Here is a 134,867-nt window from a genome sequence, read left to right as displayed (position 1 = left end):
TTTGAACTAACTCAGATTAACGACCATCTGGGCTGCATAGTAAGGGATATACTAAACCTGAGTTATGAACCTGGCATAGCCTGATTAACTGCCTTTGTCTTGCTTCTGTACATTTGTTTTCACACCACTTAGGAGTAGATATATGAGGAAGACCTTGTCTTTGTTTGGGGCCCAGTCTTTGGACATTGAGTCCGCTGTGTCTGAGTGCACTCAATAAAGATTCTCCTGCTTTACCCAGAGGCCTCTCTTGCCCTCCCGATTTTTCCACAACATTTCTGGTGAGCCAGCCAGGAGGGAGAGATGATAGATTGGCTGTCTCCTTTGCCTGTGGGTCTGGGGCTTCCAGCCACAGGAGATCAGTTACCCCAGGTGTGCCACCAGGAGAACCTCAACCTGAAGGGGAGATTGGCTCTCCCGCATCCCCAGTACCCCTCCCCTAACAGCACAATGGAACCTGGAAGGGGTTACAGGAGGATCCCAGAAGCAGTGCTACTGAACAGCAGTGCTACTGTAAGGTTTTGGGGCCCAAAGCAGGACGTGTCTCATAAGGACAGAAGAGGAGCCTGATCACCTCCCAGGGTATAACTACTAATTCGACCCAGAGAGGCTGGAGAAGGCAAGAGTGGCTTGCCAAGTTGGATGAAACTTAGACCCCAACCGACATGGTATATGAGAGAGGCTCGCTAAGTCAGTTAGAAAAGGGAACTGGGAGAGGGGAAGTGTGTGAAACTGTGTGAGAGATGGTTTCGGGAGGGACTAACGCAGGAAGTAATGTAGGGAGGCACAGATCTTAGTGTGGACTGTGTGCTCTGAGCAAAGTGTGGGGCAGACCTGGGCTAGTAGCAGTCCACATCTGGCGAATAGAAGCTGCCACCTGGCTGCAGCATCTGTGGTGGGAATAAAGACCTCTCTTAGCTAGGCAGCGTCTGAAAACTCCCGTAATAGGAGATGGTCTGGTCAGTCCGAAATGAAAGTCAGAGTGAGTGCACGTCGTAAAGGGAGGAAATGGGGGAAAGTCGTTGAAACCCACTCCATTGGAATGTAAGTTAAATAATTTTAAGAAAGTTTTTTTAGGGGTTTATGGAATTAAGTTGACCCCCCAAAGGCTGAGAATGCTCTGTGAATTAGAATAGCCCTCTTTTGGTGTCGGTTGGCTGGCCGAGGGTATTATAGATAGGGAGACAATTGGCTGGGCATTTAAGGTGGTGACCAGGGTCAGGAGACAGCAAGAGTACCCATACCAATTGCCCTATATCGATTAATGGCTCAATATTATACAAAACCGACCAGCATGGTTGCAACCCTGTTTGGCAGCATATTGTAAGACACTTGCGGCCCTAGCAGCCGAACCCAAAATGAAAGTAAAATCGGCCATGCCAGCAGCTGCAGAGAAAGAGAAAAAGCTATAGGAAGGGCAAGGTAAACCAATTTTACAGGCACCTCAGAACAGAGTTTCCTCCTCCTCCTTATATTCCAACCTGCCCCCCTTTACCGAGACCAACTGCTCTTGCTGCTGGTTCATCTGTGAGGCCAACTGCCCCAGCTGCCCAAGAGGAGTTAAATCTGTGCAGGTACACGCCCCAGCCTCACCTGAGAAGGAGGAATCAGAGCTACAGAAAGTTAGGGTGGAAAGCCCGGAAAGTCAGGTAGGCTGTCTCAGGTCTGACTGTGTCCCAGTCATGCAAATGACTCTCTGGGAAATGAGAGGACCTGTCTATTATCATGAGCATGGGAGAGAGCGAGATTTTGTTTTCCAGCCCTTTTCAACCACTGATCTCCTGAACTGGAAGCATCACACTCCCTTCTATACAGAGAAGCCACAGGCTCTTATAGACTTGACGCGATCCATTTTTCAGACACGCAATCCAACCTGGCCAGATTGCAAACAGCTTCTTCTGACACTAATAGGCAGGAGCGCCAGAGAGTAACACAGGCAGCCCTCCAGTGGCTAGACGTGAATACTCCTACAGACACAGTTAATGTCCAGGCATATGTGCAGGGCCAGTTCCCTGAAACAGACCCCAACTGAGACCCGAGTGACACAACCCAGTTGCAGCATCGGCAGTGGTACCTAGAGGCAATCCCGCATGGGCTAAACAACAGTGGGCGAAAAGCAGTCAGTATAGGAAATATCTCAGTGGTGCTCCAAGGAGCAGATGAAAGCCCAAGTCAGTTTTATGAAAGACTTTGTAAGGCATTTCGGTTGTACACCCCGTTCAACCCTGGGCTACTGAGAATCAGCATATGGTAAATATATCATTTGTAAGGCAGGCCCAGGGCAATATTAGGTGAAAATTGCAGAAGATGGAAGGTTTCATGGGCATGAATGCTACTCAGCTTATTGAGGTAGCCACCAAGGTGTACATTAACCGAGATCAGGAGGCAAAGAGGGAGGCTCATTGAAGGCTTAAGAAAAAGGCTGATTGCTGACAGCAGCCCTTACTATAAGGGAAGTTGGCTTTGCAAGAGACACAGACGTGGGCGTGGAAGAGGTCAGACTGGACGGGGATTTGAGAGTCAGCTGAGACTAGAAAGAGATTAATGTGCCGGTGCAAAAGGAAAGGACACTGTAAAGACAAGTATCCAGAGAATGATAACAAGGAGAATGGTCAGGGCCGTGGTATGGGAAGGCCACCAGCAGGGGGCTACTGCACCCAGGACGATCCAGACACCCATCTGATTGGACTGGCAGGGGCGGAGGGATATGAGGACTAGGACTGACCCAGCTCCATCTCTTTGGGCCTCCAGGAGCCTATGGTCACATTGGAAGTAGGGGGCAGTTGATGGACTTTATGATAGATACCAGGGCTGAGCACTCAGTAATGACCCGACTTATAGGGCTACTATCCAAGAACTGTGCAACTATTGTAGGAGCCACTGGAGTCTCAGAAAAGGGGCCTTTCTGTCAGTCAAAGGGGTGTGTTATAGAAGGACTAGAAGTCCAACATGAATTCCTATACCTGCCAAATTATCCAGTTCCTTTGCTTGGAAGAGAGCTACTTCAAAACCTGTAGGCAGAGAGTACCTTTGGGCCGCAAGGGAATGTAACTTTAAACCTAGCGCGGCCAGAGGCTGTGGTGTTAACCCTTACTGCCCTGCAAGCTGAGGAATGGAGGCTATATGCAGAAAAGACCCCGGAACCGGGGGTAAATGAAACGCACATGTTACTTACTAAAATTCCCAGAGTTTGGGCTGAAAGTAACCTGCCTGGACTGGCAGTAAATCAGGCACCAATTGTAGTGGAGTTAAAACCGGGAGCAACTCTGGTTTGGGTCCGTCAGTACCCACTACTCCCCGAGGCCATACGAGGAATCCACAAACGCTTAGAGCGGCTTCATAAGCATGGAATCACAGTCAAATGCTAGTCACCATGGAACACCCCTCTCTTGCCAGTGTGGAAGCCGTCTGGTGCATATAGGCTAGTGCAGGATTTGTGTGCAGTAAACCAAGCTACAGTGACCATCTACCCAGTGGTGCCAAACCCGTATACTTTAATGGGACATATTCCAGCAAGTGCCACTTGGTTTACAGTCTTAGATTTAAAGGATGCATTTTTCTGTCTCCAGTTGGCACCGATTTGTCAGCCTATTTTTGCTTTTCAGTGGGGTGAATCACAGTACACTTGGACAAGACTCCCACAGGATTTAAGAAGTCTCCCACAATATTTGAAGACTCACTGGCCTCAGACCTTAAAGCATACACCCTACCAAGCAGTGACTGTGTCTGGCTCCAGTACATTGATGATCTCCTTCTAGCAGCCCCAACTGAAGAGGACTGCTTCCAGGGGATCCAGCACCTCCCCCACCTGTTAGGGAAGGCAGGATATAAAGTGTCAGGGAATAGGCTCAAATCTGCTCTGAAAGTGTCCAGTGTTTAGGCTTCTATATAAGCCAAGGGAAAAGATGGCTCGGTAGCCAATGGAAGCAGGCTTTTTGTGCACTTCCTACTCCAACCACCGGGTGACAAATAAGAGGGTTCCCAGGGGCAGCAGGATTCTGCTGCATCTGGATCCCAAATTTCTCACTCGTGGCTAAGCCATTATATGAAGCCACAAAGTGGGGAAAAAAGGAGTCCCACCTCTGGGAGGCACACCAGGAAAAGACCTTTAAAGAAATCAAAGGAGTCTTGACGCCTTGACTCAGGCCCCAGCTTTAGAACTGCCACATCTTACTAAGCCTTTATCTATATCTATATCTATATCTATATCTATATCTATATCTATCTATCTATCTATCTATCTATCTATCTATCTATCTATCTATATCTCCATGAGTGAAAAGGAATGGCTGCAGGGGTCCTAACTCAAGTCATAGGGTCAAGGTACTGCCCAGTGGCATACTTATCCAGGCAATTCGATTCTGCGGCACTTGGATGGCTTCCTTGTTTTAAGGCATTAGCTGCCACTGCTCTTCTGGCACACGAAGCTAATAAACTGACTTTGGGACAGCAAATGACAATCCAGGTACCGCACACAGGTGTAACTTTGATGGACCAAAGGGGGCACCATTGGTTATCAAATCTGAGAATGACTTGATACCAAGGGCTCTTATGTGAAAATGCCTGAATAACTTTAGAGACTGTGAATACCCTAAACCCAGCTACCTTGCTCCCCAATGAGTCAGTGCGAGGAAGCGCCCTTCATTGCTGTGTGGATGTGGTAGACGAAGTGTTCTCAAGCCACAGTGATTTGACAGATCTGACCCTCAGGGACCCGGACACTGAATATTTTACTAATGAGAGCAACTTCATTCCTGGCGGGCTGGGGGAGTGGTCCGCTGAGAGGGGTATGCAGTACTGACTTTGGACTCAGTAGTAGAGGCACAGCCTTTGCCTACAGGAACTTCCGCTCAGAAAGCAGAGCTAATAGCTCTGATAAGGGCTCTCTGGCTAGCAAAAGACCAAAAGGCAAATATTTACACAGACTCTAAATATGCTTTTGCCACTTTGCATGTTCATGGGGCTATTTACAAAGAAAGAGGACTTTCAATTACTGGAGGAAAAGTTAAAGGAAGAAATTCTACAGTTCTTGGACAATGTATGGGCCACAAAGCAGGTGGCAGTGATGCACTGCAGGTGGTACCAGAGGGCAGGAACATCAGAGGCTAAAGGAAACAGAAAGGCAGACAAAGAGGCAAAGCGGGCTACAATGATGACTCTACCTTCTAAAGAGGAAGCCTTAACTATGTCTCTCCTCCCAGAGATTCCCCTCCCAGAGACCCCAAGCTCCACTCCAAATGAAAGAGCTTGGTTTGCCCAGGAAAATGGAAGCTACATGGAAGGACGATGGTGAAAATTCTCTGATGGGAGACCAGCTGTACCTGAAATAGTGGCCCAGATAACGACCATCTGGGCTGCATGGTAAGGAATATACTAAACCTGAGTTATGAGCCTGGCATAGCCTGCTTAACTGCCTTCGTCTTGCTTCTGTACACTTATTTTCGTGTCACTTAGGAGTAGGTATATAAGCAAAACCTTGTCTTTGTTCGGAGCCCAGTCTTTGGACATTGAGTCTGCTGTGTCTGAGTGCACTCAATAAAGATTCTCCTGCTTTACCCCAAGGTCTCTCTTGCCCTTTTGATTTTTCCACAACAACAGCATCAAAGCAACTGCTGTATTTCCTCATACCACATCACAATTCCACAAAGGAATTATGGATATACTCAGCATGGCCTTTCAGGGCTATTTTATTGTAAAAAGTAAAATAAATGTTATCCTCTGCTCTACATTAATTTTGCGGGACCTTTTTTTCACTTTTTCCTTTATTTGTGCAATACATATTCTTCTGAACATCTGCCATGTACAGCAGTTCTCTACGGCAGATACAATGGTGGGGGGAAAGCTAAATCAGAAATGGATTCCACATTCAAATAACTTAGGGTCTAGAAAGAAGACAAACAATGTAATTAAGTCACCATAAAACAAGATGGGGATGAATAAAAGTGATTGTAGACAGTAAACACCATAACAAAGTAGTGAAAACCTTACAGTACAGAGCCTAGAGTAATTCTTGACTCCTTTTTTGTTCTTTTTCTATAGACAGGGTCCAGGTTGGCTTGGTCACAATTCACTGTAACCTGAAACTTTTGTGCTGAAATGATCTTCCCACCTCAGCCTCTCAGTCTCCCAAGTAGCCATCACACTCGGCTAATGTTTTAGTATTTTGTGTAGAGATGGGATCTTGCTATGTTGCCCAGGCTGGTCTAGAACTCCTGGCCTCAAGCTATCCTCCTGCCTTGGATTCCCAAAGTGCTGAGATTACACGTGTGAGCCACCAATGGCTGCTTTGTTTACTATTCCTGCAAACTAGGCAAATAGTTTAACTTAGAGCCTCAGTATCTTTACCTGTGAAATGGTAATAATAGTACGTACCTTAAAGTTGGTGTTGAATTGAATGAATAAGTTACCCTGATCTGTTTCATTGTCTACCAACAACAGAATTGTTGAGGGAATTAGTTATATTACATTAATTACACAAGATCTAATTGATATTAGTTTAATAAAAAATAATATATAAATGTTTGTTCTTTTCCACTGCTATAGCTAGATTAATATTGATCCAGAGCATAGAAAGACCATTTTTTTGCTTTTCCAAGTTATTCAATCTGGATAGTTCACAAGCGAACAACTATACATAATTAACAACAGCTAAACGATTACAACTATATAGTTCTGATATATCAGTTATAATATCTATTGATTTAATTATCGAACCTCAATGTAATGGTTATGAGCTTTTAATATTTCTTTCCCATTTACCCCCAAAGCTTTAAATTATATTTCTTTTATATGACAGGAAATAGGAAATGGAAACTAAGAGATTAGAATTAAAACATGTTTACTGTCATAGCTTTAATATATCCATGGTTACATTGTTTAATACACACTTAAAAGTAGCCAGGGACAGCTGGGTAGCCTGAGGTTCCCATGCTAGGAATGAGAGCATCTTGCTGAGACTTGGAGGTTAGGGACACACAAATGAAAGTATCTGTCAGGATGGAATGATCTAGGTATGATGGCCATAGATCTTCACTTATAGAGAAACTGTCTTCTGTATTAACTGACAGGAGAAAAGTGAAGAAAAGCAAAGAATATTCAAATGACAGATAATTTGGCTACATAAGGGACAAATAGTCCTAACTTCAAATCTAACCCTTTCATATCTATGTCTTAATGTTGCTCCATGTTGTTTTATGCCAATCAAATTTGATAATATGAATTAAGAATTTTTATAAGGTATAGTGTATGGAAAAATAATACAGCCTTATTCTTAGGTATCAACAGACTATCAAACAAACAAACAGTAATCATAAGATATGAAATTGGGTTATTTGTTACAGTGATAAACTGCTGAACATTGTGTGAAAAATGTGGGATAGTTTTGCATTAATTTTAAGTTTTTATAAATTATGTAAACATTGAGATTTATAAAAGTGAAACTGTTTTAAGTGGTGATATTATGTTGGAATTTTCTAGCAATAAATGGGTGTTTTGTTCAACTCTTCATTTGTTTCTTGTTTCTGCTCTTGTGATTCATTAAACCGTATAATTTAGTAATCAAAGAACATTCATTTTACTTAAATTTGTATAATGTTAGACTGGTGATCATTAAAAAGTCAGGAAACAACAGATGCTGGAGAGGATGTGGAGAAATAGGAACACTTTCACGCTATTGGTGGGAATGTAAATTAGTTCAACCACTGTGGAAGACAGTGTGGTGATTCCTCAAGGATCTACAACTAGAAATTGCATTTGACACAGCAATCCCATTACTGAGTGTACACCGAGAGGATTATAAACCATTCTACCAGAAAGGCATGTGCACATGTATGTTTACTGTGACACTTCTCACAACAGCAAAGACTTGGAACGAACCCAAATGCCCATCGATGATAGATTGGATAAAGAAAATGTGGCACATATACATCATGGGATACTATGCAGACATAAAAAAGCATGAGTACATGTCCTTTGCAGGGACATGGATGAAGCTGGAAACCATCATTCTCAGCAAACTAACACAAGAACAGAAAACCAAACACCACATGTTCTCACTCATAATTGGGAGCTGGACAATGAGAACACATGGACACAGGGAGGGCAACATTGCACTGGGACTGGTTGGTGGCAGAGGGGTGATGGGGGAGGAATAGCATTAGGAGAAATACCTAATGTAGATGATGGATTGATGGGTGCAGCAAACCACTATGGCACACGTATACCTAGGTAACAAACCTGTATGTTTTGCACATGTGCCCCAGAATTTAAAGTATAATAATAATTTTAAAAAAGGCTTAGAAAAAAAACAAAAAAAAAAAAAAAAAGAAGAAGAAAGAAAAAAAAAATCTGAAGTGATCATTTTATGCATTTCTCATATTATTTTAGACAAGTAAAATATGGCTCAGCATTATGAGATATGTATCTCAGGGTCGCACTGCTGGTTTGTGGAAGAACTGGACCCAAATGCCTCTTTTCAGGCTCTCAATCTTATGCCTAGAAGAGCCCCAGAAATTAACAGCGTTCCAACTATTAAAATATTTTAGATTTTACATATTTAAAAAGGAGTTAATAAAACCTGTCCTATGTCAAGGATCTGTTGAATATAAAAATATCACTTTTTAGGAGAATAATGAATTGACTATTATGACTTTAGTATTCACTTTTTTTATGGTTAATACACATAATATCTTTAGGTACAATATTGGCTTATTTTAACACATTGATGGATATGCGTGTCAATAGTTTTGTTCAGGTTAACGTAGACTAACCTTGACTATTATCAACATGTGGCATGTTGCATTGTTCTCAAGGTGTTATAATTATCCTCCAGAAGACATTATATTTCAAGGGACATGTTCAGAGAAGTAAACAAAGAAGAGGTCTAAGGGAAACAATAATCTTCTTTCAACATTTCCTAAGCTTTCAACAACTCAATTTTTTTCACATATTAAGTTATATACCACTCAAGGGTACTATCATTTTAATAAATTTTTGGCTCTGATTCTTCTTCAGAGAATACTCATTAAAAGCTCTCAGGAATTTAAAGGTAAGTTTAATTTGACTACATTTCTTCCATACATAATTTGGTTGTGAGTGTTTTAGGAATAATCATGCTAATCTAGAATATTGAACTCATATACAAAATTTAAATCGGATTCAGGAAATATTAAAACATGTTGATTTGATTTTTCCGCTTCAAAGTGCGCTCCATAATCACCATATATTGACAAATCACATATTTCAGAAGTTACAAAGAACTGTATATAAATCAAATTAAAATGTATTTCCTAATGGTTTTCACACATGAAACAAGGTTCAAAATGTGTAATTTATCCCATCAGAAATGGTGGCAAATTAAATTTTACATTTTATATTCTCAGGTAAAATATGTGAGTACTAAAGGAAGAAAATATTATTAGAACAAATTAGCAGTGTGATTCAGCTTTTCTAAGTTATTTCATCTGCTATTTAGTATAAACCTCACATATGAGTATACACTCTCATATATTTAAAATATACTTCATTGCGTGGATATTGAGCCAATTATGATACTGTTTCCCTATCTTTTCAATCTAGAATACTCTTCTGTATCTTCATTTAAGCAAACTTCATGGTCAAAAGTCTTTATTAGAGCTTTGCCAACCACCTCACCATAGTTTGGCACTTCTCCTATGTAACCTTGTATTTTTTTTGTCTTTTCAATGTTTATAAGACAGTATAGAATAGTGATTAAGATTGCAGGCCTTGGAGTCAAACTATCTGGGTTCCAATCCAATCTACTCTGCCACTTTTTGACAGAGTAGCCTTAAAATTGGATTATAAAACTAAACTTAGTAGATTTTTGAATGAAGATTAGAAACTTAATATATGCACTGTTGTGTTTGTTTTCAATAATCATTTAGAATATCATAATTTCATTTTGAGTGGGACTATGTCTATTTTTTTTTTTTAATTTGGTCTTGAGATCTCTCTCAGGAGAATGGCTATAAATTTTTGCCATGCCCTGTTGGGGCTCCAGAGTACTTGGATATAGATATTTATAATGTGCTTTTCACAGGATATTTCTTTATTCTGGTGGACAATCTACTGCTTAAGGAGCTGACCTGAGACCATGTGTCTCTCTCATAGGAAATTTGTTTATACTGGCAGACAACCCTGTGGCTCTTATCTGTTCAATATCAAGTTTATTCTTACCAAGATAACCATTATCTGTGAGAGCTCTGACTAGAAAAGAAGTCAGACTTGGATGTGTCAGTCAGATAGACACAGAGGAGGCAACTCAACAAAACACATAAAATAACTGAAGTAGTTTATTACTCACAGATCCAAAGAGAAGAGGGCAGTATGCCACACAGCACCAGAAGGAAGGAAGAAGCTGTCCAGGACACTTGTGCTCAGTCTGCAAGTAGGGAGCAAGAGACAGAGAGAGAGGGAGTTGTGGCCAAATCCTTTAGTAGGGTTCAGGGATTTACCCAAGCCGGCTTCCCACAGGAAGTTTTAATTGGTGGGTTCATGGCAAGCAAGAGCAAGTTCCATGTGCACACTGTGACTGAGAGAGGGTCCTTGCAGTGTTTCTGTGCAGTCCATGTAGGGTGTGGACATTAGTAGGGTGAGTAAGTAGGTCATCTCTTGCTGTCCCATAGGGAGGTGGTCACCACACTGAGGGACTGAGAGGGGGCAGAGAATTGGAAACTGTGTCAAGGGTGCCTACTGCTTCTGATATGATAAAGTATGGCTTATATTCAAAATGGACACAGAGGAAACACAAAATTATAAGAATTCACTATACCTACTAATACTTCTCAGTATATCCTAAAGTGGTAACTTGATGATCAAAATTATTATACAATAGTAAACATAAATAACTTAATTCCTGATTGTTTTGCCTAGTGTATTAGAGAAATTCCACTTCATTTCAATATACATTTATTTACCTTAAGTATAGATCTTGAAATTAGAAAGTCAAATATATGTCCCAATCCTAAGACAAGAAATCTAAACTCTAATTGGAGAAACAGATTAAATAAGTTATATTAACACAGTGGAATATATGAAATAATAGCATCATATTCAAGATATGGAAATGGAGAAAAGAGAATAACTCATTTTGTCTGTGGACCACTGGAAAGACTATTCAGAGGATGTGACTTGTAAAAGACTTTTGAGAAATGAATAGGAGTTTTCTAGATAAAGAAATGAAGAGTCTAAGATTGAAAACGAGACATGCAAGTGCAACAGCTTAGTGTGAGGGGGATGGATTTATGCTTAAAAAATATATATATATATATAAAACTATTGTGTGTGTGTGTATATATATATAACAATTATATATGTGTGTGTGTATGAGTATATATATATATATATATAGCCGCCTTGCTGAAGGCTAAAGCCTAAGTGTGCTAGAGGGAAACAGAGGGAAAGTCAGAGAAGTTTAAATGTAAAATCCGTGGTAAAGATCTTTAAACCTTATCATTTAGATGATGGTGTTGTGATCAGGTTTTAGGAAGATCTCATTGATCTCAATCAATGGGGAAGGGGAGGAACTAAGCTTGAGAATAGCAGGACTAATTTTAAGACCTTTGCCAGAGTACTAGATAGATAATAGTAAGGAAATAAATTAAGGCAGGTTATCTTTGGCAATAATAATGGTAATATTAAAAATGGCTATCATTTATTATGTTTTATCAATATAGACACTGAACCCATTATCTTATTTCTTCATCACAAGACCTCTATAAAGTAAATTATTACTTCCATTTTAAGATTAGGGAATTGAAATCTAGGTTAATGATTTGTCTAGAATCACATTTTTTGGCAGACCTAACATACGAACTCTGAATCTAGAGAACATATAGTCTTAACCACGAAGCCAGTTCATGAAGAAAAGTTGCTATTCTGAAAGATACTTAGAAGATAAAACAACTAGATTTGTGAGTTAATTGAATATTCAAGATTCTAAAATTATTTCCATATTTCTGAGTTGAGCAATAGGGTAAATATTGTTACAGTAAAATATTAAGTACACAGGAATCTGGGACAAGAACTGGTTCAGTGGAGAGTAAGCCTAATGGGTTAAATTTATGTTATTGAATTTGAAATGCCCAGGGAATTTCCAGAGGAAAATGGGCAAGAGTAGCTGGCTCCATAGGTCTGGAACTCAGGCCATAAAATTAAACTAAAGATAAATCTACATTCTTGAGGCATCAGCTTATAGATGGTTGTTAAACCATGGGGAAGTGTGCAAAGTAAGATAAAAGAGCCAATATGGAGTTCTAAGGAAAAATAACATTTCTGGCCTAAATAAAATAGAAATACTCCTTTGGGAAATTGAGAATGCAGTAACATGGAAATCAAGAGAAGAGAGTTCCAAGGAAAATACATGGTCAAAAATATCAAATACCATATAAAAATAAAGACACATATGGATTTTACTGTTTATACTGTGTTTCAACATTGAAAGGGCACTGGGAGTTTATGAGAAAAATCACATTTCTTTATTTACATTCATCACTTCTTAACCTTTCTCACATTTCCTTACTGGTTAAATCATTGTTTCTCTGTTGACAACCTTAAGTAGCCCTTAGAAGCCCAAAATTCACAACTGTCCACAATGAAAACAACTTTTTAGTCATATCCACTAGGAAGCAAATTTTATGTAGGCAAAATCTTTTCTGTCTTATGCCAGAGCAATCATTGGAACATAGTTGGCACTTACTTAATAGATATTATTAAAGTTATCAATGAATGAATGAGCTACTAACTCCTAAACATGTAGTAAGCTCCAGTCAATATGACCTACTCACTCTACACTGGACATTTTTTTCACACTTTTCTTCTCCTTTGTCTTTGTTCATGCATTGCACACTTACATGAAAGATCGTAGTGTCTATGCTCGGTAAATTCCTACCAATCTCTGACACCTGATCTCAAATGCTTATCACAATTCTTCAGGTTTCTCATAGTGTCCCCAATTAGATGCTCTCCTTTGAATTTTTATCATTGTGTCATTCTATTTTGTGAGACTTAAATCCATTTAGCTTTGGCATATAAACATTTTATTTTTAAGAATTGCACATTTGTTGAGATCAGATCTTACAAAAATAAGCAATAATTGTGTATGCATTCCACATGGTAGGTGCTTCAATAACTATTGACCATAATACATAGAAAATTATATTTAAAGCTTTCAATGAAATGAATGTACTGATCAGTGTGTCTTATATATATTTATGCACACTTTAATATGTAATTGCAATGTAAATGTACTGTGATATGATCTCTTGAAAAATCATCTGATACATTCCACTATATTTCGTCTGTTGGGTTTAGATTTTTTTAGCATCATAATGTAGATCATAACCAGACTTTCGTTTTGGCTAACCCACGATTTAGAGTTCAAAAACAGTCACAAATTCATAGAAAAATAGATTTGGAAGGGCTCTCAGTCAGAGTATATTTCAATCTCTTATTCTGTAATGAAGAAATTGAGAAGTAAGAGTTTTTTTTCACGTTTCTTTCCCCTTTCTTTAGCTCTTACACAAGGTATTCATTATCTCTCTGAAACTTCACATACCTTAAACTTGTTTCTTTAACCTTATTTTTTGGTCATTAATTTCTTTGCTAGATGCTGCCCCACCCCAATGCACATTTTCTCTCACACTTGTTGTCTGTTATAGATAATTTAGATAGAATAATTCATTGGTCCACCTATAATTTAAGGGAGGGAAGTATTGATTAGGCCACCCTTGATTTTATAGTTAAGAAGATCCGTGTAGCTAGAGAATTTGTTTAAGTTCCCCCTGCAATGAATTGACGTTGTTCCCAGACCAAACTGAGGGTCGGGATGCTTATTCTTGTGGCCCAATAACGAGATGCAGATAAACTGAGAGAGAAGGGAGTTTTTATTTCTGTAACTGATTACAGGGAGAAGACCTGGAAATTATTGCCAGATTGACTCAAAGTCACAGTTTTTCCAGAGCTTATACACCTTCTAAGCTATATGTCTACAAGTAAGTGTGCATTTATCTCAAGGCGTAAGTGATTAACTTCTTTTAATCTGTAACTAAGATCTGAGTCCTGAGGCCATTCTTTTGCAGTCTCAGTAAATTTACTTAATCTAAATGAGTCCTGGTGCTGGGGTGATTACCCTTGTCGCTTGCTAAATCATGGAGATTCAGGGAGTTCCTTCAGACCCCCAATAAACTTGTTTGTGGAGGCCTGAGGGGTTTCTTCAGACCCCCAATAAAGCTTGTTTAATCTTAAATGGGTCCTGTTAAGAATTCCTTCCTTATCTTGTCATGCTTCAAGGCCCAGGAAAGGCCTAGCCAAAACTCTTGGTGAGCTTTTGTTACATTCCAGCCTTTGTATACGGGTACTGCCTCTATGAGCTTTTAATATCTAAATTAACCACCCAGTCAGTGCTGAAGCAGGTGTGATGGAGGCCTTTGTTAGCAAGACCTGCCTGACACAATGGCACTGCAATTAAGATACTTTTCTCCTGACTCCAAAGTTCAGTAAATTTATTATATATCTCAGCAAATTTTGCCTGAGGAAATGCTATGAAAGTCATTTCACAAATAAAAAGTGCTAGCCTTACCTAATAAATGAACAGTACAAAACCCATAGTATTAAAATCTAATGCTGCTGGATCTAGAGTAACGATAATACTTCTAAAATATTTAACTATTGTTTGATTTGATTGATACTACACTTTGGTCAAAATCTAGTTTCCTCAAAAGGGACAATGAGCAGCGTGTCTTCAGAAGGGAGTTAGTGGATGTTCAGAGGATTCCCCTTTTCTGGAGCATTGCTGAAGAGTGGTTTCAAGTAGAATTGTTTGAGGCCCGACCAGATGATATTCTTATCTCTACCTATCCCATATCTGGTAAGACATTTTCATTTATTTGTACTCAATGATTTGATAGTGATCCATTTGTATAAAACCACTGATCTACAGATTATTAGTCAGGTCTAACTTGAAATTATTAAACACTTTTTTTAGGAAACCCTGTGGTGGTTGCTGAGAGAGTGTCATCTTAAGTTAGACTAATTTACTTCCTATTCTCAAAGGCTAGCAATTGAATAGAGAATATATCTGAGAGAAAAATTAACGCTGTTTTCTTTTTTTTCTTTTTAAATTCAAATACAAATTATTAAAACTGTATATATATATGTTTTGGATACATTAGAATATGTATATTCCGTTATATACACACACACATCAGATGTATTAGAATATATATATTCTATATATTTTGATATTTAAATATTTTGTTTATACATTTAAACAACTGCTGACTTCAGTGTACAATCTTAGAAAAACTTAAGATGACTCATTAAGAATAAACAATTTTTATTTCTCCGTGTCTACTATGACAGAATCTTCTGATTTACCCAGTGATAGTTATGCAGAGATATATCACAGATGAGGCTCTTTCTAGCCTTTTGTTCAATTAAATTGCTTTAGCCCATAATTAAGCAACTCTTCCATAATTACCAACCCCTCTAAAGTCAACTTTCCTTTATATTCCTATTTAATTTCTTAAAGAAATACATTTCAAATAAATATATTGTGTATTGATTATTTTATATTATGTATACCAAAATTATCAAAAATATCAAAATTATTTTAAAGTAATGTGTCACAAGTCTCAGGAGGAAAGCCCTGAATTTGATGGATGTTAATCTGCGAAAATTATAAACCTGTATGAGAACAAAGAGCTTCTACTAGGAAGTAAACAATGTACAATACAGACTTCGGTACATGTAAAAAACAAACTTGTTTTGACAAAGCATCTTTATTTTCTTACTACTTACCTTGCTTTCTGAGTAGTTCACCAAACCAAATTATTTAAGACCAAAACCACATTTCATTTTATTGTTCAAATAAAATATTGTTTAGAGAAGGGAAGGCAGTTACTGAGAATGTACATGCCCTTTTGGTTTTGCTATTTTGGGATATATTCAAAAGAAGAAAACCATTAAGATAACCTTTGAAAGGTACCATTACACAAATAATTCTTCTATAAGATACTAATTGAAGCTAAACTTTTTCTAATATAATAAAAGCTAAATGACTACACATAGATTATTTTTTATAAGGATTTTAAAATCCTCTAGTGCAATTTTCTCATATCGTAAGTGATAAACAGAAGAATATAAATGAAGAAAAATTCTAGACATTATGACTCTTGACCTGTAGCTCTTTCTGCCTCATCAAGGTGTTCTATCTGAGGATTTTATAGCCACTTATGAAGACAATAGTCTCATGTTGCTCATAGGCATAATAGAGTCTTCTCGGAGTTTATCATTTTTTTTATCTCAGTGTAGATTTTAAGAGCATATGAAGTCATATAGCCATTTTAAGCCATATAGTGGGATTTAGAAAGTCTTAGATTATATTGTAAATCATATTTATAATTTCACGTTTATATGGTAGTTTGTTAATTTTTTGTGATTGTTGGTGTTGAGCAGTTGAAAAGCAGACAGTCTCCTCGATCAGTGAAAACACATCTGCCTGTTCAACTTCTCCCTTCTTCATTTTGGAAGAAAGACTGTAAGGTAGCAAATTTTAAAGAGAAATAATGCTTATTTGCCTTGTAAATTTTTTTGCCTATTATGGAGAAACACAAGGTGAGGGGTTGCAACCTCTAGATAAATAATTGCAAAATAATAATGTGGCTCTTATATCCCACAGATCAAAGTAACAACAGTAGACACCAATGTTGCAGCTAGGGGTTATACTCAATACCCAAGCACTGAGAACCTGTCAACTTTTCTCAAACATGCCTGTCATTCTCTAAATCCTTTGACTCATTGTCAGTTGCTTTTAAACAACAGATATTCAAATAACTCCTGAACTGCTTCTTCATTATTTAGTATGATTGTAGTTTACAAATATGAATTTATAATTGGGTACAGGCTATACATTATATAAGATTTTATATTTAAAAATTTATTTTAAACTTTTTAAAATTTTAACGAAGTGAGTATACCCATGAAGTCAGCACCCAGATAAGCACCCCAAAAGCTTTGGTCCTGCATACTTCTGGTCAGTAACCCTTATCTTCAAAGATAACCACTATCCTGAATGTTTTCATAAATTACTTTGCCTTTTTTTTGTCTGTAATTGTAGAGTATATACTCTTGAATATTTGACTTCTTCCATTGAACATAATGTTTGTGAGATCTATCACTGTTGTGCTTGCTATTTTATTTTGTTTTGTTTTCTTTGATGAAGCCTGTTGGATCCCAAGGTGAGAGCAAAAGCTGCTAGTTAAATATGCAAAATCTTAGGCCCCATTCAGACCTACTGAATCAAATATTATGGAGATGGGACTCAGAAATCTGAGTTTTAACAAGATTCCCATGTGAAATGATTCATTCTTACATTTGAAAACTTATGATTGACTGAAACCGTTCCATTATGTGTATGTGAATATTCCACAAGTTATTTATCCATGTGTATCAATATATTCTCATGCTGCTCATAAAGACATACCAGAGATTGGGTAATTTACAAAGAAAAAGAGGTTTAATGGACTCAGTTCCACGTGGCTGGGGAAGCCTCACAATTATGGTGGAAGGTAAAAGACATGTCTTGCGTGAGGGTAGGCAAAAGAGAATGAGGGAGCTTGTGTAGGGAATCTCCCCTTTATAAAACCATCAGATCTTGTGAGATTTAGTCACTATAATGAGAATAGCATGAGAAACACATGACCCCATGATTCAATTACCTCCCACTAGGTCCCTCCCATAGCATGTGAGAATTATGGGAGCTATAATTCAAGATGAGCTTTGGATGGGGACACCCTCCCCAAAGCCAAATCACATCATTCTGCCCCGGCCTCTCCCAAATCTCATGTCCTCCCATTTCAAAACGGATTATGCCTTCCTAACAGTTCCCCAAAGTCTTAACTCATTTCAGCATTAACTTAAATGTCCACAGTCCAAACTCTGATCTGAGACAAGGAAAGTTCCTTCACCTATGAGCCTGTAAAATCAAAAGCAAGTTAGTTACTTCTTAGATACAATGAGGGTACAGGTATTAGGTAAATACAGCCATCTCGAATGGGAGAAATTGACGAAACAAATAGGTTATAGGCTCCATTTAAGTATAAAATTTAGCAGGGCAGTCAAATCTTAAAGCTTCAACATTATCTCCTTTAACTCCATGTCACATATCGCAGTCACAGTGATGCAAAAGGTGGGTTCCCATGGTCTTTGGCAGCTCTGTCTCTGGGTTTGCAGGATAGAGCCTCCCTCTCAGATGCTTTCATAGTCTGGTTAGGGAGTTTCTGTGGCTTTTACAGATACAAGGTGCAAGCCGTCTGTGGATCTATCATTCTGGGGTCTGGAGGATGGTGGCCCTCTTCTCACAGCTCCACTAGGTAGTGCCCCAGTGGGAACTCAGTGAAGGGGCTTCCACCCCACATTTCCCTTCCTCACTGCCCTAGCAGAGGTTCTCCATGAGGGCCCTTCCCCTGCAGCAAACTTATTCCTGGACACCCAGGCATTGCTGTACATCCTCTGAAATCAAGGTGAAGGTTTCCAAACCTCAATTCTTGACTTCTGTGCATCCACAGGCTCAATACAACATGGAGGCTGCCAAAGCTTGGGGCTTGCACCCACTGAAGCTACAGCCCAAGCTGTATCTTGACCCTTTTTATCTATGGCTAGAGCAGCTAAGATGCAGGGCACCAAGTCCCTAGACTGCACATAGTAGGGGGGCCTAGGTCTGGCCCATGAAACCATTTTATCCTCCTATGCCTCTGGGCCTGTGATGGGAGGGACTTCCACAAAGGTCTCTGACATTCACTGGAGACAATTTTCCCATTGTCTTGATGATTAACATTTGGCTCCTCATATGCAAATTTCTGCATCTGGCTTGAATTTCTCCTTAGAAAATGAGTTTTTTTCCTACTACATTGTCAGGCTGTAAATTTTCCAAACTTTTCTGCTGTGTTTGTTTTTACAACTGAATGCTTTTAACAGCATCCAAGTCACTTCTTGAATGCTTTGCTGCTTAGAAATTTCTTCCCCCAGATACCCTAAATCATCTTTCTCAAGTTCAAAGTTACAAATTTCTAGGGCAGGGGCAAAATGCCACCGGTCTATTTGCTAAAAGGTAGGAAGTGTCACCTTTACTCCAGTTCCCAATAAATTGCTCGTCTCCATCTGAGACCACCTCAGCCTGGATTTCATTGTTAATATCATTATCAGCATTTTCGTCAAAGCCATGCAACAAGTTTCTAGGAAGTTCCAAACTTTCATCCATTTTCCTGTCTACTTCTGGGCCCTCCAAACTTTTCCAACTTCTCCCTGTTACCCAGTTCCAAAGTCATCTCCACATTTTTGGGTATCTTTACAGCAACACCCCACTCTGCTGGTACCAATTTACTGTATTAATCTGTTTTCTCACTGCTCATAAAAACATATCCAGGACTGAGTAATTTATAAGGAAAAAGAGGTTTAATGAACTCACGGTGCCATGTGATTGAAGAGGCCTCACAATCATGTCAGAAGATAAAAGACACATCTTACATGGTGGCAGACAAGAAAGAATGAGAGAGCTTGTGTAGGGAAACTCCCATTTATAAAACCATCAGATCTTGTGAGACTTATTCACTATCATGAGAACAGCATGAGAAAGACCCACTTCCATAATTCAATTACCTCCCACCGGGTCTCTCCCACAACACATGGGCATTATGGGAGCTACAATTCAGGATGAGATTTAGGTGAGGACACAGCCAAACCATATCATAATGGTATTATTGATGTGAAGTTGGATCGTTGCCAGTTTTCAGTAATTAAAGCAGTGTTGCTCTTCTCATTTTTATACAAGTCTTTTACTTCACATATACTTACAGATTTATCTTGGTTATATATCTTGGGATAAAACTGCTGGATCTTAGGTTATGCATTTATCCGAATTAGGAGATATCTTCAAATGCTTTTCAAAGCATATGCACCAGTTTTCACTTTGATCAGCATTGTATAACGTTTGAAGTTATGCCACATCATGGCCAACACAGAATATAGCTATAATATTTAATTTTAGCATAGTAGTAGATGTCTGGTAGCATTGCACTGTTGCTTTACTTTGTATTTCCTTAATTACTTATTAGATGAAGCCCCTTTACATGGCTTATTGACCATTCAGACATCTTTTTTGAGATACCCTGTTATAATCTTTTGCCTCTTTTTCTGTAAGGAGTCCCTTCTTTTTATTATTAAGGGAGAAATTCTCTATATATTCTGGATGCAAATTCTTTGATGAGATGATTAAATTTCTTTATATCTTAACTTACTGTTTTATTTTTGTATTTTCACTTTTCTTTTTGTGATCAATATATATGGTTTTTCCTTTATGATTAGGGCTTTTTATTTGTTTTCAAAAATGCCTACCCCAAATCATGAGATATTCTCCATTCTGTTTACTTCTAGAGGCTTTATTGTTTTAGTTATTACATGTAGAGCCAAATATATGTTTAACACTTATAAGGAGTGATAGTCTTTTCAACAATTTCTAACAAAATAGTAATTATCTGTATCACCCTTTCTCCTTCGCACACATGCACAAGTCCATGTGTTATTTTCCAAATGTTTTCTGCTAGGGTAAAAGAAAAAATCCAAGACAAGCTAAATTTAACAGATTTTAATTGAGCAGAAAAAATTTTATGAACCAGATAGAATTCAGGATCAAAAGTGGTTCAGAGGCTACATGCCACAAAGTGAGTGACAATACTTGTAGCCAAAACAATGGAAATGGGATACAGAAACAGCTTAGTAGGCTGCAGTTTCGCAGTTGCCTTATTTGGTCATAGTTTGCAGCTTTCAGCCTATGATTGGCTAACATTTGGTTGCTATGACTGGTTGAAACTCGACAACTTGTTAAGAGAGTATACACTTAGGTTAGGTTGCAGTGTGTTTATGCATTAAGTGAGGTTACAGTTTGCTATGCATGGAGGTAGGTTTAGTTCAAGCTTAGTTCAATTTCACAATAATATATAGACATAAAAGTAATATTTATAATTTGATATTTTCTTCCAAAATCTTGCTAAACTTATTTAATAAATCTGGTAGCTTTTTTATAAATTCCATTTAAATTTGTATATATATACTCCTGCTTTCAGCAAATAAAAATATTCTCACTTCCTTTTGCCTAATCCGGGTACATTTCCCTTCTTTTTCTTGCCTTAATAAAGTGGATAGAGCATCTACTATAATGCCAATAGGAGTAGTGAGGGCAGACATCTTGTCTTACTCTTGATCTTGGAAAAAGTGCATGAAATATTTCACTGTTAAGTATGATGGTATTACCTGTTTTATTTGTGTAGATAATTTTATTTGGCTGAGAAAATTCCTTTCCAAAGTTTTTATTAGGCATGCATCCTAGATTCAGTCTAATACTTTCTTGGTGTCTATTAAGATCTGTCACATGGTTTACCATCATTTTTGTCTTTTAATATGGTGAATTGCATTAAATGATTTTTTTTTTTTTTTTTTTTTTTTTATTTTTGAGATGGAGTCTCGCTCTGGAGTACAGGCTGCACTCCAGGATGGAGTGCAGTGATGTGATCTAGGCTGACTGAAACCTCTGTCTCCCGGTTTCAAGCAATTCTACCATCACAGCCTCCTGAGTAGCTGGGACTACAGGCACACGCCACCACGTCTGGCTAATTTTTGTATTTTTTAGTAGAGACAGGGCTTCACCATATTGGTCAGGCTGGTCTCGAACTCCTAACCTCAGGTGATCCATCCGCCTCTGCCTCCCAAAGTGCTGGGATTACAGGCATGACCCACCCTGCCCAGCCTGATTTCTCAATGTTAAAACAACCTTGTAGGCATTGAATTTTGTCTAATGCTTTTTCTCCATTAAGATTTATCATATGACTTTCCATTATTTTAGTCAATTAGTATGATAAATTTCATCAGTTGATTTCGAAGGTTAAAATGACTTTACATACCTTGTTTTTAGTTATGTGTATTATTATATTTTAATATATTCTTTGATTTGGTTATCTAGTTTAAAAATAGACCTTTGATCATGAATGATATTGATCCACAGTTCTATTTTATTGTGATGTCTTTGTCATTGGCTGCAATGGCTTTTATATTAGGGTAGTTCTGGCCTCATGAATTGGAAAATATTTAAGTATTTGCTCTTCTTCAATTTTTCAGAAGTGTTTGGTTGAATCATTGTCATTTCAGTCTTAAACAATTTGTACCATTGAAGCCAGCTGAACCTGAAATTTTCTTTGTCTGAAAGGTCTTTTGTTTTTCGTTTTTTTGTTTTTTTTTTTCTACAAAGTCACTGTAGTTAACAGAAATAGGAGCGTTCTGGTTATGTTCCTTTCCTGCCTTAATCTTTGGTATTTTGTGTCTTTCAAAAAAATTAATCTATTTTGTTTAAATTGTCACATTTTTGTAATAAAGTTGTTTGTAATATTCCTTTAATATTTGCAGAATCTGTCCAGATGTTACCTTTGTCACTCTTCGTGTTTTTTATTTATTTTTTTATTTTTTTTATTTTAGAGATAAAGCATCACTCTGTCACCCAGACTGGAGTATAGTGGTATAAACATAGCTCACTGCAGCCTTAAACTCCTGGGCTGGTGTGATCCTTTAGCCTCAGCCTCCTGAGTAGCTGGAACCACAGTCATGTGCCACCATATCTGGATACTTTTTAAATTTTTTCTTTTAGAGATGGGGTTTTGCTATGTTGCCCAGGTTGGAACCCCTGGCCCAAGCAATCCTTCTGACTCCATCTCCCAAAATGCTGCGATTATGGACATGAGTCACTCCACGGCCGACCCACTTTCTCCATGATATTTTATCAGTTGCTTGGGGACATGTATTGAAATCTGATCATAAATTCTTTATTTCTCCTTGCAACTCTGTTTCAGCTTTTTATAAGCAAAATCAGTCAATAAATATTTAATTAGTAATCATTTATGGAAATGTTACTATGTATGTACCAAATATTGTGGCTGGTATTATAAATACAAACATAAATAATACATTATCTGCCATCTAATTTAATTTTGTTTAATTTCTACAAATACCATCAAGCTTCTTCTGCATGCCAGTCACTTCCCTGTACCCTACTGGGCAATGGTTAAAGAAGTCTGTGACCTTTGTCCTATTTAGCATATAATCCTGTGGAATACCTTAAGTAGTGTGAAAAAGACAGATCTATTTGAAGAAAAATTACCTATCAGTAAGATAAAATAATTAACTATCAGTAAGAAAAATAATTCCTATCAGTAAGATATATTTGAAAAATAATTACCAATCAAATAAGGTAAATTCTTTCTTATCTAATATTTCTTAATGTATTGGAAAATATCCTAATACATTAAGTAAAAAGATTCTATTTGGCAAAGAAGACTCATAGAGAAAAAAATTGGTCAGCATCCTGAAGAAAGAGTAGGGGCATTTTCACATACATAGGACATTTCACTGAGAGGAAACTGTGTATGCATAGGTTAAGAGATGTGAAACAGCAAGAGATATGTTAGAGATCTACAAATGATTAAGTACAACGTGTAAAATGTAAAGTGGTGAAAATGAATATGGGAAGTAGGCAATCACTAAGTCCCTACATTTGAGAGAGATGTTTAGAGTATACCTTTTGTTAAGAAAATTCTTGAAGCTAAAGAATCAAGATTTTGAGATGCATTTTTTTTTCCCCCAGTGACATTTCTATAAGCTATTTAAGGGATTGTTTAAACAGTAAAACAAGACAAAACAGTTGAAAATGCCACTGTTAATGATTCTGTCTTCTTGGTACTACCCTTTCTTCTTAGAATATTGGTGGTACTACTATACATACTCCATAATCATGTGACATAAGGAACAAATGAGGATTCCAGTATGAATCTGCAAATTGTATTGGAATTAAATATCCATTTCTTTCTCATTTTTGTCGTTACATATCGTTCCATATTATCACTATATATGTATAATTATATATAATCACTATATATGTATAATTGTGTATAATCATTACATATATGTATAATTACATATAATCATATAAACTGGGAACTGTCTGTGTATATATGTGTGTTTATTTACACAGCATACTGAAAAAAATCTGTGGGAGTTTTTTGAAGACTAACAAGGTCTAGAAGTGTGGTAGTGGAAGTTTAGGATGGGAGATACGGCACTGATATGACATCAAAAAATTAAAGGAATAAAAATAAAGGGGATAGTAATTCAAATTAAAACTTGTTTCAGAAGAAACATTTTACAGTAGTCTCAAATGTGCTGTTTGATATTTCTTTTTAGGTGTTTCAGGAGACTGGAAGAATGAATTCACTGTAGTCCAGTATGAGAAATTTAAAGAAGATTATAAAAAAAAAAATGAAAGAGTCCACACTATAGTTTTGATCAGAAATCTAAGAAGTACCCGCTTTTTCTCAATCTCCTTTAGTTAGCACTTAATTTATAAGAAAAAAAAAAATCTTTGCTGTATTTGGTAAAGGAAAATTAAGTAGTGATGTGTTTTCTTATTTACCCAGATTGTTTGTAATAGAATAATAAAAAAAATTGCAAAGTCTACATAGGAAAACCCAACAGTATCTCTATGATTTTAATTACCTTCCACTCTGTTTTTGCTAGTCTTACAAATTAAAGTATAAAATAAAGTTTAAAATCTACAAAGTTATCTGCTTTATTTTTCAAGTCTAATTCTGAATTGCTGGACTTGCAAAGAAGACATTTAGGCCAGTTTTCAAGATTAATGGATCAGAATGAAAAGAAGGCTTAATTTCTCTTTGTTCTATGCTGAGAGTAATCCCAGTGTAATATAAGTTTGACAACATCTTTGTACAAGGAATTCGCTGAAATTTATTGTCCTAGAATGGTTTACTATAGATTAAATTTTGAATAGTTGATTATTCATAGTATCTTACTATCACATTTTATATGTTAATGATCTAAAATAATACCAAACAAGTTATCAGAAAATGTGTTGAATGAAGTATTGTTTGCATAATAATGTGTCATTTACTGTCAGAGAGAAAAATCAGTTAGTTTTAATAATATCAAAATGATTACAATGTATTAAATACCTCTTGTGCAGTAACCCTGAATGCAAAGAACTTTAAGTTAGGTGAGACACAAAAAGACAACATGGGAAAACTTTGTCCCTTCTGCTAAATTTTGCTCTGAACTTAAACTACTTTAAAAAATAAGAGTCTCTCAAAAAAATTAAAACAAAATAAAAATATATACACAGAGAAATAATTATGACAACTTACAAAACAGCCACAATACTAACAGCTGACGTTTATTGAGTACTTAAATTGTGCGGCAAACTATGCTATACAATTTACATAGGTTTAGTTCAACTGACATCCGTTCAAGTTTTTAACATATATATTTTAATTTTTTCCTAATTTTACTGAAAGTAAACTGACAGAGAGGGTAATAAAATACCCAAGCACACATGTAAAATATTCAGTAAAAGCATGGAGAAAGAATAGTTTGATTTTTTATTTTATTTTATTTTTTAAGAGACAAGGTCTCACTACATTGCCCAAGCTGGAGTGCAGTGGCTATTCACAGGCGTGATCATTTTGCCACTGCTCCTGGGCTTTCTTCATAATGGGTTAAGAGTCTCAGTTACTCACCCTTATTCCCCTAAACCCTTAGTAGGTGTCGTGTCTCTTTTATGTTCTCACATATCTGCCATTGCAAGTTAATCAGATCTTCTAATTTATAGCTAATTCAGATGTGATTACATTTACAAAGACAGCTGAAAATCTTTCCTGACATGAGAATAGCAGATCTCATATCTTCTATGGGACTGTTTGCTGCTCTAATCTAGCAATCTCCAAATCTTCTGAAATATTCACCATTGCAAAAAAAAGTTTTGAGTACTCTCCAAAAATATACACACATTCATTTCTTGGAAATTACACATATGTATGTTGTATGAATATATTAATCATATTGTGGAATGCACATAAGTAAAAAAATATATAAAATAGAATAATCTAGAATACATTTTTATTAACTATAAAAAGCACATTTGTTCTCACTAAAATATTTTAATTGTTATACTTTAGAATGAGAAAAATGTGATTAAAATGTCTTTATTAATTTAAAAAATCTTGGTTTGACACCTTGATTTGGAATTAGGGTTCTAAATTCAAATTATTTCAGCACTTGGTTGCAGTAAATATAAAAATGAAAAAAATAGGAATAAATGAAAGAATTGCAAATTTTTCCTATGTCTACTAAAACTTATTCACCTTTTCAGAAAGGTTTTTGCTGAAATATGGTAAAACATTTCTATCTTTGCTCTGTCTTTATGCAACATATCATTCATGTTGCATTTCTGTTTGTTTGTTTCTAACAAGGAGAATCAAAACCTACTGAAAGTCCATGAACATTTCTAAATGAGTTAAATAACTACGCTGTTTTCCAGTTTGGGGAAATGCATTTATATTAGAGTTTTAAAAATAATATATTTACATTATTTTCACATTATTTTCACCATCAATTTCCAAAATTTTCAAAAGTCCCTCTCCTTAGTTCACTTTTTACTTATGTTTTAGGAAGTCCTTATTATCCTATTCATTGTTAATATTAAATTTTTCTGAAATCATATAACTGACAAGCATTTTTTTCATAAAGAGTCAGCAATTTGAGACGACATTTTTACGGATAAATTTTAAAAATGGCAAAACTTTTGTGCTTAAATATTTGTATGATTTATCTTCATATTTTTAAAAGGTAAAATTTGTTCTTTAAGAACATTGTATTTATAAAGTTAGTTATATACATGATAGCCAATTTTCTGCAAAGAGTGACTCATTTCAGTGTTCAGTAAAACAAGACAAAACAGTTGAAAATGCCACTGTCAATTATTCTGTCTTCTTGGAACCCCCCTTTCTTCTTAGAATATTGGTGGTACTACTATACATACTCCATAATCATCTGACATAGGGAACAAATGAGGATTCTAGTATGAATCTGCAAATTGTATTGGAATAAATATCAATTTCTTTCTCATTTTTGTCATTACATATCGTTCCATATTATCACTATATATGTATATTTATATATAATCACTATATATGTATAATTATATATAATCATTACATATATGTATAATTACATATAATCATATAAACTGGGGACTGTCTGTGTGTATATGTGTGTGTGTGTGTGTGTAGACAGTCCCCAAGTTATGAGGTTTTGACTTAATGATTTTTCCACTTTACAATGGGCTTATCATGATACGATCCCGTTTTAAGTTGAAGAGCTCTTTAAAAATTGTAATGGAATTGCAGTTGCTATTGAACGAATAACACATTCTGCACCATCATAAAATTGAAAAATTGTAAGTCAAACCATTGTAAACTGGGGTCTATCTACTGTTTGCCAGCATTCAGTGCATTTTCAACTTACAATATATATTTTTTAATGATGGGTATACCACGATGTAGCCTCATCACAAGTAGATAAGTTTTAGTACATGAATAAAATATATATCTACACACATGTATTTATAGAAAAATAAATTAACATTTTCTTCTTGAACCACATTTTATGAACCTAGGTACTCTTTGGAGTATATGTATGTTACTTTAAAGAACAATCCTGTAAATCACAGACAATTCTCTGCTTGTTATCAGCCTTTCAGGAACACTTATCAACTAGTTTTCTCTTCAATTCTTTACTGCCAACATATTATTTTCAAAGGCTCCACATTAAACTACCTTTTAGTGACTATAAGTTTCCCATTACTTTTTACTCAGTCTCTCATGGTCTTAGAACCCAGGTTTCTGAAAGATGTTGTCTGTGGCATTTAGATTACCACCTAGACAGAACTTACATTAAATAAACTCAAATTAACTCTTTAACTTAATCTGATGTTATTTTATATCTTAAGATATCATGACTGACATAGGCAATATAATCAAGCTGATGATGCCAGACTTTCTCATTTCCCCTTTATGGCTAGTTCAGATACATTAAATTTTAAAAGAATGAGCCAACGCAACCAGTTCTGTAGCATCTAAAGCAAGGAAAGTTAGGGTAATCGAATCATTAGTGTTCTTCATGACACATATTGAAGCTATTGTAAAATTCAACGGCTGTATCTGGTGATATTTGTTCAAAATATTCCCATCAATGACTACCTTTTTGTTCACAACATTTGAATCAGATGTGAATCACCTCTGTCAGGGTCTTCATATACAACGAATCACATTTCAATCAGACCTCTTCTCTTCTTCACTCGGCTTCCAGCCCACATCAGGGTGCTTCTGCTATAGCATTGCTCCCTTTGGCATTAAACAGCACTAGTTGAGATACAAACCCTTCTATCCAAGATTCACTATTGAGGACTAAAAAACAAATTATTGACACACAAAACAACTTGAATGGATCTCAAGGGAATTACACTGAGTGAAAAAAAAAAAAAACTAATCTCAAAAGGTAAAATACTGTATGATTTTATTTATATGACATTCTTGAAATGGAGAACCAATTAATGGTTGCCAGAATTTATGAAAAGGACAGGAGGGAATTAGATATAATTATAAAGAAACAACCTGAGGGATACTGTAGTGACAGAAATAGTCATATATTAACTATACATATTCTGGTTTTGATATCGTACTACAGTTTTGCAACATGTTACCACTAGAGAAAACTGGCTAAAGAGCATTTGTGATTTTGTATAATTTTAAAAACTTCATGTAAACCTACAATTATCTTAAAATTTTAAAATTTTATTAAAAAAAAAAAAAGAACAGGCTGGGCACAGTGCTCACACCTGTAATCCCAGCACTTTGCATTGTAGAGGCAGGGGGATTGCTGAGAGCAGGAGTTTGAAATCAGACTGGGTAACATAGCAAGACCCTATCTCTACAATAAATTAAAAAACAAAATTAGCTGAGGGTGGTTGTGTGCACTCGTCATCTTAGATACTCAGGAGGCTGAAGTGAAAGGATTGTTTGAGCCCAGGAGTTTGAGGCTACAGTGAGATGTGGTTACACCACTGTTTTCTAGCTTGGGTGACGCCGTAAGACCATATCTCTAAAATATTATAAAATAAAATGAAAATAAATAAAAAACAATTTTAAGCAAGTGATGGTAATTATAGCCTAAAATAAAGCCTAGAGAAAGAAAACCAGTTATGGTAGAATTTAAGGGAGTTCTAAACCTTGGTAAAGGGACATCCTTAGGACTTAGAAAGTCTTAAAGTGAAACACATCTGCTAGTTACTAGGTATTTGGTTAGCTGAGCACAGGGTTCAGCTGGCTCTAAGCCACAGGGATGCAGAAATGAATATGCTGTACTTTTAAAATATTAGCTTTAAAATATTAAAAGAATTAAGTTTCCAACACATGAACTCTAAGGACGTATTCAAACTTTAGCACTTACTGAAGAATGTTCTTGATTGACATGGTAGAAATCTATCTTTTAATTTGCATTTTATTTGGCCTCCTGACTAGAAATATTCTATCATTCTACTCTGAGCCCAGAGAAGTAGATGACAGGGTCTGAATCTATAATGTGGAAAAAGAGAAAATAATTGTCCATGCACACTAAGCAAACCCTCATATTCTGGGAAATATAGACATTAGATATTTCCAAAGCTAATCATACAGTTACTCTAGAAACTAAATATTTCCTAAATTGTGTAAAGGGGATTTTTCATAGCAAAGGCCTTACTGCAAAGAATGAATCCTGATACCTTCTAAATTTCATTAACATTATATCGGCTATAACCCAAGAACTCTGCACTTCCTATGGTGAAATTTTTATATTAAAAAGACAAATTTCTCTGAAGTCTGACACAGTGACCTAAAATTAGATAAATGATCAGATAATTCTATGTGATTATCAAGTGCTAACTAGCTTAACTTCATCTACACCCTGAAATATTTAATTCCTTTAGAAAGCTTGACCATATCCAATGCCTCACTCCAATGTACTAACTGATCTATAACTTTAGTAATTACAGAAAGCTTCTCATACGTTAGTACCACACAACTGAGGAAGTCAACATTCTTGCCTACTTGCTTGTGCCTGCTATTAGATATTTTTATTATCCATACTTGTTTTTCGTTTGCCAAGCTTCCCATCCATGCCTTTCTTTTAGTGTGTGGCTGAGGTTTGGCTTCTAACAGATAATTCTGATCCATGACTTTGCCCCTCAGAATTTGAATAGGACTGTACACTACATTAATCGTGTTCTGTTGACTTGTCCAAAATGACTATACATGGTCGCTTTTTGTCCCCAGGTCAATCTTATTTATTATTTTATCTGGTCATCCAAGCCTCACCTATTTTAGGGCCCATTCGCTGTTTTGTGTCTGAATTGCTTTCACTTCATGGATGTAAACCTGAAGACTATACAAGATTTTATTGTATTTAGTATCCAATGACTAAGGAGTATTCTAAGTTTGGTAAGAGATTAAGAAAAAAGCTACTCTTAAAAAAGAATAATAAATCATAGGCACAAAATATATGACATAAAATAAGTAGAAAAAAGAAAGAAAGGGAATGGTTATTACTATTATTAGTATCACACCAGGAGTATCACAAAGATGTCATTTGGTCAATAGATATTCTGTACATGGCAAAATCCTCTCTGCCTTCCACTGAATATGTGCATGGAACTCTTTCAGGTAAAAATAAAAATGATCTTTACTTCCAGCACTTCTACGCTCTTCCCATACTACATACTCTCAAGAAAGAAACTCCCTACTTATTTGGAGAATTGCTGGTTTCAGGGATGAAGACCTTTCCCAGATGTATGAAAATACTGTTTCTTACAATAGAGATTAGCATTTAGCTTTGCTTTTTGGGTTTGGTTTCCTTTGTCTCTTTGGCCCAAAAGCTGTTCTCACTACAAAGACTTTGGGCAAGGATCCAGGCAGCCTCTTTTTGCCTCGTGACCCAGCATTCCCTCGGTGTGGAAAAACAGCCAAACAACTCTACAGTCTCTTCAGAATGGGGCATAGATGAGTGAGAAGGATTAGGGAGTAATCATTTTGCCATAAAATCACAAAACCAAGGCATGTGTTTACGATGTTCTTGTTGCTTTGCAGTAATTATGCTTCCTGTCATAGTTGGGGAGAAAAGGAAGTCAGGGTGCAGGGAGTTAGTCATCTCAGAAAATGAAAGCAAAATTGACCCTTCAAAAAATGATATAAAATAAAATCCTGTTTAAGTGATCACATGCATGGTTGTGAATCCTGTGCCTCTCTCATATTTTACATATGGCACTTGTGGACCTGACTCTCTAATTACACTGGGGTTCAATACATGATTTCTGTGGTCATTGCATCTGTATGCGAAAAATTCTTGATTTAATATCCTATATCTGACAGAAGGTTAGGCCAAATATTTTTTCTCAGTAGTTTGACCTTTCCATTATTGTTTTTGGCATAGTGAATTCAGGAAAATAATACCTGTTAGCATTACGGTGGTCTTACAATAATGTTCTCACATTATTCAATTACATATAAAGTAGTGAGTGAATGATTTATCATTAATCCCTTAGAAGAAGGAGGATTAATATAAGTTGATTAAAGAGATTGAGTTCTCAGGGGGAAAAAAGATCTATACTCAGGTTGTTCCAAAAGGAAAAGGAATATAATCCGGTTGAGGTATAAAGACTGAGTCTTTTAAGCTGGGGGGGGGGGGGGCGGGGTGTAAATCTTTTCCTTCTTTCCTGAGGCAAGGTTCACTGCCTTTTTGTTCTTCTTAATTACTTTATTACATCTTCTTAATTACACCTTTTCCATCCCTAGAGCAACACTTCTCAGTGCATTCTCCAATGTAAAATCAAATGTCCTACCTATTTTGAAAGTGCTGCTTTGCATCAATTCTAAAACTTCTACTGTATTTTAAGTATGAAATTCTAAAAATTATTCAGACTTTCTCTGTTCGTAGCTTAGAATATTACATAGTTGCCTGCCTGCCTTAGAAATACAATTACTTCCAATAAATTTTCTCATTATTTTAGATTTGCTTAACTGTGTTCCTCTAATAAAGTGAAACATGTGAACAGGAAATTGATTCTTCCTAGGTTAAAAAAACCATGTATTTTGAAATGGGAAAGCTATCCACAATGTGGCCAGCAACAGGAATATTGCAGCCCTGTTTGTGTTACAGCACTTCTTTTAGCCTTGCCATTCAGTGGGTCCTGAGTTCCTGTCCTGTGACCAGGAAGAATGAGATATGCAGACAAATGGAGGATGAGCAAGTTGAAGAGGAGTTTTATTGAGCAACAGAACAGCTCAGAGAAGACCCACAGTGGGAAGCTTCTGTTTGTAGCCAGGTTGTCCTGACAAGTGTTCAGCTCCTAGCAGAGACGGTAGCTCCTCTCTGCAGGCAGGCATCCCAACAAGTTTCAGCTATCAGCAGAGAGCTTAGCATCACTCTGCAGCTGGTCATCCCATCCTCTCTCCATCCTCTACTCTGCTCTGGCTGAGCCTGGGGGTTTTATGGGCCTCCGTGGGGAGAAAGTGTGCATTGATTGATCCATGGGCAGCCATGGGCAGGCCTGGAAAAGGCACCACAAGTCCCTACTTTAGTCTGAGCAACTAGTGGCCCAGCCCTGCTGGCTTCAAGTTGGGCCTCACTGGGGACTGGCCCCCTTCCACCCAGGAGCCAGTCTGCCTCCTGCTGCTGTCCATGGCATCCAGGCTGCTTGTGCCAAGGGACATCTGCAGGCCAGCACCAAGCCACCCTCTCTCCCACCCCTCTGGTTCCTCTTCACCCCCGCAAGACACGCATCTGCCCAAGGTGCCAGGATCTGAGTGTGCATACACCCAGCCAGGCTATGACAGTGCCTGGGCTTGGCCCCAATCCTGCTTCAAGATCAGAGTGGGCACTGGGAGTGGGGAGAGGCCAGCCAGTAGGAGCAGGCACTTCTGAGCTAGCAAGGGAAGGATGGTGCCTTCCTGGATCCACAAGAGCACACAGAGGCCGGGTTCTACAACCCCAACTGGAAGGGCAGGGCTGCTACCTGCTCCCAGCTTCTACTGGCTCCACGGAGCATGCATTCTGGCTGCGCCCCCTTGCAGCCTGGGCCGGGAGCTCCATATCCTCGCTAGAGCAGGGCCTGCATTCAGGGCATAGGCAACATGGCCAGGAGCTTCCCATATTGCTTGGGTGCTCCCAGGCAGCCCAGAATAGAGTGGATGGTGGGCTGCAGGCCCTGGTCCCAGCCTTCAGGAGTGTCGGGCTCAGCAGTCACCCATGGCAGGGCAGAACCCAGGGATGTGGCTCCACACAGAGCTTCCTCTGGAGGCACAGGAACCAGGTACCCTCTGAGGGGTGGGTGCAGTTGCTGTGCCACTGGCCAGGTCCCAGAAGCAGGCACTGCTCCCACTTCCCATCCCTGGTCCCAGAAGCGTGGCCCCAGCTCCACACCCCAGGCTTGGCCCCTACAGTCCACGTGCGAATGCCGCACAGCCCCAAGCCCAGCTCTGCCTTGGGGCCGCTCTCTTCCTGACTGTACTGCTCCCTCATCAGAGGGCAACCCAGCCTAGCCCCATTGAAGCAGCCCCCAGGGCTGTGGGGTGGCTGGCCACCTCCTTCCCGTGACCTCCCTGCAGTGGCCAGCGTGATGGCAGCAGCTGCTCCAGATGGCCCTGGCTGCCATCATTTTGAACATATCAATGTGTGTGTGTGTGTGTGTGTGTGTGTGTGTGTGTGTTGGCTTAAAATATGCTAGATTTCAGGCTTTTTTTTTGTACAATAACAGTGGGACATCAAACACTTAAAATTGATAGAAAATATAATCGTCTTTCAACTGTGGACAAAACATGAATCCCATTCCACATTATTGCTGTGAGGTACGGCTCTTCGCACGGCTTTCCTCACACGGCAGTCCTCACACGGGGCACCAGTTGAGGTATTGCTCCTCCCACTTCCTTTGCAGCTTGCCCCATGAGGGGCTCTATCTGCGGGTAGTCTGTTTCTGAAGACCTCTAACGTTCCTCGTACGGTTCCTCACACGGTTCCTCACATGGGGCACCAGTTGAGGTATGGCTACCCAAATGATGGATGAATAAAACATACACTGACACACAGATGTTCTGCTTTGCAAGTCCTGCTGAGTGTCCGACCGCCTACACACCAAAAGAGGTTTGTCACTGCGGACCCTGAGCAGTTCACACTTCAGGCATTTATTTAGTATACAATTAACAACAGAAGCTTTGAGTCAACACACTTGCGGATAATTAACATGGTTAAGAGAGTAGTTCTACGAATGATTAAAGCTCAGGTATCCCTGGTCTAAGGTAATTACCATTAGGGGGCAATCCCTAGTCGACCTCCCCCTGAGAGGGCCATCTGGCTCAAAGGTTAGTCAATGCAGGTAGGGTAAACAGACTTAACTGGGGGAGCCTCTGTTGTCCCTAGTATTTACCCTATGACCTAATGCTCTAAGGTAAGAACCGGCTGCCTTCAGCGTGTTCAATTATTACAAGCTATGTAACCTTTTGGCCCTCCAAAAGGTTTGTGACTGTTCCCTATAACTTTCCCTCGTATTTCCCTTTAATATTTCTGCCACCATCCTGAGTGAATCCCAACATAGCTGCAGCTATAAACACAGCATCCACAGTAAAGAAAACGATGCTATGAGCTATAATAACCACACATTCAAAATTTCCCATAGTAGTTTTCATTTCAGATATTTTGTTTTCTTTCCCTCATATATATGTGAGTAGCTTTTAGGCTATATCACCAGTATTTTGATTCAGAAAACAATGGCACTGCACTTACAATTCTTAGACTTAGAAGAGAAATAACACTGTGGTCATTAAAATATTAAGTATTGTCTAGTGACATCACTCAGTTGAAATGGAAGTGTTCAAATGAGTTTATCTGAAATGTACATTTAATGTAAAACATTTGATATACAAATTATGTAAAGGGATTTTTATTGATAAATACAGTAATCTCCTGCGATTTTAATACTTAAGTCCTTTTTAAATCTCAACTGTTCTAATTTTAGAAAAATCATCAAGAGCTCTAATTTAAGATGAAGAACTTTTTTTTTCCTACTCACATCTGCTTTATTTTGATTGTCCAGTACATATACTTTTTATGATTTTATCATAATCGGAATCAATTATCATAGTAGGAATCAGTTTGTCTGAATGAAAATATTTTTCTAATGCTCATCACTGCCAGTAGGAGAACTTTTAATTGACTGGAATTAGCAGAATTAGAGGTTGAGTCATTGAGCTTGGCATGATCCTGAGCTCTACTAGAAAATGAGACAGTTTTGCTTTGAGTATCTCACAATCAACTAAGACAAATAATAAGACAGTTACTCTGATATCAATCTAAGTACAGCCACATGATGCTTCTAAAGGTAAACGGAGAATACATGTAATAGATACTTAAGGTTAAGATTGTAGGTGATTGCTCAAAGTAATTGTCCTACTATGTTGCAATGAATATGTAATCATTTTTAATTGTGATAATTAATTCAGCAAACTAATAACCTACTGCTACATAATTTTAAATAAGCACTCTCCAGTTGATAACTTGATAACTAGAAAGTGTGCAACATGTTCCATAAATTCAATGACCATGAAAGATTAATATGTGTGTGTGTGTGCACACATACACACACAAAGTGAAGTAACTTTAGGCAATGTCTTGGGATATTTACTGCCTATGCAGAATCCAAAGAAAGTAAATCAAAAACTAATGTTACTGCTAAGGAATAAAAACAGGAATAAAAATATGTATGATATAAGTTCATACATATTTTATCAAAAATGGCAATATTTACCAAAATTAAAGCTATGTAAATAAAGAGAACTCTGAAGGAATCATTGTCAGAAATTTTTCTCTAATGCACATTTTTCTGTTTTTGATTTTCACTTCTTCCCATCAATCAGTTAATGAACATGTGTGTCTATATTTTTATCACTTTATTAGTCATTGTTTAAAGAACAAATAAAAAGTGCAGAGCACATAACTTGTTTTTCTTTGGGGAGCTTACAAATGAATGCATCAAAATGAACTGTGAGACTACATATTAAATGTTCACTTGTGTTGCTCAAATATTACATATCTCAGGAATTCTGATACGTTATTTATTTCAGCTGTAAGAGACACAGTGCATATTGTACGCTGCCACCCCTTTTGTCTCTAGAAAGAGAATGAGAGGAGCATTTTAATTTAGAATTTAAAAAAAATGTGATCTAAACAAACTCTGCTTTATATGTGAAAAGACAGGGACTGAGAAGATGTGGGGGGAATTACTAGAATCAGAACAATAACTACGTTAAAATAATATATATATAATATTAAATTCTAAAAAAGGAATCTATTTTTAAAATAATTGTAAAGAATTTGTGTGTGTGTGTGTGTGTATGTGTTGTGTGTGTGTGGGTGTGGGTGTGTGTGGGGGAGAGAGGATGAGAGAGAGAGACAAAGAGACTGAGCATGCCATGTTTTACAGAGGGTCTCCCACAAGACTACTGCATGAAAAGTGAGAAAGAGAAATTTATCTTTCATTCCTTCCATTTCTTTATCTTCTATAGGGAAATAAAATTTATCAATAATAGAAACCAGCATTTGTCCGCTAGATCATTTTTAACAAGTATAGAATTATGTGTAATTTATTGAACAATTTAAACCAAAAATTACTAACTTTATGAATTCTACATGTTAGTATGGTCTGGAATTCTAATTTTTCAAAGTGGAAAAAACATGTGAGATACTCTGTCAAAGAAAGTGGAAAGTATCTTACATTGAAAAAATCTCAACCATGACCTATAAGAAGTACCGTATTTATGCAAATATAAGGTTTTATAACTTCAGCCAAAAGTTATGGAGGATCCTTAAATAATTTTAAGGAATTTAGTCATGGCCTGATTCACTCTTTCAAAGACAAGTTTAGTTACTATGGCTTATAAGTTAACATACCTGGTTATATTGGGAAAATTAGAAGATTACTGTAATGATATTAATCAAAATTGTGATGACTTATCTAAACAAACTGACACAAGACTCATAAAGGAAAAGATGGAAATAAGAATGAATAATTGGAAATTCATTTTATTACCAGTATTCATGTTACCTTGATAATATAAATTCACTCATTAATTTAGATCTTCTTAGTATCTTTACAGTTTTATATTTTCTCCATATTTCACATGATACTATATTTGTTTTTATTTTAATAGTTTTGTAGATTATCAATATTTTAAATATAATCTACTTTTTGTTGACAGTATGAAAATACAATTTCTTTTTGGTATGTAGTTCTTTATACAACAAACTTGCTGAAGCATCTTAGTCATCTAATAATTGATCAGTACAATCTTTTTAGCTTTCCAATGATAGCATCTTCAAATGATAAAATTTTAGTTTTTCATTCCAATTTATATGCATTATAATTTGTTTTCTTCTCTTATTTTAGCAGCAGAGACCTTTCACTATTTTAAATATAAGCAGCAGTTAGTGTATATGTTTATCCTGACTTTATAGAGGATTCATTTAAAGGATTATCATTAGGTTCATTATAGATTCTGATAGATAACCTTAATAAGTTTAAATTACATTAAAATATTCCTTTCTGTTCCTAATTTGTTAGATATTTTAATAAAATACTGTCAGATTTTACTGACTTCTCTCAGCTGTCAAGGTAATTATATGGTTTTATTCCATTAAGATATTAATGGAAAAAATTACATTAATAAGGTTTCTTTTTACTTTTAAACAAAATTTTCATTCCAGAAATAAAGTAACTTGGTTTTAATATGTTTCATCATTTACATTTTCTAAATTCTGTTTGCCAGTATTTTATTTTTTGATTTTTTGCATTTGTATTTATTGAGATTGGCCTGTATGTATTTTTTCTGAGATTGTTGGTATCTGGTTTTGATATTAAGGTTGTATCAGCTCCACAGAATAAACTTGGATGTACTCTCTGATTCCTTCTTCTCTGAAAGAGTTTATAAAAAAAGGAAAATATTTCAAAAAGTTGTAAAACTTTTGAACAGCAACAAAAACATTAAAGCGATTTTTTTAAAATAATAATTTTTACCTTAAACCACATAGGTTTGGCAATTTCTTTTTGGGATGAATTGTCATCGCAGATGTAATTCCCTTAAAGATTAAAGTGCATTTCTCTATTTCTTCTTGAATCAGTTATTAGGCATAATTTTCTTTTGATTTATTCATTTCTATTATTTTTTATGTTTACTGGCATGAAATCGTCTATAAATTTCTCTCATCTGCGTTTAAACTTCTGCAATTTGTGGCAGTCTCTTCTATTCCTAATATTGTTTTTCTCTTCTATTTGTTTTACAGCCAAGCTTTTCAGAGATATTTATAATCTATTAAACTGCTCCAAGTAAAAACTTTTATTTCTCTGATTCTATCTAGTGAATCCTTCTTGTTTGTTTTATTTAATTCTCATCCATTTAGTAACTCCTTTCTTTTACTTGGTTATGGTTATTTCTTGTTGGTTTTATTGGGGCTTCACTCATCATCTTTTGAGTATTATTTATTTCTAAAGTAAATATAAAAGGCCATACATTTTGCTTCATGTGCTACATAGTACTACTTTAGCTGATTTCTACAAATTTGATATGTAGTGACTTTCGTTATTTTTCAGTGATAATTGCTTTTTTTTTTTTACCACCATTGATTCTTTTTTGAATCATATATGACATAAAAATGGGATTTTTATTTTTCAAATGCTGATATTTTATGTTAACTTTTTGTTTGAAACATTGCATTGTAGTCAGAAAATGAGACCTATGTGATTTCAACTTTTTAAAATATGTAATGGCTTTATGCAAACCTAAGAGAATATATGATCTTGATTGCTTGGATATAGGGTTCTGTGTAATTCCATCTAAGTCTTTCATAGCCTTATATGTTTTGTTCTTCTTAGTCTCTCAACAACTCAGAAATGTATGTTGCATACTCCACAGATATGATGGTTTATTAAATTTCTCTGGGATGTTTAGTCAGTGTTTCTTAACATTTTGAGAAAAATTTTTAATAGCTTATAAATTTTAATAGACTAGTTTTTAGAGCTGTTTTATGTTTACAGCAAAATTGAAAGGAAGGTACAGAGGTTTCACATATATGCTCTTCCCCTACACATATATGGCATCCCCCATTATCAACATACTCCACCAGACTCGTACATTGGTTAAAATTGATAAACTTACATGGACACATCATTGCTATCCAAAGACCATAGTTTACATTATAGCTCATTTTTGGGATTACACATTGTATTGGATTGAGCAAATTTATAATGATCTACCTACAACTGTAGTATCATATGGTGTGGTTTTATTGCCCTGAAAATCCTCTGTGTTCTGCCCCTTCATCCATCCCTTCCCCTTATCCCTTGGCAATCACTGACCTTTTTACCATCTCCATAGTTTTGCCTTTTCCAGAATATGATATAGTTGGAAAAATATAGTATATAGTCTTTTCAGATTGGCTTCTTTTACCTATTAATATATGTTTAAGTTTTCTACATTTTTAATGGCTTGTTAGCTGATTTCTTTTAAGCACTGAATAATATTCCATTGTCTGGATGTACCATAATTTATTAATTCACCTACTGAAGGACATGTTGTTTGCCTGCAAGTTTTAGCAATTACAAATAAAGTCGCAATAAACATGTGTGTACAGGTTTTTGAGTGGACATATTTTCAACTACTTTAGGTAAATAATCATATAGTAAATATGGGTAAATAATGGGTAAATAATCATATAGAGCTAGACTGCTAGATCATGTGGTAAGTGTATTTCTAGTTTTATAAGCAACTGTCTTCCAAAATGTCTGTACAGTTTTTCATTTCCACCAGCAATGAACTCAAGTTCTTATTGCTTTTCATCCTCTTAAGCATTAGGTGTTGCCAGTGTTCTAGATTTCGGCCATTCTAATGGCTGTTTAGTGGTATATGCATTTCCATGATGACTAATATCTTTTCCTATGCCTATTTCCCATCTGTATATCCTATTTGGTGAGGTATATGTTAAGGTCTTTGGCCCATTTTTCATCAAGTGGTTTTCTTATTCTTGAGTTTTAGGAATTCTTTGTATATTTTATATAATAGTCCTTTATCAGCTATATTTTTTGAAAATATATTTTTCCCATTCCATGGATTGTCTTTTCATTCTCTTGACAGTGTTTTTAATAGGACAGAAACTTTTAATTCTAAAGAAGTCTAGCTTATTAATTATTTCTTTCAGGGATCATGCCTTTGGTGTCATATCCAAAAAATGTTGCTATACTCAAGGTCATTTAGATTTTCTCCTATGTTATCTTCTAGGAGTTCTATAGTTTTGCCTTTTACCTTTAGATCCGTGATTCATTTCTGTTAAGTTTGGTGAAAGGTGTAGTAATGTCTGTGTCTAGTAACTTACAATTTTAGAATGATCATAGTTTTCTAGTGAGTTGAAATATACATATATCACTATTCAATGACCTACTTTTCCATCGAGGAAGCCAGTCACAATGACCTTCCCATAGGGATACAGTCCCTACTGTCATGAACAACGTTCTTTGTGAGCATGAATATATCTGGCTCATTAAAAGTTCTACTAAATAGCCTATTTTGCCCCATAACCCACTGCTCAGAAGCCATCTTCATTGTTCCAGCTTATTCTGTTACTTAATGAGAAAGTGAATGCAAAAATAATAATTATAAAAGCCTATACTTCCATAATACTGACCATCAGTGATAGTACTAAGTGCTTCACAAACATTATCTTTGAAAATGTGCACACCGTCTCTGTGTATTAGGTGCAGTTTTATCCCCATTAATATATAATAAAACTGAAAGAGATATTAGGTAACTTCCTCAATGTCTGAAAGAACTGGGATTTGAAACTAGACATTTCTACTTTGCTATAAAAATCCTACCTTATCTGGACCCCAAATCTATACTTTACAAATTAGAAAATTGACACTGGAGTTGTTAAAAGGTATTTCATGGGCTATATTGATAACAAAATAGCAGAGACCAGGTTAGAAAGTATCTTGAATTTTGACTTTCAACCCTAAACCTCTAATGTAATTGGCAAAAGCAGCAGTATAAACTAGAAAGTTAAGGAGATTTAAAAATAAAGTTGTGACAAAATAAAACATAGGCATATCCTGGAAAGAAAGACACAAAAACATGGTGCGTCTGGTAGTGGGTGAGTTGCAATACAGGGTTCTATACTTTCTCTACTTTACCCCTTATGGATTTTCAGTATATTCAACCTGTCCATGAAGTTGCAGCTCTTCCGGAAAGATTAAAAATGGACCAGCTACGTTAGAAGTCTGAATCACTATTCTGTGTTTACTGGTTAAAGTTTATTATTTTATGAGCATTATGATAGGTACAGGGTGTATATTAAACCACCTATGTCAGTTCAACATTGTATAGCCAGGTGACACAAAATTAACTCTAGACTCACCTCTTTGTTTCTTTAAAAATATACAAAAACCTAAAAGTTCTCATGTATCTTAAGTTATTTAATGTAAACTTGGAAAGCTCAACAGCTATAATACATAATATCGCCTTAATTTTACTCAAACTGAAATAAATCATTATATCTTTCAAAATATTTTTATTTCCTGTGGGTAAATAAAAGCAGTCATTTATTTTGTTTTTTAAATAATCATAAAACAACCATTTCAGACTAGTCACTCTTTGATAAGTTTACCTTATCTAGCTAGGAAAGTCAAAATTCTCAAAAGATTTAATACAACTTTTAAGAAGTAAATGAAGCTAATCATCGGCAAAGGCAATTTGAGGATAACCTAGAAGGCAGATGGATAAAAGGCAGCAGGAATCTCTTCTAAAGACTTGTTCAGTGGTAAAATAATAATTTCTAAATATGTTTTTAAAAATTGATATGGTGGTATTTTGATTCATTTGATGTATGTACAAATAACTACATTCAATCTAATACATAAACCATTCTTCGTTTGTTAAAAAATACGTGAAGCAATGTATTCAATAGGGACACTGGCCTAGCTGCACACTTTGATATAGTTTGGCTGTGTTTCCCCAAAATCTCATCTTGAACTGTAGCTCCCATAATCCTCACGTATTGTGGGAGGGACCTGGTAGGAAGTGATCATGTCATGGGGGTGGTTTCTCCCATGCTGTTATTGTGATGGTGAGTTAATTCTCACGAGATTTGATGGGTTTGTAAGCATCTGGCATTTCCCCTGCTTGCACTTCTCTCTTTTGCTGCCCGTGAAGAAGGATGTGTTTGCTTCCCCTTATGTCATAATTGATAAGTTTCCTTTGGCCTTGTCAGCCATGTGGAACTGTGAGTCAATTAAACCTGTTTCCTTTATAAATTACCCAGTCTTCAGTATTTCTTCATAGCAGCATGAAAATGGACTAATACAGTACATTGGTACCAGGTAGTGGGGCACTGCTATAAGGATGCCCAAAAATGTTGAAGTGACTTTGGAACTAGGTAACAGGCAAAGATTGGAACAACTTTATCAGGCTGAGAATGGATGAGGATCAGAGATGTGACCAGTATCTCCAAAGGTGAAGAGTTCACAGAGGAGGGGATAATGGGGTAAAGGTTGGACATATTAAAGCGCAAATTACATGTTAATAAAAATATAATTTTTATGTTTTACTGAAGCCACCTAAGAAATCTCAGTGTAAAACACACTCTTTTAAGAGAGCTTTTGTTGTTTCTTTTTCATGAAATAGAAACCACAGGCAGATATACGGGCAGTGGAGGCAGCTGCTCACCTTTCTTAAGGCTACAAAAAGAATAAAAGGGTCATCTGTGTCTCCCCTTGCTTCTTTCCAACCTTGGCATAAAAAGGAGAGGTAGTCTTGCAACTCAATCCCTTTTATGGTAAAAAAGAAGCAGGTGAGCCTCCCTGTATTTTTGTAAGTTAGAGTGTGCATGTTGGTCTGATTCCCGAGGAAGTAGTAACTCTCTTATCCTCTTTTATTCTGCCGAGAAAAGGATTGTGAGTGTATGTGTGCTGTAGGTAGAATTGGGTGTGTGTAAGTGGGGAAAAAACATATCTGTAAATGAGCATAAGGTAATTAGCTTTGTTATTTCCTCCTCCAGAGGCAAGAAACAGGCGAGAAGTAAATAGAAAAATTATAGTCCTCAAACAGGTCTTCTTTCTTTGGCAGCTAAGAAAGTAAGCACTCATGTAATTCCCAAGATTACTACAATTTTGGTACTGAGACATTCATTGTCTAGTGTTCTATAGACTTATATTTATTAACAATGAGAAAGAAAAAAATACATACCTATCTGCTTAGCCCCAAGAATCTTGTCTTGCCTAACCGGATACATCTCCTTTTCTGGAGAAAGAAGTGAATATATTGGTTGGTGGCAGTTGTGTATGAGAATTTAATTTTGTGCTCATTTTGGTTTCAGTTGTGTTCACGCAACAAGCAACAAGTAAGTTGGAGAATCTTGATTTGAACTCAAGTCTTTTCTTTCTGATACTGGAGTTCATGATTTCACCACTGTACTACATTTGTATTGAAAGTTGATTAGTTGGTTTGGGGACAAATAAATAATTAGAGATGAAACAATTGTGATAACAATTACATTATTGTATTTACCAAGTACAATTGGCTCAATAAAATTAATCTGTTTTCTATACCTAGGACTGAAAATTCCTCTTATATGTCACATAACTCTATGATTATTAACATATACCTAAAAGCCTTTCATTCAGAAATACCTTTACTGAGTACATTCTAAAGGCTAGGATCAGTGTTAGTCTATAGTGCCAGTGTTACAGAAAAGGGGTCCCAATCCTGACCCCAAGAGAGGGTTCTTGGATCTCACACAAAAAAGAATTCAGACCTAGTCCACAGTACAAAGCAAAAGAAAGTTTATTAATAAAGAAAAGGAGGCTGGGCTTTGGTGGCTCACACCTGTAATCCCAGCACTTTGGGAGGCCAAGGCAGGTGGATCACTTGAGGTCAGGAGTTTAAGACCAATCTGGCCAACGTGGTGAAACCCCATCTCTACTAGAAACACAAAAAATTATCCGAGCGTGGTGGAGAATGCTTGTAATCCCTGTTACTTGGGAGGATGAGGCAAGAGAATCGCTTGAACCCAGGAAGCAGAGTTTGCAGTGAGCTAAGATCACACCACTGCACTCCAGCCTGATGAAAAAAAAAAAAAAAAAAAAAAAAATTTTTTTTTTTTTTTTAAAGTGAAGGAATAAAAGAATGGCTACTCCAAAGTCAGAGCAGCCCTGGGGGCTGCTGATTGCCCATTTTTCATTTTTATAGTTATTTCTTGATGATACACTAAACAAGGGGTAGATTATTCATGCCTCACGTTTTTAGAACGTATAGGGTAACATCCTGACATTGCCACAGCGTTTGCAAACTGTCATAGCACTAGTAGGAACATAGCAGTGAGGATAACCAGAGATCACTCTTGTCACCTTCTTGGCTGTGGTGAGTTTTAACTGGCTTCTTTACTGTAACCTGTTTTATCAGCAAGGTCTTTATGAACTGTATCTTGTGCCAACCTCCTGTCTCATCCTATAAGTTAGAATGCCTTAACTGCCTGAGAATGCAGCCTGGTAGGTCTCAGTCTCATTGTACCTAGCTCTTATTTAAAAGGCATGCTCCAGTTCACATGCCTCTGACATTTACCCCCTCCCCTTCATAGGAGAACCTTTTATCTTAAGAGAGCAGAGGGATGAAGATCCATCTTATGTAACTTTTTCTGCTGAATAAAGGTGATGATATTCCTGCCTAACTATGAGGGTCTCTTGTGTTTAGAATAGAGAGAAGCTCAGTCAGAAAGTGTTGGTATGACTAGTGCCATATATAACTCCGAGTTCTGACAAAAGATGATATCTGGAAGACTAATAAGTATTCAATATAATAAAACATTCAGTAAGCTTGTCCCGAATACCTATGCAAAGAGCAAAACAGCAATATATTCCACAACAATAAAGCAAAATCAGTAAAATTATCCCAAGTAAACTAAATCATAGGGCTTTCCATGAAATGGGCAACTGTTGGAACCAAGCTGATATGGGGTTGCTAGGTGATTCCAGCATATGCCCAGGATAAGAGTACTGATCCAGATTTTTCATTACCCATCCCTCTTGCTTCTTCTGAGCAGCAGTTAGAGATCACTGGTTTGTTAACAGGAATACTCAGGATTACCATAAATTGCAGAAACAAAAACAACTGAGGAGACTAGAATCTAAAAGCCAAATATAACATAGTTCTTGAAATGTAATATTTCTCTCTCTAGTTTCCCATTTTTACTAAAGACAAATCATAGTGAGACTGATTTGCCTTATTATACTTTGCCTGATTATTTGTATAAAGTACAGCAAGAATAACTATTTTTCATATAGGCTTTTTAAAATTGGTTTTGATGAAACCCTGTTCTATAGATAAAAATCTGAGATAAGACATTTTTGAAGTTGAACCCTGCTATTTGTACCCTCAAATACCTAAGAGTTGGGTAAATTCCTCTTCCCTTGGGTCCCCAGATAACTTGGGGTTCCTGGAACTGTTCAAAAGTGAGATTCTTGGTTGGGCATGGTGGCTCATGCCTGTAATCCCAGCACTTTGGTAGGCCAAAGTGGGCGGATCACCTGAGGTCAGGAGTTCGAGACCAGCCTGCCCAATATGGTAAAACCCTGTCTCTACTAAAAATACAAAAAATTAGCTGGGCATGGTGATATACACTTGTAATCGCAGCTACTCAGGAGGCAGGAGAATTGCTTGAACCTGGGAGGTGGGGGTTGCAGTGAGCCTAGAGTGCACCACTGCACTCCAGCCTGGGTGACAAGAGTGAAACTCCATCTCAAAAAAATAAAAATAAAAATAAAAGGAAAAAAAGTGACATTCTTCACTTACCACAGGTCGGAAACCCTGTACAGGGACTGTGTAGGCAAGGTATGAGGCCAGTTCCCCAAAGGGCATTTATTGACTTTACAACTCAAGTTTGATTCCTTAAAGGAAAGCACACCATTCCAGTCAAAGCCTTGGTAAAATGATCAATTTCTCTGTGTCTCGTTGAAAACAAAACAAAACAAAACAAAAAACAAAACAAAACAGATTCTTACTGCACTTACGCAAATAATTATAGTGTCATAAATTAAGATACTCACAAATAGTTACCAAATTCTGGAGAAATCAGGTAGAGAGAAACAAATATACTCCAAATTTGGTTTACAGAAGTACACTTTACTCAATTTCTACAAGCTGTAAATAGCTCAAAACTTTCCTTGACTCTGAAAAAACAAAGCCAAGGATCAGCAACATTTTAAGCAAAAAAAGTTAAAAAGTTTACTTCAGTTTTCTATTGGTTCAGTTAATTCAGTTTACTCTTGTTCTGCTTGATATTCATGAACATTTCAGCTTTCTTTGAGTATTGAAAGTTTTCCCCTCTATTTTAATGTCATAATCACTAAAGATATCAGAAACCTGCATTCAAGAACACCTGCTAGAGTTTCATAGCTGATTATAAACCCACCCTCTAAAGAGGGTTAAAACAATTGTTTGTAGATGACAAAACATCTTAGGACAGTCACTATTAAAGTCACAATTGATAACGAAATTTGGTTACTTCTGTGGCATGTAACAATTTTACATAACAATTACAACTATTAATAATATACCCTAAATCATATTAGAATTATAGGAGTTTCCCATTATTATGGAACAATACCAATAACATATTTATACAAATATAGTCCAAAGAAAGCCAAGCATCATTTCATATTTGACAATGCTTCTTGTATGATTTTTATGCCAAATAAGCCAAATTTCACTGTTCTATTAGTACATTATTTATGTCAAACTCAATTCTTAATAAAACTTTATAGATAAATCTGTCCAAGCTAAATCAGCTTGACCATAAGGTAAGATTCTCATAAACTTTTTATAAACCTTTGAAATTTTTGTTAAAGAGTAGATCATAAGCAGATTTTTGCTCTCAGAAAAACCTGTTATGCTTTTATTTTAATGTTCAGTTTACAGAAAAACTGAATAATACCCCTTTAACTTTAGCCAATATGTTCACAGAAAGAGTTTCTTTTACAATTAATTGTTTTCATAAACCTTCCACAACTTATGCAAACCTTTAGCTTTATTCTATTTAACCTAAAACCATCCTTTAACCTTTTAATTTAGGCAGGAAATCCACATTCCCATGCCTTCTTATAATCTTTTACCAAAAACACACTTCACTTTCCTTACGTGCCCTGCATGCAGAACTGTTTCTTTGGTAGTCTTAATTACGTGTTACACTGTGAGCTCTTAGTGACTTTTACATTTAGTGAAAAGTTGTTAAGTTCAGGATTTTAATTACCTACTAGGTATGGCGCCTAGGACAGCATACGGAAGTACAGATAAGGCCTACTCTTTCTAGTGTTTAACTCCATGTGTCCCAGGCCTTACCTAGCTGTAAAGCAGGCAGGTTGTACAATTAAGAGTCATAGTGGCATTTAATTAAACATTTAGGAGGCTTAATCACCTTGAATTGTACAACATTTCTTGCATAAATTCCCTTTTTTAAAACAACCAGTTATTTTACTTTAAGACAAGAATGTGCCATACAAGATCCTTTCTTATATAAAATCTCTTTAATGTACAAATCTCTTTGCATAACTAGGAGGCATGGCTAATTCCCTATGTCCCCAAGCCTTATCTAGAATATAATGGTCTGAAATAAATTGAACAATTTTCAAGAGTCAAAGAAGCAGTTTATGACTTTAAAGCATTTAGCAAACCTAATATCTGAGCTGCCTAATTTAAACCAAAAGTTTACATTTTTGAAGATAATCTTTAAAGGTATCATTGTTTCCCAAATATTAATTAAGTCACATGAGCTAAATAAAAGGCATCACATTTTTACTTTTCTGACAAAATCTTTGATTTAAGCTTTTATTATTAAACCAATTAAAGCTTGTTCATATGTAAACATCACACTCATAATACATAGAAGACAAAGGATCATCCCCTAAGCCAGGAATTGAACCCTGAACCCGAGGGACACCACATATACTTTATACACACACACACACACACACACACACAGACAGACATACACTCACACACACGCCAGAAGTCTGTCTGGTAAGAAATTCTTACCCTTTGACCAGCATGCCAAGCTTCAGGGTTCCCTTTCTCTGACCCTTCTGGGGTCCTACTGACCCTACTCACCCTTCTGGTTGCACCACAGCCCTGGAGGCCGAGTCACAACCCAAAGGAAAATTATCTCTTTCATTTCTGGCCAGAATAAGATACCTGTGACAAAACACATACATTAGCCACTCTTCTTAGCACCCAATATCAAGCTGGCAAGGCTCAAATTTGCCCCCAGTTGGGCCCCCATCATTATTAATCCAACCTCGGACCAGGAGCTTCAACATGTGATCTCTGGGAAAGAAGGTTACCCTGAGTAGTAGGAAAGAAAAGAAAGGGAAAAGAGAGACAGTAAAGCTTTGCCTTGGCAGGGTGGGGTAGGCAAAGCACTCAGGGAGGCCAGAGAAAGGCCTACCCATTGCAGTGACGCTTAAATTTCAGTTGGCTGCTTGTTGGTCACAGAGGGATCTTTTCCAGCAGTCCCATCAGCTCTCAAGTTTTCCCTTTTAGGGAGGCAAAAGCTCCCCATGTCCCACGATCCTGTGCATGCCTAATCCTGTCACTCATAGCTGTCAGCAAAAAGCGCAAGGCAGATCAATCCAGAGAGAACAGCAGTTAACATCCCAGCGTGCCAAACCCATTCTCAGCGGAAAGACTTTATAGAGAGGGAGTTTACCGAGAGGGGCCTCTAACCACTGAAATTTTTGAAGGGACTCTAACCTTCCTAAGTTGGGCCTCTAACCCAAGGTTGGTGAAGCCTCCTTACCTTTTACTGAGATGAGCCTTTAACCCACTCTGTCTTAGGAGACACTCTCACTCCCTTAAGTTGGGCCTTTAACCCAGTCCCATCTTTTACCCGGGTACATCCACCCCACTTACCCAAAATCATTTAATCAGTGCTGCAGTCTATTTCCTTTGGGTCGGGGTCTCCTCAGTATTGTCCCTTCAAGGCTTGCCAGAAAGATGTTACTAGATCCCACCAGGTACTCAAAGTTAGCCTTTGGGTCAGAGATTTCCTTAGCATCGTCCTTTCTGAAGATGTTACAGGATAGGGGTCCTGATCCAGACCCTGAGAAAGGGTTCTTAGATCTCACACAAGAAAGAATTCAGGGCAAGTCCATAGAGTAAAGTGAAAGGAAGTTTATTAGGAAAGTAAAGGAATAAAAGAGTAGCTACTCCATAGGCAGCCCTCGGGGCTGCTGGTTGCCCATTTTTATGGTTATTTCTTGATGATATGCTAAACAAGGGGTGGATTATTCCTGCCTACCTTTTTTAGACCATATAGGGTAACTTCCTGACATTGCTACGGCATTTGTAAACTGTCATGGTGCTGATGGGTGCACGGCAGTGAGGATGACCAGAAGTCACTCTCATCAATCACCATCTTGGTTTTGGTGGGTTTTAGTCAGCTTCTTTATTTCATGCTGTTTTGTTAGCAAGGTCTTTATGACCTGTGTCTTGTGCCAACCTCCTATCTTATCCTGTAAGTTAGAATGCCTCAACTGTCTGGGAATGCAGCCCAGTAGATCTCAGCCTTATTTTACCTAGTTCCTATTTAAGATGGAGTAGTTCTAGTTCACAAGCTTCTGACACCAGCACTTATGATTGTGCATATTGTGCACTTCACAGTTCCAGGAAGTAAATTTCATATCACAGCACACAACATAGTGTCCCTAAGTGGGATCTTGAAAACAGTCAGTATATGAAGAGGAAAAGTCAGAGGTGTTGCCATGAAAGGACACTGAGCTAGTGTTGAGCAAATAGATTCCTTTTCTTCTGAACATATCTAAAGAAGGAAGATCCAAATTCTATGAGCCTACTTTTGAATATTTCACTTATTTTCTAATGTCAAAATTTTGTTTATTCTGGATATTACTTTATCTAACAATGTCCCTTTGCTGTTACCATCCTTCTTCCTCATTAAAGATAAGTCAGGGCACACAGGGAGATCAATATTCAGATGAGAGACTTCAATTGTGCAAAAGGAAATGAGAAAAAGCATTCTGGTGACACCTGTCAGTGGAACACAACTTCGGAGAGACAAGTAGATTCATCTTCAATCTAATCCCTGACTTCTCAGGTGGATGAGCTATGATGAAACAAGGGAGGTCAATGATGTGAATCTTACCATTGTTTCTATCACAAGAGAAAAATGATAACCCTGTGGACAGGAACTTATATGGATGCAAATAACTGCATTAAAAAATGTCTGCTTCTTTGAACTCACACATTCAGAAGAGGGGTAACTGGAAAAAAAATGCATGTAGAATTTGCTGGTAAATGAACCAATACATTTGGAAAATTTACACATTCTAATATTAAAATGCATGTCTCTAGATGAGAAAAGTAAAACAAATGTCCTCAAATTACAAAGTAAACTAGGAAAAACATTCTTTCTCATTTTTAGTCAACTCTAAATATATATATTTTTAAATTCCTAGAAATTTAGTGATGTTGAAAATTATTATTTATGAGTTGAGGGACAAACCTAATGCCTTTTTTTCCTAATGTAGTATCTCGGAGCTGGTAAATTTGGTAACTGAATGAACAAATACATGAAAGAATGATTCATGAATGAATTAACCGTAGAAATCTTTGAAGCAAGAGTGATTTTTTTTATTTGTGCTTCTAAGTATGGTCCTCAAACTGGTAGTTTACCATCATTTGGGAACAAGTTGGAATTGCAAATTTTCAGACTCCTCCCTAGACCAACTGAATCAAAAACACTGAGTATCAGGGGGAAGCAGAATTCATATTTTATCAAGCTTTTCAAGGTGATTCTGAAGCATTCTAAAATTTAAGAATCTCTTCTCTAGGTTGCTTTTCAATACTGATTTGGAGTTTAATTAGTTAATTAATAACGTGGTTTCCAGGTAACCTATGTACATTTAAGTAGAATTTTTATGTGACTAATACCTTATGTCAAAGTTTGCAAACTGCACCTCGTCATGTGCCATACAAAAGTGTTCGTCTGGTGCATGTGCTTGGTTATCAACACTTAAACACTTACTGTATGCACACTTCTCATGAAGAATCTAAATCTTTAAAATGTTGCCCTGTTGTCTTCATGACAAGAATATGCTGGACATGGCCGGGCGCGGTGGCTCACGCCTGTAATCCCAACACTTTGGGAGACAGAGGCGGGCGGATCATGAGGTCAGGAGATCAAGACCTTCCTGGCTAACATGGTGTGAAACCCCGTCTCTACTAAAAAATACAAAAAAAAAAATAGCCAGGCGTGGTGGCGGGCGCCTGTAGTCTCAGCTACTCAGGAGGCTGAGACAGGAGAATGGCCTGAACCCGGGAGGCGGAGCTTGCAGTGAGCCATGGCGCCACCGCACTCTGGCCTGGGGGACAGAGTGAGACTCTGTCTCAAAAAAAAAAAAAAAAAAAAGGAACAAACCTGCAGTTGTGCACATGTACCCTAGAACATAAAGTAAAATAAAAAAAAAAGAAAGAAAATAATAATAATAATAAAAGAATATGCTGGACTTTAGCCTCTCCATATTATTACCATATTATTCTCCCAAAATGGAGACCATGTATCAGTTTATTGCTTTATTGTTTTGCTTGAGCTATTGCTTTTCTTAATCTCAAACTGTTTCATGAATGTTCCATGAATGTATGGGTAACCCATCCTCCCAGTTTGAGGCCCAGTTTACATCTTTTGTCACCACATAATTATTCATAGCCTCTTCTTTATTCCCCAAAATATCTTGGTTCGGATGATAACTGATGGGTCACCCTATTCATAGGCATGTGTTTTTGCAACTCCAGACTTAATGTCAGCCCTGTTCAAAGTTAATATTGAAGATAATCTCTCTAATTAGAGATGAAAGTAAATGTGACTGTAGGCACGAGGAAAGGAGAGAAGAAAAGTTAAGGGGCATAGCTCAAATGACCTGTTCAAGAATAATATTTTTTGAAACATTGTATCTTTTCTTTAAATCTATGTAATATTTCCTTCTGTGTTATTATATTTACTCTAAAATTAAAAGACCAGCTTTAAAATGAGAAACATAAAGGGAAAAATGTCTTTAAACTGTTTCAATCAGTTAAGGAAATGCCTTTGCACTAAGTATATTTTAAAAATTTGGCATGAATTGAAGAATAATAAACATCAGATTAAACTCCCAATCAATTTCACTTCCTTTCTTTGTCAGCACAATATCTTGAGAACCCTGGCTTTTATGAATATATGGATTAAAAATGCAATATTGTTTTCACTGGTTTATTTGTTATAAGAAGCCCTAAACATAAATGTTCACAATTTTCACAATTTTGCCAAAGACTATGCATAGCTACCAGGTGGAGGCCTTTTGGGTAGTTTCCTGATGTTGCTGAAAGGTTGTACATAAATCAGTTTGTTAGTTTTTTTTTAGATATATTTATAATATTTTTCCAGCGTGGGAACATTGTTGATAGTAACATTGTTTAAGTGACACTGTAAATCTAATTTTGAGCTTCTTATAGTTTCTGCAGTCAATTTTCTTCTTTCAAATCTCTTAATTTGTTCTCAGGTTATTTTCTTATATAAATAAAACCATGTAGGTGTGCATTGCAGCAGTTTATTGAAATTTTATTTTTTAATGAAAGCTCAATATGTATATTTTCTAAAGAGAAATTAATTTGTTTCCAAGAGTCTCTGATGGAAGATTATTTTTCTCATGAATAAACCCTACAATTCCACACAAATAAGGAGACCTTATTAAGTTAACATCAGTGTAGTACAGCAAGTGTTCAATGTTATTCTCATTAAAAAGAAAATAACAACAACCGGGATTTATATTCCTTTTTATAAAGTGTTGCTTGATTTTAACACATCTCTGCACATGTACACACACACAGATACTACTTTTACATTTTAAATGAAATCAAATAAGTAAACAAAAATAACAAAAGCCTAATTATTGTAAGAGAAATTTCTTCATTAGGGCTTTATTTTTGCTGTATGTATTTGAGATATGCAGTTGACCTAATTTCTAGTGTCCTTGCATAACGACACATCTTTCTTTTCTGCCCAGACAGCATGGTCCATATCTGCAGCATGAAGCCTCACCATTTTCTTCCCTATGACTCTATGATATAACAACTCATCTTCCAAGATGATTTTAAATTTCACACCAAGTAAGAATTAAGTAATTTAAACATATTTTTTGCTAGAATTTGCTTGTCCTTAAATTCATTCTAAACTTGATTCTCTCTTTTGGGTTGCAAAAGATTATTACATATTGTATGCATGTATTAAAACTTCATAGATACTCTATAGATATTAGCATATAATGTAGTATAGACCCATGAAAATTAAATATACTTTTAAAAAATTCTACTGTTTCCTTTAAGCTTTGTAGATTGTATCTCATATGCTGCTGCTAGAATAATCAGCTATAGGGCTTTCTCACAGGACAGATGCTAAGGTTTCAGCTCATTTGTATCTCCGTAACAATAAACACTATATTTTAAACAAACTTTTAATTATAATGACTAAATTTCTTTGAAAGAATGTGATGGATAGGATATGTTCTAAGCACAATATTTATATTAACTCATTTAATAATCAAAACAAATATGTAGACAAATGGGAACTGTTGTGCATTGTTGATGGGAATGTAAAATGATATAGACAAGTAAAACAGTATGGTGGTTTCTTTAAAAAGTTAAAAACATTCTTGCAATAGTTTGCTGAGAATGATGGTTTCCAGCTGCATCCATGTCCCTACAAAGGACATGAACTCATCCTTTATTATGGCTGCATAGTATTCCATGGTGTATATGTGCCACATTTTCTTAATCCAGTCTGTCACTGATGGCCAAATACTGCATGTTCTCACTCATAGGTGAGAATTGAACAATTAGATCACTTGGACACAGGAAGGGGAACATCACACACGGGGTCCTATTGTGGGGAGGGGTGCGGAGGGGAATGGGATAGCATTAGGAGATATACCTAATGTAAATGACGAGTTAATGGGTGTAGCACACCAACATGGCACATGTATACATATGTAACAAACCTGCACATTGTTCACATGTACCCTAGAACTTAAAGTATAATAATAATAATAATAAAAAGTTAAAAACATAATTACCAGTAATCCTACTTCTTGGCACACATCCAAAGGAAATGAAAGCAAGCAAGATCTCATAAAAAAATTTGCATGCTCCTGTTCATAGCAGCATTATTCACAATAACCAAAGGTAGAAGCTACCCAAGTATCCACTTTATTTTTATTACTTTTAAGAATTATAGTATCTGTAAAATATTTAGTCCTAAAAAGGAAAAAACAATCTTACGCAAGCTACAACATGAATGTACCTTAAGAACATTATGTTACATGAAATAAGCCAGTTACAAAAGGACAAATACATTCTGATTACACATTTATGAGGTATTTTGAGGAATCAAATTTATAGAAACAGAAGTACCATGGTGGTTACCAGGGATCAGAGGGAGAATAAGTTGTTCTTTAATGGGTATAGAGTTTCAGTTGTACAAGATGAAACAGTTCTGTAGATTGATTGCACTGTAGTGTGAATATACTTAACACTGCTGAACGTGCACTTAAAACTCATTAAGATGGTAAATTTTATGTTATATGTATTTTCTCACATTCAAAAGAAAAAGGAGAAAACTGGAACAACTGTATAAAGAAGATGCTATTATTCCCAGTGGGGCGATGGAGGCACAGAGAGGCTAAATTTTCTGTCCCTCTCACAAGGCTGGTTAATGATTGTGTTTGGGATTTAAAACCCAGGACTTGTGCTATAGCCCACCCTCTTGCTCACTAGTCCTCTCCCACTGCCTTCAGTGTGTTTTCCTATCTTCACAAATTGTGGCTGGGTTAGAATAATCACCTTGTTCACTGATAAGTTTACTTAAGGAAGCCTGACGTACAATTCCTCAGATTTCCAAAATTTGTCAGATTTCAGGCTGTCTGAATGTATTTTATTATCTTGCCTATTGAATTGGTTGTAAATTTACACTGTAAAATAATTTTCAATAGCAGATTTATATACTCAAATGAAAATATAATTTGTTCAGCTTTTGTTTTCAGTAGTTCACTACTGCAGAAAGTTGACCTATACAGACTCTACGTCTATGGAATGTGTCAGTTGACTGCATGAAGGCTGGTAGGAAGGGGAGGTGGTCTGTGGGAGCCAATGGCTTTATGTGTCATCAAAAGGAGAAAAGAAAATCCTAGTTTATAAAATCACAAAATCATATTTAGAAAATAAACAAGTTAGTCTAGAAAGCTAACTTTCTAAGCTAGGGCATCTCAGAAAAGTCAAACATTTCAGGTTCTCAATCAGAGATAGATTGACATATGACAGTCTCAGTGCCCTCCATGTGCCTGTTCCTGATTCATTTGGAGGCATAGTGCTTCCCCATAAGGGCAAAAAAATACAACTATAATAGGTGCACATAAACCCCTTTTCTCTGTATTCTCTGTAATACACTTCCACCCTCTTTACAAAATGAAAATAAAACAACCCTGGCTGGCAAAGATTAGGAATCTGTTGGCAGCATCTTTTAAGAAGAAAACACGCTTTACATTTCTTTAATAAATTTAAAAGTTAAACTGATGGTCTAAAGGAATGTGCTAGTTTCCCCCTGGTCTTCCTGACTTTCCCAGGCCTTCATAGGTATAACTCAGGGGCAAGAACTTGGTGGTTGTAGTTGTGTGTAAGTTTGAGACGAGCGCTCTTAACAAATGGATTGATTTCCAGTCATTTCTTGTCTATGTGATTGTGCATACCAAAAGAAGAAAAAGCCAAGAGTTGTGGAAATGATTAGAGTATTTGTGTTTCAGGTGCCAAAGTAATAAATCATTTCATCTTTAATATGTTTGATATTTAATGATATTAGAAACTCACTTTTATTCCAGATGGAAACATACACTGACACATGCACACAAACATGCAAAACCAATTTTTATTTTTGTGTTGGCCAAAATTGTTAGAAGACATTCTTATAAGATATAGAGAAGCAACAATTTTGATCCACTAACCCTTCATGTTCTTTCCCTCTGCATTTCTCAGACCCTTTGAAGCTTGCAGACAGCTTAAAATCTAAACAACCTGTGCCTGTGCTGACTTATGGCCACCACCCTGATCCATTTCCTGTCTTCCTGGCTTTGCTAGCTGTTGAAACAGTGGAGCTTGCCTCGTGTATGTGTGTGTGTGTGTGTGTGTGTGTGTGAGATTGTGGGTGTGGGTAGTTTAACCTTTTTATATCTTAGCTGCCTGTAAACTCAGTGATTGCTACGTTCAGATCAAACCTTGAACTTGTTTTTTTTCCTGGCGCCAGGAGCCTTCCTGGGCTCCCCATTCCCTCCCGGAACCACTGCCATTTCCCATGGTTACTCTACAACAGCTTCACTGGCTGAAAATGAAAACTGAACAAAGGGATTAAATTGTGAGGTAAAATTTGCTTTTCAATTTCTTTCTTTGAAGTTTTGTCCTACCCCCACAGAATATTGTGTGCCTTAGAACAATTTCTGTTTTGAACATATTTTATAATTAGCAAGTCTTTGGCATAATTCCAATTTTCTTATAGAAAACTGTTGTTTATGCTGTCTAACATCTCTGAAGCTTTCAATGTTCAATTTTAGTTGTCTACATTTAGTGGAACTGAAGCATGCAAGGAATGGAGGTCTTCTCATGAAACTGTATACCACTTACGGAAAAAGAAATCTTTTTCAAGTTTTCGTTTCTCTGCTCCCATCTTTCATCCAGTCCCACTCACATGCATGCATGCAGACATATGCACATACACACACCTTTAAGGTGCATTCCAGAATATAAAATATGTCATTTACTACATTTATTTAAGTAGCTGGATTTGATGTGTATCAGATAGAGCTAAACTTTGTCAGGGTATGACAAATGGAAGAAATTGTTTTTTTCTAACTGAAAGAAAAATATAGTTTTAATGTTAAATGACTCAGTTTCTTCTAAAACAGGCATTGTTTTTTATTTTTCTCTTTTGTTCCATTAATATTCCTTAAAGTCAATTTTAGACATTTTAATTTTCAGCCTATGGCTCATCTTAAATATGAAGTCTTGAGATCCCATGTATAATTTACAACTACTTTAAATTGCCTGCTCCTTTCCAATAGAGTTTAAAATATTTTATGAACTAATTTTTAGATTTTAAAGCAAATGTCATTCATAAATCATCTTTCAGCATATCTAGTTTAATTATATCAATTATTTGATATCTTCCAGTCCTCCTCTCCATACCCTTCTCCCCATATAATTCAGAACTCATCATTTATCCACTGGTCATAACGAGGTAATGCTAGTTCATGCCTAATACCCTGTAGCTTCCTGTATTGGACACATCCACTTTCCAGAGGTGACTAGCATATATTCACAATCAGTTGCCTTATTTTCATCTTCTTACTCATTCTATTCTTCTCCAGCAACATTTTTACAGCATAAAGAGCCTGACCTTTTTGTCACAGGGGATTTTCATTGTCAAAGCAAAAATCCCTTCCAATTTGTAAACACTCTTGTTTGAATGAGATAAATCACAGACATTTTTGACTCTGGGTTGGGCCTACAGTAAATTTTCAGTATGATCACCTAAACAGAGCTGGACAAACTAAAGTCTATCCCTGGGTTGCCACTCCTTTTCTGTGCTTCTTTGAGCAGGGCCTCTGAAGATCTGTTTCCTAATCTTATCCACAGAATGAAAGTAAGGCTGATCTTTTCAGGGTAGGTAATGATTAGAGATCATATACACGAAGAAGCACAATCAACATAATTTGTTTTAAAAGACTCTGAATTCATTTTGATAAATCATTTACATGCACCCTGTATCATTAGATAATTAAAGGTAGTTTAAAGTCATTTTCTCGAGTTTTAAGTGCAAACAAATTAGTTGAGGATCTTACTAAAATGTAGATTCTGCTTCTGGGTTGAAGCCTGAGATTCTACATTTCTAACAAGCTCTCCGATAAGGCCAATAACACATGGGGCTTGTACATGGACTGTAATTTGAATAGAAATTGTAAATCAATTTTATGCATATAAAAGAATAGAACAAATTAAATTAAGATGAACAAATAAAGAAGAGGCAAAGGATGAACCAAGACATGAAATGGAACCAGAAATGATGCTATAAATATATAATATAAGCTACTTGCTACATGGGGAATAAATTTGTCTATATAATTTTAGTAGACAGTATGAAAAGGGTATCGGCTCCATCAATATTCTTTCACTTTTGCATAATATGTATGCGTTATAAGAGTTGATAAGCAAAGTTATACTGCTACTAAACATTACATTCTGGAGCCAATGAATAGAGACTCATTTATTTTTCTCAATTAATTCAGAATAGACAATTTTTGAAATGAGGTGTACCATTGATTTTTACCTTTAGATAATTTGGGAAGAAACAACTTGTTAAGAAGTTAATAAAATAAAATGTTTCATCAGGTATAACTCCCAATGCAATCCCTCCCCCCTCCCCCCTCCCCATGATAGGCCCCGGTGTGTGATGTTCCCCTTCCTGAGTCCAAGTGATCTCATTGTTCAGTTCCCACCTATGAGTGAGAATATGCGGTGTTTGGTTTTCTGTTCTTGTGATAGTTTGCTGAGAATGATGGACGAGTTGATGGGTGCAGCACACCAACATGGCACAAGTATACATATGTAACAAACCTGCACGTTATGCACATGTACCCTACAACTTAAAGTATAATAATAACAAATAAATTAAAAAAAAATAAAAATAAATAAAAATAAAAATAGATTAAAAAAATAAAAAATAAAAAAAATAAAATGTTTCAGAAAGAGCTATTTCATTTATCCTGTGGAAATCAAGTCTGATATCTGAATGTACTATGTTGACTCCTGTGGGCACTCATTCCTTTATATCCAAACAGAGAAGGGGCACCATTCTCGAGATATCAAAAAATTCTGGGTGAGAAGTGGAAATCTCATCATTCATTCATTTCTTCATTCAATTTATTCAATGCAAACTTCATCCCAAGTACACTACTTACAGACTTACTTTCTTTTCTTTCAAATTCCTCCTTCTGCTGACTCCTTGACCATCCACATTAATTGTTCCTTTCTTGAGCTGCTAACATGTTCCACAGTATTTCATGCTGGAGAATATTTTCCACAAGACTATCTCCACTAACGAAATATTACAAAGACTACCTGACATTTTACTGGAAATGGAGGATAACTAAGAAGCATGTAGAAGATAAATATTTAATATAATTTTCCTAAAAGGCTCCATTCACTCAGCTGTCATTGGGATCCTTGCCCCAGGGCCTCAAATGCTCTAAACTTGTCTGTGTCTAATCTATTTTGAGACTGCTCCTCCATTAATATCTTCTATTCCAGATTTCTGAGGCCTACAACTCCATTACTCAATAAACAGTATGAAAATGCAAAATTCAAGATATTTTTATTAATTTTCACTCTATTTGTAGCATAAGATGCTACATGTTTCAGGACAAACCTATTGTTGAATAATGACATTTACTGGAAAAACAAAATAACACAGCATTTTTGTGTGAAACATATGAATGATAGTGTATAAAAATATCGCATGTAATACATGTCTTACAATATAAAATGAAAAAATGTTTGCCCAAATTTCTTCCTCCTAGATTTGTGTGTGTGTGTGTGTGTGTGTGTGTGTGTGTGTTGATGAGGGTAGTGATGGTGGAGGAGTTGGCTTTGAAATACAAGGCTGTTATCATAACATGTTCTTCCTAGTCAAACGCATACCTCTTTCTGTACAAATTAATGTTAGGTAAACTAGTTTAACCTCCAGCTAGCTGTTAAGTTAGTGAGTTTTGTTTGTGGGTTCACAAATTACTTACAAAATATTTACCAGAAACTGTTATGCTTAATCAATTAAGAACTTTTGATTGGCAATTTTTAAAGTTATTTTACTAGAAGCAATACAATTTCCTCTAAGATATTATACAATTTATGCTGCAATTAGTTCAAATTCTTTCTATCCATACAATAGTAAACGTGTTCTATGTTATTAAATTAACAGGTCTTAAGAAATAAATGGAACATCGATTATGAAGGAATCTATAAATTGTAAAATAAAATAAAATTGATGTAAAATGAAAACCATTATTAAAAGCAAGGCTATGGTTTTACTTACAAAGTTCAGTGGAAATGAAATGGAAAAAATAAATAATGAGTAGATCTTTGTGATGCTAATTTTATGTGTTCAATTGATGGGGCCACGGGAAACCCAGATATTTGATCAAACATTACTTAATGTGCATGTATGTGTCTGTGTGTGTGTGTGTCTGTGTGTCTGTGTGTGTGTGTGTGTCTGTGAGGGTGTTTTTAGATGAGATTAAAATTTTAGTTGGTAGATTGAGTACAGCAGATTGCCTTCCCTAATGCGGATGGGGCTTATGCAATCAGTTGAAGGCTGAATAGAACCAAAAGGGTGACTCTCCTGGAGGTAAAGAGGAATTCTTCCTGTCTGACTGCCTTTGAACACATGCATATATGACATTATTTTAGAGGTAGGTATGCAGGCATATTCCAGGATATGTAGGGTGAGCAGGCAAACTGGAGACCCAGGAGAGCTGATGGTTTAGCTCTAGTCAAAAGGCTGGCAGGCTGGAGATCCAGGAAGAGCAATGTTTCCGTTTGAATCTGCAAGTAGGAATAAACAAACAAACAAAAAACAATGATGTTTTCGTTAAAGCTCAAAGGCAGTTAGGTAGAAGGAACACTCCTAGGAGCATCACGCTTTTTGCTCTACTCAGACTTCAACTAATTGGATGAAGATCACCCCCTTAGGTAGGATAATCACTCAGTCTACTAATTTAAATATTAATCTAGTCCTAAAACACCAATACAGAAACACTCTGAATAGTGTTTGGCCAAATGTCTGGGGACCCCATGGCACAGTCAGGTTGACGAAAAAAATTATCAATGACAGTTTCTAAGCAAGCAGAAGTAACAGGAGCACCAAGCATCCAATAAAAAAATTATCAGACATGTAAACAAAGAGAAAAAAGACTACCATAATGAGAAAAAAACCCAATCAACTGAAAACAACATAGAACTACGCAGATGTTACTGTTAACAAAGATAAAAAATCATTAGAACTGTATTTAGTATGCTTAAAAAATTGAGAATAAAAAATATAAGCATATTGAAATTGAACACTCAGAGACTAAAACTACAAAGCCCAAGATAAAACATATTGGAAAGAAGTAAGGACAGATTAAGCATTGCAGAAGAAAAGGTTAGTAATTACAGAGACATAGTGAGAGAGAATATCCCAAATGAAACACACAGAAAAGCTTTTTAAAAAACTAAATAGATAATCTCTCAGCTGTGGGCAACTTCATATGGCCTAATATACATGTAATTATAGTCTCAGAAGGAGAGAGAGATAGAAAAAATATTTGAAGAAATAATGGCTGAAAATTATCCAAATTTGATGGAAACCATAAACTCACAATTCCAAGAAGCTCTATAAAGCTAAAATGTGCATGTGAGTGCGCACACACACACACACACACGAAAATAACCACACCTAGCAACATTATAATCCACTTGCTCCAAATAAGTGATAAAGAAAATAATCTTAGAAGCAGACAAAGAAAGAAGATGAATTACAAACTGAAGATCAAAGGTCAGAATGACAGCAAATTTTCTTTAAGGAAAAATGAAGTATAGCTGAAGTCTTAATAATGAACGGTGGATTTATTTTGCCTTAAGTCCAGATTGTTCAGATTGTTTTTGGCATATTTCTGTGAAACATGCATTTTAACTCAAAGAAAGAGATGCAGTTTCATTTATTTCCAAAACATCCACTAGAGACCTTTGTCCTGCTTGTCATGGAGCCAGTTACTGCTCTTGCAATCTACTGCACCTAATGCCCACAAAATACGCCCTTTGTACTTAGATCTCCATGTGCCCAGAATGTAAAAGGCCAATTTTACTTTGTGACAAATTGCGGTGTCTTAAGACCAACATTAGTTACTCAGATTCTGATTTTTATTCTCTATATTTCTCCAGAACGACTGTCAATCTATTATATATTTGTACAATCTGGTATTAAAATGCTTTCCCCAAAAGATATTCTGCGAAAAGATCTGAAGTTGGTCCATGGTTGTCCCATGACCTGTGCTTTTGTGAACAACTGGGAAAAAATTGAACAGTTCCATAGCAGACCAGATGACATTGTGATAGCCACTTATCCTAAATCAGGTGAGTTCTGTGGCCTGACAAATTCAAGTCCGACCTCGATTTTTGTTTCCTGGAAATCAACTTGTCCATAAAATAATTATCATTCTAAATAAAGTTAATATTCATTTAGTGCGGTCACCTATTTTAGTATATTAAAATTGGCATTTGGGGCATAGAAAGGGGAATTAAGTTTGTAATAGAATGTGTTAAAATGGTAGTGTTTCCAATAGATTCTTCTCCCTTCTCCTGTGCAATTTGGGTAATTATTTTGAAAATGTTGCCTTTTGTCACAGGTACTACTTGGGTTAGTGAAATTACAGACATGATTCTAAATGATGGAGATATTGAAAAATGTAAGCGAGGTTTTATTACCGAAAAAGTTCCAATGTTGGAAATGACTCTCCCTGGATTAAGAACATCAGGTAAATTTAACCCACTTGGAATTATTATTTTGTAATATTATTTATACAGCATATGCATTATTGTATGTGTGACTTTCACTGAAACTGGAGTAGATTTGATGACATAAAATGGAAGCTGGAAAACAATGTAAAACTGAGGAATATGAAGAAACTTTATTTTTGTCTGTTGTGTATCCAGGTATGATATCAAAGATGAGAGTCTTACTGTACAAAACAATTACAAATTTGATTGATAAAATAAACAATACTTTCTCTGTCTTATTGACTTTTGTTGGGTAGAATTTGTCAGATTAGATCAGTAAGTTCCTAATTTAGGACATTGTTGTAATTAATAAACAAGGAGCAACTTTTCTTAAAACGTAGAATTCACTAATACTATTAATTTTTCTTCTACAAGTATTTATGGAATGCTTGTAAAGAATTATTCACTGTGCTATGGTATAGATACATAATGATTAGAAATTATATATTGTATCATAGGGAGCTTACAGTAATATTGTGATGTTAAAAAGTAAATAACAGTATGTCAATGTTAGTAGTCTTGCACAGCCAAAGAATAGGGTTCTGTGGAAGTGAATGATAGGAAAGCTTACTTTAAATGGGTAATAAAGGAAAAAAACTTAGACAAATTAAAGTAAACAAGTTTAATTGAGCAAAGGACAATTCACAAATCAGGCAGCCTCTTGAGCCAAAATAGCCTCAGAGATTCCAGAACAGCTACATGGTTTACGGAAGGAAGGAATGTGACACACAGAAAACAGAATTGAGATATAGAAACAGCTGGCTTAGTTACAGTTTAGTGTTTGACTTATTTGAACACAGTTTGAAGAGTTGGCCACCTTCCATTGGCCAAAACTTGGTGATTGGCACAAGGTAGAATGTAATATGTTTACATATCCAGTTAGGTTACAATTCACTATGTATAGAGAAACCTTTAAGCCAAACTTAAAATGTGTAAGATGACAACTTTAGTCTAAATTTAACAAGGGGTATCTACTCCCAATTGAGTTTAAAAAGTACATACTTGGGTAAAGAATATCCCAGGATATAGTCCTGGAAAGCATATTCTAGGAAGATCTTGATGTAGCCTGGGGACTAAAATGATCCATGAAAGAAGGAAAAAGTGGGATGCAAAACAATTGGAAATTAGGCTAGGATAGATCATGTAGGACTTGTAATTCTTAAAATATTTTCTCATTTTATTCCAAGAACATTGAGGAAGACATTGAAGGGTTTTATGCAAAGAAAAATTATAGGGTTTTTGTTTTTTGTTGTTGTTTTAAATACAAAGATTCCACAAGTTGCTTGGTGGAGGCAGAATTGAGGATGCTAGAGAAGATATATTTTTGACTTGTTGATGGACTGTCAAGGAAATATGAAGGAAATGAAAGAATCAAGAATGACACAATTTTATTTCATCAAGCAAGTGGACTGTGGAACCATTTGCTTGCAAGGAAAAGTACTTGGAGAGGAACACATTTTGGTGTAGGGTTATTAATATTTGAGTTGTGAAATGGTAACCTTGAGATGCCATTGGATATTATAATCAGTTAAAATTATAGTGAATTAAAATGATGGTATTTGGAGCTTATTAAAATATATTCATTAGGCAATGCTCAGCATAATTGGACATTGGAATCAATGTGATTGCCAAGGGAAAGCCTGTGGAGTAATATGAGAAGAGAAGGACTGAGCTGTGAAAAACATCAACATGCAGAAGTTAGGTAGAGAAAGAGCGGCTAGCAAAGGAAACTGAAAAAAAATGAGCTAAGAGGGAATGGAAGAGTATGGTGTCCTGTAGATAAATGAGAGGGGTATTCAAGAAGTGAAGCTTGACTGTCTAATGCTGCTAGAATCCTGGGATAAAAATAAGTAGTAGGATCGTGATAGACCTGTATGACAATGTAAAGAGAAATATCCAAATCCTCTTCTGTAATGGAGGTGCCCCTCAGCAGACTGACTGAACTAGTTACTTACATAGGCAGAGACGGATCAACTGGCAGGATGTCAGTCCTTCTATGTCATTGCCAGAAGTCAGAGAGCAAATGCCAATTTTTGTTTTGTTTCATTTTGTTTAAAAAATAGATTCAATTTTTCAGAGTTACAAATCTAAAATCCCAGTTCTTTCCTAAGCCATTAAGTTCAGCTTATAAATATTATTATTTTACTTATACAACAAAAAGAGTTTAATATTTGATCCAAGTTATATTTAATTAAGCTCCTTTAAACACTTGAGTGGCATTTATATAATTAGTATATTTCATTTCCTTGAGTACTTACTTTATCTGACCAAGACAAACCTTCCCAAGTACTTATACTCCAATAAATTAAGCTCATAAATACAGCAAATCTTAGTCATTTTAAATGTTTCAAAACTACATAGAAACTTAGCAATGATTCCACCACTGTACTCCAGCCTGGGCGACAGAGCAAGACTCTGTCTCTAAAAAAATTTTAAAAAGAAAATTAGAAATTTAGCAAGATTTCAACTTAAAATTCAAGTATAAATACTCAACATTTTTTACTTAGCATTACAAAGCAAATCCGTTACTCTCACAAAGTTGTTACTCTTACATTTGTCAAGGACTTAAAATGCAAACTGCAAAGATTCTTAAAGCAAATGGTTATGATGAGATGTTCTTAAACGTGCCCATGTTATGGCTTGATGTTCTTAAACATGTCTATCCTTGGAAAGCTTGGAACTGAGGGATTATGCTGGGAGCAAGGAACCCAAATGAGTTCGAGTGAGGCAAGACTTCAGAGCCATAGAAAGTATGAAATGAAAAAGTGACAGAACCAAAGTAATCAGAGACGTGGGAGTAAAAGATAACAGATGGAAGGCAGGATTGGGGATAGAGAGGGAGGCTATGCAGCTTTGCCTGACAGTGAATGGCTGGAGTTCAGCAGGTGGATGAGGGTAAACTGCATCATTTAAATCTACTCTAGACCGGGCACAGTGACTCACGCCTGTAATCCCAGCACTTTGGGAGGCCCAAGCAGGTGGATCACAAGGTCAGGAGATTGAGACCGTCCTGGCTAACATGGTGAAACCCCATCTCTACTAAAATATACAAAAAATTAGCTAGGCGTTGTGGCGGGTACCTGTAGTCCCAGCTACTCAGGAGGCTGAGGCAGGAGAATGGCCTGAACCTGGGAGGCAGAGCTTCCAGTGAGCCGAGATTGCACCACTGCACTCCAGCCTGGGGGACAGAGCGAGACTCTGTCTCAAATAATAAATAAATAAATAAATCTACTCTAGAGAGTGAATATAGATAGTTTTATTGTCTTTATACATTGCTAACACTCATACTTGTGGATATAAAGGGTTCATTTAGAAGACTCACTTGGCAAAATGATTGCAAAACAGGGGAAATTGAGAACTCTTTCAGGGAAGCTGAATGCGGAACAGGGAACAACAGATGTGAGAAAAACTTCTTAAAAGAAACAGACATAAGTTCATGTCATGGCCATTAAGTAATAACGAGTTGTGGAAGATTACAATTTCTCATTTTTATATGCTGGGTAAAGTGACTGTAGTTGCTAGATCAGTAGAGGCATAGTAAAATCCCTGGTGGAGTTGTACGGTAATTTATGTTTACAGTCATTTATATTTGCAAATAAAATACAGGACAATTAATTAATTTGAAATTCAGATAAATATCAATTTTATTAAGTATACAAGCACTTTTCAAATGTTGTATGGGAAATATTCATGCTAAAAACAACCTGCTATTTATCTGATAATTCAAATTTAACTTGGATTTCCACAGTTTTTAATTTCCTGTCTGCCAAACCTGTCTCTACTGACATTAAATAGTCTTCTTCATACTGACCATGTGCTAGTCACTGTTCTCTATGGACATTTATTTATGAACAAATAAGTTACATCTCTGTTCTTATGAAATCTCCATTTTAGTCTATGTTTAGGAGTGAGGTTGGGGAAGGGACATGAGGACATACAGTAAACAAACAAATAATTTAAAAATTTACTAAGTCAAAATGTGTTTTATAGAACATTAAAAGAAAAATGTTGTAATAGGCTGAATGACTTCTTAGCATATGCAGTGAATTATTGTGAACATTTAAAACAAAGTATTGCTTTCAATGAGTGAGTCAGATGCAATTTTACGTGGGTTTGCCTTTGTATTCAGCGATGGCAAGATGATTTAAGATTATCAGGTATTCCAGAGTTTAGACTGCGTATAAGTAATACTGTGGAACAAAAAGTAATGCATAAGAAGTTTATGTATCATCTCTCTTAAGACCTTAATTTGAAACCAAGTTCTACCATATATTTGTTGTATGACTTTAAAGAGCTAAGCTAATAACTAAAGATTACACATTTTTCCTGTCCATACATATATGGAGAGACATATGACACATATAGAATATAATGAAAATATAGATACAACAGCTGATATTACACTCAAATTTAATGTCATCTATGCTACAGTACCTGGTACAACACAATAGCCAGTTTTAGACTTACTAGTTATTGATTATCTCTTTGGCATGAAGAAAACATTTAAAAAGTCATTTATTGGACAGGTACAAAACATTTAAAAAGTCATTTATTGCACAGGTACAATAAAACTCCAAATTATTTAAGAGGGTATTATTATCTCTCGTTTTGGAGATGGGGAAACTGAAGTACAGAGATTCTGAGATACTTTCAAAGTGTCTCACAATGCTTAAGTGATAGAGTCTGCATTTGAATTCATGGTGACTAACCTCAGAATGTGTAGCCTTGAATGTTACACAATACAGACTCTAGTAATGTGGTGAAATGCCTGTAATTGGTTCAGAATTTAGCTGCATTACATAATGCTAAAAAATATCTTGAAAAACTGATTGGCAAAATAAGGAAACGTAGCCTTTCTGGAGACTCTAATATTTCTGTATACTTAACTAAATTTCTAGGTATAGAACAATTAGAGAAGAATCCATCACCCCGGATTGTGAAAACACATCTACCAACTGATCTTCTTCCTAAGTCTTTCTGGGAGAACAATTGCAAGGTATACTCCAGACTCCAAGTCAGTTTTTTAGTGTGACCCTATCCCTTTACCCACTCACATAGTTTATTAAAAAATTTTTTTTTCGTTTGTTTAACCAAATACTTGCAACAATCTATACCCACTCACATTGTATGTAAATCTTCAGAAGTCATTTACTTGTGACCATGAAAACTGAGCTACATTGAAATATTTCCATTAAAAATTAAGTTTTAGTCTGAGTTTATATATTCAAGTTTTCCGAACTTGAGCAGCAACAGAATCAAAAATCTCAGCACACTCTTGCTACTTTTATTTCCCAACTCTTCATAGATCGTCAGGCCTTCTGTAAAAACTGAACTTAAGGATGTGAGCTCTTATTTGAATATTTGGTATAAGTCCTTGGTGAAACACTTGTTCATGCTTATCTGCTTTGGGGGAAATTTTATATTTCAAATTCTATTGCTTTAATAGTTACAGTGCTATGCAGATTATGTGTTTTTTCTTATCTGACTTTTGATCATTTGTGATGTGTGAGAAACTTTCTTAAGTTGTTGACTTTATGAATGAAAAGTTGTTCATATTATACTCATTATTATTTTAATGGCTGCAGGATTTGTTCTGATACCGTTTTGTTCCTGATCTCAGTTATTTGTGTCTTCTCTCTCTTATCTTTGTCAGTCTTGTCATAAGTATATGAATTTTATTGTTTTTTTAAAGCTAGTTTTTTTGTTTTATCAATTATTTCTGTTATCTGTTTTTAGTGTCATAGATTACTGCTTTTTTTCTCTATTATTTCTCTCCATCTACTAGCTTTGGGTTTATTTTACTCTCCTTTTTCTAATCTCTTTAAGCAGGAACTGATATTATTGATTTGTTTCTTTCCTACTTTCTAAAATAAGCATTTAGTGTTGTAAATACTTTTCCTCAGTAAAGCTTTAGTTGCATCCCACACATTTTGATATGTCATGCTTTCAATTGCACTCAATGCTATGCATATTTTTATTTTATTTGAAATTTCCTCATTTACTGCAAGATTTTGAAGTGTATGATTTAATTTCTAAGTGTTTGAGGATTTTTATGTTTTCTTTTTGTTACTGATTTCTAGTTTTATTCCATTTTAGTCAAAGATCATACTCTACATAATTGCAATTCTTTTACATTTCTTATGGTTCATCTTGTTCTATCTTGTTAATGTTTCATGAGCACTTCAGCAGGCTGTGTATTCTTCTTTGTAGGTGGATTACTCTCTGTATTTTTATTACATCCTCTTGACCAATAATGTTGTTCAGTTCTTTTATATCCTTTCTTGTTTTCTGTCTAACAATTCTAGCAATTGCCTGAGAGTGGTTTGTAAACATGCTCAACTGTAACTATTGATTTGTCCGTTCCTACTTCAGCTTTACTGGTTTTCATTTCATGTATTTTGAAGTTCTGCTGTTTGCTATTTGGAATTCAGAATTGCTTTATCTTCTTAACAGATTAGTCCTTTTATCATTATATAATGCCCCTTGTAATTTTTTTCCACTGAAGTATATTGATATAACCACTCCTAGTTTCTACTGATTGTTTGCATTACATATTTTTTGCTACCCTTTTACTCTCAATGTATCATTGTCATTTTGTTTGAAGTGTGTCTTTTGAACAGCATACAGCTAAGTTCAGTTTTTATACACTCTGCCAATTTTTGCCTTTAGATTAATATGTGTACATTACATACATTTAAAGTAGTTATGGATTAGAGCCAAGATGATTGACTAGATGAAATCTGGAAGAGCTTCTCCCACTAAAAAAGATAAGAATATCAAGCAGACTGGCACACTCCAAGAAGATCTTTGGATAAAAGGCATTCAGAGTGAATAGAGGGAGAATGCAGATACTAGAGCTACAGGGGGAGGAAGCTAGGAATTCTGAATAGGGTTGTTGAGCACCATGACTCATTCCTGGCCCTGCACAGTTCCTAGAGAAGGAGTGAGTGAAACAGGCATGAACAGCCCCCTCTTACCATGGACCTCCAGGATCCTAGCTGCAGGAGACTCCATGACTCCCAGAGACGTTTTAGTTGGCAGGGAGAACTTCCCAGAGAATTGGCAGAGACAGTACTCTACTCTGTGTGGAACCCAGAGGGTTTGGCACAGGAATAGCTGCAGTGGAACACGGCCATAGGTGCCCATCCCCCAAGGCTTTCCATATTTCTCTAGGTGGCTTTAGCTTTTGTTAGCTCCCAGGTCTGGAGAAAGCAGGTCTGTCTTGCACATGGGCCGGGGCCAGTCTGATCTGATGGCTCCTCCCTGTGCTGGCTTCTACTAGGGCCCCTGCATAGCCACACTCACTTAGGGCACAGCCTCAGTTGCCCTACTGAAGCACTTGCCAGCAGCTGCTGTCATAGTTCTTTAACCAGCAGCCCCTAACTTCCAGTTTTTAGCCCAGGTTTTGCTTTTGCATATGGATCGTTACTGGTGCAGATTCACTTTCAGCCTTCTCCCACCAGTGCCCAGTAACCTGCAGCCTACTCCTGCTACCCTATGAGCAAGTGGATGCATGTGGCTGCCCCATCACTACATATGTACCTCTGGCCCCCTGCTTCCCTGTTGGATTACACTCTCTCATGTCATCTCCAGTGCCCCACTGAAGCACTTTTGCCAGCATCCCTGATTGGAATGTTGTTGCCAGTAGTCTGGGAACACATCAGCACCTCCAGCAGAGCAGGTGCTTGACCTCAAGGGGCCAGAAAGCAAAGTAAAGGGTCTTGTTCTAGCTCCCTAGAGACAGAGCACATAGCCCTGGAGTGCTGAATTAAGCCTTGGTGCCCTAAAACCATCCAAAAAGGAAAACAATCTAATAAACCCAAATTTACACTAGAGTCAAAACCTCAAGGACAACAAAGAATATAAAAGCAAGAAGCACCGTCCAAAGAAAAGGAATTTCAAAGATTAAAGAAACATTAGCCATCACAGATGAGAAAGAAACAGCTCAAGAATACTGGCAACTCTAAAAGCCAGTGTCTTCTTGCCTGCAAATGACCTAACTAGCTTGCCAGCAGTGGTTCTTTACCAGATTGAAATTGTTGAAATGACAGACATAGAATTCAGAATCTAGATGTGAAGGAAATTCAATGAAACATAGAAAAAGGTTGAAACCCAATCTAAGGAAAATAGTAAAACTGATAAAGAGCAGAAAGAAAACATAGACACATTGAGAAAGAACAAAACTGAACTTCTAGAAATAAAAAATTCACTAAAGGAATTTCATAATACAATGGGAAACATTAATAATAGAATAGACCAAACTGAGAAAAGAATATCAGAGATAGAAGACTGTTCCTTTGAATCAAAGCAGGCAGACAAAAATTTTAAAAAGGAATTTTAAATAATAAACAAAACCTCCAAGAAATATGGGATTATATAGACACCAAACCTGTGACTCACTGGAATTTCTAAAAGAGATAGAGAGAGGCAATTAACTTGGAAAACAAATCTGAGGATACTGTCAATAAAAATTTTCTCAACCTTGCTAGAGAAGTCAACACACAAATTACATAAGACAACAATTCCCGAAATATAGAATGAAAGAGGATCTCCAAGGTCAACGTGAAATAAGAATTCTTAAAGACAGCTAGTGAAAGGGGCAGGTCATGTACAAAGGGAACCTCACCAGGCTAGTAGTGAACTATTCAGCAGAAATCTTATAAGTCAGAAGAGATTGAGGGCCTATATTCTGTATTCTTAAAGAAAGAAAATTCCAACCAAGAATGTCATATCCAAACCACTTCATAAGTGATGAACAGATAAAATCCTTTTCAGAAAAGGAAATACTAAAGGAATTCATTCTCATCAGACTTGCCTTCTTAGAGGTCCTTAAGGGAGTGCTAAACATGGAAACAAAAGACATACCAGCTACCACAAAAACATACCAAAATACACAGAACATTGGCACTATAAATCAATTACATAATCAAGTTTACATAATAACCATCTAACAGCACAATTACAGGATCAAATCTTCACATATGAATTTTGATCTGGAATACAAATGGGCTAAATGAGCAACTTAAAAGGCACAGACTGGCAAGTTGGATAGAGAAGCAAGAAGACTCTGCTGCCTTCAAACTTCAAGATACTCATCTCATATGCAACAACACTCATAGTCTCAAAGTAAAGAGATGGAGAAATATATATCAAGCAAATAGAGAACAACAACAACAACAAAAGCGGAAGTTGCTATTCTTATTTCAGACAAAAGAGACTTTAAACCAACAATCAAAAGGACAAAGAATAATATACAATGATAAAAGGTTCAGTTCAACAAGATGATTTAACTATTCTAAATACATATGCACCCAACTTTAGAGCACCTAAATCTATAAAACAAGTTCTTACTGACCGACAAAGATACTTACATAACCATATAATATTAGTGAAAGGCTTCAACACCACGCTGATAGTGTCAGATCATCAAGGCAAGACACTCAGGACTTAAACTCGACACTTGACTAAATGTACCTAACAGACATCTATCCAACAACAGAATATACATTCTTCTTGTCTGCAGATGGCACATATTGTATGATTGACCACAGGCTTTACTCAGCCATAAAGCAATTCTCAATAAATATAAGAAAACCAAAATCATACCACCCACACCGTTGGGCCACAGCACAATACAAATATAAATTAATGCCAAAAAGCCCTATCAAAACCCTACAATTACATGGAAGTTAAATGACCTGCCCCTGAAACAGAGTAAAGAATGAAATTAAGGCAGAAGTTTTTAAAAAAAGTCTTTGAAACAAATGAAAACAGAGATACAAAGACACAACATATCAGAATCTTTGAGACACAGCTAAAGCAGTACTAAGAAAGTTTATAATGCTAAATACCTACACCAAGAAGTTAGAAAGGTCTCATATTAACAACCTAACATTGCACCTACAGGAACCCGGAAACTAAGAGCAAACCAATACCGAAAGTAGCAGAAGAAAAGAAATAACCAAACTCAGAGCAGAACTGAATGAAATTGAGATGTGAAAGTCCAGACCAAAAAATAAACAAAAACAAAAGTTTGTTTTTTTGAAAGAATAAGTAATATATACCACTAGCTAGATTCATAAAGAAAAAAAGAGAGACGATCCAAATAAACACAAGCAAGAATAACCACCAACACCACAAAATTACAAGGAACCTGCAGAGACTGCTAGGAACACCTTTATGCATACAATCTAGAACACCTAGAAGGAAAGGGATACGTTTTTGGGAAAATACAACCTCCTAATGATGGCAGCGGCAAGGATTCCAGAGTGGCTGCTGCCATCACATCAGCTGCAGTGGGGAGACATGGGTGGTGGTGGCAGCAGCGGCCGCAGGAACAGCAAAGGCAGCAGTGGGACCCCTGTGCCCCGTGACCCCACAGCAGCCTACTGCACCACCCTTACCTTTGCATGGCCGGGCAGGACCCACTTCCAGGCCCAGAGTCTCCGCTGTGTCGGGTTCCTTCGTACAAAGTTGGCCAGGGCCGCTGCGCCTCCGCTGTAGGGAAACACAGAGAGGAGGCAGGAGTCCCGGGAGTCCACCCCTGGGACTCCCCCCGAGAGGCTGCTGCCGTGGTATCGCCCTGCTACTGCGATGAGGCCGCGCCGAGTCACCCACCGATGGGGTAGCAGCGTGGTTAGACATGGGGGAAGGGCGTAGAGGGGTTCCAAGGCAGAGCTGGGCCCGGGGTGGAGCCCTGCTCCACGAAGCCAGTGGGAGCAGGGAGCAGGCAGGAGTCCCATCCTCCTGGGCACAGTTGCAGCAGCCCAAGTAATTGTGGTGGACCCAGGGCTCCCTGTGTTTTTGGGGGCCAGGAGCAGGCAGGAGTACTGCCTTCCTGGGAGCATCTGCAGCCACCCATGCGCAGCTGTTGACTGAGGCATTTCTGCAATATCGGAGGCCAAGGAAGGCCCCCACCTTGTTCCCATAGGCTCAGGGGTGTCTGCTCCCACGGTCTGGCCTCTACCCACTCCCGGAACACACTCCAGTATCGGAGAGTGGTTGACACCAAGCCCGGGTGCTGTCATAGCCCAGTTGGATGTGTGCACACTTGGGGCAGCTCTGACACACCAGCCCCCTGCCACCTCGGTCCCCTCTGGACTTTGGGCACCCAGGACACAGGAGGGAAGCCGAGGGGCTGTTGAGGGCAGGTCGAAGCTGGCCTCCAGGCAACCCTTGGCAGTGACAGCCTTGGTGCTATGAAGGGTGGCAGGCGGTAGACAGGCTCCTGGGCAGAAGGGGGTGTGTCCCAGCTGAAGCCCCACCTTCAAGCTGGGGAGGGCCTGAAGCCTGGGAGCTGGACTGCTGGTCCTGTGGACCGCAGTGGGAACTTGTGGTGCTTTTTCTGGGCCCACCCATGGCTGCCCATGGACCACTGGGCCTGCACTTCTTCCCATCTGAGGCCCATAAAACATCCTAGATTCAGATCAGAAGAGACAATGGGAGGAACAGCTACAGAGAGAAGCTACTCACCCCAGGGTCTGCTCTCTGCTGAGAGCTGAACACTCATCAGGAAACCCCTGACTACCATGCTCAAGAAAGCTCCTCGTCATCTTGCTCACCTCCATTTGTCTGCATACCTCATTCTTCCTAGATGCAAGACAAGAACTTGAGACCCACCAAATGACAGGGCTGAAAGAGCTGGAACACAAACAGTCCTGAAACAGACACCTTGCTCACCACCTTGTGTGTGACAAGAAAGACAGAAGAAAGAGAGAAGAGCTGTGGCCCTTCAAGGAGCCCAGACCTAGGAGCACCCTGAGCCAGGGCTGTGACACCCTCTTTAGGGCCCTGTGTTTCCTGGTGTCTCCAAGCTTCTGGGTGCCACTGTGTTCCCTGGTATCAGCTGTGGAAGTTGTTTATGGTGTGCTTGGTCCAGCTGCAACCTTGTAGAGAGCTGGGGACATGAGGCTGGGGCCATGCTGGTGCCTGGAGCTGCCCACCCCATCGCAGCTGGTGTGCTAGGCTTTACACAATGGCCAGACTACAGGCTTGCTTACAAACCCATTGCTGCTTCACACCTGGCTCACCCTCGGCAGGCATGAGATCCAGGCTGGTAGCATAAGCCAAGCGCAACCTGCAAGGCTGAGTGGTCAGAATGAGTTCAGAGGGCCGGAGAAAACCTTGAACAAAGGCATCACTGGCCACAGAGGTTTCCGGCTGGTAAAGCAAAACCCCAAGGATCTCATAACACTAGGATTGAAACCCCCATAAATTTAAATCATGAACAGACCAATAGCCAGTCCTGAAAATGAATTAGTAATAACAAACCTACCAATCTATCAAAGCCCTGGGCCAGACAGATTCATGGCTGAATTCTATCAGATGTACAAAAAAGAGTTAATACCAATCCTACTAAAATTATTTCAAAACGTCAAGGAAGAAGGACTCCTCACAACTCATTGTATGAGGACATAATCATTCTCATACCAAAACCTGGAAGAGACACAACAAAAAAGAAAACTTCATGCCAATATTCCTCATCGACATAGATGGTAAAATCCTCAACAAAATACTAGCAAACTGAATCCAGGAGCACATCAAAGATCTAATCCATCATGATCGAGTAGTCTTTATTCCCAGAATGCAAAGTTGATGCAATACATGTGAATTAATAGGTGTGATTCACACAGCAAGTACTAAAAACAAAAACCACAAAATCACTTCAATAAATTTAAAAAAAGGGTTTTGATAAAATTTAACATCCTTTCATATTAAAAACCTTCAGTAAACTAGTTATTGAAGGACCACACCTCAAAATAATACAAAATAATGAGAGCAGTCTATGACAAACCAACATTCTGAACAGGAAAAAGCTAAAAAGCATTCCCCGTGAGAACTGGAACAAAACAAGGATGCCCACTTTCACCACTCCTTCTCAATATAGTACAGGAAGATCTAGCTGAAGCAATCAGACAAAAGAAAGAAATAAAAGGCATGCAAATAGAGAGAGGAAGTCACATTATTTCTCTTCATAGTCAATATGATTCTTTAGCTAGGAAACTCCACAGTTTCTGCCCTAAAACTATTAACTTCAGCAAACTTTCAGGATAAAAAATCAGTGTATAAAAATCAGTAGCATTTGTATACACCAGTGATGTCCAAGCTGAGAGCCAAATCAAAATATAATCTCATTCACAGTAGTCTCAAAAAGAATAAAATACTAGGAATATAGCTAATCAACGAGGTAAAAGATCTCTACAATGAGAATTACAAAACATGGCTAAAACAAACCAGAGATGAAAAAAATTAATGGAATAACATTTCATGCCCATATATAGGAGGAATGAATATTGCTAAGATGACCATACTGCCCAAAGGAATTTACAGATTCAATGTTATTCCTATCAAACTATTAATTACATTCTTCACATATTTAGGAAAAAACTATTTTAAAATTCATATGGAATCAAAAAAGAACCCAAATAGCTAAGGAAACCATAAGCAAAAAGAACAAAGCCAGCAGGATCACAATATCCACCTTTCTACCACAAGGCTGCAGTAACCAAAACAGCATGGTACTGGTACAAAAACAGACACATATACCAATGGAACAGGTTAGAGAGCCTGGAAATAAAGATGCACACCTACCTACAACCTGCTGATCTTCAACAAAGTTGACAATAATAAGCAATGAAGAAATAACTCTATTCAATCAATGATGCTGTGATAAATGACTAGTAGTATGAAGAAAATTGAAACTGGAGCCCTTATTACCGTATACAAAAAAATTAACTGAAGATTGATTAAAGACTTGAATGTATTACCCAAAACTATAAAAACCCAGAAGAAAATTTAGAAAATACCATTCTGGACATAGGCTTTGAAAAAGGTTTCATGATTAAATCTCTAAAAGCAATTGCAACAAAAACCAAAACGTCGAAGTGGGACCTAATTAAATTAAATTGTTTCTGCATAGAAAATGAGAGAAAATATTTTTGAACTATACATCTGACAAAGATCTAATATACAGAATTAAAAGGAACTTAAATCAATGAGCAGAAAAAAACTCTATTAAAAACTGGCAAAAGACATGAACAGCACTTTTCAAAATAGGACAATTAAAACAGAATTACCATGAATCCCAGCAATCCCATTACTGAATAGTTACCCGAAGGAATATAAATTGTTCTACCAAGAAGCACCTGTACTTGTATGTTCATCATAGCACTATTCACAACAGCAAAGGAATAACCTAGATGCCTGATATGGATTGGTTCTGTGTCTCTACCCAAATCTCACCTTGAATTGTAATAATCCTCATGTGTCAAGGGCAGGACCAGGTGGAGGTAATTGAATCATTGGGTTGGTTTCCCTATGCTGTTATCATGATAATGAATGAGTTCTCGCAAGACCTGATAGTTTTTAAGTGTCTGACATTTCCCTTGCTAAAACTCCCTCTGTCCTGCCACCCTATAAAGAAGGTACCTGCTTCTCCTTTGCCTTCCACCATGATCGTAAGTTTCCTGGGGCGTCACAAGCAATGGGAAACTGTGAGTCAACTAAACTTCTTTCCTTCATAAATTATCCAGTCTCAGGCTGTTCTTTATAGCAGTGTGAGAATGAACTAATACAGTAAATTGGTACTGAGGTAGTGGGGCACCACTATTAAACATACCAGAAAATCTGGAAGTCATTTGGAACTGGGTAATGGGCTGAGGTTGGAACAGTTAGAAGGGTTCAGAAGATGATAGGAAAATGTGGGAAAGTTTGGAATTTCCTATAGACTTGGAGGGCTCAGAACACTGGAAGATGTGGAAAAGTTTGGAACTTCCTAGAAAATTACTGAATGGTTTTGACCAAAATGCTGATAGGGATATGTACAATGAAGTCCAAGCTGAAGTGGTCTCAGATGGAGATGAGGAACTTGTTGGGAACTGGAGTAAAGGTTACTCTTGCTATGCTTTATCAAAGAGACTGGCAACATTTTTCCTCTGCCCTAGAGATCAGTGGAACTTTGAAATTTCGAAGTGGCAAAGCATTCAACAGAAATCACCGCATAAAAGTTTGGAAAAGTTTGCAGTCTGACGGTGCAGTAGAAAAGAAAAACCCATTTTCTGGGGAGAAATTCAAGCCAGCTGGCTGCAGAAATTTGCATAAGTAAAAAGAAGCCAAATGCTAATCACCTAGACAATGTGGTAAAGGTCTCCAAGGCATGTCAGAGACCTTTGCAGCAGCCCCTCCAATCATAGGCCCAGAGGCCTAGGAAGAAAAAATGATTTCACAGGCCAGACTCAGGGCCTCCCTGCTATGTGCTGCCTAGGGACTTGGTGACCTGTGTCCCAGACCTTCCAACTGTGGCTAAAAGGGGTCAGTGTATAGCTTGGGCCATGGGTTCTGAGGGTGCAAGCCCCAAGCTTTGGCAGCTTCTACATGATGTTGAGCTTGTGGATGCACAGAAGTCAAGAACTGAGGTTTGGGAACCTCTGCCTAGATTTCAAAGCATATGTGGAAATACCTTGATGTCCAGGCAGAGGTGTGCTTCACGGGTGGAGCTCTCATGGAGAACCTCTGGTAGGGCAGTGCAGAAGGGAAATGTGGGATTGGAGCCCCCATACAGAGTCCCTACTCGGGCATCACCTAGTGGAGCTGTGAAAAGAGGGCCACCATCCCCCAGACCCCGGAACAGTGGATCCACTGAGAGTTGTACTGTGCACTTGGAAAAGCTGTACACACTTAACACCAGCTGTGAAAACAGCCAGGAGAGGGGCTGTACCTTGCAAAGCCATAGGGGTGGAGCTGACCAAGGTTGTGGGAGCCTATCTCTTACATCAGTGTAATCTGGATGTGAGAAATGGAGTAAAAGGAGGTCATTTTGGAACTTTAAGGTTTAATGACTGCCCCACTGGATTTCGTCTCGAATGGAGCCTCTAACCCCTTTTGTTTCGACCATTTTCTCCCATTTGGAATGGGTGTCTATACTCAATGCCTGTACCCCCATTGTATCTAGTAAGTAATAACTGACTTTCAATTTTACATGTTCATAGGCAGAAGAGACTTGCCTTATTTCAGATGAGACTTTGGACTTGGACTTTTAGGTTAATGCTGGATTAAGACTTTGGGGGACTATTGGAAAAGCATAATTATGTTTCAAAATGTGAGGACATGAGATAAGGGAGGGACCAGGGCATGATGATATGGTTTGGCTCTGTGTTCCTACCCAAATCTAATGTTGAATTGTAATAATCCCCATGTGTCATGGGAGGGAACATGTGGAGGTAATTGGATCATGAGGGCAGTTTCCTCCATGATGTTCTCATGATACTGAGTGAGTTCTCACAAGACCTGATGGTTTTTTAAGTGTCTTGTGTTTCCCCTGCTTGGACTCACTCCATCCTGTCGCCCTGTGAAGAAGGTGCCTGCTTCTCTTTTGCTTCCACAATGATTGTAAGTTTCCTGAGGCTTCTCCAGTAATGCAGAACTGTGAGTCAATTAAACCTTTCCCCCCCCTTTTTTTTTTTTTTGAGGTGGAGTCTCGCTCTGTCACCCAGGCTGGAGTGCAGTGGCGCGATCTCGGCTCACTGCAAGCTCCGCCTCCAGGGTTTACCCCATTCTCCTGCCTCAGCCTCCCAAGTAGCTGGGACTACAGGAGGCCGCCACCTCGCCCAACTAATTTTTTGTATTTTTTAGTAGAGACGGGGTTTTACCATGTTAGCCAGGATGGTCTTGAACTCCTGAACTCATTATCCACCCACCCCGGCCTCCCAAAGTGCTGGGATTACAGGCTTGAGCCACTGCGCCCAGCCCTTTTTCCTTTATAAATTACCCAGTCTCACACAGTTCTATACAGCAGAATGAGAACTTGTTAATACAATCCCCATTAATGGTGGAACACATAAGAAAATGTGGTGTGTATACACCATGGAATACTACACAGCTATAAAGAAAAGGAAATCATGTATTCTGCAGCAACATGGATGCAGCTGGAGGCCATTATCCTAAGCAAATTAATTTAGGAGCAGAAAACCAAATACCGTATGTTCTCACTTACAAATGGAAGGTAAACCTTGAGTATACTTGGACACAAAGATGAGAGCAATAGAAACCAGGGCATAACTAAGGATGAAGGGTGGTAGGAGGGTACAAGTCAAAAAACTGCCTTTCAGGTAATATGCTCACTACCTTGGTGACGAAATCATTTCTACACAAAACCCCAGTGACACATAAATAAGCAACAAATCTGCACATGTACCCACTGGACCTAAAAGCTAAAAATAATAAATAAATAAATAAATAAATAAAGACATTATTGGCATTTTAGGACTTATGTCTACCTCATTATCTGTTTGTTCTTTCTGTATCTCATTTCTTTTCTTTTTCTTTCTTTCCTTTGTTATACCTAAACATTTTGGAAATAATTTTTACTTATTTCTAGTATTTTTAAATATATTTTTGCATAGTTTTCTTAGTGAGTGCTTTAGGTATTGCCATAAATATACATAACTCATCACAGTCTAATGGTGTCAACATTTTCTCACTTTAAGTGAAGTGTAGATATCTTACTTCCATTTAGGCCCCTTTACTTTCTCCGTATTTTCAACATAGTGGTCCCGAGTGATCCTGTACATAAACTGAACACCGCATCAGATAATGTAACTTTTGCCTCAACTGTAAAATATGACTTAAGAAATTCATTAGGTGAGCGATTAGCTATTATATTTACTTCTATTTTTACCCATTCTCTTTTTCTTTTTCCTTTCTAAAGTTTTCATCTTTCTAGTGTCATTTTCTTTCTGTTTGGAGAACTTCCCTTAGCTATTCCATAAGATAGGTCTACTAGCAATTGATTCTCTTAGTTTTCCTTTTTCTGAGAATGTCTTTTTCCCCTTCTTGACTGAGAACAGTTTTACTGGATATAGGATTAGGAATTGACAATATATTATTTGCTGCACTTGAAAAACTATTGTGCTATTTCCTTTTGGCCTTCATGGTTTTAGATGAGAAGCTTGTCATTTGAATTGGTGATCTTTATTATGCAATGTGCTGTATATCTGGCTTTTTTCTAAGAGTTTTATTTATCTTTAATTTTTAGAAGTATTTTTATAATGTTTCTTGACATCTTTTTTTTTTTTTTTTCCTTTTTGGAGTTCACACAACTTCTTAGATATATTGATTTGTTTATTTCAACACTTATGGGAAGTTTTTGGTCACCAACTCTCCAAATACTGTTTCAGTTCCTTACTCTTCCACCTATAAATGTGTAACTCTAAATATACAAATGTTAGGCCTCTTGTTATTGTCCCACAGATTCCGAAGGTTCTCGTTATTGTCTTTATTCTATTTTCTCTGTGTTGTTAACATTGAGTAAATTCTATCGATATGCCTTTATGTTCACTGATTCTGTCCTCTAACATTGCCATTACACTATTAGGTCCATCTAGTGATTTATTTATTTATTTCAGTTATTATATATTGCAGATCTATACTTCCCACATATTTAACTTACAAATATAACTCAAATTTCTTTTCTATTTTTTCACTTGTTTTAATTTTTTTTTTCAATTTTTAACTTTTGTGGGTACACTGTATGCATATATATTTGTGTGAATAGGAGCCTCATAACTCAGACTGGTACCTTATCCTACTGTGGCTGAGCTGGTATCTAAGATGTAAGATAAAGTCCTCTTTGCTCTTCCCTCTCCTCTGCTCAAGTGGAAAGAAGGGATCTCTTTTGAATCCACCAACTGTGCAGCCTGGAGTTTGGGGAAGGGTGGTACAAGCATTCCCTTAGTCTTGTATATCGCAGTACGACTTGTAACCCTCAAGTCCACTAGTTCTGAGGCCATCTCAGCACTGGAACATGCCTAGAAGCATGTGGTCTAGACTGTCTTTCAAGTTTATTTACAGGTGCAGAGCACTTTAGCCTGTGTGGTGAGGCTTGCTGGAACTCATATTTCTACCACTGGGATGTGTGATTCCCTCTAGATAGGATTGGTCTATATGCTTCCTTCATGGAAGGCTGCCAGCTGAGTTCAATCTGGTTTTGCTTTCCACTGTGACAGGGCAGCACTGAGTTCAATGCAATGTCTCATAATTCCTGTGCTCTCCCTCTCCCAAGTGCACAGATTCTCGCCATGCCACACAGCTGCTACTCAGGGTTGGGGGAGGCGTGGCAATGGCAATTCTAAGACTGTCTTTCCTGTCATCTTTGATGGCTGTTTTAGTGAAATGAAGTTAAAACTAGGTACTGTGAGTGCTCACCTGGTTTTTGTTTCTTATGAAGGTACTTCCTCTGTGTAAGTAGTTGGTAAATTTGATATTCCTTTTGAGGTGTGGGGGATGATTGGTAGAGCCTTCTATTCAGCCATCTTGGTCCACCCTCCGAGACAATTTTTAATGGAATGTTGAAGCTCTTTTATGACAGCTCCTTTAAATCTTTGTCAGACAATTTAACATTTGATTCATCTCAGTTTTGTTTTTCTTGCTTATTTGATTTCTGGGGCTGCTGGATATACTATACCATCCCTGCTGATGCCACATAAAAGGGGTATAAGGTACTTTCCTGGACTTCCTGCTCTTGTTGGTTGACCATCTGAAAGTAGGAGAGAAGCCTTGGGGCCTGGGAGAAACAGGGCTTCTCTGATGTTATCACTGTGAATGGGTGGGACTGCCCATGAAGCCCCATTTGTATCACAGGAGTTTGAATGGCCCAGTGCTTCATTGCCACTACTGGCAGTGAGTTAGTTCACCTACAGGGACCCCGAGTGTGGAGCAGAGTTTGGGATTCTCCACTATGTCTCTGTTGGGCTTCCTCTTTCCTAATCCTTTGACCAGGGAGAGCAGGTTTTTCTAGATTTTGTTTGTTTGTTCCAGGTCACAGTCCTTTTTGCTGCCCAGTCCAAGAGTATACAGGAGATAAAAAGGACACCTAGGAGGAACTCACCACATTGGCATTACTCAGCTCTTTATCCAGTATGCCTTTAGAGTTCTTGTGTCATTGTATGTTGAATAATTTCCAGGGCTTTAATGATATTAAGAATAGAGAAGGCCAGGCGCGGTGGCTCACGCCTGTAATCCCAGCACTTTGGGAGGCCGAGGCGGGCGGATCACGATCTCAGATCATTGAGACCTTCCTAGCTAACACGGTGAAACCCCGTCTCCACTGAAAATACAAAAAATTAGCCGGGCGTCGTGGCAGGCGCCTGTAGTTCCGGAGGCTGAAGCAGGAGAATGGCCTGAACCAGCGAGGCGCAGTTTGCAACAATGAGCCGAGAGATCGCATCACTGCACTCCAGCCTGGGCGACAGAGTGAGGCTCTGTCTCAAAACAAAACAAAACAAAACAAAACAAAACAAAAACATACAAAAAGAAGAGTAGAGAAGTAGCGAAGCAGAAAATAGTGTGTACTGGATGCCCCCAAATTTATTTTAATGTCTTTTACTATCTTTACCTTCTTCTCCTTTCTGTATATTTTTATCAGCACCTAATATTTCTCTGGGTATTTAACTGGTAGAAATGAAAAGTGAAAACTTTTATTTTTTTCCCCACTATTTTGTTATTTTTAATTTGCTGGTATTCTCTCTACTCACAGTGTCATTTTCTTGATAATGTGTGTTCTAGAACCTCGCAGTTCTTCCAGAAGACAGAGTAGTCTATTTGTGTTTCACCGTGTCAAGTGGCCAGAAACTGAAATCTTTGTTTCAAAACCTCTATAGCTCAATGTTTCTAATCTCAGAAATTCATTGCTGTATTGAGAATCACTTGAATTGATTCTGTATTTTAGCTGCTAATAGAAGGGCCTTCCGGGCCCACGATTTCCAGTTGAAAAAGTACTGTGCTATTTTACATGCTTATAGGTTAATTTTTTCCTAAATAAAATGTCTTTTGTTTTATTTTTTTCTCCTACCCCCCCACCCCCCACTGCAGATGATTTATCTGGCTCGTAATGCCAAGGATGTTTCAGTCTCATATTACCATTTCGACTTAATGAATAATTTACAACCTTTTCCTGGTACCTGGGAAGAATATCTGGAGAAATTCATAACCGGAAAAGGTACATGGACTTTATCTCAAAATTGATAAGTATTATTTTATTTTAATAATACTATTAACAATAACTGTTTTGACTTTCAAAATATTTATTTTTCCAACCCAGTGAAAAGTATGTTCAAATATTATCTAAAAAATTAAATCTAATGCATCTAATATTTTACCACGACATTCGATTTATAAAACTAGTATTAATCATTGTCATACGAAAGTATTCTATAATCTGTTCTCAGTTGCTAGAAATCCATTCTCAGTCCTTGCTCGCAATAGACATTATTTAACTTGCTTAAGCAATTAGTTAGATCTGTTAATGCATATGTTATATATGTATAATATTTAGGTAAATAGTTGATATGAGTACTTTGTAAGATAATGGTTTTCTTCTTTATGAGACTAAGCATAACTTTTTGGAGGTCAGAGTATTTTTGTCTGAAATGCTTTCTTTGTACTTGACATTAAAAAATATCTGATGTTTATATATCCATAACTAGCTAATTTTACTTTTTAAAATTGGCCTCATATTCTCAGTTCCTTTGGTTACTAAATTCCACAAAATATTTTCACAATTTGATTTACTGTTCAGACAGAAATATTTAATTTGATGAATGTTTATGAAAATAGACTTTTATCTGGTTTTAGTGGCCTATGGTTCCTGGTTTACTCATGTTAAAAACTGGTGGAAAAAAAAGGAAGAACACCCAATACTTTTCTTGTACTATGAAGATATGAAAGAGGTAAAATGATAGATATGGATTCTGGATAATTTCCCTACTGCATCATGGTGTGAAAGGATTGATATTTGCTTTTCAACTTAGTCTATGGAGTCCAAAATGCTGATTGCTTTGCCTATTCACAATGTGTTTTTACCCAAATCTTGCTATAATTAATGACTTTCTAATTGTTAAATCAATTATTTATTTTTGTCTGTGTTATCTCTTAGCCACTGCATTGTAAGTGACCACTCTTTCTTCTGCAGTTATTTCTACATTTACCAGGATATTACATGCTTATGGTTATCCTCTAGATATCTACTCATTAATATTTTAAAATTGTTTTTAAAAATTGTTTGCTATATTTGAGTTACTCCTTTCACATTTACTGTTTTTACAGCTATTTATGTGCTAATCATCCATTATCTGTGCCTCCATTTTTACTTCTACCTCGATTTTCTAGCCCATGCTTGTATTAAATTTAACATACTCAAAATTAAACTTATTTTCTTTCTCTCCAACATGTAATCTTTTTTCTATTTTATTCTCTCTCAACAATAAAAGTTATTCTTATTCTGTTTTCTATATTTCACACATTCAGTTGGTTCAGATAGTGTATCTACTGTATCTTTCAAAGTATTCCCTCCTTTACTTCCTCACTACCTCACTCAGTGTAGAAACTTGTAATCATCTATCTAGTATGAAGTAGTATTAATTAATTACAACTACAAATTTTCATGCCACCATTATGGAACTCTTCTACTTAAATTGGCCAAATACACACAGAGACACACACAACAGGAAAACATGTTGAAATTAATTCCTTTACTTATAAAAGCCTGAACATACAAATTAGAGTACTTTCAGATCTACAATGAAAATTACAAAGTTTGTCTTCTTTGTAACTACATCCCAGTACTTAGTACAGTGCCTACCACATAAACAGGGGCTCAAGGTTACTTGCATGGATCATTGATTGCTTCAATAAATAAATGAGTGAGTGGTAATATCCAAAACTTTAATGGCATTAATCCTACTTTGCATAACACAGAACTTTGACTCCATGTGAACTATTCCTTGCTTTAGTTAGTTTTGAGAAACTCCCAGGGGTTTCTTGTATCTTAGCACAAAGAATTCTCTGAGTTTTTATTCACTGCCCAAGTTTTCGTTCTACATCACAGTTGTCCACATCCCATAAAGAATCTGTGATCTATGTCATATCATTGTCCCTTTATACAGGGTTTGAGATTATTAATGTTAATTTACTCACACCATACAGCTGCAAAACCTTGCATGGTTTATGAAACTACTGTAACAAAGTCATATGTCTCTTGAGAGCTTGTTTAGCCAGGGATAAGTTATAAATTCTTCATAAGAGAGAAAATTATTCCAGCTCTCTAACAAATATCTCTCTTCATGTTTTGGACAGCAGAGCAGCACTTAAAAGCTTTATAAAAAGAACAATTTTAGCTTCTGGCAATAGTCCCTTTTCTCCATAAGACTAAGAAATACATTTTCTCTGTTTGGCTGTTATTCAAATTCCAAATCAACCATTACACTGTTTCCCACATAATATTTGAGACCATTTCTGTCTTTATTTAGCTAAAATGTTTTATTTAAATAAACTTACTCATTTTGATTTATAGTCTAACCCGGTTACCTTTTTAAGCATATCCATATATTTTCAGTTTCCTTCAAACTTGCAACATACATTGCATTAACAGACAATATTTTTCTTCTGCCATACAATCATTTGTAGATAATGTTATAGAGAAGTTTAATACAACAACAATAATGGAAGAAAATTATACAATATACATCAATAATAAAATTTGAAAAAAAAAATCCAGTAATTTACAACATGTTTATAAGTATCTACATAAATTCCTAATAAGTGAGATAAAAGAGTAACAGATCAGGGGAAGATTCAGACCAGAGCCAGGTCTCTTTAACTTCCACTGGTCTATAGACTAACACAGAGGTTCCTAGCCTTTTTGGCACCAGGGACTGGGTTTGTGGAAGACAATTTTTCCATGAACAGGGTGCAGGGGGCTGTAGATGGATGGTTTCCAGATGAAACTGTTTCATCAGATCATCGGGCATTAGATTCTCATAAGGAGTGTGCGACCTAGATCCCTCACATACTCAATTCACAATAAGGTTCATTCTCCTGTGAGAATCTAATGGCACCACTGATCTAACAGGAGGCGGAGCTCAGGCAGTAGTGCTTGTTCCTACACCACTCACATCTTCCTGTGTGGCCCAGTTCCTAACAGGCCACTGATTGGTACTGGTCTGCGGCCAGTGGATTGGGGACCCCTGGACTAATATCATCATTCATATTTTAGGATTAGCCAAATTATTCTCCAAATATTTTTGACCCCAAAAAGAAAATGTTCTCTATTTGCCTGTCCATCTACGTGTTTTCCTAGCACAACTACTATCTTTTCTTTTGGGCTTATATCTACTATCATCACGTCTGCTCTTTTACTCATTCTAACCACTGACACACCTTAAGTTCTGATCTCATTCTTCTGTCAGAGAGGACTGATATAGAAAATAAAACAGATATTCTTGATTTTTAATATTTTATGATTAGTTTATTTAAAAATTGAGAAAAATAAACCCAAACAAATATGGATTTCCTATACTATTCAGAGTTAACATTTAGAAAAACAGATTATAAATGTTTTGTAAGTATTCACATTGTGTGAGTTACTTGTTTATTGTCTTGGGTTTTACCCACTAATAGAATCCAAAGGAGGAAATCAAGAAGATCATTAGATTTCTAGAGAAGAACCTGAATGATGAGATCTTGGATAGGATCATCAATCACACCTCATTCGAGGTGATGAAGGACAATCCTTTGGTAAATTATACACATCTACCAACTACAGTGATGGATCATAGCAAATCCCCTTTTATGCGTAAAGGTAAATACTTTGCTGGGTTTAATTTCCCTTTTGTACTTTCTCATGAATTACCATGAGCTAAGGATTAGTTCTGTGATCTCTACTAAGTTGCTTAGCCTGTTTAAGCTTCACAGTAAATACATACCACCAAAAGTTGCTGAGATTCAAAATTGTTAAATGAAACAATGCATTTAAATCTATTACTAGAATACCTTGAATATTTGATAAATGTTTATTCTCCTATTTACTACTGTGCTAAATGAGAGTGCTTTTGGCAATTCTGATGTGAGCAATTCCAAATTTGTCCTTCTTACTCCCTTAAATCTTTAAGATGGCATAGATAAGCTTCCTTCCACTCCTCAGTGAAATGCTAATTTCACTTAGTACGGTACCATAGTCTTTAAAGTCCCTATATCACTTAGAAAACCATGGTAATCGCATTAAAATTAATTCATCAAAAGGAGAAACTGTTATGTGACCTTATAAGAAGTTTTAGCCCTCTACAAATACTGTTTAAACTATTAGTAACATAGAGTCCAAATTTAACTTAGAAGAATATGACATTTACTGTTGAAATACATTACTTCCATTTAAGTAGTCTGTTTATTGTGGTTCATTATACATAATATAAGTAAAAATGTGTTAATAATAACAATACATTTAATAAATTATAAACTTAAATAACTTTGAGAAGTTATCCACCTAATAATACCACGATCGATTTTCAATATCCTTGATTGAATTGGAGGGAGAAGGGTAGAATTTCAATTTATATGTAGGAAGTAAGCATAACCTTAGGAATGTATTATGCATATGAACATATGAAACAAAACCACTGATTTTGAGTAATATGATAGATATTTTTTGAAAAGTTGTTTGTTAACTTATTAAGGTAGCAAATAGTCCTAGTGTTTTCAAATTATGCTCTTTCTTTTCTAAAAACAATACATTTAACCTATTAAAAATAACTTACAGAATATGAAAGCAGGTATATTTTTCATCAAAAATTGTATGCATTATAGGTTTGAGCAAAAAAGACGGATGTATATATATCTCATCTGTATGCTTACACACAGATGTAAATGTATGTGTATGTATAGTCATCTCTTGTTATTGTGGGGGATTGGTTCCAGGAACTCTGCCTCTGAATATACTAGAACCTGCCTATATGAAAAGTTGGCACTCCAAACATGTGCATGGGTTTCTAATCATGCAAATACTGTATTTTTTATTGCTTTTAATTGAAAAAAAAACTGCATATGAGTGAACCTGGCCAGCGCAAGTCTGTATTGTTCAAGAGTCAATTGTGTACATGTACATATATATTCTTTTTCCTGGTAGAAGAATCAGAAAATAAATCTTTATTAAACATGGTAAATTCTCATTGTGATAGATACCTGAATATAATTTCCCAGAAATTTTATCTCAAATCATATGAAAATTGATGCCATTTCATGACATTTAATTATGGTGTAGACATAAAGAAGACAAGCTCAGTATCTGGATTCTATGGCTTCTCCAACCTCAACAGAAAAAAAGCACGTGCTGTTCTAATATTGAAGGCAGTCTTTATATCCCCTCTCTAGGGGGTTAAGAACATACTTTTGTGGTCAGATTGATCTGAGGTATATCCAGGCTATGCCATTCCCTGAACCTATTACCCTGAATACATTAATTAACCTGCCAAAGCTCTGATTACATCACTGGCAAAATAGATAATATAATAACACCAGTGGCACAAGTTTCTGGGGAGGATTATGGTAAATGATATGCAAGTATTTAGGATATTTTCTCACAATAAATAATGCATATAGAAGTAAAAAGTATTATTAGTCTAAAAAGTTTGAGATTTCCTTCTTCCTTCCTTCCTTCTTTCCTTCCTTCCCTGATGTATCCAGTAAACATTTAGAGTACTCATTCATCCATTCATTCATTCATTAATAAGAAAAACTTCTTCATGAATACCTATATACAGCACATATTCTTTAAAAGATTCAAAGGTAAATGATACATATCTTTGACTCAAGAAGCTCACTATGTAATGCAAGGGGCATGTACATAAATGAATGCTGAAAGAAGTGAAGTATGAACAAATGTGCCAGGTACACTGAATTTTGAAAGATGCCATATTAGATAAATCAATATTATTATTATGAGGGTGGGATAGATTATGTCCAATGTTTATTCATATGTCCTAAATTATAACAAACAGAAAAACCTGGCCTTTGACCAGCATTTATCAAGTTTTTTTGTAAAGCAAATGTGTTTGTGTATATTATAAAATTTATATGCAGATCAGATCATTGGAATGATTTATGTATAACTTTTAATTGCTTAAATCTGTGTTCTCTTCTGTTTTTAATGACATCCTTATGGATGCATTAGCCCCACTATGTTTACGTTGAACCCTTATTCAACCCTATGTTGAATTCCAGAGCTATTGACATCTGGTGAACATAGAACAAAATGTAACAACTAGGGAAACAACCATATCTATAAGAATGTTTTTCTTTTAAAAGACTTGGAAGTTTTATCAAACCACTGTGGATTAATATAACTTGTAATTTAATATGATGTGTTACTATTTCATAAAATACTAAGATGTTTTTCTCTAAAAATATTGGCAGTACATTAAAAGTTTGTTCATTTTCCAAATACGTATTTATATATACCCAAGTATGAGAGATTAAATTTAAATTTTTATCCTAAAAGATTTACTTTAAAAACATGGTTCCAGGATGTTGTATATTTGATATTAATGTTATTGTTCCCACCTAAATTACAAATAAAGAACAAGCCTAATGAATTTAGGAAAAACAACTATCATCTCCATATCATAGCATCCTTGTTTATAAATTCCAGGAACTGATACTTATCAACTTTTTTATTTCGCAGTTTTGTTGTGCTGATGGCTAATTTTTTGTCTAGTTTCCAAAAGTTACTTTATGAAATAAAATATGCCCTGACTATTGATCTAAGTGCTTAGTGATAACCTCATGACCCACGGCCAATAGAAACAGTGAAATTATCACTCTCAGGAAACTATTGTAAAGCCCAGGAATTTAAACAAGAAAATTAGTCTTTTTCAGAATGCCTCTTCAAATGTCAGACTCTATTTAGTTGTAAGCCACCTTTCCAGATGGAAAAAAATTATTGAATTTTTAAAAGGCTTAAAAATGTAAAGCTTAATACAATTTAAAGGCTGTTTTAATTCATTCAAATAAAATGAAAGTCTTTCTTTAGTCTTTCTAACCTTTTCCTTTGGTATATACTGCTTTTTCTTCTTACGGAAATATTTTATTCTTTCCTATGTTTTTTTTTAAATTTATTTTTAGGGATGGCTGGTGACTGGAAGAATTACTTCACAGTGGCCCAAAATGAGAAATTTGATGCAATTTATAAGACAGAAATGTCTGGAACTGCACTTCAATTCCGCACAGAGATTTCACGTGTCTAAATCACAGATCTGAAGAAATAAGAGATTGTCTGTAGTTGAATGAAACGAGGGCAGTTATGAATTGATTTGGGCAATCAAATGAATTTATGAAGGAGAATAATATGCTTTTAATATGTTGATTCTTTTCAATGTCATTAATCAGATTCCAATTTTGTTCCTTTGATTCTGAGGTTCCAAATTCTCTAAGGCTAAAGTTCATTGTTAACTTTTTGTAACAAAGGAACAGTGTAACCACAGGCTCTTCCTGCCTTTTTCTACACTAGAACTAATAAGAAAGAAGGGATTTATTTTACTTAGTCTCCCATATATTATGATTTAGAATTAAGTTCCCCTCCCTAGTACCATGGTCCAAGAAATGCTGTTTTCATAATGAGACTGTATTTCTTAACTCTGCCCCAATTTCCCTTTGCTGAAAATTTGACCCAGGACACTGTGTTCCACTGCTGTCTACCGAGTTTCAAGTTGTTCTCTGAGTCATAGCTCATCTTCTTGCAGTGCCTCTATTTGGATAACATAGTTCATGTCCCCGATCGTGTAGTTCAGATTTTGGAAATGTTTTTTCTGTATCATGCCTAATGTCCAAGTCTCCCAAAGGCAAACACCTACAATAGTCTCTGTAGGGTTCTTTCCTGGGAACTGGAGCTTTGTTCTGAAAACCAACCCTGAGGGCTGTGACCTGCTTCCTATGGGGAGTCCTTTTTTTCCCAACAGACCCGTTTGAACTTCAGAGAAATCACCTACTGCTGTGTTCTGGTCACCATTTGGGAACTTCAGTTACTTAATCTTATGTTTGAAAAGATGTGGATACTTTAATAGCACCTTTAATACCCTAGACATAATCATAACCTCTGCAGAATATTTCCCAGTCTGGTGCCCAAGGAGGACTCTCTAGACTGAATTTCCGCTCTGCCCTCCTGACCCAATGTTCCTTCTACTTATTATTACGTGCTTATGTCTATTTGTTTGGTCTCTGATCTATGGTTTTTTTGACATTTGTTCATCAACTCCAGCTTTGCATTAGAAGTAGTTGTTTATATATCCATTTGCAACAAAGTATTTTTCCTGAGATCAGATCACAAGTGCCACGTTATATGCCAAGCCATGGTTCTCAAGCTGAAGGTAGAGTACCCTGGGCCCTTACTTGTTCTGAAAGGGGTGGGGATGGTGGTTCAGACACATTGCTAGACTTTCTGAGTCACAACTGAGGTAGCTATGGCTTATGGTATTTTGACTTCACAGGTGAATCTCTGCTGTCAGCCAGGAACAGCTAAAATAGCTCCTTAAGCTGTAATGTTTCTCTTTTCCAACCCCAGCAAAGGATTTGTCTAATGTTAACCACAAACCCCATAGAAGTAGTACACCTCTTATTCTGGAGATAGTTGCTTCTATAGATTTATTACAATATGTATTATAAAGTATTTGAGTATATAACTTGTGTTTGTGTTCCACAGAAACATATTTAATAGTAGTTAATCGTGACTATCTAAAGGTATTGTGAACTAGTTCCAGCTTTCTCCAATACCCTTGTCCACAAGAAGTAAACTAAAATCATGTATCTATTTCCTCTATTATCTTTATTAAATAATAAGTTAATGTGGCCTGAATATATAAGGATTTCTGATACTATAGTCTATTACTGGGGGAAAAAACACCACTAAACTATCCTCTAATCTGTGGAATAGATTAGCAACACTTTCTTCACTAGCAAGATAAAATAATTTCCACTTTTTCTAGTTTTACTATGTAGAAATAAGTCTCTGTAATTCGACTGTATTCAACAACAACTTAGTAAGTTGCAATTATGCCTCAGATATGGTTCTATGCACTGAGTGAAGAGTGGAGATAAAAATAGAATTTAGATTTTCTTTCACTTTTTTAATAGGTTGTTGCCTCTTATATATTTATTCTATGATGCAAATGCCACTATCCTAATTCCTGTTTATGTTTAACACCACACATTGGCACTTCTATGATTCAAATACATTTGATATCCTTTGAAATTATTCAGAGTACTGCACAATTAATTTTTCTAAACCAATGCTTTTATCATTATTTCTCCTATTGAATCGTCAGTACAATTTCCAAATGAAAACACTTAATCTCATATTACTATCTTTCTCTAATAGAACCATGATGTAAGGACAGTGATAACAAATATCTGACAATGATATGATTATTTCCTCATCCATGGAAATTCTCCTTAATCAACTGAAGGGACATTTTCTAAAAAGCCAAAGCATTGCTTCCAAGAACTTTTCATCATGACATGGATAGACACTCAGATTCAGACACTCAAAGGAAAGTGTCAAGTATTCCCTTTCACTCCACTCTATTCTATTGTGTTATCTTCCTAAATTATTTTCTATCCACATTCTTCACTCCCTTTCCCATTGACCCTATGTTCTGTGTGATAAAAATTGCATCATTTGTGGCTTTTGAAGGTTAAGTATTATGCCCCATTTCACCATTAATAAACATACAACTCTACTCCATATTTTGTAACTCCTTTCATACACAGAAAAAAAAATAGTATAATTTCTTCAAAATTCTTGATATTAATGATATATGGGAAAACAATTATTTGGTGCAGTGATCTTCGGATAACTGGGAAAGGCCAGGGGAAAAGGAGAGATACTGGTGGTGATCAATGGACCCATGTATAAATTGTTTTTATTGTATAAGCTGTCTTCACACATGTCTTATTATGTATGATCATTAGAACTGTTTTATATGTATGTAAATTTTCCATATTATTTAGGCATTACTTTCAGCAGCAAAGTAATCCTTTTTTAGCTGACACTTAATGAATACAATACAATATAATTTATTGTATTTTGCTATAGTAAACCTATTGATGACTATTTGTGTGCCATTATGACATTTAACTGGCTTATATTTTGAAATCTCATGTGTGTTTTTTGTGGCTATTTTAATTTTCCACCCTCAAAATATAGACGAGTATCTTTGTAGTAGGAAAATCATAAAAATTAACAGCCTCTTCCCTAGTTAATAACCCTGCATATTGTTTTTGTGTATGGAGCAGGGGATAAATCAGGAGGGTATTTGAGGCAACACTGAAGACCAAGCAATACAGAACAAAAGATAAGAGCACAAAATCTGTAATTATAAAGCCATTTTAGAATTAGGTCTTTGCCACTTTCTAGCCATGAAAGCTTGAGCAAATCACAACTTTTCTGTGCTCAATTCCTTATCTGTACAATGTAGACAATGAGTATTTCTTGCAGAGATGAAATAATGTATAAAACAATTAGAACAGTGCCTAGCATACTTCAATGTGTTCATTTAATATTAGTTGCCATGAAGGTAATCACTGTGAAAATCTTGAAATTTTATTTATTTAAATGGGATTGAGGCATTGGATTTCTTGTTCCACACTGCTAGCTGGCTTCAAAATGTACAGATATTTTGCAAATTACTGGGAGGCAAGGAGGTTTCTGGCTTCATTACTGTTTCCATTGTTCTTTTGTTGTTTGCTACCAAGTTAAATTTTTCACATGTGTCAAGTACTCCTGCTTAATGCATTACTTTCAAGTACTTAATGTTTTCAATGTGTGTCAATGATCATCGTTCAATAGAAAAGCACAACACTGTAAAGATTGGAATAACACTGCAAATGATGTATAGGTTGTAATAATCCAGCTATTGAAACAAATAAAGATGAGTTACCTACTGTGACATAGGTGGATTGAAATTTCTTAGTGGGAATTTTATTACATGGGGAAGCCTATTTTTTAAATTTTAAATTTTTATTTATGTAATTTGTAGAGCAGGTTTTTGTCATGTCGCCCAGGCTGCTCTCAAACTCCTGGCCTCAAGTGATCCTCCAGTCTCGGCCTCCCAAAGCACTGGGATTATAGGCATGAGCCACCGTGCCTAGCCATAAAATCTACATTGTCAAACTTAGCATTTGGGTGTCATGACATTCACGTATATATTCTATCAGTAATGCTTTGTAATCATTTTGGTAGCAACTGGGAAAGGCCATGTCTCAGCATTTTTTAGAAAATGCCAGTGGACACATAGAAAATGATTTTCAAATGTGTTTGAAAATCTTAAATACAAGTTTTCTTGGCCCTATTCAAATCATAAGTTTATTGGTCAGGAATGTGAAAATGGCTAAACCCAAATGGGTTCTATCTCTTACTTTATCATCTTACCTAAGGCTGATCACAGCCTTTTCTCATTAGTTTACAAGAAGAAATAATTTCCTTAATCATTATAGAATATGATAATAGAATTACATATACACAATTGTGTAATTTAATTCAACATTAATATGATATGTAGAATGATATACAATTATTATATTTTATATTTTATTACCATTTTAACTGATAATTTATTAGATATCAGACAATACTGTAGAAGCATCAATATATTCCATTTTAAAGCAAGCAAACTGAGACTTAGAACTGGGATTCAAATATAAGTCTGTTTGTCTTCAAAATGTCATTCAACATTACATAATACTTTGTAGAATTATATGTAAATAATCAACTTCAGATATTAGATTACCTCTCAAACATGTCATGGAAATAATTAAGTAATGGTGCCTAAGCTGACAATGCTAAATTTACAAGTTCTGTTGTCGCTTAGAGACCTCATATTGCAAGGACAGTGCCTGAGAACTTATGAAAATTAGATTCGTGCATACTTTTTCTCTATAAACTATGTCATAATTGGTGCTTGTTTATAGTCTTAAATAATGATGGCAATACCATAGTTCAAACTCATCTAGGTTAATTTGAGTTTCAAGTGTTGATTTTAAAACTTACTCATTAGAAAGGAATGTCTCTGGTAAAATGCATAGAGTCCTAACAAATGATTAATAAGATAATGCAGTCTATTCATAAGAAGGGCACTAACTGTACCTTGTCCTGTTCTCTTCTATTGAGAGAAAGAGAACAAGATGTCACAAATCTTATGAAAAAGCTTCTCCTGTAACTTTGAATATGGGAAAAAAGGAGAGGGAACAAACTATTTTCTCACAACTTGCATCCTCTATATCCCCTCCCTCCCCTCCTCTGGAACTATTGGCAAGAGTATCAAAACTGCTGTGCATCTTAGAAGTTTTTGTAATAGCTCTCTCTAGAGATTCTGATTAAGAAAGCCTGGAGTGGGACTCTAATTTACACGTTTTATAAGACACCAGAGGTAACTCAATAGCTTTATTATATATTGCAATTTCCAAGTGATGAAGATGAACTACTCATTTTGCAAGTAATAGATAGATAGGTAGCCAGATTTAACAGCTACAAAGTAGCTCCTTTTGTACGAATGAAATTCATATTTAGAAATGCAGAAAAATAAAATAATGGAAACATAAAACTTAAAGCCAATGCCTAAATATAATTGAAGGGAAAGAGGAAGTTAAGTGAATCACATAGCTTAAAACTGGCCTTTAGACAAATATGCAGTGTGTTTCAAAATAAAATAAATGGGCAACTCTCCCAGTACAGTTTGCTTAGTGTGTATACTATTCATTTGCTTAAACAATCAGTATACATTGGGTTGCATTGAGAACATTTTTTTCTTATTCCGTGGGTAATTATTTCTTCCACTTTTTGAAAGGTAAGTTTCTGAATAGATTAATATGTGATAAAACTATGTTCTACCATTGGTAACACAGAAGCCTGTGTTGTTCTTATTGTCATATTTTGGGGTCTTCGACTTGAACCACACTGGGCTTCTGCAACAAAGCCAAAATGTAAGGAAAGCAAACCAGAAAGGGATAGCAACATATAATAAAAATAAATAGATATGAAGTCTGTTCAGAGCAGCCTAGTGGTCAAGGTGTATTTTAGGGGTACCAAAATTTCATCTCAATATCTAAATTTTTCATGATCATTGAAGTTTTACCTTTTTTTTTTTTAAAGTATAGCATACAGATAGAAAACTCCAAAAATCATAGATATACAGAGAAACCTTCCAAATAAACACATCCAAGTAATCAGATTTCATATCTCTGTTTAATCAATGTTTAAGAAATAGAACATTACCAGCATACCAGAGCCTCACCCTTCCTGTCAATGTTACTCCTGATGGAAACCACAAGTCTGATTTCTAACACCATGGATTACTTTTGCCTTTTATTTTGAAAGTTATGCTAATGGAATCGTACAGATGGACTCTGTGGACTTTGTGACTTTTTTCGCTCAACATTGTATTTTACTGATTTATCCATGTTGTTGCATGTAGTTGTAGTTTTTATTTTTATTATTATATAGGATTCCATTGTGAGACTATACCAATATTTATTTGCTTTTGATAAGCATTTCAAAATTTTCAGTATGGTTTACTACAAATAGTACTACAGTGAACATATTATTTACATTTTTGGTATATATATTTTAGGTGCATTTTCCTTGAGTGCAGCCTAGGTGTTGATTTACCAAATAATGTGATGTGCATAAGTTTAAGATATACCACCATATACTTTTCTAAAGTGGTTATATTGATTTAAAATTACACCAGCTGTACAAAAGCGTTACAGTCACAGATTTTATACTCATCACCTCTTATTTTATATAATTTTCATTTTAGCCATCTTGGTAAATGTGTATTAAGTTCTGGTTATAATTGATATTTCACTGCTGATAAATTTTGAGTCAGTTTTCACATTAATTTGTCATATTTCTTGTTATACCTCTTTTGTGAAGTACCCATTCAAATCCTTTGTCTAGTTTTTTAATGTGTTGCCCTATTTTTTTCACTGATTTGAAGAATATGCATGTCTATTTATGAGTGTGCATGTGCATGTGTTTGCTTACACATATGTACATATTTTTATGTAGGGCAATTATTTCTTCCAGTTTTTGAAAGCTAAGTTTCTAGAAAGATTAGTATGTGATAAAACTATACTCTCTCATTGTTTCACCTGAATTGTTCTTACTGTCATATTTTGGGGTCTTGGGCTTGAACTACACTGGGCATCTGCAACAAAGCCAAAATGTAACGAAAGCAAACCAAAAAGGGATAGCAACATATAATATAAATAGATATAAAGTCTGTTCAAAGCAGTCAGTTCAAATATATATATATATATATACCTTTCCTTTTTAAGATTTTTAATATTTTTGCTCTTGTCAAACATCTTTCTTATTTTCATATTGTCTATAGAAATATTAGTGATATTCCTATTTCAACCTCAATATTGATGCTTATTCTCGCTCTCTTTTTAAATATATCTTGCCAGGTGGTTGTCAATTTTATTACTCTTAAGAAACACAAAACTGTTGGCTTTTTTGCTATCGCATCTGCTATTTCATCTGCTTATTCTATGACTTGAGTTTTTAGTCGCTTAACAGTGTCTTTTGGTATTATTAGTGTTAATATTATTCAATTTATAATTTTTTTCTGCAGAGTAAGCATTTTGTACCCCACATAAGAAATATTTGTTAGCAACGAGGTAATAAATATGCTTTTTTAAAATACAGGATTTATTGTTTACATTTCACATATAAATCTAAAATATATCTGGAAAGAATATTTATATGGTAGAACTCCAGTGGTTTTCCCCAACTAGAGATAGGTTGACTTAGCACAATTTACTAAAAAGGCCATTCGTTCCTCACTTTACTGCAGGCACGTTTGTCATACATCAGTTGTCCTTATAAATGTGGGTCTGTATTTGGACTATTTTATTCTATTGGTCTTTTATAAATGTTTACACTAACACTATATTGCTTTAATTAATATAGCTTAACAATGTGACTGAATGACTGATAGCAGAACTCTTTCAATTTCATTTTTCCTCAGGAATGCCTGGTCAATTATTGACCTTTTGCGTTTCCATATACAATTTATAAGAACCTTGCCAATTTCCCTCAAAAAAAAAAAACCTGCTATGATCTGTATTAGGATTGCATTTAATCTATTGATCAATTAGTCAAGTAATTACATGATTACAAAAAACTATGGTTTTATTTGGGAATTATTTGCTTCCCTCTAATAATTTGTTGTTTCAGTGTAGAAATCATATACTTCTGTCAGATTCAGTTCTCTATATTTGACCTATCTTGATCATTTTAAATGATGTTTTCTTTAAAGGCTATTTTATGATTTTCGTTGCTGGTATAGAAATGCAACTGATTTTTTGTTTAACCTTTTATCCAGAGACCTTATTAAATTCATTTGTTAATTTTAAAAGTCTACAGATTCTATCAAGTCTTTTTACATACAGTATAATGTCAATTATCAATGATAGTTTATAATTATTCCTTTAAAAACTTTGTATTTTTTTAGTTCTTCTTGTGCTGCCTAGCACATTTAATAAAATATTTAAAAAATAGTGAATTGAGAACTTAGGCTTTTGTTTTCAGTCTCAGAAGTAGAGCTTTTAATATTTTATCACTAATCCTATTTTTTATATTTCAAAAATTGAAATTCTTCAATTTGTTAAGAAAATTTTGTTTAACTGTGTGTTGCTAGAATTGTATCTTTATGCGTATATTGAGATTATTTAATTCCCTTTTATAATTTTAATAGAGGTGAATGACTAATTTTTGTAAAATAACGTAAAATCAATATTGCATTTTTGAAATGAACCCGCCTGGTTGTTGTGGATTATCCTGTTTATTCCTACATTCAATTTACAAATCTTTGAGATATTTTTATTTATATTCGTGAAGCTAATATATAATATTTTTTCCCATATTTCCCATGTTAGATTTTATATCAATTTATGGGAGTCTCATAAAGAGAATTGGAAAGTGTTTATCTACTCCTAGCCTATAAAATGTGTGAATAAGATTGACGATATTTCTCTTTTAAGCTTTGGTGAAGCCATTAGTGACTGGGATTTTCTTTGTGGAAAAGTTCTTAATAATAATTTCAGCTCTTTAATGTATACAAAAATGTTATAATTTTCTATTTCTCTGTCAGTTTTGACAAATTGTGCTTTTTGAGTAATTTTTCCATTTCTTTCAAAATTTTAATTTATTCTTTAATTATTTTGTCTTTATATTTTCTATGGAAATATTAGTGATATCCACTTTTTCATCCCTGATATTGATGATTGTTCTCTTTCTATTTTTTAATATATCATGCCAGGTAGTTGTCAATTTTATTGCTCTTAAAAAATACCAAATTTACTTGGCTTTTTTGATATTACATGTAGGATTTCATTAAATTCTATCTTTATATGTTTCTTAATTGAGGCTTATTTTGTGTTGTTTTCAAGTTTCTAGAGATAGAAGCTTTGATCATTAATTTTCAGCTTTTAAAGTTGTTAGGACAGGATGTAGTGGCTCATCCCTGTAATCCCAACACTTTGGGAGGCTGAGGCAGGCAGATCACCTGAGGTCAGGAGTTTGAGAGTAACCTGGCCAGCATGGTGAAACCTTGTCTCTACTAAAAATACAAAAATTAGCTAGCCATGGTGGTGGGCGCCTGTAATCTCAGCTACTTGGGAGGCTGAGGCAGAAAAATTGCTTGAACCCGGGAGGCAGAGGTTGCAGTGAGCCAGGATTGTGCCACTGAGCTCCAGCCTGGGTGACAGAGCGAGACTCTATCTCAAAAAAACAAACAAAAAAAAAAAAAAAAAAAAAAGATTAATAGGTAAGAATTGTACATATGTATGGAGTACATGTGATATTTTGATACATGCATATAATGTGTAATGATCAAATCAAGGTAATTGAGATTTCCATCACCTCATTTATTATTTGTGTTCAGAACATTCTAAATTTTCTCTTCCAGCCATTTAAAAATATACAGTAAAATATTCATAACCACAGTCACCCTCCTGTGCTGAACACCAGAACATATTTCTCCTAATTTCAAGATTTAAATTTTCCAATATGTGCATATCAATATAACTTACTTGAAACATTTTTTATCTTCACCCTTCAACTTCTTTGTCTTTGTTTTTTTTTTTTTTTTGAGACAGGGTCTTGCTCTTTCACCCAGACTGTAGGGCAGTGGCTCAGTCATGGCTCATTGCAGCCTGGAATTCCTGGGCTCAAGTGATCTTTTCACCTCAATCAACCATGTAGCTGGGACTACAGACGTGTATCACCATGCTCAGCTAATTTTTACATTTTTTGTAGTGACACAGATCTTGCTCTGTTACTCAGGCTGGTCTCAAACTCCTGGCCTCAAGTGATTATCTCTCCTCAGCCTCTCAAAGTGCAGGGATTACAGGTATGAGCCACTGTGGCTTGCCACACTACAACTTTTGAAGTGCCAAGTTGTATTATCACTTAAATCACAAATTTATTTAATTTCCTGTCTTATATTATCCCGTTTAAAGGTGGGAATACCCGAAGCTCAATGGGTTAAGTGACTTTCACAAAATGAGAGCTGATACCTGAAAGCCAGCGTCAAATCCAGTTCCACTGATTATAGGGACAGTGCTGTTTATACAGGGGCTTTCTGCATGCCAGGAAGTGAGATATTCTGTTGCTGCTACATTGCAATAAGAGCAGGCAAGCAGGCATGCCATCAGCATTAGCCATGGTAATCTTTACACAAGTTATTACATAGATGACACTCGCTGCAGGATTATTGTGTAATGATTACCACAGCTGATGCTCACTGCCCACAGCTGATGCTCATTGCATGATAATCAAATCATCACTTTGTACTCCTTGAATATATACAATTTGTATTTCTTAATCAGTTGTATTTTTACACAGAATCAGAGAGCAAGATTCCAGGGTTCAGCTCCTCTACATCTCATAGCCCTTTCTGGCTCATGGAACCCATCCACCATTACCTGCTCATGTTGCTTTGGAGGTTATTTTCTGAAATCATTGTCTGGACCTTGGTGAGCGCATTTTCCCATCCCTTTCACCTACAGAAACAAGTGTCTCAGAGGTCAGGTAAAGAGAACTGAAATAGAAAAATATCCAGGCTCTTTTAACAGGTTGATCAAATAAATGCACAAGCAAATAGCTCCAGTAACTAAGTTTTAATTTCTCTTTATGGGTCCCAAACTATTTTCTTATATTTGTTAGGGAAAATTTTATCCAAGGTAGCACCATCTTTTGAGGACAGCAAGTTGAATCGTGTTCCTGCGTGACCCCTCTGCATACTTACCAGTTTTTACTTATGACCTTCCTTTTTCCCCTTGGCCATTTGTTTCCTGTGTGGCACCTGGTTGATGAAGTTCCCTTTACCTTGGAGAAAAGGTTGATGCTGTTAATAGGGAGGATCACTGTGCCCCTGCAGCTTTCCAGAGCCTACAGGAGGTTCTTCCACCAGGGTTCTGAGCAGAATAGAAATTAACCTCACAGTTAGGGTCAAGAGCCAGGGTTGCAGCAGTGTCATTTGGTAAGACGAAGTGGCAGAGGGAGATGGTGTAGTGTAGAGGAAAAGCACAGGCCTTCCTGTCAAACACACCAGAGTGTGGATCCCATCTCTGCCACATACTAACTCTTTCATCTTATGCAAGCTATGACTGTTGCCGAATCTCAGTTTCCTCAACTGCATGAACACCAGGACAAACAATACCTCTATCAAGGATAGGTCATAGGATCATAGTATTATGAGGATTAAATTAGATAATAAAACCTCAGTTGAATCTGGTCCTTGAGAGGGGCTCGATAAAGACCTCTTTCTCCTCCTTTTCTTAGAAGAAGGCTCATCTGCCTACCAACACATGACCCAAGGAATTAGGGATGTGTATTAGTCCATTTTCACACTGCTATAAAGATACTACATGAAACTGGGTAGTTTATAAATAAAAGAGGTTTAATTGACTCACAGTTTCACATGGGTGGGAAGACCTCAGGAAACTTACAGTCTTGGTGGAAGGTGAAGGAAAAGCAAGCACGTTCTTCACAAGGGGCCAGGGAGAGAGAGCGAGCCAGCAGGGAAAATGCCAGATGCTTTTCAAACAACCAGATCTCCTGAGAACTCACTCACTATCAAGAGAACAGCATGGGGAAAATCGCATCCATGAGCCAACCACCTCCCACCAGGTACCCCCTCAACACGTGGGGATTACAATTCTAGATGAGGTTTGCGTGGGGACATGGAGCCAAATCCTATCAGGGAGGTTGAGGAGTAGGATTTGACCACTCTGAGATGAGGCACAGGTGTATGGTAAATGCACCTGATAGCAATAACTGAAGCATATTCTGAGAATGACCCTGCATGGTACATGCACCTGAATGTGTGTTGTGAGCTAGAGCTAGAGAATCTTGGAGTAGCCATCCAGAGATTTGTTTCTTGACTATGAGGAACATCTAAGACCCTGGCTTCTCCTATGGAACATGGGACATACAAGGGAGTGAGTTTTGGGTTGCATAAACGTTGTCAGGTGGAAATTGTTAGGGAAAGGGTACTATGTGAAAATGCTGTACAAACTGCATTCCTTTTGCAAGAGTTTCAGTCTTCTGCCCAGTCCACCACCACTGGGCTATGTGGTTGGTTCTCCTGTCCAGCCCACTAATACAGATTTTTAGGCATGTAGGTAAGTCCCCAGTAAAACCCGATGTGTCATTTGCTGATTCTGGTCTCTTCTTTGGCCTCTTGAACCTGGTGCCATCCTTACTGGAGTAGACAGGAGGTGAGCACAACAACAGCTCATACTGAAACTCTTGGCAAGAAATCTTTCCTCAATAAACTCATCTCTGACGACCTACCTGATTCCATCAGTTCATTCATTCATTTGAGTTAGTTATTGCCCTCCATCTAGGTTTTCTTTTTCTCAAAAAAAAAAAAAAAAAAAAGATAATTATTGTATTTCAGTTGTGAGGTAGTGGAGCTGGGATTTGACACCAGGTAGTCTAATACCTGAGCATAGTCTTAACCACTATGCTCTCCTGCCTTCTCCTAGACCTCAGTCTCTTCTCATGAATTCATCTGTGCACATTAACTGCTTCCACACCTCTCTTCCCTGGAATTCTGGGAATTCCTCACTCTCCCCTTAACAAATTGGTGTTTCTCTCTACTTTGAAAACTTTATGTACAAAATATATAAAAAAGTGTATTTTACTTACTTTGGATTCCTAATATAATAGCTAGCTTTTGAAAATGAGATGTTGATTATTATCTGCAATGAAGAGGCAAGTTAGAATTTCTTCACTGGAATTTGGCTTTGGAAGTATTCTATTTGGCCAGTAGAATTTTCAGTGTTGTTGTTGGTACTCAGGTATTTGTTTGACATTTACTTTTTTAAGAATTTGAATATCTTTAGCTGGGGGCATATAATCTCCAGTTCAACATAAGCCCCACTATCCTTCTCAGTCACTCTCACATTTATGTGACTTGCCTATGACATTGAAAGCATTTTAGTTTTTGGCTAGTCCAGAAAAATCTCATCTAATTTCTTCCCCAAAGTATATAATTCCCTTCAAAGCAATATTTTCTGTCTGCACAATTGGTTTTAGATTCAATCGTTTAGTTGAAGCTGAAATATATTATTAAACCATCCACATTTTTCCTGTTATTATCTCACACACAGAGGAACATACACAAACATAAAATAAGTTACAAATAGAAAAAACAGCAAGTTAGAAAAGTAAAATGAGCTTAGTCATTCAATTAAAATGAAAATAGGTTGATATGGTTTGGTTGTGTTCCCATCCAAATCTCATCTTGAATTGTAACCCCCATAATTCCCACATGTCCTGGGGGGGACCAGGTGGGAGGTAATTGAATCATGAGCGTGGGTCTTTCCCATATTGTTTTCATGATATTGAATAATTCTCAAGAGATCTGGTGGTTTCAAAAAGGGGAGTTTTCCTGTACAAGCCCACTTGCCTGTTGCCATGTAAGATGTGCCTTTGCTCCTCCTTTACCTTCCACCATGATTGTGAGGCCTCCCTAGCCATGCAGAACTGTGAGTCCATTAAATTTCTTTCCTTTATAAATTACCCAGTTTCAATTATGCCTTTATTAGCAGCATGAAAAGAGAGTAATATAGTAAACTGGTGCCAAGTAGTGGGGTGCTGATGTAATGATACCTGAAAATGTGACTTTGTAACTGGGTAACAGGCAGAGATTGGAACAGCTTGGAGGGCTCAGAAGAACAAAGGAAGATGTGGGAAAGCTTGGAACTTCCTAGAGACTTGTTGAATACCTTTGACCAAAATGCTGATAGTGATATGGACAATAATATCCAGGCTGAGGTGGACTCAGATGGAGATGAGGAACTTGTTGGGAACTGGAGCAAAGGAGACTTGCTATATTTTAGCAAAGAGACTGGCAGCTTTTTGCCCCTGCCCTAGAGATTTGTGGAACTTTGAACTTGAGAGAGATAGTTTAAAGGCATCTGAATGAAGAAATTTCTAAGCAGCAAAGCATTCAAGAGATGATTTGGGTATAACCAAAGGCATTCAGTTTTATGTATTCACATATATATGGTTTGGAATTGGAACTTATTTTAAAAGGGAAGCAGAGAATAAAATATCAGAAAATTTGCAGCCTGACAATGCAATAGAAAAGAAAAACCAATTTTCTGAGGAGAAATTCAAGCCAGCTGCAGAAATTTGTGTAAGTAATTAGGAGCTAAGTGTTAATCATCAAGAAAATGGGGAAAATGTCTCCAGGACATGTCAGAGGTCTTCATGGCAGCCTCTCCCATCACAAGTCTGGAGGCCAAGGAGGAAAAATGGTTTCCTGGGCCAGGCCCAGGGTCTTGCTGCTTTGTGCAGTCTCAGGACTTGGTGTCCTGCATCCCACCATGGCTAAAAGGGGCCAACATACAGCACAGGTCTTTGCTTCAGAGTGCAAGCCCCAAGCCTTGGCAGCTTACAGGTGGTGTTGGGTCTGTGGGTGTGCACAAGTCAAAAATTGAAGTTTGGGAACCTCCACCTAGATATCAGAAGGTGTTTGGAAATGCCTGGATGTCCAGGCAGATGTGTGCTACAAGGACAGAGCCCTCATGGAGAACTTCTGCTAGGGCAGTGTGGAAGAAAAATGTGGGTTGTGAACCCCGACACAGAGCCCCTACTTGGGGGCACTGCCTAGTGGAGCTGTGAAAAAAGGGCCACTGTCTTCTAGACCCTAGAATGGTATATCCACCAACAGCTTACACTGTGTACCTGGAGAAGTCACAGACACTCAATGCCAGCTTGTGAAAGCAGCCGGGAGGGGGGCTGTACCCTCCAAAGTCACAGGGACAAGACCATGGGGACCCACTTCTTGCATCTGTGTGACCTGAATATGAGTCAAAGAGTCAAAGGAGATAATTTTGGAGCTTTAAGATGTGACTGCCCCGCTGGATTTCAGACTTGCATGGAGCATCTTGTGCTTTCATTTTGGCCAACTTATCCCATTTGGAATGAGTGTATTCACACAATGTCTGTACTCCCATTGTGTCTAGGAAGTAACTGACTTGCTTTTGACTTTACAGGCTCATAAGTTAAAGGGACTTGCCTTGTCTCCAATGAGACTTTGGACTTGGAATTTGAGTTAATGCTGAAATGAGTTAAGACTTTGAGAAACTGTTGGGAAGGCACGATTCGTTTTGAAATGTTAGCACATGAGAGTTGGACGGGGTCAGGGGCCAAATGATATGGTTTGGCTGTCTCCCCATCCAAATTTCATCTTGACTTGTAGCTCCCATAATTCCCACATGTTGTAGGAAGGACTCAGTGTGAGATAATTGAATCATGGGGACAGTTCTTTCCTATGCTGTTCTCATGATAGTCAATAAGTCTCATGAGAACTGATGGTTTTAAAAAGGGGGATTCTCCTGCACACATCTTCTTTCCTGCTATCATGTAACACATGCTTTTGCTACCCCTTCACCTTCCACCATGATTGTGAGGTCTCCCCAGTCATGCGGAACTGTGAGTCCATTAAACCTCTTTCCTTTATAAATTACCTACTCTGGAGTGTTTTTTTTTTTCTTCTTATTATTATTAGCAGCATGAGAACAGACTAATATAGAGGTTAACATCTATATGTTCCCAATTACTAGCTCCATGACCTTGGCTTGTTAGTTAGCATGTCTGATTCTATTTCCACATTGCTAAAAGTATTTCATAGCATTATGAAGAGAATAAAATAAAATGAGATATGCAAAATCTCACATAGAGTACATAAAAAGTATATAAAAATGGTAATTACTATTATTATTTGAATTATTTTTGAAATTATATAATGAAGTAGTACATGAGAGTTAAGATTGTGGGCTTTGCCACTTTCTGGCAGGGTGATATGGGTCAGGTAGCTTAGCCTCTGTTTCAGTTTCCTTCCTTAAAAATGAGCACAATTATAGTGGCTACTCATGAGAGTGTAATGAGGGTAAAATTAGCAAGCATATGTCAAGCCCTTTGAAGTTACTCACAGATAGTAGGTCTAAAGAAATGTTACTCATTTAATTTGTGAATATCATTTTAGAGAACGAATGTTATCTGTTGGAGACCAGCCTGGCAAAAACAAAACTCTTAAAGCAACATATTTTTTTTCTAAAAGCAAGCATGAGACAATTGTCTAAAAATTAGCATGGCAGAATGGGAAAGGCACACACACACACACATACACACAGAGCAAATATGTCTTGTATGAGTAAATTTTTTTCTGGTTTGTAATGGACAGAAATATATTTTTAACTTTAAAATATAATATCCAAATAAGAATTTCAACCCTTATCATAAAATTGAATCTAGATGATTCATTTTGAAAAAAAAAAGAAACAAATATATCTTAATGGGAGAAACATGTAGAATATTGACTCATAGTCAATTTTGATGAAATCTGATGAATTTCCATCAAATTATTCTGTCACATGTATACCATGAAATATGAAATTAAATATGATTATCTGGTGTAAAGGCACACTTAAAAACACACTCAACAATAACAAAAAGAAGTAAAGAAAAGGAAAAGGGAGACAAACTCCAACATGCCTAGAATTGAAAGGCAGTTGTAAACTTCTCCTGCCTTAGGCAACACTTTATTTCATAGCTGTGTTGATTCTGCCCCAGCCAGCCATCACAGGTGTGTTTAGTTCAAAGAATTTATAGAGGAAATTTCCCAGATAGTGAGAGCATTCTGACATGAGTAATAATGAGATAGTGTGTGATATGCCAAAAACATGATTTTAGCATTGCCAAAAACAGTGCTATACAAGCCAGGTTTAAGAAGCTTATGTAGATCCTCTGAAGAGCAAGTGAAACTCAAAGAAATAAACAGGAGTGTAACTTCATGTTTCACAGCTTTTTTATTAGAGACAAAAGAACTCTTGAGTCCTGAAAGCCAATGAGACAATTTGGTAGTTTTTTTCTGAAGTGAAAATAATGTTACAAAATACAGAGTTATTAAAGAGGTATAAATAATTTTCAAACTAAATTCATGTATATCTTCTCATTTTGTCCTGATATTCAAAGATCTTGCAAAATTACATAAAAATAATACAGCTTAATAAGGGGTTTTGGTAAATATTCTAAAATTTTAAAAAATAATTGTCCTTCGCTCTCAAATTTTCTTTCTCACTCAGTATCAGTATATTCTTACCACTTTTATCTCACCACACATATGTTAAAAATAATCCCGTTAACTTTATCACATTTTCCAGATAATTTTTAATTTAAAATCAATGCATGCAAATATTACAGGCAATCAGGAAAATCAGTTTCCTTTCTTAAATGAATCATTTATCTATCGATTTTTCAAAATGCATTTTAATGAACCCACTTCTGAAATTTTAAACTTTGATAGATTAAAATACCACTAAGAACTTCTATTTTGATGGAATTAAAAAGAATATCCTTCAGCATGCAGTCGAGTTAGAAAGTCTGACTGACAAAAAATGAACAGCATGAATTGAGCAGAAACATTTAGAAGTGAAACCTGATTTCTAATTCTGCTTTAATAGCTATGTGATCATTAGAAACTCACTTTATTTTTCTTTGCCTAGTTTCTTCTTTCTCAGACTGGGCATAATCACATTTTATCTGAGTATAATTGTACCAAATCACCAAGCCATCCCACTCATCAGAAGTATTAAAAATCATCAAATGTCATTCTCCCATAAGTAAGGGTTCTTTCTGGGAAAAAAACATCATAATGTCTCCAGAGGAACGAGATATTGGAGATGTTCAAGCAGATGATCTGCAAGGAAGTTAAAAGAAGTAAGTGAGGGCCGGGCGCGTGGCTCCCGCCTGCAATCCCAGCACTTTGGGAGACCGAGGCGGGCAGATCACGAGGTCAGGAGATCCAGACCATCGTGGCTAACACAAACTCCGTCTCTACTAAAAATACAAAAAAATTAACCAGGCCTAGTGGTGGGCGCCTGTAGTCCCAGCTACTCGGGAGGCTGAGGCAGGAGGTTGGCTTGAATCCGGAAGGTGGAGCTTGCAGTGAGCCGAGATGCACCACTGCACTCCAGCCTTTGCAACAGAGCCAGACTCCGTCTCAAAAAAAAAAAAAAAAAAGTAGGTGAGATTTGGTTTGATTAGCTCTCATCTCATACAAATATTAATGTAGAAAATGTCTCACCCTAAAAGCAAAGAAAATGAGCAGAACTGCAGTAGTATGTTTGCTTTACTTAGGTTATTTTCTTCTAATAATATAATCAGTGGCCAGTAGCAAATGGGAAGTGAGGGAAAAACAGAAAATAGAGATAAAAATAAATGAAGAAAATGTATAATAAAGAACTCTCCAAGGTATAAAGATCTAAATCAGATACTGTTGAATTGAAGATTTAAAGTCTTGTAAAGACCCCTGAAGATCTAGATTATCTAAGTAATTTCTATGCATAATAATCATTGTTTTATTTCTTTTTATTACAACTTTGAAAGGAAGTTTTGTTTTAAAGAATCTGTATGCGAGTACTTCTCACACTGCTTAAGACTGAATAATCTCAGTTTCTTCTTCCCCTAGATGTATGTATTATATAATAAATGTTATTTAAAATGCCACAACGTTTTTCAAATCACTCTTTCAAACACTAATAAGATGAACACATGCAAAATATGTAATAATTTTAACACAGCTCTACAAAGGAATCCACAACTATAGAACTTTAAATGGGAAAAGTCAAGAAAGGTCCATGACACTTCATCCTTTGCAACAAAGTATTATACTAAGAGATTCAATTAAAAGTAAACATACAATGAACTGTATAATGAAATTTTAAATAGCTTTATTGGTTATTGTAATATTTGAGTATTTCTCATCTAACATATTTGTACCTATGTAGAACACACACACACACATGCACACACACACACAATTGTTAAAATGTTTCAGGTTATCTGCTTTTATGTAACAAACTACCCCCAAAATATAGTGGTATGAAAAACATATTTAAAAATACTGTGGATCAGGAATCCAGACAAGGTACAGAGAGATGGCTTGGCTTCCCTCTATAACGTTGGGAGACTCCACTGGGAAGATCCAAATGACTGGGTGCTGAAATATTTTGGAGGTGTCGTCTATCACAGATTGGAAGTCTGGGCTTTGATAACTTGAAGACTATACTCAGCTGGTAATGAACACCAGGGGGCTACCTGTGTTCCTTCCTTATGGCTTGGGCTCCCACACAAAATAGCGTCCTCTTCTTATACGGCAACTCAGGGCTCCAAGAGCAAGTATTCTGACAAAGGGATAGTTACACAGCATTTTATGACCTAGAATCAGGATTTAAATAGTGTTACTTTGATATACTCTTTTGATTGAAGCCTGTCCACACTCAAGCAGAGGTAACAAAGACCCCTCTCATTAGAAGACTGTTACAACTTAACATCATTTAAAAATATCACCACAAATAGAACTAATAATTAACACTGAAACAAAATTTTCTATTACAGTTGAAATGTTCATTGCTTTTTATTTCATTCATTGGAATACAAATATTATTCAATTGTAATTGTGACTACTTTTTTTCCTATCAATTCTATGAAACAGAACAACAGTGCAATCTCTAGGAAGCAGTGCTGATTACTCCTCCCTTGTTTTTTATGTAATGTTGAAATCACAGAAAACAATGCCGTGAGTTCTTACCTGCCATGCAGGACAACTATAAGACAGCTGATTAGTACTGTAGATTTTTAAAAAGCAAAGTGTTGATTAAAAGCCTTAGTTGCTCAGGATAAACCCTGAAGCAATAGGGTAATTTCTGTAACTCAGATAGAAAATAAAAACACAAACAGTTACAGGATGTCACACATGAAACCTTCCTTCACAACTAAGCCCACTCGCCTCATCTCTCACCAGTCTGAGCATTTATGGTGCTATTACTATTTACTTTTTATCTCCTCCATAATCCTTATCCTATAGGTTAGTCTCATTTTGACTGAGAGAAATATATCCCTAGCTGTTATCTGCTGAGAGCCATAAGTTTCAGGGGCTCGTACTCTGGCCTTTCTCTTGCTGTACCCCTCACTATGGACAAAAAGCCAGGGACTGTCCTTCTATGTAGGCCATGTTTCAGGTGTCCCAAACTCAGAAATTCTCTGCCCGTATGGTCATGGCCCACTAGCAGACCTATGAGACTTTCTTCCCATGGTGGCTCTTTGCAGGGAAGAAAGGGTGGGACAGAACTTTAACTTGAGGTATGGTTTGTTCAAATATATTTATATGAGACCCTTCTGGTGGTGAGTGGAGTTGGGTGTCACTGTGGGCTAGGACTTCCATTCATATTCTTGTTTAGAACTCATAAATATTATGAGTGGGTCAGTTCCATGCAGTTTTTGATTTGGCAAAAACAGAAAGCGGTAAATTATAAAATGACAATTCTTTTCTATTCTCTCCAGATGTTTATAATTTTATTTTTCTGACATTTGAGTCAGTAGAGATGAAAATGTTCATTTATTTCAGCCTATGTGTATTAATATTTGTCTGAATAAAATGTGCAGGGTGTGCAGTCATCAAGAGGAACTAACAGGAACACCTACCACCCTCAACACACCAGGTTGGAACTCTAAGCACACACTGCAGAAAGATATAGTTGTATGTACATTCTATGTACTCTACATTGGGGCAGATAGAATAGTTTAAATATAACATTTCAAGGAGTTAATCATTTATAGAAAATGTGTTCAGGCCAGATTAAGAACTATAAAACAGGTAAAACTAGAAAAATATTTTCTAAAATATGTAATTTACAAATTAGTTTCTTTAGTATTAACAATGATTTGTTTTCTTTTGAGACAGTCTCCCTCTGTTGCCCAGGCCGGAGTGCAGTCGTCCGATCTTGGCTGACTGAAACTCCACCTCCTATTGAGAGGTGGCAATGTGCTAGCAGCCCTGGCTCTCAGCGCCTCCTCGGCCTCGTTGTCCACTCTGGCAGCACTTGAGGAGCCTTTCAGCCTGCCAGGGCACTGTGGGAGCCCCTCTCTGGCCTGGTCGAGGTGCAGCCGCCTCCCTCTACTTGCAGGGAGGTATGGAGGGTGAGGCCCCGGCCAGCCTCCAGGCCAGCTCTAGGCGGCCCGCACATGGAGCGGCCGGCTGGCGCCCCTGACCCAGGGCAGTGAGGAGCTTAGCACCACGGCCAGCAGCTGCAGAGGGTGCTAGCGGCCGGCACTGCGCTTGAGTTCTCGCCCGGCCTCAGCTGCCTCCCAAGGGGCAGGGCTGGGGACCTGCAGCCCGCCATGTCTGAGCCCCCAGTCCCCGTGGGGTCCCGGGCCACCAGAGCCTCCCCGACGGGTGCCCCGCCCTGTTCCATGGTGCCCGGTCCCATCTACTGCCCAAGGACTGAGCAGTGCAGGCACAGCTAGGGACTGGCAGGCAGCTTCACCTGCAGTCCCCATGCAGTCCCCTTCACTAGGTGAAGCCAGCTGGGCTGCTGAGTCTAGTGGGGACTTGGAGAACGTTTATATCTATCTAAGGGATTGTAAATACATCAATCAGCACTCTGTGTCTAGCTCAGGGTTTGTAAATACACCAATCAGTACTCTGTGTCTAGCTCAAGGTTTGTAAAGACACCAGTTGATGCTCTGTATCTAGCTAAACTAGCGGGGACTTGGAGAACTTTTCTGTCTAGCACTCTGTGTCTAGCTCAAGGATTGTTAAGGCACCAATCAGCACTCTGTCAAAACGGACCAGTCAGCTCTCTGTAAAATAGACCAATAAGCTCTCTGTAAAATGGACCAATCAGCAGGATGTGGCTGGGGTCAGATGAGGGAATAAAAGCAAGCTGGCTGAGTTAGCAGTGGCAACCCGCTGGGGTCCGCTTCTGCACTGTGGAAGGTTTGTTCTTTAGCTCTTTGCAATAAATGGTGCCGCTGCTCACTCTTTAGGTCCATGCCGCATTTATGAGCTGTAACACTCACCTCAAAGGTTTACAACTTCACTCCTGAAGCCAGCGAGACCACGAACCCACCGAGAAGAACAAACAACTCCAGATGTGCTGCATGTAAGAGCTGTAACACTCACTGCGAAGGTCTGCAGCTTCATTCGTGTGAGCCAGACCATGAACCCACTAGAAGGAAGAAGCTCCAGATACATCTGAATGTCGGAAGGAACAAACTCCGGGTATACCATCTTTAAGAACTGTAACACTCACCGCGAGGGTCTGTGGCTTCATTCTTGAAGTCAACAAGACCAAGAAGCCACGAGTTCCAGACACATGATGTTCAAGCAATTCTTGTGCCTCAGCCTCCCAAGTAGTTGGAATTACAGGTGTGTGCTACCACACTCTGCCTACTGTTGATTTATAAATGGTCAGTTACAATGAAATAAAGAGTAAAAGGCAAGTTCAATATTGGAAATTCGCCCAATTAAAATTGGACCATTTAATATGAATTCATATATGTATAGGAGTATTTCAGAAGACTAAAGTACAACAATGGGGAATGAAACAGTGCTACTGAGATGAAGTGAATCATTTCAGATCTGGTTTCAGCTGCCCCTGAGCTCTGTAAGGTTACTCTTTAAGAGAAACTGAAAGACTGAATACATAGGGCTTTTAAAACTTCTACTGTCACTGCTTGTGTGGTGTCTTGTTTTTGAAAAATTGCTGAAAGATTTATCAATGTTTTATCTTAATCATAAACTTTCTGAAAAATCCTAGAGCTAAGTTTGAGAAACAAAAGTTTCTTGATAAAATACAGTACCCTCTTGATAAAAGATGAAAAAGAAAGAGGTGTATATTTGGGAAGGCTGCAGACCCATTAGGTTAGTTACTTTTCAGGACAATGTTAAAGGGAAAAAGGTAGTGCTTTCTCTTTATCTCTATTGAAAGCGGTGGGGAAAAAGTACAAACTTCCACCGTCGTTATAGAGCACCTGTTGTGAAAGTAGTTCTTCCTCTTTCCTCTTCTTTCTTTTCTTTTCTTTTCCTTTCTTTCTTTCTTTCTTTCTTTCTTTCTTTCTTTCTTTCTTTCTTTCTTTCTTTTCTTTCTTTCTTTCTTTCTTTCCTTCTTTCCTTTCTTTCCTTTCTTTCCTTTCTTTCCTTTCTTTCTTTCTTTTTTTGAAACACTGGTAGTATCTTTCACTTTTGTGCTTTATTTTGTTATCTTAATTAATTCTCTCTAGTTTATTCAGGGGCTCGATTTCTAATTAAGAGTTGTGAAGAGTTACCCTGGATAGTCCCCTGATAATTCTGAGTAAACTTGGACATCCTTACCTGCTACCAGGATGTGTAACTACCTTCACCATAATGTGCAAGTCTAGTGAGTTAAAGGCTATTGTTTTTGTCCCATGATGAATAAATGTCTTTCCTCAAAGTGCTGATAAATAACTCCAATGTATATAATAATTTTATCACAAAGCCCTCACAAACATGAACGTCAGTATGTGCTGCACTAAATTATGTATTTAATTATCTCACACATACATGGCTTTCATGGCTCACTATGCCCTGGAAAGCATGGGTTAGCAAATTTATCAAAAAAGAAGATGAGAAATAGGGACCTAAAAGTAAAACACAAAGTAGAGCAAGGAAAAATAGCAAAGAGGATGTGGAATGTTATATTTTTAGAAGTGTAGGAAAATATAGGAAGAGCCATGGGAGAATGGTCATGCCATGAATATAAAACGAGACCAGTCACTATAGCAATGTATTTTCTTTAGCCATGTTTGAGTACAAAATGGGTGGAATGTTGAATTTAGACTTGGGATTTTGCAAAACAAATATGCTGAGTGCTGAGAGAGGCAACAACGCTGAGTGAAAATACAAGAAAGAAATTAGAATAATCTATCATGAAATATATACTGAATATAATTTCCCAGACAATTAAAAATCATAAATATAACAGTAATAACTACCATTGAATAATTTATAAGTTCCAAGTACTGAGCTGATCTTGTACCATTGTATTTATTCTTAAAACATTCCTTTTACCACATTTTCTTTATTCAGTCCACTAATGATGAGTATCTACTTTTATTCCATGTCTTTGCTCTTGCGAATAGTGCTGTGGTGTACATATGAATACATATGTCTTTTTGGTGGAATGATTCATTTTCCTTTGCGTATGTATACACCCAGTAATGAGATTACTATGTCAAATAATAGTTCTGCTCTAAGTTATTTTAAAAAAACTTCAACATCTCTTTCAACATTGTCTGAGCTAATTTACATTCCTACCAACAGTGTATAAGTGTTCTCTTTTCTCCACATCCTCACCAGCATCTGTTATTTTTTTGTCTTTTTAATAATAACCACTCTGACTGGTGTGAGATGATATCTTGTTGTTTTGATTGCATTTGTCTAATAATTAGTGATATTCAACCCTGGCAACATAGTGAGACTTGATCTGCACACAGAAAAGTTTTTTTTTAATAGCCAGGTGTGGTGGCACATGCCTGTAGTCCCAGCTACTCAGGAAGTTGAGATGAGGGGTGCACTTGAGCTCCAGAGTTAAAGGCTGCAGTGAGCAATGATAATGCCACTGCACTTCCACCTGGGCACCAAAGCAAGACTGTTTCAAAAAATAAAAAATAAAAATAATTAGGAATATTGAGCATTTTTAAATATATTTGTTGGCTTCATGTATGTCTTCTTTTGAGAAGTGTCTTTACGTCCTTTTCCTATTTTTTTAGTGGGGTTATTTGTTTTGTGCTCATTGCATTGTTTAAGTTCCTTTTAGATTCTGGATATTAGACCTTTATAAAATGCATAGTTTGCATTTTTTCCCCATTCTGTAGGTTGTCTGTGTACTCTGTTGATAATTTCTTTTACTGTGCAGAAGCTCTTTAGTTTAATTCATCCTGTTTGTAAATTTTTGGGGGGGGGGGTTGCAATTGCTTTAACAATGTAGTTATAAATTTGTTGTCAAGGCTAATTTCCAGAATTGTATTTCCTAGATTTTCTTCTAAGATTTTTATAGTTTTAGTTCTTACCTTTAAGTCTTTAATTCATCGAGTTAATTTTTGTATATGGTGAAAGATAGGTGTCCAGTTTTAATATTCTATATATGGCTAGCCAGTTATTCCAGCACCACTTATTGAATAGGGGGTCCTTTCTTGATTGCTTCTTATTATTGAGTTTGTCAAAGACCAGATGGTTGTATGTGTGTGACATTACTTCTGGGCTCTCTATTATGTTACATTGTTCTATGTGTCTGTTTTTGTACTAGCATAATGCTGTTTTGGTTACCATAGCCTTATATTGTATTTTGACATCAGGTAGTGTGATTATCTTGAGATTTGTTCTTTTTGTCTATGATTACTTTTGCTATTCAGGCCCCTTTTTGGTTCCATGTGAATTTTAGAATAGTTTTCTCCAATTCTGTGAAAAATCACATGGAAGTTTAATAAAAATAGCATGAAATCTGCAGTATACTTTAATCATATTGATCTTCCAATTCTTAAGCGTAAAATGTTTTTATTTATTTGTGTCATCTTTTATTTATTTCAGTAGTGGAGTTCTCCTTGAAGAGTTCTTTTCACCTCTTTCATTAAGTGTATTCCAAGGTACCATTGTAGCTCTATGGTATATATGAGGGAGCTAATTAACTAAAGTACTCTAAATTAGATAGCACCTTTAATTACTAAGTATAATATAGTCATACAACTTATGGAAAATAGAACTAGGCTGAAATCAAGAATGTGTAAAATTTAAATATAAACAAATATAACAATTATGGGTTTGAAAGACAGATCTTATTAAAGGTGCAGGAAATGAGAAAGGTGAAGATGACCTGAGGTCAGCAGTGCAGGACCAGCCTGACCAACATGGGGGAACCCCATCTCTACTAAAAATACAAAAATTAGCCAGGCATGGTGGTGGGCGCCTGTAATCCCAAGTACTCAGGAGGCTGAGGCAGGAGAATCACTTGAATCCGGGAGGGGGGGTTGCAGTGAGCCCAGATTGTGCCATTGCACTCCAGCCTGGGTGACAGAGTGAGACTCCATCTCAAAAATTAATTAATTAATTGATTAATTAATTAAAAAATAAAATACAAAATGTGAAGATGGCCAGTTAGATGCAGCCAGGAAGAGTCACTCCCACAGAGATAACAAAATTTTGAGTAAACAAACATAATTTGAAAAAATCTTCATAGAGAAAATGCTGAAAGTAGATGAAGACACATTGCAAATACTTAAGCTAAAGAAGAAAGCTGGTAACCCCGTGTGGGATACCCAAATGCTAGAGCTACTTTCTAGTCCTGAACGGCTTCTGGCAAATCAGTAAGAGAAGGAAATACGAGACTACTGGGATTTTAGCTACAGAGAACCCCACTTTCCCTGTTGACTTTTGAGCTGACAAAATGCTCCCTAACTCCAAAGGACAGAGCCACACCCTGATCGGAAACCCAGGGATGTGGCATGAAGTTTGGAAATGCGGAGCTGAGATATGTGGCCATGATTTGAGCAGAAAGTAGCCCACACTCTTAAAGCACTGAGCAATGTGAGATGCTTGTGTTTGTGGGCTGGAGTAGGAGTTTGGTGTGCTTCCATTAAAAGAGCCAGCCTGGAAAGGGTGAGTGTGTCCTGTGACCTGGAGCACCTAATAAAAAGAAGTATGGGTGCAATGCCAGTAATTGGAGGGGGCTCTTGTTAAGGCCTAGGAGCAGACCTGGTTGAAAGGTCCACTTCTCTCGTCACTGCACCACAGCACATGGCTACAAATGCAAGGAAATCCAAAGGAGCCATGTGGCTAAGTAAGAACTTATCTACTGCCCCTTACTCTTAAGTACCACTTACTGAATCACAACCCAAAGTAGAACACCAAATATATTTTACTAATATACTCCCCTGTGAAACCAAGGGCAATAATTCAACTACAGATAAAAACCCTGTACTTAGCCTTGACACTTTGAAAACATCTAGAAATGAAGTCAACTGACTATACTCAACTTATATCACAGTTAAAGGGACACCAACCCTCCCAACTAAGAAGTGATCAGCACAAAAATTTTGGCAATTCAATAAGCCAGAAGGTTCCCTTTCTTCCAAATGAGTCCAATAGTTTCCTAGCAGGGGTTCTTAAATATGCTGAAATGACAGATGTATAATGGCAAGGAAGTTCAAAAGATTCAGGAGAAAGTTGAAACCTAATCTAGGCAATCCAGGAAATCCAATAAAATGATCCAAAAGTTAAAGGCAAAAAGGTCATTTTATGAAAGAACCAAACTAAACTTCTAGAGCTGAAAAATTCATAGTAATTTCATAATACAGTAGAAAGTATTAACAGAAGAATAAACCAAGCTAAGAAAATAATCTCAGAGCTCAAAGGTGAGTTATTTGAATCAACTTAGTCAGACAAAAATAAATTTAAAAGAGTTTTAAAAATCAACAAAACCTTAGAGAAATATGGGATTATGTAAAGAGACCAAATCTGTAACTCATTGGCATTCTTGATAGAAAAAGAGAGAAAATAAGAAACGTAGAAAATTTGTTTGAGAATATAGTCATGAAAAGTTGCCTAATTTCACTAGAGATTGACATGCAAATTCAAAAAAATATATAGAAAACCCTGCCTAGATACTAAACAATACAACCATCCCTGCAACATATAGCCATCAGATGCACCAAGGTAAACACAAGAGTGTCATGTTACATACAAAATGAACCTCATCAGGCTAGTAGCTGACTTCTCAGCAGAAATTGTACAAGCCATAAGAGATTGGGGGCATATTTTCTGTATCCTTAAATAAAAGAAATTCCAACCAACCAAGAATGTCATATCCCAGCAAACAAAGCTTCATAAGTAAAAGAGTAATAAAATCATTTTCAGACAAGCATATACGGAGGGAATTCATATCAACTAGACCAACATGACAAGAGTTCCTTAAGGGAGTGCTAAACAGGGAATCAAGAGACCAATACCTGCTACCACAAAAACACACATAAGCAAGTAGCCCCCAGGCAGTATAAAGCAACTACACAATCAAGTCTATTAACAACCAGTTAACAATATGATGACAAAATCAAAATCTCATATATCAACACTAGCCCTGAATGTAAATGAGCTAACCACCCCGCCAAAAGGACTTGGGTGTCAAGCTGGATAAAAAGGTAAGACCCAACTATATGCTGTCTTCAGGAAATCCATCTCATATGTAACGACAGCCACAGGCTCAAACTGAAAATGCGGAGAAAGATCTACTATGCAAATGGGAAACAAAAAGAGTAGGAACCACTATTCTTACGTCAAATAAAACAGAGTTTAAAACGATAACAATTTAGAAGGACAAAGATGAGCATTACATAATGATAAAGAGTACAATCCAAGGAAATTAACTATCTGATATATATGCACTTAACATCAGAGCACACCTCTTCCTAAAATAAATTTTATTAGCCTATAAAAACACTGAGATAAGCACACAATAACAGAGGGAGACTTCAACACATCACTGACAGCATTAGAGTGATCGTCAAGGCGGAAAACTAACAAAGACACTCTGAACTTAAACTCAATACTTAAATAATTGGAACTGACATTCTGCACCACAATCACAGAATATACATTCTTCTCATATGCACACAGAATATATTCTGAGGTTGACTACATGTTTAGTCATTTATATGATTTGGCTGTGTCCCCACCCAAATCTCATCTTGACTTGTAGCTCACATAATTCCCATATGTCATGGAAGGGACATGGTGGGAGTTAATTGAATCATAGAGGTGAGACTTTCTCATGCTATTCTCATGAAAGGGAATAAGTATCATAATATCTGATGGTTTTGTAACGGGGGAGTTCCCCTGCACACACTCTCTTGCCTGCTGCCATGTAATATGTGACTTTGCTCCTCATTTGCTATCTGCCATCATTGTGAGGCCTCCCCAGCCATGTGGAACTGTGAGTCCATTAAGCCTCCTTCCGGTATAAATTACCCAGTCTCAGGTATATCTTTATTAACAGCATGAAAATGGAATAATACAGTCATAAAGCAAGTCTCAACACATTTAATAACATAGAAATCATAGAAAGCATGCTCTCGAACCACAGTGTGATAAAAATAATACTTAATCTTATATTAGCCTGTTTTCAAACTGCTATAAAGAACTATCTGAGACTGAGTAATTTGTGAAGAAAAGAGGTTTAATTGACTCACAGTTCCACATGGCTGGCAAGGCCTCAGGAAGCTTACAATCATGGCAGAAGGTGAAGGAAAAGTACCTTTTTTCTCACAGGGCAGACAGCGAGAGAGAGAGAGGGTCGGGGACTGAAAAACACTTTTAAACCATCAGATCTTGTGATAATTCACTCACTATCAAAAGAACAGCATGTGGGAAACTACCCCCATGATCCAATCACCTCCCAGCAGGTCCTGCCCTCAACAGGTGGGGAGTATGATTTGGGTGGGGGCACAGAGCCAAACCATATCAAATATCAAGAATAACTCTTATGACTAAACAAATACATATAAATTAAACAACGTGCTCCTGAATGGCTCATGGATGAACAGTGAAATCAAGAAAAAAATAAAACAATTCTTTGAAATTAATGAAAATAGAGACACAACTGCCCCCAAATCTCTCGGTTTTAGCAAAATCATTGTTAAGAAGAAAGTTTATAGTGCGAAACACCTTCATCCAGAAATTAGAAAGATCTCAAATAGGCTGGGCACAGTGGCTCACGCCTGTAATCTCAGTACTTTGGGAGGCCAAGGTGGGTGGATCATCTGAGGTCAGAAGTTCAAGACCAGCCTGATCAACAGGGTAAACCTCATCTCTACTAAATACACAAAAATTAGCTAGCGGGGTGATGGGAGCCTGTAATCCCACCTACTCGGGAGGCTGAGGCAGGAGAATCTCTTGAACCCAGGAGGCGGAGGTTGCAGTGAGCCAAGATCATGCCATTGCACTCCAGCCTGGGCAACAAGACTGAAACTTCATCTCAAAAAAAAAAAAAAAAAAAGGAACAAAAAACTCAAATAAGCAATCTAATTTCATATCTAAATGAATAGAAAAAAAAAAAAAGAACAAACCCCAAAGCTAGCAGGAGAAAAGAAAAGACAAAAGTTAGAGAATAATGGAACAAAACTGAGACATAAAAGTCTATACAAAGGATCAATGAAATCAAGTGTTGGTTACTTGAAAAAATTAACAAGATTAATAGACTACTGGCTAGATTAATAAATAAAAAAAGAGAATATCCGAATAAACACATTGAGAAATGACACAGACGACATAACAACTGATCCTAGAGAAATAGAAAAGATACTCAGAAAACACTATGTACAACTTTATGCATGCAAATTAGAAAATCTACAGGAAAACGATAATTTCCTGGAAGCACACACTCTCCCAGGGTCAAATCGGGAAGAGATTGAAACCCTGAATAGATAAATATCAAGCTCTCAAATTGGATCTGTAATAATAATAATAAAAAAATCAACCATAAATACCTTGGACCAGATGAATTCACAGCTAAATTCTAACCAGATATACAAAGAAAAACTGGTACCAATCCTAGTAAAACTATTCCAAAAATATTGAGGAAGAGTGACACTTCCCTAAATCACTCTATGAAGCCACCATCACTATGATACCAGAATCTTGCAGAAAGACAATGAGAAAAGAAAACGTCAGGCCAATATCCCTGATGAACACAGAAGAAACAATCCTCAACAAAATACTATCAAACCAAATCCAGCAGCACATCCAAAAGTTACTTCACCATGATCAAGTAGACTTTATTCCTGGGATGCAAAGTTAGTTCAACATATACAAATCAATAAATGTGATTCACCCCATAAGCAGAATTAAATGCATAAGCCACATGATCATCTCAATAGACACAGAAAAAGTCTTTGATGAAACCCAACATACCTTTAGTGTAAAAACTTCAACTAATAGACATTGAAGGAACATATGTCAAAATAATAAGAGCCATTTATAACAAACTCACAGCCAACTTCAACTGAATGGTAAAAGCTGCAATCATTCCCCTTGAGAACTGGAATAAGACAAGAATGGCCACTCTCATCACTCCTATTCAACATAGTGCTGAAAGTCGTAGCCAGAAAAATCAACCAGAGAAAATAATAAAAGGCATCAAAATAGGAAAAGAATAAATCAAACTATCTCTCTTTGCTTTGATAGTATTCTATACCTAGAAAACCCTAAAGACTCCATAAAGATGCTCAAAACTGATAAATGACTTTCGTAAAGATTCAGGATACAAAACCAATGTAGAAATGTCAGCAATTTCTATATACCAATAACCTGCAGGCTGAGAACCAAATAAAGAACACAATACCATTTGCAATAACCAAAGGAAAATGAAATACCTGTAAATACAGCTAACCAAAAAAGGGGAAAAGTGTCTACAAGAAGAATTACAAAACACTGCTGACAGATATCAGATATGACAGAGATAAACGGAAAACATTCCATGCTCATGAGTTGAAAGAATGATTATCAAAATGGCCATACTGCTCAGTGCAATTTACAGATTCAATGATATTCTTGTAAAACTCCCAAAATCATTCTTCACAGAATTAGAAGAAAAAAACCCATTCTGTACTATAAGACTACAGTAACCAAAACAGCATGATACTGGTACCAAAACAGAGAAATAGACCAATGGAACAAAACAGAGCCCTCAGAAATAATACCACACATCTACAACCATCTGATCTTTGACAAACCCAACAAAAACAAGAAATGGGGAAAGGATTCTCTATTTAATAAATGGTGCTGGGAAAACGGGCTAGCCATATGTTGAAAGCTGAAACTGGATCTCTTCCTTACAGCTTACACAAAAATTAATTCAAGATGGATTAAAGACTTAAATGTCAGACCTAAAACCATAAAAACCCTAGACGAAAACCTAGGCAGTACCATTCAGGACATAGGCATGGGCAAGGACTTCATGTCTAAAACACCAAAAGCTATGATAACATAAGCTAAAATTGGCAAATGGGATCAAATTAAACTAAAGAACTTCTGCACAGCAAAGGAAACTACCATCAGAGTGAACAGGCAACCTACAGAACGGGAGAAAATTTTTGCAATCTACTTATCTGACAATAGGCTCATATCCAGAATCTGCAAATAGCTCAAACAAATTTACAAGAAAAAAACAAATAATGCCATCAAAAAGTGGGCAATGGATATGAACAGATACTTCTGAAAAAAAAACATCTATGCAGCCAACAGACATATGAAAAAAATGCTCGTCATCAGTGGCCATCAGAGAAATGCAAATCGTAACCACAGCGAGACACCATCTCACATCAGTTAGAATGGTGATCATTTAAAAGTCAGGAAACAACAGATGCTGGAGAGGATGTGGAGAAATAGGAATGCTTTTACACTGTTGGTGGGAGTGTAAACTAATTCAACCATTGTGGAAGACAGTGTGGTGATCCCTCAAGGATCTAGAACTAGAAATACTATTTGACCCCGCCATCTCATTACTGGTTATATATCCAAAGACTGTAAATCACGCTGCTATAAATACACATGAATACATATGTTTATTGAAGCACTATTCACAATAGCAAAGACTTGAAAGCAAGCCAAATGTCCATCAATGATAGACTGAATTAAGAAAATGTGGCGCCAGGCGCAGTGGCTCACGCCTGTAATCCCAGCACTTTGGGAGGCCAAGGCGGGCGGATCACGAGGTCAGGAGATCGAGACCATCCTGGCTAACACGATGAAACCCCGTCTCTACTAAAAATACAAAAAACTAGCCGGGCGAGGTGGCAGGCGCCTGTAGTCCCAGCTACTGGGAGGCTGAGGCAGGAGAATGGCGTGAACCCAGGAGGTGGAGCCTGCAGTGAGCCGAGATGGTGCCACTGCACTCAAGCCTGGGCGACAAAGCAAGACTCCATCTCAAAAAAAAAAAAAAAAAAAAAAAAAGAAAATGTGGCACATATACAGCATGGAATACTATGCAGCCATAAAAAAGGATGAGTTAAGGTCCTTTGTAGGGACATGGATGATGCTGGAAACCCTCATTCTAAGCAAACTATTGCAAGGACAGAAAACCAAACACCACATGTTCTCACTCATAGGTGGGAATTGAACAACGAGAACACTTGGCCACAGGAAGGGGAACATCACACACCGAGGCCTGTCATGGGATGGGGGGAAGGGGGAGGGATAGCATTAGGAGATATACCTAATGTAAATGACGAGTTAATGGGTGCAACACATCAACATGGCACATGTATACGTATGTAAGGAACCTGCACGGTATGCACATGTACCCTAGAACTTAAAGTACAAAGAAAAAGAGAGAGAAAAAGACACATTATGGAGCACCTATTGTGTGCCAGATAATGCATTGGCATTTTAATAAATATTATTTAATTCTCACAGCAAAAAAAAAAAAAAAAAAAAAATTCATATGGAACCAAAAAAAGAGTGTGAATAGCCAAGGTAATTCTAAGCCAAAGAACTAAGCTAGAGGCACCATACTCTCCAAATTCAAAGTATATTATGAGACTACAGTAATCAGAACAGAATGGTACAATTACAAGAACAGACACATAGACCAATTGAGTAGAAAAGAAAACTCACTATTGAAGACACACACCTGCAAACATCTGATTTTTGACAAAGATGAACAAAAACAGGAAACAGGGAAAGAACTCCCTATTCTATAAATGGTGCTGATATGACTGATTAGCCACATGCAGCGGAATGAAACTGTACCCTTATATTTCACCCTATACAAAAACTAACTCAAGATGGATTAAATATTTAAAGGGAAGACTTCAAACTATAAAAAATATTTAAATGGAAGATTTCGAACTATAAAAATATTTGAAGAAAACTTAGGATAGAGTTTCCTGTCAAGAGCCTAGGTAAAATAATTTTGAATAGGTCTCCAAAAGCAATTGCAACAAAAACAAAAATTGGCATGTGGGACACAATTAAATTAAAGAACTGCACAGTAAGAGAAGCTATGAAGAGATTACACAGACAATGTATGCCAAGTATATACATTGCTGAATTGACAGACTTTTCAATGAAATGAATGGTGCTTGGAAAACTGGATATTTATATGCAGATAAATGAAACTAGACCTCCTATCTCTCACCATATATAAAAATTAAATAAAGAAGCATTAAATATTAATACCTCAACTGAAAATACTATAAGAAAACATTGAGGAAGCACTCTAGAACAGCGTTATGGACAAAGATTTCTTGAGTAAGACCTCAAAAATACAGACAACCAAAGCAAATCAAATAACATCAACCTAAAAAGATTCTGCACAGTGAAGTAAACAAACAAAGTGAAGAGACAGCCTACCGAATCGGAGAAAATATTTGCCAAGTACCCATCTGACAAAGGATTGATGAGCAGAATCTATAAGGAGCTCAAACAACTCAGTAGGAGAAAAAAACCAAAAAACAAAAAACAAATTATTGATTGTAAAAATGGGTAAAAGCTTTGGGAGGCCGAGACGGGCGGATCACGAGGTCAGGAGATTGAGACCATCCTGGCTAACACGGTGAAACCCCATCTCTACTAAAAATACAAAAATTAGCCGGGCGCTGTGGCGGGCACCTGTAGTCCCACCTACACGGGAAGCTGAAGCAGGAGAATGGCTTGAACCCGGGAGGCGGAGCTTGCAGTGAGTGGAGATCGCGCCACTGCACTCCAGCCTGGGCGACAGAGCCAGACTCCCTCCGTTTAAAAAAAAAAAAAAAAAAAAAAAAAGAATGGCAAACAAGTATATGAAAAAATATTCAACATCACTGATCAGACAAGTGCAAATAAAATCTATCATGAAATATCTTATCCCAGTTTAAACGGCTTTTACTCAAAAAAGTAGGCAATAATAAATGCTGATGAGGATGTGGATAAAGGGGAACCCTTGTACACTGTTGGTGAAAAGATAAATTAGAAATTAGTACAGCCATTATGGAAAACAGTGTGGAGGTTCCTCAAAAAACTAAAACTATAACTACCATATGATTCAGCAATTAATACTGCTGGGTATATATCTAAATAAAGGAAATCAATATACTGAAGAAATATGTGCACATGCATGCTTAATGCAGGACTATTTACAATAGCCAAGATATGATATCGACATCCATTTCTACCAATAGACAAATGGATAAGGAAATCCTGGTACATAATACACATTGAATTAATATTCAACCATAAAAATAATGAAATCCTATCATTTGCAGCAACATGGATAGATCTGGAGTTTCCTCCAGTTACGTTAAATTAAATAAGCCACACACAGAAAGAAAAATATTGCATGTTTTCAGTCTTATGTTGGAGTTAAAAACAAAAATTAACTCACGGACGTATAGAGTAGAAGGATGGTCACCAGAGGCTGGAAAGGGTGGTGAGAATGGGGGGGTTAAAGAGGGCATGGTTAATGGCTACAAAAAATCAAGTTACAGTGAATAATATTCAGTACTTGGTAGCACAATATAGTGACCATAGTAAACAGTAAGTTATTGTATATTTTAAAAGAACTAAAAGAGTGGAATTGAAATTTTCCCAACACAAAAAAAGATAAATGCTTGAGGTGATGGGATTCCCAGTTATCCTTATTTGATCATTACACACTTTATACTTGCATCCAAAACAACATGTATCCCATAAATATGTGCAATTATCATGTATCCATAATAATTAAACTAATCTTTTTATCTTCTAACTAGAATATGCAACAGTTCATTAAGGGAAATAATAAATGGAGAAGTGCAAGCTGTAAATTCTCTGTTTAGCTAGGATTGTAGCTTGTCATTACTACACAAATCTAAAACTAATGAAATTTGAAATTTCTTTGCCAAAGATTTTTATTTTTTTGGAAGAGTCTTTAAGTTTCATTGTCCCACTTGAAAGTACCTCCGGTGTGTGTGGCACCTCTAATTAATGATAGTGAAGTAAGAAACATATGCATAAGCTTTTGCCCATACTTTTCTTACTACTGTTTTATAGTTAAAATGTAAGTGAATAAGAAATATGTAATCGGTGAAAATGGAATATAATTCCAGTTTCCAATTGCCAGGGATTTCTCAACTTCTCTGATTTTGATTTCTTCATCAGTAAAATAAAATTATGATCAGAGAACTTTTGCTAGGGTTCAACATGAAACGCTGTGTAAAAGCACTTTCAAAACTTTAATATAAAAATCTGCATCCTTTAGGGTATGCTGCCCTCATGTGGATGATGGTTGATAGTGCTGAATAAGTATGACGACTCCAAATTACTAGGAATTTAATAATTTTGTTGATGGCAAAATAATAGTTCTCTCTCTCTCTCTCTCTCTCTCTCTCTCTCTCTCTCTCTCTCTCTCTCCCCCCGCCCCCCAAACGGAGATGAACACACACAATGTATTTATTGGGAAATTCTGTGGTTATTCTCCAAACACTAGTTTGTTTGGTATTTATCAAGAAAGACTTTTTCAGGTTAGAGCTAGTGCTATTTATAAGTTAAAGTTAAAACAAAGATATAAGTACATTAAAGGTTTAAGCTGATTTCATTAGCAACATATAGACTCCATTATCAGGTTTAAAATAATTTTAAACAGTAAAATGACATAATTTGTACTCAATACTGTATATTAAAACTTCTAAATCTATTTCCACTAAAATGTAGTTAATATCCAGGATTATCTGATATAATTTTCAAGATCATTGAATTAAAATATAATTAAGTTTCAAAATAATACTGGAAAATAGTATTGTCTCATCTCAAAATGTTCAATACCTAGTTTCCTGAGGAAGTAACAAAGTTAACATAACAATAACAACAAAATGATAAACGAGACATTGTAATCTTAGCGTTATTGTGTTTTAATATGCCGTTTGGAAATCACTCACATTTGAGTTTAAATGAGAGATAATTTTCCAGGTCGTGAGAATTGATTTGTTCAAAGTCATTCAATTAGGGGTCTATATAAATTCAAATTACAGAAAAACTTGATTGCAGATTTTTAAATAGAGAGTTTGTATCTATGTTGTATAATCATCATAATTCTATAAGAAAATATCATTTCACAGAGAAATAAGGCTGGGGGAAAATGTATGTGTGTTTGTGTGTGTGTGTGTGTGTATGTGTGTTTGCGTGTCTGTGTTGTCTATGTAGGTTGAGAGGGGGAGCATGCATTGAATTTGATAGAACTGGTTATATTTCACTTGAAAATATTTTGGGACATCAAATTAAATAGGGTCAGATATTCCAGGAACTCAAATTCATGAATATAGTTGAGGAGTTATACTAAAGTTTGGCAAAAAGTGTTGCCACATGAGAACAGATTTAAAAAGCACAAAAATATCTAGGCAAATTCTAATACATTTCTAATTGTATTGATTTAAATGATCTTTTGCTATTCCTGCTGCCAAAAATTAATTTATTTTAGCCTATGGTAGTTGCATGAACATTTAAACACAGCACAGATAACTGAACACTTTCAAATGTTTCCATTTGCACCCCCCAAAAAGCAAGTATGTAAAGTCTAAAACATATTGTCCATTAATTCCTGAAGCCCTTAATATAATAAAATCTTCATGCTTTACAGATTCAATTTTGGTTAAAATTTTTAAATATGTACTTCTAACTTTAATTGACTCTATTAAGCAATACTTGTAGAAAAGTCTTAAATGTGACCCAACACCCTTACTGATTAAAAAAATAGCAGTGAAATTTCTTTTTATTTTTCTTTTTTTTTTTCATTATACTTTAAGTTCTAGGGTACATGTTTACACCGTGCAAGTTTGTTACATATGTATACATATGCCATGTTGGTGTGTTGCACCCATTAACTCGTCATTTACATTAGGTATATCTCCTAATGCTATCCCTCCTCCCTCCCACAACCCCATGAAAGGCCCCAGTGTGTGATGTTCCCCTTCCTGTGTGCAAGTGTTCTCATTGTTCAATTCCCACATATGAGTGAGAACATGCGGTGTTTGGTTTTCTGTCCTTGCAATAGTTTGCTCAGAATGATGGTTTCCAACTTCGTCCATGTCCTTACAAAGGACAGGAACTCAACTTTTTTATGGCTGCATAGTATTCCACGGTATGTATGTGCCACATTTTCTTAATCCAGACTATCATTGATGGACATTCAGGTTAGTTCCAAGTCTTTGCTATGTGAATAGTGTCACAATAAACATACATGCTCCTGTGTGCTTCATGTGTTCATAGCAGCATGATTTATAATCCTTTGGGTATATACCCAGTAACGGGATGGCTGGGTCAAATGGTATTTCTAGTTCTAGATCATTGAGGAATCACCACACTGTCTTGCACAATGGTTGAACTAGTTTACACTCCCACCAACAGTGTAAAAGTGTTCCTATTTCTCCACATCCTCTCCAGCGTCTGTTGTTTCCTGACTTTTTAATAATCGCCATTCTAACTGGTGTGAAATGGTATCTCATTGTGGTTTTGATTTGCATTTCTCTGATGGCCAGTGATGATGAGCATTTTTCATATGTCTGTTGGCTGCATAGATGTCTTCTTTTGAGAAGTGTCTGTTCATATCCTTTGCCCACTTTTTGATGGCATTGTTTGTTTTTTTTTTTCCTTGTTTGAGTTATTTGCAGATTCTGGATATTAGCCCATTGTCAGATGAGTAGATTGCAAAAATTTTCTCCCATTCTGTAGGTTGCCTCTTCACTCTGATGGTAGTTTCCTTTGCTGTGCAGAAGCTCTTTAGTTTAATTAGATCCCATTTGCCAATTTGGGCTTATGTTGTCATTTCTTTTGGTGTTTTAGACATGAAGTCCTTGCCCATGCCTATGTCCTGAATGATACTGCCTCGGTTTTCGTCTTGGGTTTTTATGGTTTTAGGTCTGACATTTAAGTCTTTAATCCATCTTGAATTAATTTTTGTGTAAGCTGTAAGGAAGAGATCCAGTTTCAGCTTTCAACATATGACTAGCCAATTTTCCCAGCACCATTTATTAAATAGGGAATCCTTTCCCCATTTCTTGTTTTTGTTGAATTTGTCAAAGATCAGATGGTTGTAGATGTGTGGTATTATTTCTGAGGACTCTGTTTTGTTCCATTGGTCTATTTCTCTGTTTTGGTACCAGTACCATGCTGTTTTGGTTACTGTAGCCTTGTATTATCATGTGAATTCAGGTAGCGTGATGCCTCCAGCTTTGTTCTTTTGGCTTAGGGCTGTCTTGGCATTGCAGGCTCTTTTTGGTTCCATACGAACTTTAAAGTAGTTTTTCCCAATTCTGTGAAGAACATCATTGGTAGCTTGATGGGGATGACATGGAATCTATAATTTACGTTGGGCAGTATGGTCATTTTCATGATGTTGATTTTTCCTATCAATGAGCATGGAATGTTCTTCCCTTTGTTTGTCCTCTTTTATTTTGCTGAGCAGTGGTTTGTAGTTCTCCTTGAAGAGGTCCTTCACATCCCTTGTAAGTTGGATTCCGTAGTGTTTTATTATCTTTGAAGCAATTGTGAATGGGAATTCACTCATGATTTGGTTCTCTGTTTGTCTGTTATTGGTGTATAGGAATGCTTGTGATTTTTGCACATTGATTTTGTATCCTGAGACTTTGCTGAAGTTGCTTATCAACTTAAGGAGATTTTGGGCTGAGATGATGGGGTTTTCTAAATATACAATTATGTCATCTGCAAACAGTGACAATTTGACTGTCTCTTTTCCTAAATGAATATCCTTTATTTCTTTCTCCTGCCTGATTGCCCTGGCCAGAACTTCCCCTCAAGATGAGCAACCCCAAGACACATAGTTGTCAGAGTCAACAAAGTTGAAATGAAGGAAAAAATGTTAAGGGCAGCCAGAGAGAAAGGTCAGGTTACCCACAAAGGGAAGCCCATCAGACAACAGCAGATCTCTCAGCAGAAACTCTGCAACCCAGAAGAAACTGGGGGCAATATTCAACATTCTTAAAGAAAATAATTTTCAACCCAGAATCTCATATCCAACCAAACTAAGCTTCATAAGTGAAGGAGAAATAAAATCCTTTACAAACAAACAAATGCTGAGAGATTTTGTCACCACCAGGCCTGCGTTACAAGAGCTACTGAAGGAAGCACTAACCAGGGAAAGGAACAACTGGTACCAGCCACTGGGAAAACATGCCAATTATAAAGACCATCGATGCTAGGAAGAAACTGCATCAACTAACAAGCAAAATAATCAGCTAACGTCATAATGACAGGATCAAATTCACACATAAAAATATTAACCTTAAATGTAAATGGGCTAAATGCTCCAATTAAAAGACACAGAGTGGTTAGTTGGATAAAGAGTCAAGATCCATCTGTGTGCTGTATTCAGGAGTCCTATCTCATGTGCAGAGATACACATGAGCTCAAAATAAAGGGATGGAGGAAGATCTACCAAGCAAATGGAAAACAAACGAACAAAAAGGTAGGGGTTGCCATCCTAGTCTCTGATAAAACAGACTTCAAATCAACAAAGATCAAAAGAGACAAAGAAGGTCATTACATAATGGTAAAGGGATCAATTCAACAAGAAGGGCTAACTATCATAAATATATATACACCCAATACAGGAGCACCCAGATTCATAAAGCAAGTCCTTAGAGAGCTACAAAGAGACTTAGACTCCCATACAATCACAATGGGAGACTTAAACACCCCACTGTCAACATTAAACAGATCAATGAGACGGAAAGTTGACAAGGATATCCAGGAATTGAACTCAGCTCTGCACCAAGTGGATCTAATAGATATCTACAGAACTCTCCACCCCAAAACAACAGAATATACCTTCTTCTTGGCACCACATCACACTTACTCCAATATTGACCACATAGTTGGAAGTAAAGCACTCCTCAGCCAATGTAAAAGAACAGAAATTATAACAAACTGTCTCTCAGACCGCAGTGCAATCAAATTAGAACTTAGGATTAAGAAACTCACTCAAAACTGCTCAGCCACATGGAAACTGAACAACCTGCTCCTGAATGACTACTGGGTACATAATGAAATGAAAGCAGAAATAAAGCTGTTCTTTGAAACCAGTGAGAACAAAGACACAACATACTAGAATCTCTGGGACACATTTAAAGCAGTGTGTAGAGGGAAATTTATAGCACTAAATGCCCACAAGAGAAATCAGGAAAGATTTAAAATTGATACCCTAACATCACAATTAAAAGAACTAGACAAGCAAGATCAAACACATTCAAAAACTAGCAGAAAGCAAGAAATAACTAAGATCGGTGTAGAACTGAAGGAGATAGAGACACAAAAATCCTTCAAAAAATCGATGAATCCAGGTGCTGTTTTTTTGAAAAGATCCACACAATTGATAAACAGCTAGCAAGACTAAGAAAGAAGAAAAGAGAGAAGAATAAAATAGACACAATAAAAATGATAAAGGGGATATCACCCCTGATCCCATAGAAATACAAACTACCATCAGAGAATAATATAAACACCTCTATGCAAATAAACTAGAAAATCTAGAAGAAATGGATAAATTCCCAGACATATGCACCCTCTCAAGACTAAACCAGAAAGAAGTTGAATCCCTGAATAAACCAATAATAAGCTCGGAAATTGAGGCAATAATTAATAGCCTACCAGCCAAAAAGACTCCAGGACCACACGGATTCACAGCCAAATTCTACCAGAGGTACAAAGAGGATCTGGTACCATTCCTTCTGAAACTATTCCAATCAATAGAAAAACAGGGAATCCTCCCTAACTCATTTTATGAGGCCAGCATCATCCTAATACAAAAGCCTGGCAGAGACACACACAAAAAAGAGATTTTAGACCAATTTCCCTGATGAACATCGATGAAAAAATCTTCAATAAAATACCAGCAAACCCAATCCAGCATCACGTCAAAAGGCTTATCCACCACGATCAAGTTGTCTTCATCCCTGGGATGCAAGGCTGGTTCAACATATGCAAATCAATAAACGTAATCCACCACATAAACAGAACCAAAGACAAAAACCACATGATTATCTCAATAGATGCAGAAAAGGCCTTTGACAAAATTCAACAGCCCTTCATGCTAAAAACTCTCAATAAACTCGGTCTTGATGGGATGTATCTCAAAATAATAAGAGCTTTTTATGACAGACCCACAGCCAATATCATACTGAATAGGCAAAACACCGGAAGCATTTCATTTGAAAACTGGCACAAGACAGGGATGCCCTCTCTCACCATTCCTATTCAACATAGTGTTGGGAGTGAAATTTCTTAATCAGATGAAAAATAAGAAACAATAGCTATTAAACAAATAAACAAAAAACAACGAAATAAAACAATCAAGAAACCTAACTTCAGAAAATTGTCTACTTAAAAATGAATGATTAGAATAATTTTTAAAAATCAGGATCAAGACAAAGATGTTCTTTAACATCTCTTCAATTTAATGTTTAATTTGATGTTTTAATTAATGCAATATACATATTTACATATTGTTTTCTAAAACGAAATTGCTGAATTATTCAAAACACAGTTTATCAGAATTGCTATATATTAAAATAATATACAAAAATAAATTGCAAACTTATACACACATTACAATCAGAAATGAAATTTTAAAATTACTGAATGAGACACTACAAATAATACAATATACCTAGTAATAGCTGTAACATAAAAAGATTATAGTCATTCTCAAATAAATTATCTCAATGGTTAATTCTGTGTTTGTATGAACTTGATTTCCAAAATCTATGATATAAATAATGTGCTTGATATGGTTTGGCTGTGACCCCACACAAACTCATCTTGATTATCCCCACATATTGTGGGAGGGACCAGGTGGAGGTAATAGGATCATGGGGACAGTTTTTGCCATGCTGCTCTCCTGAGAGTGAATGGGTTTCATGAGATCTCATGGTTTTATAAGCATCTGGCATTTCCCCTGCTTGCACTCATTCTCTCTCCTGTCCCCGTTTGAAAAGTTGCCTTCCACCATGATCGTAAGTTTCTTGAGGCATCTCAAGCCATGTGGAAACTGAGAGTCAATTAAAACTCTTTCTTTATAAATTACCCAGCCTCAGATGTTTTTTCACAGTAGCATGATAATGGACTAATACTGGGCTCAAAATAGCTAGAATACATTTGAAGGACAAAGTCATAAATACTCACTTGAACACATATTAAGGTAAATAATAAATAATAACACTTAAGTAATAATATAGTGTGGTAACAACACAGTGATGGAAAACTAGTATATAAAGACAGGTAGAGACCTAATCATATATGTGTAGCTAATATGTCACTGCATTTCATACCACTGGGAAGTGGGAAAAATTATAGATTGCTTAATTAATTACCTGAAACAATTGTTTAACCACATAGAAACAAAAAGAACTGCATTTTTTTTGTTTGCCTAACAAAACCAATTACAAATTTCTTAAAGAAACAGATTTTAGAAAAAATAATTTGTATTACATATTATCTGTCAAATAGATATATAGTACTTATATAATAGATACTATTGATGTATACATAATATAATGTTTATTACATATTAATATTATATATATTATATATCATGTTAACAACTCCTGGTCTAGAAGTTTGAAGGTGAGAGGGGCATATATTGAATATGTTGTGTGTTATAAACTTTAATTCTATGCATTGTCTCCATGCAAGAGGATGCCTAATTGTCTAGCAAAGAGAAGGGTGTCTTCAACTGACCTATAGAGTTCAGGGGAATATGGAGGTTCAAGGTTCTCAAATACATCAATCCATCTGTCCCAAACCTATGTCTTGGCTTTGGTGTAGGATATTTGCTGGCTAGAAAAAATAATTGTTATGAATTCAGCATCCTTTGTAATTCTGATAAGCCAAAGATTAGGTCCTG

At 36.6% G+C, this 134,867-nt stretch overlaps 1 protein-coding gene across 2 annotated transcripts; it reads left to right on the top strand.

The window, feature by feature from the left end:
* The first annotated feature begins 56,023 nt into the window (after positions 1-56,023).
* SULT1B1 (sulfotransferase family 1B member 1) lies at positions 56,024-93,309 on the top strand. 2 transcript variants are annotated; one of them, XM_003898816.4, is made up of 8 exons: positions 56,024-56,525; positions 62,136-62,327; positions 62,600-62,728; positions 67,649-67,746; positions 83,616-83,742; positions 84,378-84,472; positions 87,201-87,381; positions 90,696-93,309. In XM_003898816.4, the coding sequence occupies exons 2-8, from the start codon at positions 62,180-62,182 to the stop codon at positions 90,815-90,817; spliced, it is 900 nt and encodes a 299-aa protein (XP_003898865.1). In that variant the 5' UTR covers positions 56,024-56,525; positions 62,136-62,179; the 3' UTR covers positions 90,818-93,309. The 2 variants fall into 2 exon arrangements, with proteins under 2 accessions (XP_003898865.1, XP_021794263.1); XM_021938571.2 differs by lacking the exon at positions 56,024-56,525 and having other exon boundaries at positions 61,307-62,327.
* The last annotated feature ends 41,558 nt before the right edge of the window (positions 93,310-134,867 follow it).

This window comes from Papio anubis, chromosome 3 (genome assembly GCF_008728515.1).
Source record: "Papio anubis isolate 15944 chromosome 3, Panubis1.0, whole genome shotgun sequence".
In the NCBI taxonomy this organism is placed as follows: Eukaryota; Metazoa; Chordata; class Mammalia; order Primates; family Cercopithecidae; genus Papio; species Papio anubis.
This window is presented reverse-complemented; position numbering and strand designations above follow the sequence as displayed.

Bases quoted from the DNA above. Each gene is read 5' to 3' on its own strand.
- SULT1B1 (XM_003898816.4), top strand. From the start codon at position 62,180: ATGCTTTCCCCAAAAGATATTCTGCGAAAAGATCTGAAGTTGGTCCAT. The intron at 67,747-83,615 runs GTATACTCCAGA...CCCCCACTGCAG, and splicing joins TCTGGGAGAACAATTGCAAG to ATGATTTATCTGGCTCGTAA. The intron at 87,382-90,695 runs GTAAATACTTTG...ATTTATTTTTAG, and splicing joins ATCCCCTTTTATGCGTAAAG to GGATGGCTGGTGACTGGAAG.